General features: G+C 39.9%; 4 protein-coding genes across 7 annotated transcripts; 3 read left to right on the top strand and 1 right to left on the bottom strand.

Moving 5' to 3' along the window:
* The first annotated feature begins 4,244 nt into the window (after positions 1-4,244).
* On the top strand, positions 4,245-31,385 carry HGO (homogentisate 1,2-dioxygenase). 2 transcript variants are annotated; one of them, XM_010280895.3, is made up of 9 exons: positions 4,245-4,959; positions 5,354-5,584; positions 27,235-27,314; positions 29,473-29,640; positions 29,772-29,947; positions 30,088-30,157; positions 30,276-30,430; positions 30,740-30,823; positions 30,911-31,385. In XM_010280895.3, the coding sequence occupies exons 1-9, from the start codon at positions 4,745-4,747 to the stop codon at positions 31,133-31,135; spliced, it is 1,404 nt and encodes a 467-aa protein (XP_010279197.1). In that variant the 5' UTR covers positions 4,245-4,744; the 3' UTR covers positions 31,136-31,385. The 2 variants fall into 2 exon arrangements, with proteins under 2 accessions (XP_010279197.1, XP_088750341.1); XM_088894215.1 differs by having other exon boundaries at positions 4,249-4,959; positions 30,717-30,823.
* A 41,055-nt stretch (positions 31,386-72,440) lies between these two features.
* LOC104613177 (apoptosis inhibitor 5-like protein API5) lies at positions 72,441-104,190 on the top strand. 2 transcript variants are annotated; one of them, XM_010280897.3, is made up of 17 exons: positions 72,441-72,641; positions 72,770-72,861; positions 73,037-73,198; positions 82,225-82,324; positions 82,497-82,562; positions 86,037-86,134; positions 86,243-86,317; positions 86,511-86,660; positions 88,119-88,184; positions 88,296-88,361; positions 97,619-97,729; positions 98,095-98,184; positions 98,278-98,384; positions 101,497-101,611; positions 103,323-103,388; positions 103,482-103,585; positions 103,660-104,190. In XM_010280897.3, the coding sequence occupies exons 2-17, from the start codon at positions 72,775-72,777 to the stop codon at positions 103,838-103,840; spliced, it is 1,644 nt and encodes a 547-aa protein (XP_010279199.1). In that variant the 5' UTR covers positions 72,441-72,641; positions 72,770-72,774; the 3' UTR covers positions 103,841-104,190. The 2 variants fall into 2 exon arrangements, with proteins under 2 accessions (XP_010279199.1, XP_010279201.1); XM_010280899.3 differs by lacking the exon at positions 73,037-73,198.
* Positions 104,191-112,405: 8,215 nt separating this feature from the next.
* On the top strand, positions 112,406-114,705 carry LOC104613178 (basic leucine zipper 34-like). Its single transcript, XM_010280900.3, has 4 exons — positions 112,406-113,354; positions 113,463-113,553; positions 113,653-113,779; positions 113,968-114,705. Exons 1-4 carry the CDS (start codon positions 112,837-112,839, stop codon positions 114,105-114,107), a joined length of 876 nt encoding a protein of 291 aa, XP_010279202.1. The 5' UTR covers positions 112,406-112,836; the 3' UTR covers positions 114,108-114,705.
* Positions 114,706-125,631: 10,926 nt separating this feature from the next.
* Positions 125,632-129,974, bottom strand: LOC104613179 (glutamate receptor 2.9-like). Of its 2 annotated transcripts, none has more exons than XM_010280901.3 (5): positions 129,619-129,974; positions 128,221-129,515; positions 127,366-127,675; positions 126,828-127,225; positions 125,632-126,222 (listed from the first exon to the last, which is right to left on the bottom strand). In XM_010280901.3, exons 1-5 carry the CDS (start codon positions 129,914-129,916, stop codon positions 125,719-125,721), a joined length of 2,805 nt encoding a protein of 934 aa, XP_010279203.2. In that variant the 5' UTR covers positions 129,917-129,974; the 3' UTR covers positions 125,632-125,718. The 2 variants fall into 2 exon arrangements, with proteins under 2 accessions (XP_010279203.2, XP_088750342.1); XM_088894216.1 differs by having other exon boundaries at positions 128,221-129,530; positions 129,619-129,752.
* Between the last annotated feature and the right edge of the window lie 14,205 nt (positions 129,975-144,179).

Genomic DNA, 144,179 nt, shown 5'->3' on the forward strand with positions numbered 1-144,179 from the left:
AGCATGGGACTCCAGCTTATACCGGATTGGACCTAAGTGCAAGTGGGAGCTATTAGACAGTGTATGCCCTTAGCTCCAATCAGATTGATGTACTTATGACATGTATTGTAAATGAATAAAGTGCATGTTTGATTCATGTTATTGTAGTGTGTTTTTGTGTAATACCCTTAAACCAGACACTTATGAGACTCGTGTTAGTTTAGAATGTTCATAGCCGTTGGATAAGTCTGGGGAGATTTATCCTGCTAAGGCTGACACTAATGTAACGCCAAGTGTTGGGGTGGCCTGTCTCAGCTGCCAGGGTGAGACCCGAGGTACATGTAGTGTGGGTTTACTTGAAAATCTGAACCGAACCAGATTTCCAGCATTGCCCTGGACCTTGGTGATTAGTGGGCAAAACTGGAAAGTTACACCTGACCCCTACACTCGATTATGATACTGCACTAGGTGTCGGATTGGGTTGTCATTGATATGCCAATCAGTGAGATCCTTAGCGGGAGTCAAAACCTGGGTATGTTGGGACAATCCGAGAATTTATCTGAGTGGGTGATCATAGTGACAGGATCACCCCCTTTGTCGGACAAAGGTAATGATCGGGGATGCACTTTCTCTGATGGAACCAAGATTGTCGATAGCCGATTTCAATCGTTGAAATTTGTTTTGCAAAATATACTTATATTACGGTTTCGAAATGTTTGCAAATGGTTTTAATTCCCGGGATCCATGTGAGTAGAGAGTGCAGCACTGTTCTTTGCAGCCGTGGGAGAGGTCATTCTCTTGTCAGGCAGTGTATAATCATTATGAGCTGAGAGGTTAAGTGTAAGACCATTGAGGGTAATACCTGATGGGATAATCTTGCATCTACCCACAGTCCTTGGGTTTTTATAAGGTGGCTTGGCCCAGGGACCACTTAGTGTAAGTATTGGGCCCATTAGGAGTCCATGTGATGGGCTTCAGGGGGTTCAATGTCTTTTCAGTGAATTCGGCCAAACCTTGTAATAGAGGTTGGGCTGAACCCATGCAACTGATGTGTAGATCAATGTTTGGGTCCCATGCCATACAAAAAAGCCCAACTTGGTAGCAATTTAGAAGAAGTTTGAGCACTTAGAATTCATGGGCCTAAAAGCCCATTTCGAACTGGCCTAATTTGACTAGTTAAATAAAGGGGCGGATCTAAGATTAAATCAGCAAATAGGATAGGGTCTTACCCTATCCACTCAGAGAGTCCAGATCTGAATTCAGATCTGGAAACCTCCTAATGAGATTAGGAGATAGCTTATCTAATTTGCAGATAAGATAAGGGCTTATCCTTATCTCTTAAAGAGAACTCCAAATCCAAATACAGATTTGGATTAGGAAACTCCTAATGAGATTAGGAGCTCTCTTTAAGCCTATATAAGGAGGAAGGGGGCGAACCATTCAAATCATCCCAAATACTCCAGCCTCCCAGAGATACAAGATCTCAAAACATAGAGAGAAGTCGAATACAGTGTGACTGTGCCTTCTCCCTGCATTCTCCTCCTGCCGCCGCCATGCTGCTAGTTCGTTCTCCAGTTTTGTAGGAGTGATCAAGATCAGTTCTTGATATCAGTCTTTGGAGAAAGACCGATTTGAAGTTATGCTCACTGCCTCCATCAAATTCTTGTGAAGGGTTCGGTTCTTGGGAAGAACACTGCTGATTCTGCTCCACCCTACACTGTGTCATCTTTAGTGGGAGCAGTCTTTGGAGATTTTCTTTGGGCGTGAACACCTTCATTGGGAGACATTGCATCTTCGTATCAGGTATATCCCTCTCCTACTATTTTGGTTCAGATCTGGTTCGGTTTTGGTTCAAGATTGATCCTTGAAAAAGCAGTTTTCTAAAACAGAGATTTTCTTTGGGCGTGAACACCTTCATTGGGAGACATTGCATCTTCGTATCAGGTATATCCCTCTCCTACTATTTTGGTTCAGATCTGGTTCGGTTTTGGTTCAAGATTGATCCTTGAAAAAGCAATTTTCTAAAACAGGGAATGCGATTCCCAGATGGGGAGAAAGGAAATTTTTGAAATTTCGCCCTACCTTCCTGCAAGGTTCGACCATCCATATGATGGATCTCTCATCCCTTCACTCGCTTCACCGTCCGAGCCATGGTCAGACAACCTATCCTCCACTAGACTACCATGGTGGGAAAGAAGACAAGCCTACCAGTGCCTGGATCTCATAGCGGTGGCACAGCTCGATTATCTCTTCACTAGACAGCTCGATCGGGCTGAAGGAAGACATGGCCTACTCGACCTCGTGCTTCTTTCCCACCATGGCACCACCACAGAACACACCAAATGAGTGAATGAGTCCTCCCCTGAGGGACTTGCTTCACCGTTCGAGCCATGGTCAGACAACTTATCCTCCACTGGACTACCATGGTAGGAAGGAAGACAAGCCCATCAATGCCTGGATCGCGTTAGACACGCGCTAATGCCTCAACATAGCCACTATGAAAGGGTGAAGAGGAAAGCGAAGACCCACGACTAGCGCCTCCTCATAAACGCATAGAGTGTTTCGGTTATGGTCCAAGGGGTAATGACCGGCCAGTGGCTCAATCCAACTAAGCTTGTTGGGGATCTCGTAGCGGCGGCACAGCTCGCTTATCTCTTCAGTAGACAGCTCGATCAGGCTAAAGGAAGACATGGCCTACTCGACCTCGTGCTTCTTTCCCACCATGGCACCACCACAGAACACACCAAATGAGTGAATGAGTCCTCCCCCAAGGGACTCGCTTCACCGTCCGAGCCATGGTCAAACAACCTATCCTCCACTGGACTACCAGACATGGTGAAAAAAGCTTGAATACTCACCGAAAAAATGGAAGAAACCTGGAAAAACAACAATGGAAGAGCTCAAACTAGCAAGAAGATGGAGCTCAGCTTGGCAGACTGGTTCAGATTGCAGAACCGCAAGAGATACAACGGTGCAGATTTCGAGTGCGCAAAACAGCCAGGCTACAGCTATCAGGGCACGCGCGGGAGCGAAATTTTGAGCGCACAAATTTGAAAGTTCAAATTTTCGAAATCGCACGCACAAACAAAGCACGTCGATTTTCAAATCTGTGTGCCCACCAAAGATCCCACGTGCGCTCGAAATCCTTCCCTCCCTTTTCATTATTTGAAATTTTCAGAAGCGCAACTCAGGTAGCAAACCAAACTCGGTCGAGCTGGGGTACCCGTGAACCAGACCGAACCAAATACCCCCAGAAGAACCTACTCTCTTTGCCAAATAGACATCGGTTCGAGAGTGGGGGGCAATTGATGAGGAGTAATTTGGCCCTCCGAAACAAATGATGACACGTGGTCGTTATCAACAATGTAGTGCCAAGTCAGTAGACCAACTCGGTGGCTTAGCTCGAAGCACCTCGCTCAGACCGCTCTTGACCTTGGCAAGGGCAAGCTAGTGGGGCCTCTAAGATTGCTGGCGACCTAGCCAAGAAGTCAGCCAAGTTGAGGCGAGCTAGCATGACCCACGAAGGTGAGCTCATCTAAAAGCCCTCACATCCCACTCCCGAGGCCGTCGATATTGCAACTGTTGAAGCAATTCGCCGCACTATATGCCACGATCTAAGCGGACGAACTATAATTGTCGTGCAAATCTAGTAACTGACCCATTAATACACCCCATATTGCAGAAACAACTCCGCCAGAAACTCAGGGGCGTTGCCAAAGCCTCCTAAACCTCTGATAACTATAAAAAGAACTCGAGTTCACCTAGGGAGGTATGTCCACTCATACTCTCTAGCTCTCTCACACTCTCTAAGAAATCCCCATTCACTTACTGACTTAAGCATAGGAGTATTCCCCCCGGGTAAAAAACACTCGGGCACTCTCACTCTGCTCTCCTTGCAACTCGCTTTAGCTCGGACATCTAGGCATCAGCTCGGCCACACAGCTTGGCCTATCCAGATTGACACACAATTGGAGTTTGAATCACAGTACACGAGGGAACGTTCAGATTACACGACATCTAAGTACAAATGCAAATATATACGGTGCAAATACATATAAAATAAATCAGTTTGGATGAAATATAAATACAAATATGTAGACAAATACACACAAAATAATACAAAATACAAGCTCTACCCATTTATATTTGTTTTTATTTTTGTTTTATAATAACACTATTAACACTATAAATTTGTATTTGTACTCCTTCCAACAGCCTTAACGTTTTTTAAAAAAGAGCCAAAAAAAACCTGATAAGTGATAAGCCCGAATAAGTGTCGAGATTCGATCGGTGAGAATTGGAACTCACTGCCATCTCGTGAATCCCGACAGAGAGATCCAGATGCTTCACGACAGTTGGGAACTTGTCCGAAGCTAACACGTGTTCAAATCGATTTCTAGATCCACGGCCACGGGTGGAGAGGGAGAACGGCTTTAACTAGACAGAAATGCCGTTTGACCTGAGACTGGTCTATGGTTAGACGGCTGGGATGATCTGTTAATCATCAATTTACTACTCGACGGTTTGAAACATGTTAATCAGGTCACGATAAAGACGTACCTTTTTTTTTATTATAGTCCCGTACACATTTTCTTACTAACGAACTGACCGGTGATCATAAATCGGGAATCGGGAGTCAGTGACGACGTCAACTGTAGAGTGCAGACTGCGAGTTCATAGATTTTCGTCTGTATCTGTAATTAAAACACTCAAGAGCAGAAGGAAAAGCTCAGCGTTCTTCTGTCTGGTTTTGTTTGTTCTTACGATGGAGAATAAGCAACCAAGCAGCGAGTTCGGCGATTCTGGTTTCCCGGCGGAGCTGGAATACCAATCAGGCTTCGGCAACCATTTTTCGTCCGAGGCGATTCCCGGAGCTCTGCCTCAGGGCCAGAACAGTCCACTCATGTGCCCGTATGGTCTCTACGCCGAGCAGATCTCTGGCACCTCTTTCACTTCACCTCGCAAGGTTAACCAGAGAAGGTCTGTTTCAGTTTCTTCCTTCTCATATTTTCCTTGGTAGATGTTTCGAATTTCAATTGATTTTGTTCAATTTATTTATTTATGAGGAACCATTGGATGGGGTGATATATGTTAGTAGAAATTTATCCGGAGAAGGCGGAATACGCAGCAAAAATAGGAATTTTAAATTAGGTTTGTCTGAATTTTCATTTAAGTTGGATATTTTAAGATTTCTTCGATGAACGGTCTTTTTTCTATGATTAACATCTTCTGAAGCTATAATTAATTATGCTTTTTATCCGGCATTATTTTAATGGCTTTACTGTTGTTGATGCTGACTTTGTAGACGATATATGTGTTGGTATTTTTTTGGGGAAAAATGATGGTGGCTTATTTATTTCTATTTTGCTGGCAGTTGGCTGTATCGTATCAAGCCATCAGTTACCCATGAACCATTCAAACCTCGTATCCCTAGCCACAAGAAACTTGTGAGCGAGTTCAACCAGTCCAACAGTTCCGCTAACCCAACTCAACTGCGGTGGAAGCCTACAGAGGTTGCTGATTCACCAATTGATTTTATTGATGGGCTGTACACAGTGTGTGGGGCCGGGAGCTCTTTCCTACGCCATGGATATGCCATTCACATGTAATTGGTATTTCTTGGTTGCTCCATTATTTATCTAATTTCTTCCATGATGATCAATTTTTTTCCTAACTATTTATGTTCTTCTTAGCTTGTTTGAGATAATCCGCTTCCCAGAACGAAAATTTCAAATTGTAATGGTTACATAGCTTTGTGGGTGAATACATATACATGGAAAGAAGGCCTATATTAACATCTACTTTACATATTGAAGCATAACCTATCGTTATTCATCCGTTGGAATCTACATTTCAGACTAGTGGCTCCAAGACCAATAAACTTCTAGCAGAAAAAGTGGAAAAACCAATAGTGTAACTGGAGCAATAATATGTTTTAAAACCCCTTAATTATAATTATAAGTAGTTAGTGAAATATTAATTTAAACAAATTGAAATGCCTGAGAGAAAAAGATAAAGTCTTAGTGCTAGAACACCATTGACATAAGCCAAGGCTCAAGTCATGAGACCACACGTCTCTTAATACACCTCAAATTGGGCCTCAAGTGGTAATTTCATATTCCTTTAGGAATATTAGCAGTTAATAACCTTTCTTTCCTCCCTCCCATATCCTTATATTGCTTGAGTGGTTTCTCTAGTAGTTTAGTTGTTTTAACAGAATATGTCATCTAGAGGTTAACTGACTGAATCAGGATTTCCTCCTCCCAGAATGGTCCTCACATCCACCTCACAGAACTTGCAGCAATGCATTCGGAACATCTCCCCATGAATGAAAACATACAAGTACGGGAGATGTCCCTGATGCGAGGCTGTAAATTCTGTGAGGGCCAATTATGTGAGGAGGAAATCTGAACTCTGACTGAGGATGCATCTAAGGTTCCTCCCATGAATGATTTATTCTATTGCCTCCTCATCAGGTTTTTAAAAAGACTATTTACTTCATTGATTTCACTAGCAAATAATTTTAAGGGCTGGAATCAAGAGATTGATTAGGTGATACAGTATTTTAAGGGTGGTTCAACAACAAACACAATGATATTGTTGGCATTCAAAGCCTTACAATTTTGTTTGTTCTGAAAGATAAAATGAAAAGAAGTCTTAAAGACATACACATACTGAAACAATAAGCATGAAGCAGTTATCTGGTAGCAGCTTTTGGAGTCAATTGATGCACTCACAACAGAACTTTTGCAAGTGTTGCACATGCAAGTGGGTGGTAGAGCAATTAGCTTTATATGAGGCATCTTTCATATGGTTCAAGGGCTCCTGTTTCTGATAGAAGTCGTACAAGACTACAGATATTCTTTAGATTTTGAACAGAAAATAAAAGAAAGGAAGAGAAGAGGAGAAGAGTAGAAGAGAGATAGAGAGGAAGAACTCGTGGAAGGACTTTTGAGAGAAGAGAGTGGTTGGTGTAATAAAACAGCCACCCCACCCTTTGAATTTATATACATAGTTTCCTTATTGTAAAAGAACTTAATGCTTACATGGCAAGATAAGATAATTAAAAACTAATCCTAGATAAGATAGAATAAGATTAAAACTAATCATACTAGGAAAGCTGATCCTAATCAATGACTTAACTAAATCTAAGTACAACTCAGGTTGTCACACGAGTACACTAATGTGGGGTCCACAGTTTCCTACACTCCCCTTCAAGTTGGGAGTAGATGTTTGTCATTCCCAACTTGCATAGGTCTTCTTCTAACTTCTTTCTTGAAACAACCTTGGTAAGAAGGTCTGCAAATTGCATGTCGGAGGTGATGTAAGGGAGGCATACTTCTTGAGATGTAACCCTTTCTCTAATAAAATGCCGGTCCACTTCAATATGCTTAGTTCTGTCATGTTGTACTAGATTATGGGCTATATTAATGGCAGCCTGATTATCACAGTACAACATTAGGGGCTTCTCATAAATAATACCCAATTCCTCAAGTAATGGTCTTAACAATAGAATCTCAGCCACACCATTTGCCATGGACCTATATTCAGCTTCAGCACTGGAACAAGAGACAACACTTTGTTTCTTACTCTTCCAGGAGACCAGATTACCTCCTACAAAGGCACAATATCTAGAGGTAGATCTTCGATCATGAACCCACCCAGCACAATCAGCATTTGTGTAGACTTCTATCTTCATGTGGTCATTTTTCTTGAACAAAATGCCTCTGCCTAGGGACCTCTTTAAATACTGACTTACTACACTGACTGCATAACTGATGTTGGGTCGTGTGAGGCAAAGATAGAGAAGTTTTCCAACTAACCGTTGGAATATAGCTTTATCTTCAAGAGGCTCTCCACCCTCTGCACTAATCCTGTGGTTCTGTTCAATAGGTGTGTTCGTAAGCTTAACTCCCAATTTTCCTGTTTCTTCTAGCAGATCAAGGACATACTTTCATTGAGAGACAAAAATCCTATGCTTGGATCTAGCTACCTCAATGCCCAAGAAGTATCGTAGTTCCCCTAGATCTTTTACCTCAAACTCTTGATGAATAAGTTGCTTAAGAGACTTAATTTTACTAGTATCACTCCCTGTTACTACAATATCGTCAACATACACAACAAGCAAAGTTACGGAAGAATCCACTTTCTTAATGTCAATACTCTTGGCTGAATAGAGAAAAGAACAAGAATAATCTTAGAGGTGTCCAGAATGAATGACCCCCACCTCAAAGAGTCTCTTATATATTAAAAGATATGTACAATTACAAGAATGTCCATACAGGGCTGAAAGAGAAAAGAAGAATAAGATGTAAAAGTAATATACAACAGGGACTATACTAATAAGATACATCAAGTTATAGAATCTCCACACCCCCCCCCCAAATTGATGCCTCGACATAAGCATCAGTTTGTCTATAAGAAAGAGGTGTCGAACTCTAGTCATAGCTTTGGTGAAGATATCAGCAATCTGCATGTCCGAGGCTATATGAGGAAGCGATATAGACCCAATAGTGAAGAGATCTCAGATAAAGTGGCAATCCACCTCGATGTGCTTGGTCCTCTCATGGAAGGCAGGGTTAGATGCAATCTTGATAGCACTCGTATTGTCTGCATAGAGAGGAATAGGAGTTGGAACCTGAATGCCAATATCCATAAAGAGAGATTGTAACCAAACAATCTCACTGCAAACCGAAGACATGGCCCTATACTCTGCTTCAGTGGAAGACTTGGAGACTGTTTGTTGTTTCTTACACTTCCAAGAGATGAGTGAATCACCCATAAAAACACACCACCCAGATGTGGACCTACGAGTGTCTGGACAACCAGCCCAATCCGCATCAGCATATGCTCTCAACTGAATAGGAGAGGAGGAGAAGAACAGTCCCTGGGAAGTTGTGCTTCTAACATATCGAATGATGCGATAAACAGTAGTCATATGAGGTTAACGAGGAGCAGAAACAAATTGACTAACAACCTGGACAGCATGAGAAATATCAGGCCGAGTCATAGTGAGATAAATGAGGGACCCCACAAGCTAGCGGTATAAGGCAGCATCAGGAAGTAATGGACCTTCAGATTTAGATAGCTTAAGATTTAGCTCCATAGGTGTATCAACATGCTTTTCATCATTAAGACTAGCAAGTTTAACAAGGTCAGAGGCATACTTCTGCTGACAAACAAAACACCCTCGATCACTACAATGTACTTCCAATCCCAGGAAATATGTGAGAGGCCCCAAGTCTTTCATGTGAAAGGAATTATGAAGTAATAGTTTCAATTCACGAATGCCTTCAGCATCATTCCCAGTCAACAACATGTCATCAACATATAGTAGGAGAATGGTAATACCCTGAGGTCGTCGCCTAATAAATAAAGAGTGATCAGAAGAACTCTGGCTATATCCAGCAGCAACAACAACATCGCGAAAGCGTTCAAACCATGCCCGGGGAGCTTGTTTTAGACCATATAGAGATTTTTTAAGGCGACATACTAAAGAAGGATCACTGCAGTATCCAAGAGGAGGCTTCATGTAGACTGTCTCCTTCAACTGACCATGAAGAAAGGCATTCTTCAATCAAGCTGGCATATGGTCCAAGACTGAACAGCAGACACTGCGAAAAGAACACAGGTTGTGGTAATCTTTGCAACAAGAGCAAAGGTTTCTTCATAGTCAATACCATACTCCTGACTATATCCTTGGGCAATTAAACGTGCCTTGTATTGATCAAGAGATCCATCAGACTTCAGCTTAATGTTGTAAACCCAACGACTCCCAACAATGGATGCATCTAGAGGAGCAGGCACAAGATCCCAAGTGTCATTCTCATGTAAAGCATGAATCTCTACATCCATGGCTTCCTTCCAATGAGGGCTACTATTAGCTTCCTGGTAGGAGCGAGGAACATCTGCGGAGGATAGGATAGCAGAAAAAGAGCTATGGTTTGAAGGAAAATCATAGCGGTCAGGAGGTTTAGATATACGAGTAGAACGACGAAGAGGAACAGAAGTATGAAGAGTGTTTGAAGTAGAGGTATCACTTACAGTAGCAGTGATAGGATGATGATCTGAACCAGGAGGAAGGAGAGTCACAGGCGCAGGGGCTGGAGCACTAACCGCTTACGAGAGAAGACGAGAAAGTCCTTCTCAGCAGAAGGAGGTGGAGCATCTTGTGAATCAAAGTTTGGCGAAATGAAATGTGCTCAAGGAAAATAACATTACGTGATATACGAATGCGGCGAATAGAGGGATCATAACAAAGAAATCCTTTGTGGTCAGGACTGTAACCCACAAAGGCACACATGACAGACTATGCAGACAATTTAGAACGTTCACGAGAGGGAAGATGAACAAAGCACACACATCCAAAGACATGAAGCATAGATAAATTTGGAGAATGACCAAATAACTTCTGAAAGGGAGACATATTACCAAGAACTGGGGAAGGAATGTAGTTGATCAAAAACACAGTTGTACTGGCTGCCTCTACCCAAAAGGAAGGTGGAGTATGGGACTCCTGCAATAATATTCTCACAACACTAAGGATATGTCCATTCTTGCGCTCGACCACACCATTTTGTTGAGGAGTATCTGGACAACTTTGTTGCACTTGTATTCCATGATCCTTCAAATAGGATAAAAAATCTCCATCAGTGTATTCTCCTCCTGAATCTGAACGGAGAACATGCACTTGTGATTGAAACCGAACCTGCACCACAACATGAAACAACTTAAATGTTGGGAACACCTCAGACTTGTGGTGAAGAAAGTATATCCATGTGTACCTGGTACAATCATCAATGAACGACACAAAATATTTGTATCCAAGCCGAGAAGAGACAGAAGCAGTCCAGACATCACTATGTATAAGCTCGAAGGGAGAGGTAGCATGCTCAGATGTGTGAGGAAAAGGTAAGGTACGACTCTTACTTAAGCAACAAGAAACACAAGATGTATCAAAGGTGTGCAAGGAAGGAACTTTATTCTTAATATATCCAGAATCAAACAAAAATTTTAAATTTTCTGAATGTAAATGACCCAAACGTTTATGCCATAGGTCCCAAACATTATTTCTATGATTCAAAAAGTAACTAGAAGTGGAGGAACTGAAATAAACTGATGATGCTGCTGTTCGAGGATTCTCGAACTCCAATGCAAATAGACGGCCCAACCTGCGCCCCCTCCCTTTCACCTTCCCAATGTTCTGGTCCTGAATCAAACATCCATCCTAAGAGAAAATAAGAATGTTACCTTCATCAATTAATTGGCCAACAGAAATCAAGTTTGTAGTGAGATTAGGAACAAGAAGGGTCTTGGTAAGAGGGAAAGATGCAGTGGATGAAAGCTTAAGAGACAGATCACTACTACCAATGATGTTTAACTTTTCACCATTGGCAGTAACAATATGTTTGTGATGGGTTTTAGTAAGGTTACTTGGTTGGTTAGGGTAGGTTCCTGTCATGTGGTTGGTAGCTCCAAAGTCAATGATCCAAATATGAGAAGGAGAAGCACAATAACTGGAAAACTCACCAGGTAAGCCAATAACAGAAAGATCAGAAGGAATAGTAGATGTTACAAGTTGTCAAATGCTTTGCTCAACCATAGATGCCAGAGAATCACCTTTAACAAAAGAATCGCCACTATCGGAGGCCATTTCAGCGAGAAAACAGCAGTCCAGGCACAAGGATATCAGAGACAACCAAATTCAGCAATCACGAAGATGACAGTCCAAAAAAGGCAAGTTTTTAAGACTGTCGAGTCTAAGGCCTTTCAAATATGAATCTGAAGTCTGAATCAAATAAGTGGGAGGCAAGAAAACCCTAGGACAACACCAGATCTAGGGTTATAGGTTGATCGAGTCAACCGATTGATAGAAATTTGTGATTTACCAACACATCAGACGTCTTCTTCATGAACAAGAAGGTATCTTATGCTGATTGGGGCAGTCCTTAAAAACTCTAAACCAGAAACTGAGTGTAGGGTTAAGGAGAGCTTGAGAGAACCCTTCGATCTGGAGAGAAAAACTTAAATCGCAAGCTGATGTTGAAGGCTTGAAGTCCAAAAAAGGTTGCGGTCCAAAAATGGAAACTGTAAGTGCTGCCGCCCCAAGAAGAAGATCAGAACTCCTTCGAAAACTTCACCAAATCAGATGTTGTTTGTAGGTGGAATGGATCAGGTCTAGGCGACACCAGATTTGAAGTCCAAAGCTGTTGCAGTCCAAAAAAGGAAACTGTACAGTGTTGCTGCCCCAAGAAGAAGATCAGAAATCCTTCGAAAACTTCACCAAATCAGATGTTGTTTGTAGGGAGAATAGATCAGGTCTAGGCGACACCAGATCTGAAGTTTGGCCTCAAACCAATGTCTCCCAAGAGAGATCTAAAGAAATCTCTCATGCTGGTTGCGCAAAGAAGAAAGAGTAGAAAAGGGTTGATCAAGAAAGCCCTAATACGACAGGTTTACTGCTTCTAGTAAGGTTCAAGAGAGCGAGAAAATAGATTAGAGAGCAACCTGCTCTGATAACATGTCAACACTCTTGGCCGAATAGAGAAAAGAACAAGAATAATCTTAGAGGTGTCCAAAATGAATGAGCCCCACCTCAAAGAGTCTCTTATATATTAAAAGATGTGTACAATTACAAGAATGCCCATACAGGGCTGAAAGAGAAAAGAAGAATAAGATGTAAAAGTAATATACAACAGGGACTATACCAATAAGGTACATCAAGTTATAGAATCTCCACACTTAATAAACAAGGTGTGGTCTGAATGGGCCTGCACATATCCGAACCTATCAAGGGCTCGTCTGAATCTGTCAAACCAAGTTCTAGGGGACTGTTTAAGTCCATATAAAACTTTGTTCAACCGGCAAACCTTTTTTCCTGTCTCCATACCATAAAATTCAGGAGGCAGCTGCATGTAAACTTCTTCCTGTAAGTCTCCATTGAGAAAGGCATTTTTAACATCCATCTTATACAACGGCCAAGAGTAACTAGCTGCAAGAGATAATAGGACTCTGATAGTGGTCATCTTTGCTACTGGTGCAAAAGTTTCTAAGTAGTTAATACCATATGTCTGAGTAAATCCTTTTGCAACTAACCGGACCTTATACCTTTCAACAGAACCATCAACATTATGTTTCACAGTGAATACCCATCTACATCCAACCTGTTTCTTTCCATTAGGCTGATCAACTATCTCCTAGGTATTATTTCTGATGAGGGCATCCATTTCTACTTTTATTGCATCTTTCCATTCTGGTGCTTCCAATGCTTCCTGTATTGTTCTAGGAATGGGAATATCATCAATGGATGCGAGAAAAGACTTATAGGAGGGAGACAAATGATCATAGGACAAGAACTGAGAAATGTTGTGAGCTGTGGATGTGGTGCAATGGCGCTTGCCATTACGAACTGTTATGGGAAGGTCAAGATCATCTAATGAAGGTGAAGGCTCCATGGTGGGATGTCTCTCATCTGTAGTATCTGTGGTACCGGGATCTAGATTTGCAGAGGGGACTGAGACTGGCCTGCACTGCTGATTGTTGGATTGAAGTCTTTGTATGTATGAGTATTCGGATGATAAGAGTTCTTATTAGCCTATACTTAAGTTTAAGTTGTCCTGTACTGGGCCTTTGTTAATGGGCCTAATCCTGTTTAATGTTTTAAGTTGTCTGGGTGTCCCATCACTAATCAGGGGCATTCTAGTAACTTCCTGTATCATTGTACTACACCATAATATAAATAATAGTACTGTCGACTGAGTAGAAAGTTCGACATTCCTGCATCTCTTCTTCTTCTTCTTCTCTTTTCTGCTACTTCGGCTACAGTAATTTAGCTTTCATGGTATCAGAGCATTAGCTTCTTCCTGGTTTCAGCCGGCACACCCTCTCTTCTCTTGTTGTCTTTTCATCTTCTCTCTCCCTTTTCTGGGTTGCTGTAGAGAAGACCTAGGGGTGTAAGAGTAAAGCAAGTTCGAACCTAGGGTTTCTCTTGGTTGTGGGACTCAAGGGAAGTAAGACCCAGAAGTAGATGTCCTACTAGGTTATTTCCAGCAAATAGTAACTATTTGGCTACTAAGAGAGGTCTGTGTAGGACAGACTTAGTTGAGGACTGATTTCAGCAGTCCTAGCACTAGCCGAAAGGGGCTTAGCTACTTCTACAGTTACAGCTTCGGTGCTCCAGCAAGACTCGCACAGACTTAGCTTCTTCTACAGAGCCACTGTTCACTTGCTACTGTTGCGGCCTCGAACTGTTCACTCACTACTGTACCCGAACTGTTGCAGTTTTTGGTTCAGCCCAAGTGAAGTCTATCTAGTGTTCTACCAGCACTGTGAACACTTCTACCATCATAGCAATGTGGCAAACAGCTCCAAGTTCAGGGTGGTTATCAGTCCGAAACCCCTCACCACTGCTGTGAGATTACCTAGGGAGCTGCCAGCTCCAGATTGTTCAGCACTGTGAACCCTAGTTGAGGACTGATGTCAGCAGTCCTAGTATTGGCCGCAAGGAAGGGCACTCTCTTTACAGTTGCAGTACTCAAAGTTCAAGTGGAGTCTGCATAGCACAATAGTTGAGAACCCTTAGCTTCAGGTCGGTTACCAGCCCAGAACTCCTTGCTTGCTGTTGTAACGGAACTGTTTCAGAACTGTGACAGTCTCGGCAAGTCTGAAACTGTGTCGAGTGCTGTCAGAACCTGCTGTGGTCATTTCAGCTAATCAGATCTGCTCCAGAACTGGTTCAGAACCTTCAGAACTGCTTCGGCTAGTCTCAATCAGTGTCACCTACACAGTGGCTGCAGTCAAGATGTCTTCAATACCCAGAGATGTTTCTTCTAGAGATAACAGGCCTGCGGCAAGTGGGAATTTTGTCACCAGCAACAATGATGACAACTCACAAAATACACCAACAGTGTCTTCTTCTCCTATGGGACAGGTTGTTGATTCCTCTGGAACTGGTACATTGGGCTTCTCTGCTAGTGAGGTTGAGATCCTTAGTAGGGCATTAGCCCGTCTAAGAAATAATTCTTTTGCTTCTACATCTCTTGCTAGATCAGGTACAGCCTCTACCTTCAGTGCCACTGGCTCTATTGACTCTACTTCTTGGGTTATTGATTCCGGTGCTACTGACCATATGACACATATGTCTTCCCTATTCTCTTCATATCATTTGTTGTCTGGTCAGGATAAGATGAGAGTTGCTGACGGGTCTTTCTCCACTATCTCTGGAAAGGGAATGGTTGACCTAAGCAAGGACCTCTCTCTTAAATCAGTTTTACATGTTCCCAGTCTTACCTCAAATCTCTTGTCTGTTTCAAAACTAACCAAAAATTTGAACTGTAGTATAACCTTTTTTCCTACTCATTGTGTCTTCCAGGACAGATTGACAAGGAGAACGATTGGGTGCGGTCATGAGTATGGAGGCCTCTACTACCTTGATGCAGACATCGGCTCAGCCTTACAAGCATCTGCGGCTAGTAATCCGGAAAGTGTGGAGTCAATAGCTAAGCTGCATCTTTGGCATGCTAGGCTAGGTCATGTGTCTTTCTCCTCATTAGAAATGTTGTTTCCCGAATTGTTTAAGAGCATTCCAAGTCAGAGTCTAACCTGTGAAGTATGTCAAATGTCAAAACAATGTAGAACTGTGTATCCAATTTCCAGCAATGAAATTTGTGCTCCTTTTGATTTGGTTCATTTTGATGTCTGGGGCCCTTCACCCATTGTTTCCTTTGATGGCTTCCGGTACTTTATCAGTTTTATTGACCACTACTCTCGTTGTACATGGATCTACCTGTTAAAAGGACGGGATGAAGTACCACGGATAACCATGGCATTTTGCAAGATGATTGAAACACAGTTTAATAAGAAGATTAAGCAATTCAGGTCAGACAATGCTGCTGAATACTTTGAAAAATCCTTGAACTTATTCCTGGAAGATGCTGGCATACTACATCAGTCATCCTGTGCTTATACTCCTCAGCAGAATGGAGTTGCTGAGCGCAAGAATAGACATCTATTGGAGACAGCTCGAGCCTTACTATTCCAACACAAAGTCCCCAAGCAATACTGGTCTCAAGTTGTACTTTCTGCATCATATCTGATAAACCGGATGCCATCTAAGGTGTTGGGTATGAAAACCCCTTTCTCTGTTTTGTGCCCCACTCTTCCAGACTTTCCCCTTCCTCCTCGGGTCTTTGGCTGTATATGTTTCATACACGTGAAGGATCCAAAGAAGACTAAGCTAGATCCTAAGGCTACAAAGGGAATATTCTTGGGGTACTCTCCTACACAAAAGGGTTACAAGTGTTATGACCCTGTCTCCAAGAGAAAGTATGTCACCAGAGATGTGGTGTTCTTTGAGTCTCAACCTTATTTTTAGTCTTCTCAGAATCCTCTTCAGGGGGAGACTAGTGGGATGGAAGAGGATTCTCATTCTCCCTCCTTTTTTGTTCCCCTATCTACCTCGGGTCTTCCATCCTCTCCTCCTACTCCTTGTTGTGACATTCCGGGTCAACCCAGTGAAGCTCCCACTGTGCCGGTTACCTCTCCTGATGCTGCAGATGTTCTTGAAGGCTCCAGTAGGCAACAAAAAGAGATACTTACATACAACAGAAGGAAAAGGGGTCCTCAACCTCATGACAGCAATCAGTTGGACTCGGATCAATCTGTCTCTACAATCCAAGGTAATTTCAACTCTCATACTTCTGATTTGGATCTTCCTATTGCTCTCCGTAAGCCTATCCGCTCTTGCACCACCCGGCACCCCATTGCTGATTTTGTTTCTTACTCACATTTATCTCCTGCCTATCACTCCTTTGTGTCTGCTCTTTCCTCTGTGCGTGTTCCTTCTAGGTACTCAGAGGCTGTGTCTGATCCAAGGTGGAAAGAAGCTATGAATGAAGAGATGAAAGCCCTAATGAAAGCAAGAACTTGGGAATTAGTGGATCTGCCAGAGGGGAAGACCACTGTTGAGTGCAAGTGGGTATTTACTGTAAAGCACAGGGAGGACGGGTCCATTGAAAGGTACAAGGCCAGACTTGTGGCAAAGGGGTTTACTCAGAAAGAAGGGATTGACTACAAAGAAACCTTTGCCCCGGTAGCAAAGCTCAACACAATTCGGGTTCTATTGTCACTAGCAGCAAATTTTTCATGGGAACTTCATCAGCTGGATGTGAAGAATGCCTTCTTAAATGGCGACCTTCATGAAGAGGTATTTATGGAACCTCCACCAGGCTATGACTTTAGTAGAAAGGTGTGCAAATTGAGGAAAGCATTATATGGGTTGAAGCAATCTCCCCGTGCATGGTTTGAGAGGCTCTGTGGGGCCATGAAGAAAGTGGGGTACACTTAGAGTGGTGCAAACCATACCTTGTTCATAAGGAGACAGGATAGCAAACTTACTGCACTCATTGTTTATGTGGATGATATGGTAATTACCGGGAATGACTTGGAAGAGATAAAAAGACTGAAGGAGTTTCTAGCTTCTGAATTTGAGATCAAAGACTTGGGTCATTTGAGATATTTTCTTGGGATTGAAGTTGCCAGGTCAAGAGAGGGAATCTACATATGTCAGCGGAAGTATGTTCTTGACCTCCTAGAGGAAACAGGCATGATGGGGTGTAGGCCAGCAGATACTCCAATGGAACAGAACCATGGCCTGCAGGAATCAGTAGGGGAGGACTACTATGATAAAGAGAGATACCAAAAATTGGTAGGGAAGCTGATATACTTATCCCTCACTCGGCCAGATATTGCTTATGCTGTGCATGTTGTCAGTCAATTTATGCACTCTCCAAAGATTCCTCATATGAAAGCAGTTGAAAGGATTCTCAGGTACTTGAAGACTTGCCCAGGGAAGGGAATTCTCTTCAGGAAAAACAATAGAATTGAAATTGAAGCCTACACTGATGCAGATTGGGCTGGGTCTGTTGGAGACAGGAAGTCAACCTCGGGTTACTGTACATTTGTGGGAGGAAACCTGGTCACATGGCGCAGTAAGAAGCGGAATGTAGTGGCTAGATCAAGTGCAGAAGCAGAGTATCGAGCTATGGCCCACGGGGTTGCTGAACTCTTATGGCTCAGAACTCTTCTTAATGAACTTGGCATTAAGGCTGAAGGTCCTCTCAGGCTGTATTGTGACAATAAAGCTGCCATCAACATTGCCAACAATCCCGTGCAGCATGACAGGACAAAACATATTGAGATTGATCGGCACTTTGTTAGAGAAAGAATTGTCTCGGGTGAACTCTGTGTGCCTTATACTCCATCTGAGATGCAAATTGCGGATGTACTGACTAAAGGGCTGGCAGCAGCAAAGTTTAGGGACATGCTTGGCAAGCTAAACATGATTGATATCCATGCTTAGCTTGAGGGGGAGTGTTGGATTGAAGTCTTTGTATGTATGAGTATTCGGATGATAAGAGTTCTTATTAGCCTATACTTAAGTTTAAGTTGTCCTGTACTGGGCCTTTGTTAATGGGCCTAATCCTGTTTAATGTTTTAAGTTGTCTGGGTGTCCCATCACTAATCAGGGGCATTCTAGTAACTTCCTGTATCATTGTACTACACCATAATATAAATAATAGTACTGTCGACTGAGTAGAAAGTTCGACATTCCTGCATCTCTTCTTCTTCTTCTTCTCTTTTCTGCTACTTCGGCTACAGTAATTTAGCTTTCACTGATGTCCGAAATCAACCTGTCTCTATCGTTTGTTATAAACTCTCACATCCCTGCACCTTTGACAACCTTCCCCATTACACCCTTCTTCACTTAATGGGATTGGTAAAGGAACTTCTGATGAGTTGCTCACAGCCTCACTATTCTCCCCTTGAGGAGAAACCCTTGGATAATAGGGTTTATCCTCAAAGAATGTGACATCCATTGAGACAAATCTTTTTCCAGAAGTGGGTTCATAATAACAATATCCCTTTTGAGTTTGGGCATAACCAAGGAAAATACATTTAGAGGGATTATGATCAAATTTGGAACGATGAGGGCCAAGGATTTGAACGAAGCAAGTGCACCCAAAGGTTTTGAGTGGAATGGTAAACAATTCTTTATTAGGGAATAAAAGGGTAAATGGAGGTTTCATGTCAAGAACCCATGAGGGAATCCGATTGATGAGATAAACTGTTGTAAAAACAGCATCCCCCCAGAAACGTATAGGCACATTTGAGGTAAACATAATGCCTCTGGCTACCTCCAATATGTGTCTATTCTTTCTTTCAGCAACCCCATTCTGCTGTGGTGTATGTGGGTAGGTAATCTGATGGATAATCCCATGATCAAACATGTAGGAGGCTAATGGGTTTGCAAAATATTCTTTTGCATTATCGGATCTAAAAATTTTAATTTTAACCAAAGATCCGAGTTAAAGCAGGAACCTCATCTCAAGAATGCATAAGGTAAACCCAAGAAATCGAGTATAATCATCAACAAATAACAAGAAATATCTGTACCCCCCCATAGTTGTGGTATGATAGGGTCCCCAAACATCAGTATGCACAATTTCAAAAGGAATATTGCTTCTGTTATTACTTAATGAATAGGTTGTTCTGCAATGTTTTGCAAGCTCACAACTTTCACACTTCAAACTAGACATCTGACCAGATTCAAATAAACTAGGAAACAAACTCTTCAAAGCCTGAAAGGATAAATGACCCATCCTATTATGCCAAAACATCACTTGGTCAACAGACTAAGAAACAAAGGATTTCTTAGTTTCACTATCTTCCTGATGAGCACTTCCTCCAAGTAGGTAGATTCCATTTGTCTCACGGCCAGTCCCAATCACCTTCCTTGTATCCAGATCCTGAAAAACATATCGATCCGAAAAAAATGTTACTGAACAATTCTGTTTTTTTGTAATGCTACTAACTGAGAGCAAGTTAGTATTAAGCTTAGGAACATGCAGGACGGAGGATAGGGAAATGGCATCAGACAACTTGATGTCTCCTTTGCCAAAAATAGGAACAAGGGATCCCATCAGCAATGGACACTTTGTCTTTACCAGAAGATAAATGATAGGTAGAGAAAAGTGATGGCAAACCAGTCATATGGTCAGATGCTCCTGAATCTATTATCCAATAATGTTTTGTATTACCTGGAACTGAAGCATGATAAGCTGAGGCCCGATTACCTGATTGAGCAAAGGATGAGGTTGAAGGAGCTGATGGTGGCTGAGGAGATAAGACTGAGTTACTAACTTCACTTTCCAATTGTGTCAGAGCAGCTCAGACAGCAGCTAGGGTGTCTAGAGGAGTGCCTCTTGAGGCCATTGAGGCTGCACTATTAGTGTTGACAGCCATATTGGCATTCCCCTTTTTGTTTCTGAGTTTTGCTAGAATTAGATGTGGATGCAACTTCTAACAAGTGTCTTTAGTGTGTTTAGGTTTCTTGCAATGTTCACAAACTAGGTCCTTTTTAGCCTCTTTCTTCATATCCCTTTCCTTATCACCAGACTTGGGTTTAACTGCTGCCAGAGCATATTCGAAAGGTTGCTGCTGTAACATAACCTTTCTCCTAGTCTCTTCACTATGCACTAAGGAATATGCTTGAAACAGAGTCACACTTTATCTTGTCAATAGCTGCTGTCTTACAATATCATACTCAGAATTTAGACCAGCCAGGAACTCAAATACTCTGTTAGTTTCAACTTGCCTTCTGTAAGTCTGTGCATCTTTTTGACTCTCCCATTCAATTGTCTCAAGGTGGTCAATCTCATGCCACAGAGATTTTAGGGTTGAAAAATAAACAGAGACTTGTTTCTCTTCTTGTCTGAGATTTTTAGCCTCACATTTCAGCTCATAAGCCCTAGCAACATTAAGGGGCTGAGAGTAGGTTTCTTTCACAATTTCCCATATTTCTTTAGCTATTTTTGCCCATAAATAATTTCGGCTGATGTGTGGCTGCATAGAGTTGCACAGCCATGTCATCACCAAATAATTTTCCCGAATCCACTTAGCATAAGTGGGATCCTCCTTGGTTGGTTCCTTCACATCTCCCAACAAATAGTTCAGCTTTCCTCTTCCCCCAATGGCCATCTGAAAGAATGGTAGGATCCATCTAATGGACACCATAAAGGTTGCGGAATGGGTGGGGCGAATTTCAAAAATTTCCTACCTTCTCCCAACTGGGAATCATATTCCCTGAATTTAGAATACAATATTCAAGGATCTACTTGAACCCTAATCAAACCAGATCTGTACCAAAAGATAAATGGGAGGATTGTACCTGATCCGGAGAAGCAGTATCTCCCAAAGTTGGTGTTCACGCCCAAAGAATGCTCCAAGATCTGTCCCTGCTGAAGATGACACAGCTGTGGATGGAACAGAACCAGCAGGGTGCGTCCTACACACTGGATCCTTCACAAGAATCCCCTGGATGTACTAAACACTGAATTCTTTCAGTCTTTCTTGCAAGACTGATGTCAAGAACTGGTTTCTTGACTTTCTTTTCTGCAAGGATCAAATCTTGCAATATTGCAGATGGCGGCGGCAGGAGGAGATTTCTAGAAACGAAAAAACTGAACTGTTTTCTTTTCTGGAGAGAATGAGATCTAATCTCAATTCGCAGGAACCCTTCTTGCTTACCAGAACCTCTTGGATCGAAATCTGATTTCCCTCTCTTGGTTCATTCGAAAATCTCCTCCCTTTCTTCTTGATTAAGAAATCTCCTAATTAGGAGTTATCCCAATCCAAATCAGTATTTGGATAGGGGATAATCTTAATCCCTTTCCCAGATAGAGTTAGCTTACTCCTGATCTTATCAGGAGGTTACCAGATTCAAATCTGATTTGAATTTGGTCTCTAAGAGTGGATAAGGCTAAGAGCCCAATCCTTTTTGCTAACTTCAATCTCAAATTCGCCCCATTGATGGGTGATCATATCAGCCCACCTCGAAATGGGCTTTTGGCCCATTAAGTATTCAGTGTTTAATTAGTTTCCAATCTGCTGCCCAGTTGGGCTTCTTTGTATGGCGTGGGACCCAAGCATTGATCTACACACCAGCCACATGGGTTCGGCCCAGCCTTTAATACAAGGCCCAGCCGAATTCACTGAAAATCTCAATGAACCCCTTGAGTCCATCGTATGAACCCTATGGGCCCAACACTTACATTAAGTGGTCCCTGGGCCAAGCCATCTTATAAAAACCCAGGGACTGTGGGCAGGTGCAAGATTAGCCCATCAGGTATTATCCTAAATGGTCTTACACTTAACCTCTCAGCCCCTAATGATCAAGCACTGCCCGACAAGAAAGGACCTCTCCCTCGGCTGCAAGGAACAGTGCCGCACTCTCCTCTCACATGGATCCCGGGAATTAAAACCATTTGCAAACATTTTGAAACCGTACATATATATGTAAATATATTAATTTTGCAAAAACAAAATTCCAACGATTGAAATCAACTGCCGGCAGTTTGGTTTCCATCAGAGAGAGTGCATTCCCGATCATTACCCTTTGTCCGACAAAGTGGCTGATTCTGTCACTATGACCACCCACTCAGATGAATTCTCAAACTGCCCCAACATACCCAGGTTTTGATCCCCACTAAGGATCTCACTGATTGGCATATCAAAGGCAGCCTGATCCAGCACCTAGTGAAGTGTCATAATCGAGTCTAGGGGTCAGGTGTAACTTTCCAGTTTTGCCCATCTATCTCCAAGGTCCAGGGCAAGACTGGAAATCTGGTCCGGTTCAAGGATTCAAGTAATCCCATGCTGTATGTGCCTCGGGTCTTACCCTGATGGCTGAGACAGGCCATCCCAACACTTGGTGGCACACCAGTATCAGCCTTGGCAGGATAAATCTCCCCAGACTTATCCAACGGCTGTGAACATTTAAAACTAACATGAGTCTCTACAAATGTCCAGTTTTAGGGTTTTACACAGAATTAAACCAAACAACATGAATCAAACATGCACTTTATTTATTTCCACTAAATAACAAAAGTACATCAAAATGATTGAAGCTAAGGGCATACAAAACTATCTAACACCATCATGGCTGATTGGGCCCACTCTAAGTAGTTTGAACCATCAAACTTTACGGTTGTAATCTGGAAGGTGTTTTCAGCCATGCTACCTGAACCAGCCCCAAAAACACCATCCCCTTGACTTTTAAACTCCATTATTAATCAAAATACTTCCTAATGCTGTACCAATCGGCCTACTAGGTCTGTAACAGGTAATAGTGGGTCTAGATGGAGGGTTCTAATTCAGAAACCCTAGTCGGCCTATTGAGACTGATAGCAGTAAACAACTGTAACAGTCCTAGCTCTACTGTATCTTCCAAAGAGCAAAGAAATCGAGGAAGACAAATCTGATTACCTCCCTGAAGCAATACCAGCCCTGAAACTTGAGGGTTTTCTCTTAAACCCTAAAAGGAATACAAAAGAGAGGGATTTTTTCTTAACCATACCTCTTATATCAAGGTATCCTTGCTGCCGATTTCAAGAAAAGCTTGAAAACTTACCAGAAAATTCTGAGAAACTCTGATCTTGATAATCAACTTCAGTCTTGAAGAGAAAAACTGATCTTGAACCAGAAATCTTCGGAAATTTTGATTGCCGCCTCTTGTCTTGATCAAGGACTGATCTTGATCCTCTAGTCTTTGAAAGAAAAAACTGATCTTGAACAGAAATCCTTTGAAATTCTGATCGCCACCTCTAGTACTAATCAAGGACTGATCTTGATCCTTTTCTCTTCCTCTGATTCTTCCTGGTTATCAAAGATTCGATCCAATCTTTGGACTGCTGCTGTAGATAACCTCCAAGAATCAGCCAAAGAGAGCTTTTTCTCTATTCTTCCAGCCCTAGGCAATTCTCATGTGGTCGGCTGGATCAAACTCACATGAGAAGCCCTAATCTTGGCTCCAATACCAAGTAGTTGTACAAGACTACAGATATTCTTTAGATTTTGAACAGAAAATAAAAGAAAGGAAGAGAAGAGGAGAAGAGAAGAAGAGAGATAGAGAGGGAGAACTCGTGGAAGGACTTTTGAGAGAAGAGAGTGGTTGGTGTAATAAAACAGCCACCCCACCCTTTGAATTTATATACATAGTTTCCTAATTGTAAAAGAACTTAATGCTTACATGGCAAGATAAGATACTTAAAAACTAATCCTAGATAAGATAGAATAAGATTAAAACTAATCCTACTAGGAAAGCTGATCCTAATCAATTACTTAATTAAATCTAAGTACAACTCAGGCTGCCACACGAGTACACTAATGTGGGGTCCACAGTTTCCTACACTGGTTATGGAGGGAAAGTTCTTATAGGCCCTATTTACCTGGCATAGTTAACAGCTTTGGAGATTGGGCTTATCTAGGCAGTTCCTTTCAATCCCTTCAACATTGACTTCATGCTGATTCACCTTTTTAAGGAGAAAAGATAAATTTCCATGGAGAGTGAGAGAGAGTCTCTGGAGATGTAAAACAGCCTTGGGGTTGATTGGATCTCTTATAAATAGAATAATGGTAAATAAAGAAGAGAAGTTGGGTATATTGAAGAAAGATACATAGATAGAGGTGCCACAGCTTCCTTTATGGAAGAAGTGTGGAGTCTGTCATAACTCATACTAAACTCAATACAAGGTCCTCAATTGAGTTTCATGAAAGGAAAGTGTTTGAACATCTCTCTCAAAATCCAAAAAAAAATATCAGAAAGGCAAAGTTTTGTTCTCAATATTTGTCATTCTCTTCTACAAGAATATTGTGGATTTTATGTAGACAGTTTTCTTAAAACTCTTCAACTTATATTCATTACAAGTTTGACATGAAATTTGAAAAAAGAAACTTGTAAAACAAATATTTGCCCAAGTAAATCCTAAAAGGTATAAATTCTAATTAAAAACGTAAATAACCTAAAAATAGAGAATCATGTCATGGACTTCTTGGGTGTTCTTAAAACAACAACTCACTCTCAGTTCAGGTCTGAATTGCCTTCTTTAGGTCTTGTTGATAGGTAAGCAAATAACATACACCAAATCAAGCCAAAGTTGCAGGTTTTGACTCCTCAAATTTAGGCTGCAAATCGAGTGATGGACTTGAGACTCTTCTCTCTAGAATTCTCATAAATGAACTTTGAATATCAGTGCCTTTGCATCATGCATCATCTGATTACCTTCTCAAAAACAAAAGTGAAGAAAAAAGAGGAAAAACATAAAGGTAAGAGGATATCTTCAGATTTATTTGCACCCTTGCAAGCTTCATTGGATTTGAAATATTCAAGAAATGGATAGAAACTATTTCTGCAGCTGATTTTATGGATTCTATATGCCCTGTATGTTTTGGTACCATCACAACGTGCTTACAGGTGTGTGTGTGCACACGTAAATGAGCATGCCATATGTTATATTGTAGCTTCAAGTTGTACACCTTTTACCTTTTCTATTCATTTAAGGTCAGATTTCTGACAGTCTCACCCCCCCCCCCCCCCCACCCCAACACGAAAAAGAAAAAGTATGAGCCTCTTCTCTAGATCTAGATCTAAATGCAAAACCATTTATTCTAGATGGCAACAATAGGTCTTTGGCCTGTATTTCTGGATTGTATTATACTTGTCTTGAGATGTAGGGCTGCAAAATAGATCAAACCAACTTTGGACAGTGTGATGTGGACGCCGGCAGCAGCAGCAGTAATTTAGTGTTCTCAGCAACAGCAATTTAGTGTTCTCATCCTATCTTATCTATTCAGTATTCTTGCCTTATCTGCTTTCAGTAGTAAGGATTAGTAGGAGTCTTATCTATTCAGTGTTCTTATCTTATCAGTTCAGTAGTATGGATTATTAGTAGGGAGTCTTATCTTATCTTATCAGTTCAATAGGATAGATTAAGGGAGTCTTATCTTATCTTATCAGTTCAGTCTTATCTTATCTTATCAGTTCAGTAGGATAGATTAGTAGAGAGTCTTCCTAATTAGCAAGGAGTCGTCCTAAAAGTAGGACTCTTATCTCTTGTAATCTCCTATTTAAGGAGCTGATTTTATTCAATAAAGGCATTGAAAATTTCAGTCAAGAAAGAGAGCAAGGAGAGTTAGGTGATCTCTTGGACAAATCACCATTAAGGCGCCAAGATAGGTTCATCAAGAGCAGGGAGGAACAAGGGAAAACAGGAGGTTTTCCCCGTGGAACGACCCGTGACGAGATCCTATTCCCGGGCCCATAACACAGTGGGTATCTCCGAATTTGATTCCATTAAACATCAGGATATTCACTTTCAATACGTTTTGATATATAACCAAGGACATGTTTTCTGTGTTTTTGTTTGCAAGGACCAATTTGTTTTCAAACCAGTTGGTTTTGATTTGTTTTTGGAACTCGCAACAAGAAACAATTCACATTGAAGAACACCCCCGTAAGTTTTGAAGATCACCAAGACATGAAATAATAGGAGTGTGCAGGTTTTGGATGTTTCAGATTGTAGAAGACATCCTCAGTAGCCTGTATTTCACCAATCAGGCTAACAAAATTTTTTGGTATCATGTGTATCGATATTATGAACCTTCCATATAAGTATATATTGGATACGTCTATATATACAAATACACACACTTACTAAAAAAAACATATATATATATATACACACACTTGAATCTAATCAGATCCAACAGATCCAATTGAGATCAGGTACACAGGTTCAGATTAAATGGATCCAATCAATATCAAATCCACTTGCAGCCCTATTGAGATAGAATAAGTAGTGAATTCTCATCTAATGTTTTAAGTGTTTCTTTGATTTTGTGATTTCCTTATGAATTAGGAAAGAACTTTAGGCTAAGCTAATACTCTTATAAACAGTGGGGAAGACTAATAGTTCTTTTACAAGGCCTAGAAGCAAAGAGATATATCCATTGGACTGCTTTTGGATCATGGTGGAAATGGAATTGTAGGATTGGATTTGGCAGGCAGAAAAGCAAAAATAATTCCAAGAGAATTGAGAAGAGTAATGTACAGGAAGACATATGTTCTTCTATCCATGCTTGAGAAGAATAACTTCACAAGGTCTCTGTTTTCAAGCTAGACTTCAATTTTCTCATAAAGATGAATAATTATAACTACAAGTGATTGTAATTTGGCAATCTTTTAATTTCCTTTGTTATATATGTAGAAAACTTTTGCTAGTGGGACTGAAGATGCTTTAAAGCATTAGATGCTGGATTAGAAATAGAAATGCTAATTTGATATTTGCAATCATCATTGAGTTCAAACTGTAAATCATAATTATGCATTTTGAATAGCAGAAGAATTTTGTTTGCATTTAGGTACACTGCCAACAAATCAATGGATAATTGTGCTCTTTGCAATGCTGATGGTGACTTGTTGATAGTGCCTCAGAAAGGAAGTAAGTGGCTGTCATGTATCCTTTTGTACTCGATTCCTCAGTGGTTTGTTTCAACCTCCACATTATCTTCTCTGGTTTGGAGAATGGGCTTTCGTCTGCTGATGTTCTGAATCTCTTTAACATATTTAGGCTTTGCTGTTTATAGTCATTAAATTTCATAAAACATAATAATAGGTATAGGATCTGTGTTGCAAATATCCTCCAAACATGATACTTGTTGCAAGAGCATGTCCATCAAAAGCTGATGGTTTCTGAACTTTTGAGGCAGGTGTACATGCCAATAAAAGTGTTGATATAGAATACTAGGTTGGAAGCATATAATGCTATTAGCCTAACCCTGAGATCTCTCTCCTGTCTCTTTTTTGTTACTCAAGTTGCATACTATCAATTTTCCTTGGTTCTCAAAGGCCAAAGCTAATGCCAAGAACAGGGTGCCATGTGCTGAATTATTTGCCCTGCAGACGAGGTGGGACCCACAAAAACATGTCCAAATTTGTACCACAATTTGTCTTTTCGTGTGTCCCACCATGTCTGTGGAGCAAATAATTCATTAAGTTGCACAATGCATTGTTTACTAGCATTCCTCTGAGTCCTCTTCTGCAAATGCATTTGACTTGAACCTTTGCTCATTTTGACAATATTTAGATGTACGATGATATTCCCATACTGGATGGAAATGGTAAGGGTGGCCATTGATTTTCAGGAGCATAATGCATAAAAGATGCCTTATGGTAAACTCCAGAACAAGGACCTTCTACCATTGTGCTGCACTACAATCATAATCATATTCATGCTCCTGGCCACTTCTTTCAAATTCTTCTCCTTACTAAGTACTGCTACTCAATTTTCTGGATCTTTTCAAGAATAGCTTCTGAGTGATCTATGATATCAAGTAGCATATTATTTAGCTGGAATGTCCTAGGGATTTAATTGTATTTGTGCAATATTCTGATGTTATCTTTCTAGTGCACATCTGTCTCTATGGGGGTTGTTAGTAATATGAGTTTGGACATAGTTAATAATCCATTCTGGATCATCATGAGCATAAGCTAAAGAAAGGATGAGAAACCCTACTCTTTAGTGACGGCTTGAGAATTTGGGTTACTTCTATAGATTCAAAGCACATCCTAATCTGGTTCTCGAATGAAAACGACTATTTGAAGATATGGTTAGAGGAGGCTTTTAGAATCAAGGCATTCTTGTTTCACTTGATGAAGTGGGTTCCTGATTTTGAACTGAGTTGGGAATCATCTATCATGCTAGTTGGGAATCAAGGCATTCCTGATTTTTTATAAGTATGATAATAAATTATTTTCGTAATTCTTAAATATTTGTATGTATAATTAAAAAAATAATTTTTTATATGTATAATTTTTATTGTTTATAGGAAATTTGGCTCACATTCGAGCTCAAGTCAAGCCAAGCTTGAGCATACGAGCTTTTGAGCCAAGCCAAATTCAAGCTCAAATCTCTAGCTCGAATTGGGCTTGAACTTGAGCTTGAGCTTGAGCCTCATGAATATTTTGCAAGTCAAGCTCAAATAATTAGATATTCGGCTCGAATTCACCCCTACGATTAGGAATCAAGGAACAGGAATGCAAGAGGTATCAACAAAGTGTGGTAACCAAATCAAGAAATACAGTATGCGACTAAGGTGAAATAAACAACGAATTCTAAATGTGTAGCCACTTCTGCAAGGAAAATCATATTGCTGAGAGACCTACCAAGGATGTTACATCCAAGAAAAATGATTTCCCAAATCAAGAATGGATGATGGTTGAGAAATAAAAAAAAAAAAAGAAGAAGAAGAACCGTAAGTCTAAGGAGGACTGGGAAATGGCACCCAGTAATCAATTAGAAGTAGTCCAGGGATCGTCAAGAGAAAACAAGGGTTTTCACCCATATTATTCTTCTTAAGAATCTTTGTTCCTGGTTATAAGCCAGAAATTAGAGAGTTTTGCTCCTTGTATAGCTTTGAGGGTCAGGTTACATGCCCCCCAGTCCTTTTTCATAATCATTTAATAAAGCTCTTCAGATATTCTTTAAAAAAACATATTTGTCTCTATGCACTTTTTTCCTTGGCAGATTCTTTGGAACTATCTACTTTTCTGGTTTGCTCTAGATTATTTCTCTCTTAAATGCTTTCTCCATTCTACAGGGCTGTGGATTGCAACTGAATGTGGAAGGTTGCAAATATCTCCTGGTGAAATAATTGTTATACCTCAAGGGTTTCGTTTTGCTGTCAACCTGCCAGATGGTCCATCTCGTGGATATGTTGCTGAGGTTTTTGGTGCACATTTCCAGCTTCCTGATCTTGGGCCTATAGGTATTGTATTCTGTTATTCAGTTTTGAATGAAAATTCCATTAAACATTGTCTAATCTAGTTTTGTATGCAATACAATTTACTGGGCTTGTAAAATGCTATCCTGATCAAACTATCTTTGGATATTGTATAGGTGCTAATGGCCTTGCTGCTCCACGGGACTTTCTTGCCCCTACAGCTTGGTTTGAACAAAAATTCTGTCCAGGGTATACCATTGTACAAAAGTTTGGTGGTGAACTGTTCACTGCCATACAAGATTTTTCTCCATTCAATGTGGTTGCCTGGCATGGTAATTATGTACCATATAAGGTATGTGCCAATAGAGATAAAAGGATGAGTTTCTTGTAACATCGGTTATTCCCTTTGGCATCAAATTGTGAAGCACTTGGAATGAATGTTGTAAATGCATATCTCATACCTAATTTATGAAAAATATCATTTACTTGCAGTATGATCTAAGTAAGTTTTGCCCATTCAATACTGTTTTAATTGATCATGGTGATCCATCAATAAATACAGGTGTGTGAATTCTGCAATATCTTTTCCTATTCTGTTTTCCTATAGAGGGTAGGAAAGAATCTAATTGTTCATAAACATTGTGTCTAAATTTTCCTTTTTTTATACAATTATATTGCAGTATTAACAGTGCCCTCTGATAAGCCTGGTGTTGCATTGCTTGACTTTGTCATCTTTCCTCCTCGATGGTTAGTTGCTGAGCACACTTTTCGACCTCCATATTATCATCGAAATTGTATGAGTGAATTTATGGGCCTAATTTATGGTGGATATGAGGTAATTATTTACCATGGCATGATTTTTTTTTTACTCTCTTTCTGTAAGTTAAAAAAGAGTATAGACATGGGCAGTTTGGAAGGCATAGAGCTCTGTCTTTGCTACCTGCTTTCCCAGTACATGTATTCTCATATATGATAAGATCTTCAACATCTAGACATGCAATTTCATGTTTATGCTCAAAACGTGCATGAATTCTCAATTTTGATTAGATGCTATTGCTTGTTCATGCTCAAAATGGGATCAAAGTTATCTTTTCTTTGTTTGTTTGGTACATTTCACCAAGATACTTGTTGACATAATTACAAGGCAAAAGCTGATGGGTTTCTCCCTGGAGGTGCAAGTCTTCATTGCTGCATGACCCCCCATGGTCCTGATACCAAGACATTTGAGGTAGATACTTGTTTTCAATCAGAATGAATTGTTTATAGGATAACTTGCTCTCTGCTTTGAATGACAAATTTATCTGTACGATGACAGGCAACAGTGGCCCGTGGAAATGATGCAGGGCCATTCAGAATAGCTAATACCATGGCTTTCATGTTTGAATCGTGTCTGATCCCTCGAGTCTGTCCATGGGCTCTTGAGTCTCCCCACATTGATCGTGAATATTACCAATGCTGGATTGGATTGAAATCCCACTTTTCCCATGAAGAGGGCGATTATAAGGATAAACAAGTACAGAATGGAAAGGACACCAATTAGTGGGATTGGATTGAAATCCCACTGATTTAATGAAGACTCAGTCATGAGCTCTTCCAACATCAATTAGGCTCTGTTCTTATTTTGGAAACACATTTACCTGGGTAAATGCACTTACCCAAGGAATACTTACCTGGATAAGTGCATTTACCCATGTTCTTTTTCTGTTTAATTTACTGAGGTAAATGAGATTCTTTACTTTCCCATGTTTTTTTGCAACATCCACTTTCCTGGGTAAGTTGGTAATTTTTGTTCATCTCTTGCCAATTTTACCCTTTGGGACCAAATCCATGTTTTTTTATGACTTTTTGCCTCAATAGCATAACTAGTCCAAAAAATGCTAGAAAATAAAACAATTAACAATGGCCGTCCAATTGTCTAACAAACAGACGAATAAGTACTTCAGAAGAGAAGTCCCATATTAAGCTCCTTATGTAAACAACCACTAAAAAGACTGCTAGAGAAAGGATGCTCACGGTCACTGACCCATAAATCAGCAACAAATAACAAACAGATATTAGTCTCACAGTAGCAACTCTTCCAGATTTGCAGTTCCATAAGTATTGTTTCATACACAGTTTGGTTTCAGTAATGCCCTTTAAAGCTTTGATATTCTATAACAAATAGTTCTAATTTCACATAATCCTTTAACACGTTGATATGATTTGTTGAATTATTCTCCTTCCTTAACAATCATTACTTACCTTCATTCAAAGAACCAAATCTCAAAAAATCCCAACATAATAAATCAGGAAAATAGAAACACAACAAGAACAGATAAAGAAAGATTATGCTATTCAATTGCATATCTAGGATATCAGTATCCAACTTGAACTCGGTTAATCAAATTCCAAATTGGATTAAGACATCACGAATTCTTAACAAATGAACTAAAAAGACTTTCACAAATCTTTGCCTTGCTACTTTACAAAAAGACAGTTCTTGAAACAATTCTACTAAAAAAATATGTAAAATACATTCAGATATCTTTATGGTAAGATTGTCATATCTGGTTTCTATCAAATAAATTTGAGTGCATTTGGACTCAAATCAATAGATCAAACAGATGTATTATTGATATCCATATTTGACTAAGTAGATCCAGACCATGATCTGATTCACAGAAAGATTAACGTAAAGCGTATGTTTTGATTACATAACATACTTTCTAAATAAATCTTAATCAAATTAGCAACTAACAAACCAACAGTATATTTGGAAAGGTCATATTTTATACAAAAGCCTGAGTTCCAAACAAGTCTTTGACAAGTAATTGTTACTAATCATATTACTCGCATAACCACCCAAAGAAAAAGAAAAAGAAGAATTGAAGAAAACACTTAATATTTGGCCATAACATTGGCCTTCCAAAAATTAGAAGCTAAAAAAAGTACAAGTTCTGATTTTGTAAATTAATAATATGGAATAACACACCTTTAATAGTGCCCTATCATCATCATTTACATATCTAATTTTTCCTATTTCCAGGTGCATCAATATTGCTCAATATTTGAGAACCTCTGTCACAACCAAACATGAAGAAGACTCACAAGGTTTTAACCATCTTTTAAATGGCTAACTAACTTAATACTCTACTAAGATGGGACTATTAGCAAGGTTTTAACCATATACTTGCAACCTGACATTCTACAAGTAACTGCTGGCAAAGACTTATAAGACAAATCTTAATCATCTAGCTCTGAAAGTGTAACAAGGTCCTTTTATGTTTTAATTATTATTTTTTTTTAGATTATATATGGGTACAGAATACAAAAATGAGAGCATAGGTATTGATCAAATTTTAAGTGAATTTCATCTGGCCAAATTTTAAGAGCATAGGTATTTTTTGAGATTATGTTTTAATTCTTAATCATAGATAAGTGAATTTGATCTAGCTAAATTTTAAGTATCTAATGAACTCAAAATTAGAAACCTGAAGAGCATTTAACTCTATGCAGAAGTGAAACTAAGAGTGTCTATGTTCAATGTTTCAAAATAAGCAGGTGCAATGACGAAAATAATAGCAGATGAGCCATTTAACTCTTTGTTGTATAAATGTACATATCTGGCATATCGATATCTCAGGTTGCACTGCAGCAAGCTTGCTAGATGGTCTAAAACTAGAAGGCCCACTACCTACCAAATGTTCTGTGTTGTTACTAGAACCAAAGACCAAACCAAATTGATGTTTTCAAACCATCACTGATTGCTTTTTCTTGGTTTCTCAGATTTTAGCCAGTAGGTCAGCTGAAGATAAAGCCTTACCTGCAGATGGTCCAGCTACAAAATCTCTCAAGATGACAACAACAACAAATAGTTGCTAGGCAAAGTTTAAACCTTTATATTTTCCACAAACAACACTCTCACAAGATAACAAAGCCTTGAATTGAAATTAATGGTTGATCCTTGTATATGCCCTCATACATGCACTGAAATTATGGATAGAACTGAAACTTAATGCAACCAAAATTTGAAGTTTGGAACATGAACCGGGACCCCAATTTAATGTCTGTTCGACACATTGAGGCAACCCATTTTAGGTTAAGGCCTGAAAAGTTTTACTTTCCCTTGATGTTTCATGTAACTTTTCTTTGGGATTGACAGCTGGAATTTTATTAAACATCAAACAGAGAGGACCATGGGGGCTAACAAGGCAAAAATATTTTGGTGGGGAAACCACAACGATTTCTGACGATCTATTCCATTATAGATAACAGTATAATCCACGAAACGAAAAGACAACTTCTAATTCCATTGCAATATGGTAACAAATCAGGAAAACGGTCTGAGAAATAGACATGCAAAAGAATAACTACAAGAAAAAAAAGTAATTGCATGGGCTTGTATCTCAAGAATTTTCAAACAAAATTTTGCTTAGAATATGAAAATGAATGTAGACCTCTTTAACAAAATTAATAAAAACCTTAAGAACGTAATGGTGTAAATTATAATTTAAAATCAATAGAAACAATATCCCTCCATTCCGCAATTTATCTAGCAAGATGACGAGAATGGCAATTGGCAAACACCGATTCTGTGAAATAATCATTTGCAATACAAAACAAATCACAGAATTCTTGTAGTGGTGAGAAGGTAATAAAAAGGGATTAACAGCAATTATAAATGTAGAAGAAGAAACCCTATGAAAAAGAAAAATGGTGCGATTTACCCTCTTTAACTCCTTACCGTTTCAATGGATGAAAAAAAAAATATTAACAATGACTGTCACTTGGTGGAGCAGCGGCAACAAGTGAGAGTATCATCACTGGTGACAGAAGAACGGTGAACATGAGGGAGACACTCTTCCACAGCAGGCAACAGTGATTTTTGGGAGAAGGAACGCTAGAAGCGGAAAGGCTCTCGAATGCTTATATGTTGTGGGGGCAATTTTGACATTTTAACCTTTTTTTTCATTTACGTTTCACTCGGGAAACCAAACTTACCCGATTATGAGAAGGGTACCATTTACCCGGGTAAGTGATACCCGGGAAAATGAAATTTACCGTAGGTCTCACTTATTCTTGAAACCCGAACGTGGATAAATTAGTCAATGATATTGTGAAATCTCATTAACCAACTTTCCCCTTCTTCACTTAACCAAAAACGAACATGTCTTTGTACATATAACGGGTTAAGCCCAATGTTTTTCTTTTTTTTCCAGTATAAAATTAAGCCCAGTGCAAAGAGTTTTTTTTTTTTCTTTTTCTTTTGAGATATCATGAATATACACTAAAGCTATAGGGGCCCTTTTGATCATGGCTGAAGTGGCTAAATTAAATTGAATTACCTATTATTTGTCTTTTAGTGGATAAAATATTTAAATAAATTTAATTAATAAAAATATAATGATCAACCCAATTTCAGCTTCAATCATCTTAAAAACTTATTCAAAAGACAAAGCAACAGACCATTCAGTTCCGTCATTGCAAAAGTTCCGTCATTTCATCTACGGCCTCAATGACCAGATAAAGTTTAAACAGGAAGAAATACATACTTAACAATTTCCATGAAACAAGACATTATAGTCTACTTACTGGACGTGGACCACCAATTGGAGTTTACATTTTGTGTAGATATTTCAAACCTTCACCTCGCACTCACTTTTGCTAATGAGTGCCAGTCTGGGAGGGCTGAAGCGCAGCCGCTTCTTTCTATCCAAGGTGAGCCCTGCGTGGACAGTTAAAGTTATATGCCCGTTTGGGAGGGCTGAAGAGAGTTTACATCCCCTCCCCACAAGGGGCCGCCCCACAACATCCCACAGCACATACCCACCATGTATTTCAATGATGACATCATTGAGTCCGATATTATCATAGGGAGATGTTCTCAATACATATCATCATTGGGAGATGTTCCCAATATACGGTGGGGATGTATTGTAGGACGTTGTGGGGCGGAGATGTGATCTCGGCTGAAGCACAACCTCTCAAGATAGAGCTTGGATTGGCTGGAGACAAAATCTTGCACACTAGGTTGGATTATTTATCACGATTGAACACGCCAGCATTCAGTATAAATGGGGCCCAGATGGAGCCTACATTGAACACTGGTGTGTTCAATTGCGATAGCTAGTCCTGCCCGGTGTGTATTATTTTGTCTCCAGCTCATCCAGAGTGCCCAAGGTATGCTTACATAGACAAGCCTTAAACTATGTTTAATGAAAAACCGAGAGAGCTCAAATTTGCTGCAAGTCATTTGAAGGGTTGTCCGATTCAGTCTCTTTAGAAGCTTATCTGGAGCATTTCAAAACGGCTGAATAAGCTTAGTTGAATATTCAACTCAGTCCTCCCAAATGGCGTTTGATAATGGTTGACGAAGACAAGTAGTCGATAAATCATTTACTTCAGGCAATTCAACTCTTATCAAGTTTGCTTTGACACCTTTTTCTACTTGGATATGCATTAGGAGACCAATATGAATCTCTTTAATACTTAAAAAAGGTAAATTTTAATTAGCTATTAATTGTTTCTTATTAATACTATCGAGTGGTATAATCATATAACAGGTGTGAGAATACTCCTCTTCCACTTGTGCCTTGATCCCTTTAAAATCGAGGGTAATTACAAATAGTCACCATACTAGGGATAGTGGCACTTTGCTCCCCAAACTTTCTTCTGACACTGACCCTTCCAACTTTTAGATTCCAGCATTTTGCCCCTGGCACATGGAATATTTGATTAGGCATTTCTAAAACACCAAACAACCCTTATATTATTTTATTAAATTATTTTGCCCTTTTGACTTGATTATTCTAAAACCCTTACTCTCACATGTCTCTCTCAACTTTCTTTTAACAAAGTTCATCTTGAAAACCCCTTGACTGGTTTATCAACACCTTATGAACGATTTGTGCTTTCGAACCTTTTTTTTCATTATTTTGATATTTGTTGCTATTAATTCATAGAATCTTGAATGGGTAATTTAACAATTTTACTTTCTTTATCAACCTTGTTAACAGGTTAGAGGAAATGTGCTAAAATATAGAAGTTTAGGAAGGGTTGTTGTCACGAAACAAAGTGGGGGGGGGGGGGAGTGTTACCAATGTATCATTAATTTTTTTTGGTAAGAATGTCACACTAATATCATATTGATATAAACCATAATTAAAAATTGATATAGGCGCATTCGGTTGGTTTATACAAGGCTAGCGTGCATGTTGAATGGAGGGCGCCCGCATAGGCTTACCATGAGGATGCTCAGGGTTACCTAATGCGGACCAGGCGGACCCAGTTGCAGGGCACCGCGTGGCTCTAGCAAAACATCTCGTCAGGCCCTCGTACGGCTTGCATCTGGTTCATCCAAGCCCAACTACCACCTGGTAGCTTCGGTTATAAATGCAAGGCACCCCCACAAGGTAAGGGACTCGAAACCTTTGTGATCTCTAGTGCTCTCTCCTCTAAGGATTTAGAGCTATCTGAGACCTCGTCTAGACCCCTCAGTTCCAGACTCATACTTACCTCATGCACATACTAACTTGATCGCCGGAGTCCTCGCCTCGGGTTATCACCCGAGGACTTTGAAACCTTCTCCCTTGCAAATTCACTACTGTGGGAACAACATCTCATCCTCCCTCGGACACCCTTCTCAGTACTAGCCCTCGGTTTCTACAGTATCTGAAGGAACGATTCGCCTCGGCTCATCTCCTTTGGACCCTCAAAGCCTTCGGCCTTCCTTCAAAGCTTGGGAGTGAAATTACTTTGTTACCCTCGGCCAAACTGGACATCAATAATTGGCATCGTCTATGGGAAGCATTGCTAAGATGATCCCCTAAAATACTACAAACTCAAGTTCTCCTAAAGCTTCAAACACCATGGTACGAAGAGCCAGGAACCCCTAGAACCTGGTCACGATTAAACAATTTCAAGCCATCCTCAACCGTCTAGAATACCTCACGCAACACGCGGAACAAGCCTACCCCTAGGCAGAAGGCCCCTCCTGAGGTGACTGCCCTGCCGGGCTATCAGATCACCACGGCCGACGTGAGCACGTCGAGCCCCCAACACTTGGCCTATCCGACCCCCAACGGCGAAGCCCGCTGAGTCTGGCAGCAACCAGCCCGCCATCCCACCATGTAGGAACGAGAGACCTCCCATCCGAAGGGAGGAAGAGCCAGCGCAGTCCAAAGATAGCCACCAACCTTCTAAGCAACACCACTATTGCCGGAGTGAGAACCCCCAGGACGAGGGCAAGCACCTCGGCTGTCGTAGCATCCACTCAAGGGCCAAGGGCCAACACCACGCCTCTCCCGCGCTGGTCTCAGACCTCTGTGACGTTCTAAACGACTATCATGCCAAACGGGAGGCACACGGTCCTACCTCGGAGCATTTCGTAGTTCGTGCCGACCCTCACCGCGCCCATGAGGACAGAGACGGGTGGCAAGCCCCAAATGACCCTTGGATTGCAGTGTTAGACAGTTTATGTATGCCCTTAGCTTCAATCTGATTTGATGTACTTGTTATTTAGTGGAAATAAATAAAGTGCATGTTTGATTCATGTTGTTTGGTTTAATTCTGTGTAAAACCCTAAAACTAGACATTTATAGAGATTCATGTTAGTTTTAAATGTTCACAGCCGTTGGATAAGTCTGGGGAGATTTATCCTACCAAGGCTGATGCTGGTGTGCCACCAAGTGTTGGGATGGCCTGTCTCAGCCACCAGGGTAAGACCCGAGGCACATGTAGTATGGGATTACTTGAATCCTTGAACCGGACCAGATTTCCAGTCTTGCCCTGGACCTTGGAGATAGATGGGCAAAACTGGAAAGTTACACCTGACCCCTAGACTCGATTATGACACTTCACTAGATGCTGGATCAGGCTGCCTTTGATATGCCAATCAGTGAGATCCTTAGCGGGGATCAAAACCTGGGTATGTTGGGGCAGTTTGAGAATTCATCTGAGTGGGTGATCATAGTGACAGAATCAACCACTTTGTCGGACAAAGGGTAATGATCAGAAATGCACTCTCTCTGATGGAAACCAAACTGCCGGCAATTGATTTCAATCGTTGGAATTTTGTTTTGCAAAATTAACATACTTATATTTATATGTACGGTTTCAAAATGTTTGCAAATGGTTTTAATTCCCGGAATCCATGTGAGAGGGGAGTGCGCCACTGTTCCTTGCAGCCGAGGGAGAGGTCCTCTCTTGTCGGGCAGTGCTTGATCATTAAGGGCTGAGAGGTTAAGTGTAAGACCATTTAGGATAATACCTGATGGGCTAATCTTGCACCTGCCCACAGTCCCTGGGTTTTTATAAGATGGCTTGGCCCAGGGACCACTTAATGTAAGTGTTGGGCCCATAGGGTCCATATGATGGACTCAAGGGGTTCATTGAGTTTTTCAGTGAATTCGGCTGGGCCTTGTATTAAAGGCTGGGCCGAACCCATGTGGCTGGTGTGTAGATCAATGCTTGGGTACCACGCCATACAAAGAAGCCCAACTGGGCAGCAGATTGGAAAGTAATTAGACACTGAACACTTAATGGGCCAAAAGCCCATTTCGAGGTGGGCTGATATGATCACCCATCCATGGGGCGAATTTGATATTGAAGTTAGTAAAAGGATTGGGCCTTTAGCCTTATCCACTCTTAGAGACCAAATTCAAATTAGATTTGAATCTAGTAACCTCCTGATAAGATCAGGAGTAACCTAACTCTATCTGCAGATAGGATTAAGATAATCCCCTATCCAAATACTGATTTGGATTGGGATGACTCCTGATTTAGGAGGTTTCTTAATCAAGAAGAAAGGAGGAGAAACCCTAACCAATTGAGAGAGAAATATACAACAGATTTCGAACCAAGAAAAATCGTAAGAAAGGTTCCTGTGAATTGAGATCAGATCTCTTACTCTCCAGAAAAGAGAAAAGCAGTTCAGCCTTTTCGTTTTTGGAGTTCTCCTCCTGCTGCCGCCATCTGCCTTTGCAAGATTAGATCTTTGCAGAAAAAGAAAGTCAAGAAATCTGTTCTTGACATCAGTCTTGCAAGAAAGACTGAAAAGGATTCAGTGCTTAGTACTTCTAGAGGATTCTTGTGAAGGATCCAGTGTGTAGGACGCACCCTGCTGGTTTTGTTCCACCCACAGCTGTGTTATCTTCAGCAGGAACGGATCTTGGTGCATTCATTGGGCGTCAACACCAACTTTGGGAGATACTGCTTCTCCGGATCAGGTATATTCCTCCCATTTATTTTTGGGTACAGATCTGGTTTGATTATGGTTCAAGTAGGATCCTTGAATATTGTATTCTAAATTTAGGGAATTTTTGAAATTCGCCCACCCATTCCGCAACCTTTATGGCGTCCATTGGATGGATCCTACCATTCTTTCATGCGGAACTGCAAGCCCAGCTCGAGACAGTCAAAGACGAGCTTCACCAAGTTTGAGAGAGTCGAGCTGACGCCTCGGCCGAATAGAGCAATCCGACGGGGAGGATGGACACTTCACCCCGGACATCATCTCCGAGCCTCTCCCCCAACACTTCAAAGCTCCCACACTAGAGATGTACAACGGGACCTTGGACCCCGACAACCACCAGGAGAGTTTCAGAGTGCTCATGATACTCTATGGATATTCTGACGCCTTGACGTGCCAAACTTTCCAGGCCACCTTTAGGGGAGCCGCCCGTCATTAGTTCTCTAGCCTCCCACCTCAGTTGATCAGCTCCTGGAAGCAGTTCGCCAACCTATTCCTCGCTCGCTTCATCAACAGCCAGCAATGCCAAAAGACCATTGTCTCACCAATGTCTATCAAGCAGAAGCAAGGAGAGAGATTGTAGTCCTACATCGACCGCTTTAAGAAGGAAGAGCTCGAGGTCCGTGACCTCGACCCCATGGTCTCCATGCATGTTTCCATCAATGGCCTCCGCCCCAGTTTGGCCCTGAAGTGCTCGGCCACCAAGACCCCGCCAAAGACGAAGCTAGAATTCCTCAAGAAGGCCTAAGAATACAATGCAGCCAAAGAGGCTTTGGCCTGGGACCACCAAGAGAGGGAGGTCGAGCAACACAACGGGGCCCCCGAGAAGAAGAGGAAGGGTGGAGACAACCACCATCACAACAACAACAACAGCAGCAAGGACCACAAGAAGCCACCAGCCTCGTCCCTGGCCTACAACCAATACGCGCCACTCAACTCCACCTAGACGCAGATACTGATGCAGATCGGGGAAGAGAAGTTCATGAAGTTGCCTGAGAAGATGAAGAGGAACCCCAAAAGGGGAAATCCCAAAAAATATTGCAAGTACCACCGCAGCACCAATCACAACACAGATGACTGTTATGATCTGAAGAACAAGATAAAGTCCCTCATCCAATGAGGGCACGTTAAGCAGTTCGTGGGTGGAAAGCTCGATGCCTCATCCTCCCAACATTAGTAGTAGCAATAGCACCAGCAAATAGTCGGCGTCACCAACATCATTGTCGGGGCACGACCTTAGGTGGCACCTCGGCCTCAGCCCACAAGGCCTACGCTAGGCAGTTGAGCATCCACGAGCCTGCCCCAAAGAAATCGAAGTAGCAAAAAACCCTCTCCACCACGGATGAGGACTTGAAGGGGGGCATAGTCCCCCATGATGACAACTTGGTGATCTCGGCCATCATTGCAAACTTTGTAGTTAAGAGGATCCGCGTCGACATTGGCTCCTCAGCCGACATCCTCTTCTATGAAGCCTTCTAGAAGATGAAGATTGCGCCCGAGCGCCTCCAGCCAGCCAACGTCCCACTGGTCGGCTTCTCCAGTAATGTGGTTAGACCGGAAGGAAAAACTACCCTACCTGTCATCGTAGGGGCCGCGCCTCAACAGGTGACAAGGATGAACGAGTTCCTAGTTGTGAGGATTGGCTCGCTCTACAATGTAATCATGGGGAGACTGACCCTTCATGCGCTTAGGGCAACCACCTCCTCATCACCTCGCCCTCAAGTTCCCCACTAAGTACAGCATCGGAGTTGTTCGTGGGGACCAGCAAGCAACCCGCCAATGCTATGTGGCAGCACTAAAGGGCAAGAACAAGGAAGTACTGCCTTTAGAGGGCTTCAACCTCAGAGAGGAACCAATGAGCCAAGGCCAACCAGCCAAGGACCTGGTCTCAGTTTCCCTAGATGAGGTCGAGCCCAAGAAGACAGTCCTTATCAAGTCCGACCTTCCCTCAGAGAGCCTATCCAAACTGGTAAGTTTCCTCATAACCAATGCCAACATTTTTGCTTGGTCCGCCGCTGACATGCCCTAAATTGACTCCTCGGTCATCACTCACAGGCTGAGTGTGGACCCGAGCTCTAGGCCAGTTCGGCAAAAGAAGGAGAACTTTGCATTAGAGCATTGGAAGGCCATAGGAGAGGAAGTTCACAAGCTACTCAATGTCATCTTCATCCGAGAGGTATACTACCCTAATTGGTTGTCAAATGTGGTTTTGGTAAAGAAAGCTAATGGGAATGACGGATCTATATCGACTTCACAGACCTTAACCGAACTTGCCCTAAGGACAGTTTTCTTTTGCCGAGGATAGACCACCTCGTCGACGCCACTGCAAGGTAGGAGCTACTCAGCTTCATGGATGCCTTCCTCAGATACAACCAAATAAAGATGCACCTAGAAGACAAGGAGAAGACCTCGTTCATCACCGAGCATGACATTTACTGTTATAAAGTGATGCCCTTCGGCCTCAAGAATGTAGGGGCCACCTACCAACAACTTGTAACAAGGTGTTTAAAAATCAAATGAGGAGGAACGTCGAGGCCTACATAGATGATATGGTGGTAAAGAGCCTGAAAGCCAAGATGCACACCTTGGACCTGGCCGAGACCTTTGACACCTAGCGAAAGTTCAACATGAAGCTTAATCTCAGCAAGTGTGCCTTTGGCATCACCTCGGGCAAGTTCTTAGGCTTTGTTGTTACTCAAAGAGGCATTGAGGCCAACCTAAACAAGATATAAGCCATATTGGACATGACATCCTCTCGGTCAATGAAGGAGACCTAGAAATTCACCGATCGGATAGCTACTCTCAATCGCTTCATGTCGAAGTCGGTTGACCGCTGCCTTCCCTTCTTACACGCCATTAAAAAGTTGAAGGATTTTTAGTGGACGGAGGAAAGCCAACGCACCTTTGACGAGCTAAAGGTTTACCTCACCTCACCTCCCCTCCTCGCTCGGCCAGCCATAGAAGAGACCCTATATCTATACCTATCGATCGGGGATGAGGCAATCAGCTCAGTGTTGATAAACGAAGATGGAACGCAGAAGCCGATATACTACATCAGTAAGGTCCTCTACGACGCCGAAACCAAATGTCCTGAGGTGGAGAAATTGGCCTTCGCCCTTGTGGTCTTGGCTAGAAATCTCAAGTTGTACTTTCAAACTCACACTATAATAGTCCTGACAAACCAGCCCCTTAGGGTTGTCCTCACCAAATCCGAAACCTTAGAGCGCTTGACCAAATGGGCCATTGAGTTGTCTGAATTTGACATACAATACCAGTTGAGGCCCGCTATCAAAGCACAAGCCCTAGTAGACTTCATAGCAGAATGCACTATTCGTCGAGCCCCCAAAAATGCTGAAGGGGACCACCCAACTGAGGGGACTCACTCTTTATTGACGGTTCATCTAACGCCAAAGAAAGTAGAGCAAGCCTCATGCTCCTCACCCCAGACAATACAGTCATAGAGTATGTGCTAAGGTTCAACTTCCCCGCACCAAATAATGAAGTCGAGTACGAGGCCCTCCTCGCTGTTTTGCAACTTGCTAGAGACCTCGGCTCCTTACATGTCGAAGCCTCAGTGGTTCGCGACTGGTGGTGAATGAAGTCAATGGAAAGTACGACGCTAGAGAGCAAAGCATGTCCAAGTACCTAGCCAAAGTTCAAGAACTAGCCCGCCACTTCCAACGCTTCTCCTTGCAGCAAGTCCCACGAGGTGAGAACGCAAGAGCCGACGCCCTTTCTAAGTTGGTAAGCACCTAAGATGCAGCCCATGGTCGCACTGTCCGAGTGGAGAAACTACCTCGGCCCTCTATAGAGGAAGCCCAAGTACTTCCAATAAAGGTTGAACCGTCATGGATGGACCCCATCATCGACTCCCTAGTGACAGAACAATTGCCCGACAACAGGAACGAAGCTAAGCGACTCCGACGTCAGGCAACTCATACACCCTACTGGAGGGAAAGTTTTACAGAAGGTCCTTCACCTTGCCTTACCTCTGATGCCTTCATTAAGAGGAGGGCAAATATGTGCTCCAAGAAATTCATGAAGACTTCTGTAGTAACCACCTCAGCAACCAATCCCTAGCCCAAAAACACTAAGGCAGGGGTACTTTTGGCCGACCCTTCACAAAGATGTAGCCTGGTGTGTCCAGAAGCGCGTCATTAAACACTCTGGAACACTAGTTTAAATATTTATAGAATTTTATCGATTCTCAAACAACTACTAACGTAGTAAATAGGTGAGAACGAGTCGTCTCCACAGGGAAGCGAGGGAAAAATTAATACTTTCTTAGATCCAAACAAGATAACACAAAGGGGAGTTGCAAAAATATAAAATTAATTAATTAAAAAAAATGGAATTCATTAAAACCAAATTCGATCAGTACTGAGAATAACAAGTGCACAAAAAATAAATAAATAATAGAAAACAAATAACTAAAAGAAATAGAATAAAAATGTCTGAGAATCCGATTAGAGGTAGTAGTTCCCAGATCTCTCCTTCCACCCTCGAACTTCTCGAGCTAGGCCATCCGTCTTATCTGGGCGAATTTCAGATCTGCAGAAGAAAATTAAAACAAAAATTAAATTAATAAATGTAAATTTGCATGAAGGAAAAATAAATTGAAATTAAAGAACAGAAAGTGATTCTAAAACTGAAAAAAATATGGTTGGGATTCAAATCCAGAGGTGGCAATAGTGGTGTTGGCGAACTGCAAGTAGAAACCCCTCATCTTGCCTACGCATCCTCCTCTTCCTCTACCCTTGAACTTCTCAAGATCAGCCTTCTTTCATACTTGGGTGAATTGACCAACCCCTTCTCCAGGGCCCTAAGGGTCCTTTTTATAGAGAATGGTGGATATAACTGGAATTAGAGAGAAAGAGGGGGCGGCAGCTGGGTTTTAGCAAAAATATGGGTGCCCTAGGGTTTAGAATGAAGGGTTATGATGGTTCTAGGGTGATCCTAAGGCTCAGAAAAAGCAAAAGGCACCAAGTATTATGTAAGGTTAAGATTTAATGTCTAAAGGCTGAATGATGAAAATTAGAAGTTATGTGGCTCCTAGGGTTATAATGCTAAAAAGAGAGTGCCCTAGAATGGATTGTGGAGATTAAAAGGGATGGAATGTGAGGATTTAGCAATTAGGGGCGGCTAGTGTTTGTTTCAGTGAAAAGAATGGGTTAAAAAGCGCCCTAGGGTTTGCTAAGGTGTGGGAAGCATGCTAATACAGTAGGAGGGGCACCAAACTGGGTTTAGCAACTAGGAGGCGCCCTCCTACTTTCAGTTTTTCACAAAAACACCTGCATTTCAGCCATGAAAACTTTCCACTTTTCCTTAGAATTTGCACAAAGACCCTTAGAGGCCGCAACATTACATTTAACTTGGAAAAGGCACATCTTGACTATTCTAAAGCCGAAAATAACCCTAAATTGATGCCCTTAAAGCATCAAAATGCAGAGTTATCACGCTCGAGTTGGTACGGAAGTGTGACCCATGCCAGAGACATGCCAACTTATGTCATCAGCAAGCCACAACCCTCTCAGCTCTCAGTATGGATGAAAAAGTTCATTCATGAATTGGGAGTAGTTCCATCCAGCACATCACCCATTCCACTGTTGTATGACAACATTGGAGCTATCGCTCAGGCTAAGGAGCCACAAATCCACTCGAAGTCGAAACACATCGAGAGGAACTACCATGTACTACGGGAGATAGTTGGAAGAGGGGACATCCAGATTCAGAAGGTAGCATTAGCGGAGAATGTAGCAGACCCATTAACTAAGACACTAACACAGAAAGTGTTTAAGAAACACGTGGAAAGTATGGAACTCCGGCTTATACCAGATTGGACCTAAGTGCAAGTGGGAGCTATTAAACAATGTATGCCCTTAGCTCTAATCAAAATGATGTACCTTATGACATTTAATGTAAATGAATATAAAGTACATATTTGATTCATGTTATTATGGTGTGTTTCTGTGTAATACCCTTAAACTAGACAAATATGAGACTCATGTTAGTTTAGAATCTTCACAGTCGTTGGATAGATCTAGGGATATTTATCTTGCTAAGGTTGACACTGATGTGTCACCAAGTTGGTTGGGTGGCTTGTCTCAGCTGCCAGGGTGAAACCTGAGGTACATGCAGTGTGGGTTTTCTTAAAACCCTAAACCGAACCAGAACTCCAGTATTGCCCTGGACCTTGGAGATAAATGAGCAAAACTGAAATGTAACACCTGACCCCTACACTCCATTATGATACTGCACTAGGTGTCGGATTGGGCTGTCTTTGATATGCCAATCAGTGAGATCCTTAGAGGGAGTTAAAACCTAGGTATGCTAGGATAGTCCGAGAATTCATCTGAGTGGGTGACCATAGTGACAGGATCAGCCCCTTTGTCGGACAAAGTGAATGATCGGGGATGCACTCTCTCTGATGGAAACCAAAACTGTCAGTAGTTGATTTCAATCATTGAAATTTGTTTGCAAAAGGTTTTAATTCCCAGGATCCATGAGAGTAGAGAGTGCATCACTGTACCTTGCAGTCGAGGGAGAGGTCATCTCTTGTCGGGAGTGTTTGATCATTATGGGCTGAGAGGTTAAGTGTAAGACCATTGAGGGTAATACCTGATGGGCTAATCTTACATCTGCCCACAGTCTTTGGGTTTTATAAGGTGGCTTGACCCAGGGACCACTTAGTGTAAGTGTTGAGCCCATTAAGAGCCCATGGTGATGGGCTCAGGGGTTCACTGTTTCCTACAGTGAATTCGGCCAGGCCTTGTAACAGAGGCTGGGCTGAACCCATGTGGTTGATGTGTAGATCAACGTTTGGGTCCCACACCATACAAGGATACCCAACTGCGCAGCAGTTTGGAGGCCGAATGAGCACATGGACTTAATGGGCCTAAAGCCCAAATCGAACTGGTTTAATTTGATTAATTAAAGAGGGGCAGTTCTGGGATTTAGATCAACAGATAGGATAGGGAGTTATCCCTATCCACTCAGAGAGTCCACATCCAAATAAAGATTTGGATTAGGAAACTCCTAATAAGATTAGAAGGGCTGATCTTTATCTGCAGATAAGATTAGGGTTTATCCTTATCTCTTAAAAAGAGTCCAGATCCAAATAAGATTTGAATTAGGAACTCCAAACAGGATTAGGAGGAGCTCTCTTTAAGGTTATAAATAGAGGAGGAGGGCAAACCCCAATTCACCCAAGTTGATTACATATTCAAGAGAGAAGACAACTCCAGTAAAACTGACGCCATTTTCTGCATATGCCTCCTTTTATTGCTGCCGCCATTGCCAATTCGTTCTCCACCAATAGGAGTGATCAAGAAGTGTTCTTGATATCAATTTTTTGTGAAAAACTGATCTGAAGTCGTGCTCTCACACCCTCCATCGAATTCTTAGAGGACAACAAATTTAAGGGACTAACTATGTTGACTGGTACCGTAATCTTATGATGGTCCTAACCTCTGAAAAATTAGACAAAGTAGCTAAGGATCCTGCCCCAGAGCGTCTGGGTGATAGAGCTTCTGAGGCCTGAAGGAGGGACTACCAAGAATGGGAAGAGAAGAATTCCCTAGCCTGCTACTACATCATTGCCTCCTTGGAAAATCTGATACAAAGGCAGTTCGATCAGATCGAATTGTTGAATGACATATTAGATAGTCTAAGGACGATGTATGAGGAGCAGAATCGTTCTATTCGTCAAAAGGTCCTGAAACAGTTCATGACCGCGCAGATGTCCAAGAACCAGCAGGTTCATGACCATTGTCTTTAGATGATGGGTTATATTAATGAACTTGAGGCTCTTGGATCCGGGCTTGACCATGTCACGAAGGTAGATGTCATCCTGAATTCTCTGCCTTCTTCCTTCAATCAGTTCATCATGAAATATAACATGAACAAGCTGAATGTCAGCATTCAGGAACTCAACAATATGTTGCAGAGGGCTGAAGAACTGATAAACAAGGATGAACCCATTGCTATGCTTGTTGAAACCAGCAAGTCAGGCAAGAAGAAGAGGAAGGCTAAGAGAAATCCCCAGAAGAAGGCTACCAAGTATAAGAGGCAGAAGACGGACAGAGCATCAGATGCTTGTCACTTCTGCAAACAGACCGGCCATTGGAAGAGGAACTGTCCTCAGTACCTGGAATCCAATAAACAAGGAAATTTCAAATCATGTGTCATAGAAACCAATTTATTGGTAACTTCTGCTTCCTGGTGTATTGACTCTGTGAGTTCAACTCAAGCGTGTAACCCACTGCAGGGGTTCAGGATAAGCAGAAGACTGAGTGACGGATAAGTAACTCTAGACTTGGGGACTTTTGCAAGTGTTGCAGCTATGGCTATAGGAACCGTAGAGTTATTTTTCAGAGAATGATCTATTGTACTAAAAGATTGTCTTTATGTACAGAATTTGAGAAGAAATTTGATTTCTGTTTCAAAATTGTGTGCGGATGGATATTCTATTATTTTTGGTAATACAATTACTGTTAAAAGAAATAACAAATTCATCGCATACGGAGAACTTGAGAATGGTCTCTATGTTCTCCATCCTTTTCTGGAAACTAACATAGTCGAAACTATGTTGGATGATATCCCCAAGAAAAGAATCTGTGGTAGAGTTAATCCCACGTGCCTGTGGCATTACCGACTTGGCCATATTAATATAGATCATATCACAAGGTTGGTAAAGGATGGTCCTTTGGATTTTCTAACTGTAGAAGATCTTCTGGCTGATGAACCATGCCTTTAGGGTAAGATGACGAAACGACCATTTAACGGTAAGACTGAAAGATGAACAAGCACACTTGACCTTATACATACTGATGTATGTGGTCCCATGAGTGCTAGGACTCATAACCAACACGTGTATTTTATTACATTCACAGATGATTATTCTCGGTACGGTTACGTGTACCTAATGAGACACAAGTCTGAATCATTTGAAAAGTTCAAAGAGTTCAGACAAGAGGTCGAGAAGCAGTTAGGGAGAGAAATTAAGACCCTTCGATTGGATCAAGGTGGCGAGTATCTCTCTGACGAATTCAAGGACTACTTGAAGGTCAACGGGATAGTATCACAGTTAGCTCCTTCTACTAAACCACAACTAAATGGTGTTTCGGAGAGGAGGAATAGGACCTTATTAGATATGGTCTGATCACTTCTCGTACATTTAGAGTTGCCCACATCCTTCTGGGGTTTCGCATTGGAGACTGCTATATACGTGCTGAACCGGGTTCCAACCAAATCAGTTCCGAAGACTCCCTATGAGCTTTGAACCGGAAAAAAACCAAGTGTGAAACACTTGAAGATTTGGGGTTTGTCCAGCACATGTTAAAAGAACGAGTGCGGACAAATTGGAATCCAAGACCAGTCATTGCCTATTCGTAGGCTACCCCAAGGGCTCTTTGGGTTACCTATTCTATGACCCAGGAGAACAGAAGGTGTTTTATAGTCGAAATGCCCATTTCTTGGACGATGATTACATCCTAAACAATCATCGTCAAAAAGTTGTTCTTGATGAGGAGAGCTCAGGGTCAGTGAGAGGTGTCCCACAAGTTCTAGGTAATGACCAACCTAGAAGATCTACCCGGGTTTCCAGGCCTCCAGTTCGTCTCGGCTATGACCAGGATAGTTACCTGGTGGAAGCTATGACCAGTGAGGAGGATCCCGTGACTTATACGGAAACTATGTTGGACATAGATTCCCTGAAGTGGGTGGATGCCATGAGAGTTGAAATGGACTCAATGGAGACCAATGGAGTCTGGATTCTAGTAGATCCGCCCCCTGGGGTAAAAGCAATTGGTTGCAAATGGATCTATAAGAGGAAGAAAGGCCCTGATGGTATGGTTGAGACCTACAAAGCTCGACTTATGATGAAAGGGTACACTCAGAAAGAAGGAATCGATTATGAGGAGACCTTTTCGCCGGTGGCCATGCTTAAATCCATTATGACCCTGCTACCTGTAGCAGCATACCATGATTACGAAATTTGGCAAATGAATGTTAAAACTGCGTTCTTGAACGGAGATCTTAGTGAATATATCTATATGTAGCAACCGCAAGGTTTCATAGTTGCAGGTCAGAAACACATGGTATGTTAATTAAAATGATCCATATATGATCTTAAGCAAGTTTCTAGGAGTTGGAACATCCGGTTTGACTCCATCGTCAAAAAGTTTGACTTTGAGCAAAATCCAGATGAGCCCTATGTTTACAGGAAATCCAGTGGTGATAAGATTACGTTTCTAGTTCTGTATATAGACAACATTCTACTCATTGGGAATTACGTAGGAATGTTGACTACGGTGAAAGTGTGGCTTTCACAACAATTCTCCATGAATGATCTTGGAGAACTCTCCTATATACTGGGTCTTCGACTCTATAGAGATAGATCGAGGAGGATAATAGGATTATCCTAATCTACTTATATTGACAAGATAGTCAAAAGATACAGCATGGAGAATTCCAAAAAATGAAATGTTTCTTTCAAACATGGAGTCACTCTCTCCAAGGGCAGGTCTCCCAAGACTCTTGAGGAGATTGAGGGCATGAAGGACGTTCCCTATGCCTCAGCTGTAGAGAGCATCATGTATGCCATGCTGTGCACTCGTCCTGACATCGCTCAGGCAGTGAATGTGGTAAGCAGATTCCAGGCCAACCCAGGGCAGGAGCATTGGACTGCTGTGAAAAACATATTAAGTACCTTCGAAGGACAAAAGAGTTTTGTCTGGTATTCGATGGTAGCTCACTACAGATCCAGGAGTATACTGATGCCGACTTCCAATCAGATCCAGATGACAGAAAGTCTTCTTCTGTGTATATTTTCATGATAGGATCGTGTGCTATTTGCTGGAAAAACAACAAACAGGGGTCCACGCGGATTTCACAACCGAAGCCGAATACATTGCCGCAAGTGAAGCTGCCAAAGAAGTCGTATGGATGAAAAAGTTCATTCATGAATTGGGAGTACTTACATCCAGCACATATGGATGAAACCTGTTGGTTTCAGATCTGGTCCGATTTAAGGTTCAAGATTGATACTTGAAAATGCAGTTTTTCTTAAACAGGGAATGTGATTCCCATATGGGAGAAAGAAATTTTTGAAATTTCGCCCTTCCTACCTGCAGGGTTCGGCTATCCATATGATGGATCTTTCATCCCTTCAAGAGACATGCCAACTTATGCCATCAGCCAGCCACAGCCCTCTCGGCTCTCAATAGCCCCTGGCCCTTCACCAAATGAGGGATGAACCTCCTCGGCCCCTTTCCTCAGGCAATGGGGGGCAGGAAATATCTTGTTGTCGCCGTGGACTACTTCACCAAGTGGGTAGAAGCTGAACCCCTAGCCATCATCACAACTCGAGTAGTTCAGAGCTTCTTCTAGAAGAACGTTATTTGCCGCTTCGTCCTCCCCCACATGCTAATCATCGACAATGGCAAGTTGTTTGACAGTGCCAAGTTCCGGGAGTGGTGTGCCTCCCTCAGCATCAAGCAAGAGTACACCTCGGTGGGCTACCCTCAAACAAATAGCCTAGCCGAGGTCACCAATAAAACTATACCGGATGAACTGAAGACCAGACTAGACCGAGCCAATGGCCTATGGGCTGATGAGCTAAGCAGGGTCCTCTAGGCATACCAAACTACACCTCGGACAGCCACAGGAGAGACCCCGTTCGGCCTGACCTATGGCACAAAAGCAGTTATCCAAGCAGCCATAGGATGAAACCTTTTGGTTTTAGATCTGGTCCGGTTTAGGGTTCAAGATTGATCATTGAAAATGCAGTTTTTCTAAAATAGGGAATGTGATTCCCATATGTGAGAGATAAATTTTTGAAATTTCGCCCTACCTACCTGCAGGGTTCGGGTATCTATATGATGGATCTCTCATCCCTTCAAGAGACATGCCAACCTATGCCATCAGCTAGCCACAACCCTCTTAGCTCTCAGTAGCCCTGGCCCTTCGCCAAATGGGGGATGAACCTCCTCGGCCCCTTTCCTCAAGCAATGGGGGGCAGGAAATACCTCGTTGTCGCCATGGACTACTTCACCAAGTGGGTAGAAGCTGAACCCCTAGCCATCATCACAACTTGAGCAATTCAGAGCTTCTTCTGGAAGAACGTTATTTGCCGCTTCGTCCTCCCCCACATGCTAGTCGTCGACAACGGCAAGTTGTTTGATAGTGCCAAGTTTCGGGAGTGGTGTGCCTCCCTCGGCATCAAGCAACAGTACACCTCGGTGGACTACCCTCAAACAAATAGCCTAGCCGAGGTCACCAATAGAACTATACTGGATGGACAGAAGACCGGACTAGACCGAGCCAATGGCCTATGGGCTGATGAGCTAAGCAGGGTCATCTAAGCATACCGAACCACACCTCGGATAACCACAGGAGAGACCCCGTTCAGCCTGACCTATGGCACAAAAGCAGCTATCCTAGTAGAGATTGACCAACCGATGCTCCGAACTGAAGCGTACAGCAAAACCGAGAATAGTGAATCACTTACAGCAAACTTAGATCTGCTGGAAGAAGCCCGAAAGTAGGCACAGATTAGAGTGGCCGCCTACCACCAACGAGTGGCCCGCTACTATAACTTATAGGTGAAAGAAAGACACTACCGAGAGGGAGACCTCATCCTCAAGAAGGTCATGGTCCCTAAACCTGGTGTAGGAAAGTTGGGCCCCAACTAGGAAGGCCCCTACAAAATCAAGCAAATCGTCGGCCCTAGCACTTTTCGTTTGGAACATTTAGATGGAAGACCCGTCGCTTGGACGTGGAACTTGGAGAACCTCTGGATGTATTACCAGTAAACGCAAACTTTGATGAATGAAATGCAAAGTTCCTCTTTGGCTCAATGTTTAGCACGTGTTCTCACTAAGTTCCCAGGACCCCTTGGCTTCGTGACTGGTCAAAGCACGCAGCCTCTTCCAAAGACCATGTGCTTGAGCCAGACCGTCGCCATGGCACATAGTTAGTGGCGTACACCCTAACTTAACACCTCACCAAACTAAAATACATCAAGACGGCTGAGGCATCGCATGCCTCACCACTAGACCTGTTCATGCGTTGGGTAGCCCGATAGCCCGGCCCGCACCTCGGTCGGGCTTGGTCATGTAATTAGGCCCGCAGGCCTGACCTCGGGCCTAACAAAGTAAGCCCGACTATGTTTTCAGGCCAGGCTCGGGATTTGTCAAAAAAGCCCGGCCCGGCCCGACTCAATATTATATATTTTATAAAAGTATAGGCTAAATTTCGGGCTTGGGCCCAGGCTCAGGCTTTGGGCTTTTTATGAGGGTCAGGCTCGGGCTCGGGCCTTAGAAAAATCTGTTAATACAGAGTAAAAGCCCGGCCCAAGCCCGGCCCGACCCGACCCATGAACAGGTCTACTCACCACCCGCCTCGGCGGTGGATGGCCTCCTGGTCATACACACTTAGTGCGATTAAATGAATGGCAACCCTGACCAACTCGGTGGTTTGCCTCAGCCCGAGACCTCAACCTCCCTAGAACGCCACCTCGGCCTCGTCGAAGTAACCACTTGGGAAAGAGACTAGCTACGCGAGCTACACCACAGCCTCAGCCTCCCTCCCATACTTCGACAGACCACCTCGGCCTAGCCTAAGTGAACACCTGGGTAAAAAACAAGCCAGGCAATTTGCACCTTGGTCACATACCTTTGCCTCAACCTCGGCCCCTTAACAATCTAAAGCGAGCGTGTACCTGAAATGAGCCATTACGAGCCATTTTTTGAACAGTGATCTCTTCATTAGGAGGGGCAGAGACCTCTTTGATAAAATATATATAATAAAATTTGTATATATATATATGCAAAAGAGACAAAAGGGGAGAACACATCGTATAAAAAATGCTTGTATTTTTCATTTCGTTCTATGTAAAGCGTTTACAAAAGAATTTACAACCTCGGAGGCCGAGCCCATTTACATCTCAAAATAAAAAAGAAAGAAAAAACACAAGAAGAATCACATCAAGCCCCATATCTAGCCGGGGGAAGGGCAGAACCGACAGCGCCATCAGTAGCCTGAGCCTCATTGGGGGAGTCAGGAATCACCTTCAGCCCCTCAATGTCAAAATCGAGCATCACCTGCAGGAGGGCCTTCTTGGTGTCCTTGATACCATCCAGGTACGAGGTAGAGGCAAACTCCACGAGGACCTGCTGGTACTCGAGTGATTTCGTAAAGGCCTCCACTACCTCGGCCGTTGCCTTAACTACCCGCTTGTCCATCTCTGTCGCGGCCTTCGTAGCCCCCTTCTCCGCCTCGGTAGATCGCCCTTCGGCCTAGGTTGCCCGCCGCTCTGCCTCCTTGACAATTCTCTCGAGGCGAACCCTCTCCTCTTTCTCTTTGACAAGGCGGGCATGCGTTTCCTTCAAGTCGGCCTCCATCTTTGTTCGGATCGTTTATTCATCCTTGTGGGTCCTCCTGATGGTGTCTCGCTTGTCACCGGTAGCGGCGATAGCAGCATTGAACTTTTCCTTCTACTTCTAATGCTTGTCCAGGTGTGACAAAGTAAGGTTCATTCTGTCTCCTAGACAGATGAAGTTAAGACAGGCCTGCAACAAGAGTTATCAGTAAAGACTACATCAAAGAAATAAACACAAGACAAAGCTTGAGAACAAAAATTACCTCGTTCAAGTGGTATAGCCTCTTGTCATAGACGGATTGTGGCACACTATGCATCATTCGAAAGTGATCCCTCGAGAGGATCGCCCCGCTCACCAGGGCCTGGTTGACCCCTTCCTCAATTATAGAGTCCCCCTCGCGAACCGACCACCAGAGGCGGAAGACCTTAGCAGACCCCTCGACTCCTTCGGCGTGCTCCTATGCTGACGAGGGGGCGGATGAGGCCCCGTTGGGTGACCCTTAGGGCGGGGCTTCTTCACGGCGTCCCCAGCCGGACGCTCGATGTTGGACCACCTTCTTTGGCGGCTGCTCTCTCAAGGACCCTTCGGTAGGCCTCTTCTTACCCGCCTCAATCCCCTCTATGGGCTTCTTCGACGTCTCGGCCAGCTTCTGGGCCCCCTCGGTCGGCCTCTTCCCCTTGGCAGGGACTTGTTGAGTTGCCCCCTTGGCGGAGACTTGTTGCTGAGTAACCCCCTTGGTGGGGGCTGATGCCCTCTCATCCCTCGCGGGCTCATTCTCGGCAGGCCTCCTCGACGTCTTCCCTCCTGCCTTCTTCCCCACCTAGGCTTTTTGCTTAGCACAGGCACTCTCGAGTAGCAGCTTTTTGGCGTGCATTGGTACCTCTACAAAAGAAAAACCATGAGTTAGTACACCAGACGAAGATGAAGGGAATGTGTAAAAAACTAAAAAATGCTTCCTTGGCACATAGGGTTATCAACCGGTCTCCCCCTCCATGGTTTCAAGTAGTACATGCTGGCCTCAGAAAAATGCTTCCTTGGCACATACAAGGCATGGAATATCTTTGGGGTCAATTCCAGGTCCCGAAGTCGACACTAGCAAGGCTACGAGGGTCCTAACGGAATTGGGAACGAGTTGGCTGATCGTGATGCCATACCACTCCAACAGCTCAGAGATCAAAGGGTGAAGAGGGAACCTAAGACTGAACTCTAAAAAATGTTGGTATATACAAATTTCCCCCTCCTCAAGGGTCCATGGCCAGTCACCAAGGTAAGGAACCCAAAGCTGGTAAGACTGAGGTATGTGAAACCTCCTAGCCAAGGCCTTCACTTGGTCCACCTCCAGAGTGTTGTCAAACTTCGAACGTGGGATATCAGCCACTGCCACGCTTTGGGCAGCGTTTTTGACCATCATCCCCGGGACGGCTTCCGGGATCTGCTCCCCATCGGCTCGGGGTGACCCCTCTACCTCCCTCAGCATCATAGATACGGCACTCTCACAGGGAGGGTCATCACCTCGGCGGCTGCCCTTGGCACCCCCAGAGGCAACCCTCTCCATCAGCACCATTACCTCTCGCTGAAGGGGAAAAACGGTCAACGAACCTAAGGAAGAAAGTGGGGAAGGAGTTTGAAGAGAGCTCCCTTTCTACCATTTGAAAGTTCATAGCACTTGAGGCCAAAATCTGAGAAAGACATGGTTTGAGAGTTACCTAAAAAACGAAGGAGAGAAGAGTGAAGACAAGGTGTGTCAAAGGATTAAAGGTTTGGGAGCAGAGTTCACTCGATAACAAGGGTGCCTAGAGACAAATGACAGAGAAAAATCGCCACTAGGGCCCCTATTTATAGAAAAATGAACGGCTCAGATCCCGCCGGATCCAATGGTCGTGAGGCCTTCGCCTCCACTAACCATCTACGTATGCGATGAATTTGTTGTTTCTTTTAATAATAATCGCATTACTAAAGAAGACAGAATAACCATCCGCACACAATTTTGAGACAGAAATCAAAGTTCTTCTTAAATTTTGTACATAAAGGCAATCTTTCAGTACAATTGTTCATTCTCTAAAAATTAACTCCACGGTTCCTATGGCCGCGGCTGCAACACTTGCAGAAGTCCCCAAGTAGAGCATAACTTCTCCTTCACTCAGCCTTCTGCTTACCTTGAACCCTTGCAGTGAGTTACACGCATGAGTTGAAGCCTCGGAGTCAATACACCAGGACGCAAAAGCTACCAATAAATTGGTTTCTATAACACAAGATTCGAAATTACCTTTCTTGGACTCCAGGTAGGCAGGACAGTTCCTTTTCCAGTGGCCGGTCTTCTTGCAAAAGTGACAGGCATCTGATGCTTTGTCTTTCTTCTGCTTCTTACCCTTACTGGCTTTCTTCTGAGGCTTCTTTGCCTTCCTCTTTCTCTTGCCCGTCTTGCTAACTTCAACAAGCATAGCTACAGGCTCATCCTTTTCAATCAGTTCTTCTGCTCGTTGCAACATATTGTTGAGCTCTTGTAAGCTGACATTCAGCTTGTTCATGTTATAATTCATGATGAACGGATTAAAGGAAAGAGGCAAAGAATTAAGGATGGCGTCTATCTGGGTCGCAAGGTCCAGCCCAGATCCAAGAGCTTCAAGCTCATTGATGTAGCCCATCATCCAAAGACAATGGTCATGAACTTGTTGCCCTTTGGACATTTGAGCGGTCATGAACTGTTTCAAGACCTTTTGTCGAGTAGAACGATTCTGCTCTTCATACATCGTCTTGAGATTGTCCAATATATCCTTGGCAAGTTTGATCTGATTGAACTGCCTCTGTATTGGATTGTCCAATGAGGCAATGATGTAACACCGGGCAAATGAGTTCTTCTCCTCCCAATCCTAATAGTCTCTCCTTCGGGCCTCAGAAGCCCTATCACCCAGATGCTCTGGGGCAGGATTTTTAGCTACTTTGTCTAACTTTTCAGAAGTTAGGCCCAGCAAAAGGTTCCTATACCAGTCGGCATAGTTCGGGCCCTTCAGCTTGTTCTCATCAAGAAGCTTTGCAAATTGTCTGTTTGCCATTTTTTGATAAAATAGCAAACATCAGTCCACAACCTAATTTGATTCATGTTCATTACATAGATATGGCTTTTAATCTATGTTCCATTCCCATTTATTCATCCCTGAGATTTCCCTCCCATCTCAGTGACGAATACTACGAGTTGTCTCTGGAAATGTGGAAAATCACATAGGGTGCATGAAGCCAACTGTTTCAGTTGCATAACCCCACCACCTTTCTGTGAAGGATCATATCCACTCATCATATGAGCTTTCCCTTTGGCCTCTGTCAAACAAGGTTCAGAGCCATTTTCAGGTAAACCTTTTTGTCCAATGAGTGCTTACCCAAAATATTCGTGAACGCCAAGGTACCGTGAGAGAGTTCCTATTTTCTGGTGAAGCCCCTCCCACATCGGTCTATGACGCCCCTATCATCTTATGAAACACTCAGACCAGTCCAACAGCAAATGGATAGCCCATTTTCTGGTGCGTTTCCTCATTACTGAAGGACCCATCGTCATGCTAATGATGGAAGGCCTTTAGAGAGTTTATCATATGAATCTCCCTATCACATGCACTCAAATTAGCTAGAGGGAATAGTAATTACGCCCTAGTTTGATCTAGGTCAAACCAAAAGTGGCTCCCACTAACTTTCATAAAGCAGATTTCGGTGGGCCCAAATCGGCTAGGGTTCTGCACGTATCCTCTCCATGAGGGGTGGGGCCCACCACTGAGAAAAGTCATCCAATGACCAAAAGGGACACCGTGGCAATGATGTGCATTCAGCCATGGTGTGTGCAAGAGCCACTATCGATTCAACATGGGCCAAGCACTTATGGCCCACGTACGTACACATCACACATCCATACATCACATGCAAGGATAAATTGATCCAATCAATTAAATATCTGTAAAGCCCATTTGAAGCCCAATATTAACCATTAATACTATCTAGGTATATGGGCTGAATTAGGGTTGATCAGTTCGGCCCATATAGCTTAATCCGCGAAATGGGCTTTAGCAGTTTTAACAACTTAAAATTGGGCCTTTACAGGTTGGGCCGAATTAAACATTTAACTAATTATCAATCCTCAGGCCCATTAGTGGGAAAAATAGGGCCGACATTCAGCCTTGATCGAACCCCAGATTCAGTCCAACCAGTTTGGACCAATCTGGTTCGAATGGGTCTAGGGTTTGATCTTTAATTAAATATTTAATTCAAGAATTAATCTAAAATTAATTACTAATAAAAGAACAGGCAAGAATCAGTCAAATAGGGTTGTTCGCACAATCCGTCTTGCAAAACAGAGGTTAGATCACAGGTTGCAGTTTCATAAACTGCAAATCGGAGATAGCGATTCTCCCATCTACGAAATCTCCTTCTCTGCGCCGCCATCTTCGATCCAAAATAAAATAAATAGAAAACCTAATTTTTATTAATAATTACATTAGATTGAATGCCTATACATTCAGTCTAAAAAATAAAATAAAAAAAAAATTATTTTACAGACCAAAATAAAATAATCAAGAAACTACAAAATCGCAGGTTCCCTGCGCCAATCAAGATTTCGATCTCCATGTGAACGAACAACCCATAAATCATAAAAATTATAAAGAACAGTTCTAAATAATAATCAGATTTATAAAAATTAATTTCAGATTAATCGCCCATTAACTGGAAACAAATTTTCCAGAAAAACATCATATCTGCGCAAATCGGGTAGAACACCTTCTGCCCGATTTGGTTCAAGACTTGAACCTTGCTCTGATACCACTGAAGGGAGTGAAAAATCCATCATATGGACGCCTAAATCTTGCGGAATAAGGTGGGCGAATTTCAAAAATTTTTCTCCCCTCAACTGGGAATCGCATTCCCTATTTTAGAAAAATCATATTTTTCAAGGATCAATCTTGAACCATGAATTGAACCAGATCCGAACAAAAGTAGTAGGAGAGGATTATACCTGATACGGAGAAATAATATCTGTTAGACAGTTTTTGTATGCTCTTACTTCAATCATAATGATGTACATTATGAGTTTATTGTAAATGAATAAAGTACATATTTGATTCATGTTCCTGTGGTGTGTTTCTGTGTAATACCCATAAATTTGACACTTATTAAGACTCGTGTTAGTTTAGAATGTTCACAGCCAGTGGGTCGGTCTGTGGAGACCTATCTTGATAAGGATGACACTGATGTGCCACCAAGTCGGTTGGGGTGGCCTGTCTCAGCCGCCAAGGTGAGACCCAAGGCACATGCAGTGTAGGATTAATTGAATTTTTGAACTGGACCAGATTTCCAGTATTGCCCTGGACCTTGGAGATTAATGGGCAAAACTGGAAAGTTACACCCGACCCCTACACTCAATTATGATACTGCACTAGGTGTCGGATTTGGTTGTCTGTGATGTACCAATCAGTGAGATCTTTAGCAGGGGTCAAAAGGCTGCCGCCCCCCCCTCCTTTTATAGCCTTAAAGGGATCAGCTCCTAATCCCATTAGGAGTTGCTGATCCAAATCATATTTGGATCAGACTTCCCTTTAAGTGATAAGGGTAAACCCTTATCTTATCTGCAGATTGGATCAACATTCTCTTAACCTCATTAGGAGGTTTCCAAATCTGAATCACATTCAGATCTAGACTCTCTGAGTGGATAGGGTTAAAACTTAATCCTATCTGCTAATCCAATCTCAGAATTTGCCCCTTATTTAATTGATTAAATTAGCCTAGTTCAAAATGGGCTTTAGGCCCATTAATGTTATGTGCTCACTTAGCCTTCCTAACTGTTGCCCAGTTGGGCTTCCTTGTATGGCGTGGGACCCAAACATTGATCTACACATCAGCCACATGGATTCAGCCCAGCCTTTGTTACAAGGCCTGGCCGAATACACTATTATGGGCAGTGCACCCCTGAAACCCATCACATGGGCTCTATGAGCCCAACACTTACCCTAAGTGGTCCCTGGGACAATCCACTTTATAACACCCAGGGACTGTGGGCAGATGCAAGATTAGCCCATCAGGTATTACCCTCAATGGTCTTACACTTAACATCTCAGCCCATAATGATCAAACACTGCCTGACAAGAGAAGACATCTCCCTCGGCTGCAAGGAACAGTGTTGCACTCTCTTCTTATATGGATCCCGGGAATTAAAACCTTTTGCAAATATTTTGGAAACCTTAATATATATACTTTTATATCTCATATAAAATATATTTTGCAAAACAAATCTCAACGATTGAAATTGGTTGCCAGCAGTCTTGGTTTCCATCAGAGAGAGTGCATCCCCGATCATTACCTTTGTCCGACAAAGGGGCTGATCCTGTCACTATGATCACCCACTCAGATGAATTCTCAGACTGTCCCAACATACCCAGGTTTTGACCCCTGCTAAGGATTTCACTGATTGGTACATCAGAGACAGCCCAATTCGACACTTAGTGCAGTATCATAAGCGAGTATAGGGGTCGGGTGTAACTTTTCAGTTTTGCCCATTAATCTCCAAGGTCCAGGGCAATACTGGAAATCTGATCCGGTTCAAATATTCAATTAATCATACACTGCATGTACCTTGGGTCTCACCCTTGCGGCTGAGACAGGCCACCCCAACCGACTTGGTGACACATCAGTGTCAGCCTTATCAGGATAGGTCTCCCCAGATCGACTCACTGGCTGTGAACATTCTAAACTAACACGAGTCTCATTAAGTGTCTAGTTTAAGGGTATTACACAGAAACACACCACAAGAACATGAATCAAATATGTACTTTATTCATTTACAATAAACTCATAATGTACATCATTCTGATTGAAGCTAAGGGCATACAAAAACTGCTTAACAGGAATAGCATCAATCAATCAATCAAGGGAGCAAGGAGAAATCCTCCAAGAGAGCTTCAGCCTCCAAGGAAGCAGTCAGCAACCCAGGAGGAGAAGAAAGGCGGCGAAGAGGAGAATTGAAGATTCAAGGACGAGGAGTTCCCCTCAATCAACTTCTATTCAAGAGTTTTATTTCTTCAAACTTTAATCTCTGTTATTATTCAATTTCACTTATGTTTAATCTAAATTTTATCGTTGGAATGATTCTTTTCATCAATAATATGAATAGCTAAATTTCTTGATCTAGGATTTAGATGTAGTCTTTTGATTTGCCTATGATAGATTTTGTTTAATTGATTGGGTCATTAATTACTTGAACTAAGGTATTGTGTGAAGTAGCGAGAGTGGAAGCATAATACTAGTTCATTGAGATAATTGACCTAGGGTATGTGTTGTTTAGAGATAAGAACACTCATTTGTGATTGTTAAACTGATTTCCATTGATCTTAATGGGTTTGTGTTCATTGCCCATGATCACGAGAGTAGACACGTGGTTAGCATAAACACATGTGTTGTATCTTGAGAGAGAACTTCATATAATTTGGGGAAATCTGATCATAAATTCCTACAACAATAAACCAATCTAAGAAAACATAAGTATGTCATAGGTAATCATTTGATGAAACCTGAATCCCAGGCTTTTTATAATATTTTGAATTAAACCTATGTACTTGCATTATCATTTCTTTAATTTGGCTTGAGAATTGAATTTATAATTTCTAAATAATAGAGAAATCTTAAAATTTGGTACTTGACAACACCTTCCCTGTTGAATCGACACTCTATTCACACACTATTACTTACCCACGATCTGTATACTTGCACAAATCGTACAACACCCTTCCTGGATTTGAGGAAACAACCACTTCCCTCCTCCTCCCTTGGGAATGAGAATCCATTCCATCCAATTATAATTTTGGTTTTGATTCCATCCAAACGAAACAGGCAGGAGTAGACCATTTCTGATTCCAACTGTGAATCAAACATAGCCTAGGTTGACTTTTCTAAGTCCAACCACTTGGTTTGGATAGGCTCCATCTGTCTTTAACGTATGACTGCTTTCTCTTTAATTTTGGACAGAAATATTGTTTCAGATGTTATTGCTAACCCGGGCCAGCCAAGTTGCATACCACATACACCTATACGGCTCCAAACAATAGTATCCTCTCTTAATAATGATAACGTTATTAAAAGTAAATAGTAAAAGTGTATATTCACGTGAATCACAGCAGCATCAATATTCACATGCCATGGGGAGGAAAAATGAACTACAAACAGAATAACCCTTTTTGCATTGTCTGGTTCAAAGAATAAAAAAGCATTGCCATTTTCAAAAGAAAAACATGTTCTAACCAAGAACTAAACATCACTTTAATTCGTTTTTTCCATAACTAAAACAAATTAAAAACAGGTTGCGAATGTACTTATTGGCTTAATTTTTAAGGTAATTAAAAGTGATCCTTTGAGTTATAAGTTGTAGCATTTCAAGAGAATCTTGGACTTCAAGTCTGCCAAACGAGTTTAAAATCTGCATATGGATAAGGGTGTCAATGGACCAGTTTTGGATTGGATCCCGTCCAGTCCAAAATCAATTTGGACAGATTGGACTGACCAATAAGATATATTAGATTGAACCAATCCGGTCCAAAATATTTATTAAATTGGATTGGACCTAATCTATTTGTAACAAATTTATATTGAATTGGGTTGGATTAAGCCAATATCTAGTCCATTGATATAAGATAAGAATACATGTGTCAATGGACTGGGTTTGGGTTCCAAATTGGTCCAAAACATTTATTGGATTGGATTGGACCAAATCCAGTCCAATTGACACCCCTACAAATAAATACTTATTTGAGAAAAAAATGCCCAAGGTTAGGCAGTCTACTCCTCCCAACACCCTAGAGAACTTTGGCCAGCATTGGGTAATTGCCTTTTATTTTTCTTTAATTCTATAACCATAACTTTATCAAACCAAAATGCAGCATAAGCTTCCAGACACTATGATCGATGAGACCCATGAAAACCATGTTTATAGTCAGTGTGGTAGGCTTTTTCATTCTTGTTTTTTCCTTCACTAGAGAATGAATCCCATACTAACTGCAGGGTAGTATTCTGATAAATTTTTTTATTCATGTATTTTGATAAATTTTGTTTGGTACTCACTTTTTTGTTATTTAATTTAAGTGATGAAATGAAGTCTTATTTTTGAATAATATATCTCACCTTATAGATCCTATATTATTATTTTTCACTATGAAAAGAATTATTTGAAATGAGATTTTGTTTCATTTTTAATAGATGTAAAGATACTAAGAAGTCAAGTCTACACCGATCAAGAATCAAGAAATAGCAAATTGAACGCCGAGGTAGTATTCAAAGAAAAATACATCGATGTGGTATTCCCCATGGTAGATAACTATTTCATATTTTCATTTGGTTCAAGAATGTGCCAAGACAAATATATGTTCTTTTAAGTTGTGGTGTGACTCGAAACCGTTTGAAACACAAAATATCACGGATTTTGAAATATACTAGAATATGTTGGGAGTTGGGGCAACACTCAATAAAAACTGAAGTAGAAAAAAAAAAAGGAAAATCTATGATGCAGGAAAGATATGGTATGGGAAGATTTTTGACCAATCAAAATCCACTCATGAATTTTGATAAATAACACCTGATTGGCTACCATGTTTATGATTCCAGTTGGCTGATTAGAAGTTTTTCATATATTATATCTTTTCCATATCATAGTGGAATCCAGAAAAAAACATTGAATTAGTATATCAATACTCAATGATCAAAGTATCAATATTGGGTATTATATTCGACACCTTGGATATGTATATGCTTTGAACAGATGTGTAAAACGAGTCGGGCTAGGCTGGCATGACACGACCCGCACAAAGTGTGGACCCAAATCGTGTCATGTCATGTAGCGGGCCTAGGCTAGGTCGGACTGTAGGTCGTGCCGGGCTGAGTCGGGCCTTGGGCGTGGGCTGAACTAGGCCAAACTGATTTTTTACCTTTTTCTTGTTTTTTATTTTTTTGTTTTTTTTTAAATTCTTTGCTAAGTAAAAGTGTAAAACTAAAATATTTAACTTTCCTTTGGGCTTTGGGAACTATTTGAAAAAATAAGAAATAAGAAATCTAACAAATAAATGAAAAAAAATACTTAACCAAATAAGAAAGGAATAACAAATTGGAAGAAAAATAGGAATTTTATTTCATTTAAATTCGAATGATACAAATTACAAAGCATATAATGATTGGATACTTGGATGAATGAAATATGAAAATAGGAAAATGGAATAAATTAATAAAATATAAAAAATACAATATAGTTACAAATTGAAAATACAAAATCACATTTTTAAAAAATAGCAAATAAATTAAATAAAATTAAAAAAAAATTAAAATAATTTGAAAAAATGCTATACAACTATTTTTAATGACTTTCATCATCTACTTCAGGTAAAATATCGGGTGTAGTGTCATGCCCTCCTTTGTCTTGTAATCTATCTTCATCATCGAACCAAACTTTAAAGCAGATGCACATTTCTATGCTTTCATCATTCATACAGCTTCTCTTGTCGTCCAACACCCTAATACCTGCACTAAAAAAAGACCCCTGGAACTGTAGACACCGAAGGGGTTAGTAGATCACGTGCCATGGCGGCAAAAACTGGATAATTTTTTGCATGTTTACTCCACTAGGCTAAAATATCAAAATTATTTGTTCCCTCACCTAAAATAGAAAAAATTGCTTATAAATAAAAATTAAGTTTAGTAAATGAACTTATTGTTGAGGTAGCAGATTTCTGACTTATTAAATAAAAAAGTGTTTCTCTTATACTACTGGGCTCAAGTTTAGAAGTAGAAAATGCAACTGTAAAACTTGTAGAATTATTTCATATTACTTCAGTTTCATATAAACTATACATTTCAAATAATAAACTATTAATTTCTTCTTTTTTATTTTTAATTTCAATACTCGTATTTTCACAATATGTTTCAAGTAAAATATTTAAACCATCTTTCGTAATCCTAGGATCTAATATTATAGCTAAGCAATAAAGAGGAGAAATGTTCTCCCAATATTTTTTAAATTTATTTTTCATTATTTCAAAAATACTTTTAAATTATGGATTATTTCTATATTTTGCAAAACAATCAATAATCACCATCAATTGATAAGGTAAAGTACAACTGGTTGAATAATAAATACTTGATAATTCATTAGTTGCATCAAAAAAATGTTTAAAAAAATCTCTTATACAAATTGTCATTTCTCGGTCTTCATCAAATATAATATCATTATGCATTTTTGCATTATAAAAATCAGTAAGAATTTGTTTATGAGAAATAAAACTTTATAGCAAAGCATAGGTAGAATTCAATCTATATATAACATCTAATATAAAGTGTTTATACTTTAAACCATAATTTTGACATAAATATTTAAAATCTTGTTTTCTTGCTCCATAACTTTTAATATATATATATATATATATAATACCATTTCTAATTTTAGAAATATGAGTAGAAATAATATTTAAAGCATCCTAAATACATAAATTTAAAATGTGACATGTACATCTGATATGAAATAATTTATCATTTAAACATGGGTTTAATTGAGATTTTAAAATATTTATTACTGAATCATTATTACTAGCATTATCAAAACTAATAGAAAATAATTTATTCTCAATTTCAAAAGCATGTAAAATATTTAAAATGTTTGCAACAATAGTTGAGCCGATATGTGGCCACTAAAGCCTAGTAAAATTTCAAATTCTTTTATTTAAAAGCCAATGTTTATCAATAAAATGACCGGTAACACAAATATAACTTATGCTAAATTTAGAAGTCCAAACATCAGAAGTAATTGCAACTTTAGAATTAAGATTTGATAACATATAAATTAAATTTTGTTTATATGAACAAAAAATTTTTAAAGCATCTGATCTAATAGTATTCCTATAAACTTTCATATATTGTGGATTTAAAGAATTACGAAACCATTTTTCAAGTTTAGTATCTTCAGCTAACAAAAATGGTTGTTCAGTTGTATAATGTATTTTAGTATCTTGAGAATATTTCTTCTTCTTCTTCTTTCTCATGAATGAGCAAATGTCTGCTCAAATGGCCAGTACCACCCTTACTACAACAGGTAAAGTCTTTCCTACATTTTTTGCAAACAATTATTTTTCCCTTCCCCTCAACATCCTCTACATTAAATATTTTCCAAACCAGGCTAATCAACTTAGAGGACCTCTTTTTCTTTCCCCTAGTATTAGTATTGTAAGACAGTGTATGCCCTTAGCTCTAATCAGCATGATGTACATTATGACATTTATTGTAAATAAATAAAGTACATATTTGATTCATGTTATTGTCATGTGTTTCTGTGTAATACCCTTAAACTGGACACATATGAGACTTGTGTTAGTTTATAATCTTCACAACTCTTTGATAGATTTGGGGAGATTTATTCTACCAAGGCTGACACTGATGTGCCATCAAGTTGGTTGGGGTGGCTTATCTCAGCTGCCAAGGTGAGACCTGAGGTACATGCAGTGTGGGTTTTCTTGAAACCTTGAACCGGACTAAATTCCAGTGTTGCCTTGGACCTTGGAGACAGATGAGCAAAACTGGAATGTTACACCTGACCCCTAGACTCGATTATGGTACTGCACTAGGTGTTGGATTGGATTGTTTTTTATGTGCCAATCAGTGAGATTCTTAGAGGGGGTCAAAACCTAGGTATGTTGGGATAGTCTGATAATTCATCTGAGTGGGTGATCATAGTGACAGGATCAGCCCCTTTGTTGGACAAAGTGAATGATTGGAGAAATGTACTCCCTCTGATGGAAACCTAAACTATCGGTTGTGGATTCAAATGTGTTTGAAATTTGGTTTTGCAAAATATATTTATATAGAGATATACTTATATACTATATTTTCACAAATTGTTTGCAAAGGGTTTTAATTCCAGGGATCCATGTGAGTAGAGAGTGCAGCACCGTACCTTGCAGCCGAAGGAGAAGTCCTCTCTTGTTTGGCAGTGTTTGATCATTAAGGGCTGAGAGGTTAAGTGTAAGACCATTGAGGGTTATATCTGATGAGCTAATCTTGCATCTACCCACAGTCCTTGGACCTTCATAAGATGGTTGGACCCAATGACCATTTAGTGTAAATGTTGGGCCCATTAAGAGTCCATGGTGATGGACCCAGGGGTTCATTGTATTCAGTAGTGAATTCAGCCAGGCCTTGTAACAGAGGCTAGGCTGAACCCATGTGGTTGATGTGTAGATCACTGATAGGGTCCTATGTCATACAAAGAGAGCCAAGCTAGCCAACATTAAAAGGAAGTGAGCCTAAAAGCTTAATGGGCCTAAAGCCCATTTCAAACTAGGTTAATTGGATTAATTAAATAGGGGCGAATATAGGTATGGATAAGAGGATAACTCTTATCCACTTAAAGAGTTTAGATCCAAATAGAGATTTGGATTAGGAAACTTCTAATTTGATTAGGAGTAGTTGATCTTGATCTACAAATAAGATAAGGGATTATCCTTATCACTTAAAGAGTTCATATCTAAATAAAGATTTAGATCAAGAAACTCCTAATCAGATTAGGAGATTATCTCTTTAAGGCTATAAATAAAGAGTAGGGCGGACATGAAAAATACACACCTATAAATAAATATTAGGAGATCATCTCTTTAATGCTATAAATAAAGAGCAGGGCGGACATGAAAAATACACACAACATAGTTTGACTGTTTCTACCTCCAGTTCTTTCTCTCTTTGCTCTTGTCGCCCTACCCTGTTCGATCTCCATTTCTTGGAACTGATCAAGATTAGATCTTGATATTGTTTCTTGCAAGAAGAAACAATCCTGAAGCTGTGTTCACAAGCCTATTTGATTCTTGCTGAAAAATCAGAAGTTCTTGGTGAAGAACTAGCTACTGATCCTGCCTCATCCTAAGCTTTGTCATCTTCAATGGAGGGAGGATTTGGTACACTCTTTAGGCGTGGACACCTGCACTGGGATGAGCATTTTTGCATGGATTCCGTATAAGGTATACCTCTCCTTAATCTTGATTTCAGATTTGGTCTAGTTTGGTTACAAGAACGAACCTTGGAAATGTAGTTTTCTAAATTGGGAATACAATTTCCGAATGAGAGTAAATAAAATTTTGAAATTTCGCCCAACTTTCCTGTAGGGTTCGGCCATCCATATGATGGATCTCCCATCCCTTTAAGTACTAGGGGTGAAAGTTCCATCAATATCAATAACATTCATATCGGTGCTAACACTATCATGATGCGACTGAATATCGTCGATACTTAACATGTTAGGGAATTGGTTTCAGGAGGAGCCGACCAACTTTTAAATTCTAAAAAAATAAAAAATAATTTAATTGGACTTACCTAGATTATCGATTCAGAATCCCAACTTGATTTCAACAGTTGAAGCCTTTCAACTCCAAGAGTCCAAGCCTCATAAATTGCTAACTTGAGATAAATGAGCTAGTTGAGCAAGCCTCTTCTTGTTGAAATTTCAATAAAGTTGAGAATTGGAGAATTAGTCAATCAGAGTTCAGATCACTTCAGACTTTAGAGAATGTATGAGAGAAGATATTAAGAGAATTGTTGAATTGGTGTGATGAGAATGGTGAAGGATAGGGCTATTTATAGGAATTGAAAGAAATTCAATGCCCAAAATACCCTAAAAACTAGTCATTTTTTAGATGTTGGGAGGGGTATTTTGGTCATTGTAAATTTATTTACCCAAAATGACCCCCCTAAACTAGTTGTTATATATTTGTTTGGGGGCATTTGTGTCATTTTTTCTCCCCCCATAACCAAAATACATAAATACCCCCTATATAGTTGTTTATAACTATTGGGGGGTATTTCTGTAAACCCCCCAAAAGCTTCTCGGGCGGGCCGAGTGTGGCCCGTCCGGCTAGTGGACCACGGGGCAGCATAATTGTGTCGTGTCGTGCTGGCTTGTGGACTCTGAACCCCAGCCCAACATGGCACGACCTGTGTGCCATCGTGCTGTACCGGTCCAAAGTCGGGTTATGGGTGGCACAGTCCGATTTACACCTCTAGCTTTGAAAGCACATGGATACGAGTGAAAGATATGGAAGCACATTGATACACTAGAGAAATGCATACAAATTCTATAAAATACATCAATTACATTAAATTTAAGGTCAAAATAAATACAAATAAGATATAAATACATAAGAAATATATATTTTAATGGTACATATGAAGAACTGTGTTATAATTAATATAACAAGATGCATAGATATATTACAATTTTGTTGACAATCTATCAATGAAGAGTCTAAGACTCATATTGTATAGATTTTTACAAATCAATACATGCACAGAGCCATTATTATGTTATATTCTATATAAGTTTAACACAAGATATATACAATTATTAATTACTATATTAATTATTTTTTTAGTTTTACTTATTAACATTAAGAAAAAAGTCAACTAAATATTAAAACTTGAAATGTTTGACAAACAATATTTTTTATAAGCAATAATTATGTTATTATAAAATGTAAATTAAAATATCAATTGATAATTTATAAAAAATATAATCTTAATTTAAAATATATCAAATCTATTTAAATTTATAATATACATCTCATATGAAAATTCATAACTTTAATTACTGAAATAATTATTCCATTATTATTACTTTTATTTTTATAAATTTCTTGAAATAAGAAATCATTTTTGATATAAATGTAAATTAGTGGATTTGATAAATTCAATTTAATATTATATTCTCAAATACTTTGTAAATAAAGTTTTTATTTTTTGTAAACAATAAATATGTTTTTATTTTGTGTAAATTAAAATATAAATTAATAATTTATAAAAATACATTAAAATTTTTAGATACATATTATGTACAAATTTATGAATTTTAAGTACTAAAATAATTATTATATTATTAACATTTGTATTTGTATAAATTTATTGAATAAAAATCAGTTTTTTGATATAAATGTAAATTTGATAACTTAATTTATTTAATTAATATTTTATAAAATATTAAATTTTTACTTTTATTCTTTTTAGTTTTAAGTTTGGAGTGTTTAACATAAACATATGACGTTTACCAAAAAATAACGTAAACATATAGTGTTTGTTTAGATTGTATGTTGACAATAAAAATTATTTTATTTCATTTATCACCACGAGTTAGAAGGAGAAATAGTGGCTCAAGCTGTGAGGTGCTAAATGACTTAGGAGTTGGGACTTGTATTAGTAACTTTGGATACTGATATGATATGTTCGATATGGGTTGTATCGATATTTCAAACCTTGTTTATATTATATAAATTGAATACTTGTCTTGGTTATGATGAAGATCAAAAAAAATAATTTTGGTTATATAATATTAACTATATCTTTACCCGGCCCTTTGCTTGCATACATAGATACATACATATATACACATGCCATTACACTAATTTTGATAAAAAAAACATTTATATTTCAAATTCCAATTGGAACACATTAATACAAAATATAACAAAAGTGATAAATTCCAAAACCTATCATTTTTTATTTATGAATACAAACAAATCCAAATTCCTCCTCTCATAATCCTCCTCACACCTTACCTCACATCACTTGCACATGCATTGGAAACATCTCGCATCCCATGGACAAAGACCCACCTCACACCGAATTTGGATTTCCTCCTTACGGAGAGATATTCTGAATACACAACTACAACTGCAAGGATTGAATATGATCTCCCTTACACCCACCTTCATCGTGTTTGGGTGCTATGTAAGCAAAAATTGTATTCACGTTATGATTTATGGATGCATGCGAATTGAACCACATATTAAGAATGTCTCCCTCTAAAATTAACATATTCTCCAGGTATGGGTGGATGCTATGAGATATGAGATGTTCAGTTTTCTCCATGCACGGTTTGCAAGTACTATGAGGTGAATTTACATCTGCACCCCACAATATATCTCAACCATGTATTGGGAACATCTCCCATCGGCAACTTCAAGAGATTCTTTCAATGCACGCTGAGGTGAGTGAGGAGGAAATCTAGATTCCAAATGGAGTAAGTTAATCCACTATCAATTAGGGGTGCAAGTCGGGTAAGTTGGACCGGGGTTATGGTCAACCCAGGTCCAACTCTAAAATTTGGGCTTTAAGGCCTGAGCCCGAGGTCAATCTCAATCTCCCAAACCTAAGCCCAATCCACATTGTAATTTGATGCACTTGGGTTGGGCTAAGGTTAGTCAATAAGCCCACTCTAGTATGTGTGTATGTATAAATTGTACAATTGGATTGGGTTTGAGCTACCTAGATAGACCCGAGCCTGACCCAAAAATAAAAAGCCCAACTTATTTGGTCCCAAACCCAACCCAAAAACCAAAAATAAAAGTCCAACCCATATAAAATTTTGGGTTGGGCCCGTCCAAGTTGCACCCCTACTTTCAATATACAACGCTCCCTTACAATTGTCATATTATTAAGGGCAAATAGTAAACAAGACTAAGGGTACTCCTACTGTTTCTCGCAATAAAAACAGTAAACAGGACTCAAATAACCATCTCACCTAAAGAGTTGCAACAGGTATCTCGTGAAGAGTTGTAGAGTTGCAGAGGTGCAAACAGTAAACCGCTTGTAGACATAGATGAATGCGTGGATCGAACCATGAATAACTGTGCACTATCAGCGATTTGCACAAATACGGTTGGGAGTTACCAATGCTCTTGCCTGACGGGTTCAAAAGGGGATGGAAGAAAAGCTGGACACAGGTGCATCCCTCTTCAACCTTCACTAACAAAACTTCATGTGATTCAAGTCTCCATAGGTAATATATTGGGTAAATTTCTTAAAGAGGAGGAAGATGGAATGTTAATGTTTTGATGACTAATAATAAAGGATAAAATAATCTTTTTTGTCAAAATCAGTAAAGGTATCTTAATCAATTTTATTTACTCAATTAGCTAAACCATAACTGTAGTTGAAGAAATTTATCCTATTATTAAGACTTTATCGTGAAGATTCCGATCTACTGTATCCCACATGAGACTAATAATATGGCATAAAAATTTTGATTCGTTGATTTCTCGTGTTTCGTGGCCGTCCGATCAGTACAGTTTCTATGTTGATGTCAATGCAATTATCTCCCAAAGGCAAAGAGTCGGTGTGTTGGACGGTCCTGATTGATGGGCATTTCAGTAAAATTAACATTATTGGTCCACTAAAACACCGCCTATTTCATACAGCCTACGGACTACGGTAAGGGCAAAGGGTAAGAAAAAACGCTGCGGCTTCGAAAGCTCGTTGCCTCCTCTTTCGGCTGTTCTCTGCTGTGTTCAAACACTCTCTTCCCCCCCTTCTCTCTCGGAGCTGCTTTTGGCTCTTGCTGCTGCTTCTTAGTTCTTACTACTTTGTAAAACTACAGTGAATTAAAGAAAACATTGAAACAAGTAAAAACCCTTCTTTTCCTTTTCTTTATTATCCCGTTTTTTCACTCTCTCAAGATCTCCATAAATCTCTATGATTTTTTCCCTCATTGTTCTTGATAAATTCCTCTTTTGTGTTCGACCTTCTTAAGCTGCAATGGCTGATGGGTCCGAGGAGGCGAACGATATCGAGAAGCTGTACGAGTACGGCGAGCGACTTAACGAAGCCAAGGATAAGTCCCAGGTTAACTTTAAACTTTTGCTTCTCTCTCTCTCTCTATGTCTGTCTGTCTGTCTGCTTACTTTTCTTTGTTTCGGGGTATTAATGGTGCTGTAATCAATTCAGTTTGCTGTTAATTATGTTTGTTTATGGAAATTTTGATTTTTTTTTTTCTGTTTTGGGTCTGGAATTGAGGCAGAATGTCAAGGATTACGAGGGTATAATTAGAGCAGCCAAGGGCAGCGTAAAAGCGAAACAGTTGGCAGCACAGCTTATTCCCAGGTTCTTCAAGTTCTTCCCCAGCCTCTCGAGTCAAGCCGTCGAAGCCCATTTCGATTTGTGTGAAGAGGAGGAACTTGGTGTGAGTAATAGGCTTTCTATTTAGTCTCTACGTTGTTTTTCCCTGTAAGTGAATATTGGTGTATGTTTTAATGGTTTACTTGATGGGTTTGTTTTAGCGTGGATATGATATTAGTCACATGGTCACACTGGAGTGATTTGTAGTTAATGCATCACATTTGACCACAACCATGTAACTCAACTAAGTTTCGGGACGTGGAGAAATATTGTCTCACTTGGTTCACATAGCGCTGGCGGTAGAGTTCTAGTTGAAGCTGAAAAAATTTCAAGTTGCAGAGTGACATCACATACTTTTTTGGGTTTGTATTTGAAGTGGAGTTTTAGTTGGACCTAACAGAATTTCAAGTTGTGGATGTAGCAGTACAGGCATAGTGCTAGTGGGCAGTTGGAAGTTGGATAGGCTTTATGCATTTAAGTTACATTGCTTCCTGTACTTGAGGTGGTCAGATGGGTAGGTTAGTTTTTAGAGGTTGGAAAATTGCAAAGAGTTACCGGCTGGTCAATTTTCTTTTGATATGGTCATTTGTGGTGTGCAGATCTTAGATTGGGTGTTAAAGTTTTATGGCTTACTAGGTGATTGATATGGTCTGTGATGCTTTAAGGATGAAAACTGCTGTTATATCAGGCTGATCTGTGGCTGATCTCTGTTAGATAGTGGGAGACTGGGCATTTGATTGCAAATCTTCACTAAGCATCGCTCATAATTTCTTTAGGGCTTGTGGTTATGACCAGTGGTGTAAAGCTAGATTTTTCTCACATTTCCAGTTGACATTGTGCTGAAGTTGCTATTCTTTGTTTTTAACATAGCAGTGCCATGTAGAGGGCTATTTCTGGGTTCAATGGTAAAATCTTGGACTGACAAGCGTGAGGATGCTAGTCCAAACCTGAGAGCAGCCATTTTGTGCAAGAAAATGTCAAAAGTTAGTCCATAACTCCATATCCAGTCCACCTCTCCAGAGTTATGTTACCTGGATAAAGCAAGGAAATAGCTGTTAGTATTGGATATGAAATTTACACTATAACTTGAAGCATCTGATATGACATGCCACCCTTGTACGGGTATCCAGGTATCATAGCTCCCAAGATCCCAGATAGCAGGAACCAACATTGGGTAATCACTCTTATGGCAGTTGTATGTAGTTTGCTTGGTGGTGTGAAGCAGGCCATTTTTTATTTTAATCTTTGAAGCAGGCATGGTGTCAGCTTCCATGTACAAGAAATCTTACAAGTATCGCTGGTCAGTAGTACCATTAAAAGCTTTGAAAAAAAAAACATACAAGCAACTGTCATTAAAAATATTATCTCAGTTGTCCTAAGTAGTGAAGACATTGATTAAACGATGGCCTTTAAGTTAGTGATTTTGGTCTGCTCCATGCAATCGAAGATGCTGGACTGAAAAAGATAAGCTTCAGATCTATGCTCTAAGCTTGAAAGTTAGGAACTCTAAATCTCTGGTTCTTCCTACACTCTTGAAGCACTGCAATTAGGATCAAGGGAAAGGTGACTTATGATTTGCAAACTCAATATTTTAGGCCTTCTAGGCAGAAGTGGGAAGCTAACTTGCACTATCATGCTGGCTTTTGGGTGTTCCATGATGCTTAAAGTGTTTCTTTTTTCATTTTTCTGGTTATAGTTTTAAGATGATGATATTTGTCATTACCATAAAACATATAGGGTTTTGCAGAAGTCTGCCATGGAGCATGAGGCTGGGGGACAGTTAAAATAATCTCTGTGCATGTGAACTGCATTTAAGTGGTGGCTTCTGGTTGTTCAATAATGATGAGGTTAGGTTGGAGATTGTACAGAAAATTGAAGCCACAGTTTCAAATTCTGAAATGGTTGACTCTATGCATATTAGGATTTTAAGTTGATGGGGAAGGTACATTTAAAGGGAGTTTGGGGTCTGAAACAGGTTTCAATTTCTGATATTCTGTCATTGGGGCTCTAATTTCCTTGAGGATATGTCAGGAATCAAGAAGACTCTAGGATTGGGTTCAGACTTCAGAGTTGCAAGTAGCAGGCAGCATTAGAAGGGGCAGATTTTGCCCCTAATTTTGTTGATTTAGAGTCAGGTGGAATGGTGGATAGCCCTTGAATTATTTTGATGGAGCAGATTTTGATTGGTTTCTTTAATAGAGATGGTGAAGTAATTTTTAGAGTTTGCTGTAAGGAGTACCTGAGGAGAAGGAGGAAGATGAGTATTTAATATGGTACGCAACAGCATAGCCCATCTAGCTGTTGATGAATTTGCTTGAGCTGTCGCAGCAATAGTCACTGAGGGGTTGGGGAGGCTGAAGATAACAATTTGGATTTTTGTGAAGCCTAATAGGTGTAATGGGTGCAAAGAGAGATCTTTGAAAGCTAGTTGGTTGAGCCTTCTGAAGAGAAACGAAGGGAGGCGCCAGTGAGAAAGAGAGAGAGAGCATGGTTTTAATTCAAATGAATCATCCTGTTTTTTTCTTTTTCTTTCAAAAAAAAAAAATCAAATGAGACATCCTATGTTTCAGATAATGTGATTGATCTGGATGTGGTGAAAGAGCAGACATCGAGGAGGTTGCTCATAACGAAGTTGAGCAAATAGCAGAGATGAACAAGAAATTAACTTTTCAATGGGATTGCAGAATCAGGTCATTGACTATTTTCACAGTGAACAAAGGGTCTATGAGATGAGTGAGAGAGGGATTGATAATTGATGTTAATAGAGTAACTAAATAAACCGTCTCTACTTAACAAAGAAAAAACTAAATAAACCTTTACTTGGAAGGGTTTGGTCCCCTCCTCCAGTTAACAGTAAGGGGCATTGATGTCAGGCACAATCCTTCTTATATATGTTATATGGCTTAAAATGTCCCCAATTTCCCTAATATTTCCACAACATATTTCCATTTCCATGGGTGGCGACACGAAATTTTACCGGAATCAACATTTCCCCAATGAACACTACCTGCACTATGTGGAGTACAAGAGATAGTTTCTATGACATATTTCCATTTCCATTTCCATGGGTAGCGACATGAAATTTTACTAGAATCGACATATTCCCTAGTAAAACACTACCAGTATTATGTGGAGTCCAAGAGATAGTATTATAACATAAGTTGGTGACAATATTGTAGATATATGAAGTAGCAATGTTATTGTCTACCTAACTTACATGATTACCACTTTGAGTTAGCTCAATATTCATTTCAAACAAGAAGTTAAGTATTAGTTTTTTGTTTATGTAATAGATAATTAGGTTGATCTATTACAACCATTTACATTTTCTAATTGTTAAAACTTTGCTTTAACTCATTCTATCATGAAGCTCTAAATCTTAAGGTTTACAGGTTACTTGCAGAACGTATTCTTTTGTCTATAACCTTAGTTTCTTAGCTCTGTTTAATGATTTACAAGATAATAATATAAAAAGGTATGCCTATACTTCTTTTATCATTTCACAAAATATCATTTTATATTTTGCATATTTTACAATGTTTCCACCATGTCTATAATTTTTACATATGGTATTTCCAACATTTCCGACATGTTTCTTATATTTGGGTGACAGACATTTCCACCGACATCGACATTTTAAACCTCATTAATGTAGGAGGAAATGCTGTAGAGGAAACTGGTCCATGGAATGAGGGTCGAGTACATTGAGTTTGGCGAGAGGGGGTGGGAAGGCAGGGGATTGACATAATAGGTCTTTCTGTTGATGTTTCCTTTGGTGATCTCTAATTACTCTCTACCTTGTAGGACTTGAAGCTTTCTATTGCATTGTCTTGCCAAAGTTTGCTCTTGAATCTTGAGAGATCCTTTGGGCTGTGGAGGGGCTAGTAGGATGTGGGTGTGTGAGTTCTGTCTTCTTGATGCTTTTGGGGTGTGAGCTTTGGGTGTGGTGTATTGTTTTAGATAATATAAATGCTATATTTGTTTTGGAATCTCTCTCTCTCTCTCTCTCTCTTTCTCAGTGATTGGTTTCAAGTCAATAGGTTTTATGAATAAGGACAATGGAGAGATGTACAAGGGGAGAAATACAAGTAAAATAAAAAAAACAGAATTTAATACAGTCCAGAGGCTGTGAGACTACTTCCTCCTCATACACCAATAAGAAGGATAATACAAAAACTCCCTGATATGGTAAACAGATCTCCAATGCAACTCCACCTTTAGCTAAAGAGCTGGCTAAGCTGTTGGCCAGACCTAAGAATCCAGCATAATGAGATATTTTATTTGGCTACTAGAGATTTGGCCTCTCTGGTACAATACTAATGATCTAGGAACCGTCACTGGTCACCCCTATCTCTTAACCAGCCAATTTCTTCCTGGGAGTTACCTACTTTCTTCTACCTCCACTCTAGAATAACCATGGGTGATAACCATACCGGCCCAAAATACACCTTAGATTTTTTTTTTTGAGAAAAGTTTGTCCATATTTTATTAGAAAAGGAAAAAGTACATGAGAGGATGTACAAAGCAAGGGGAAAACCCCAAAGGATTACAGAGGAGGAAGTCTATCACTATACAAAAACTCCAATAGCACACCACATTTGGCTAGACTATCTGCTATGTGGTTTTAGTTCCCTGGGAATCCTTGTCAGTCTTGTGTTTAAGCAGTTCAGGGAGTCCCTAGCCTCTGCCAGGTAGTGGCTTATGTACCAAAAGAAAACTTAAGCCCCCTCAAAAAATCTACTGCCAAAAATGAAGAAGATAAAATATCACTTTTAAATACAAAATGTATGGATAACCAGCTTCTCATGTCTTCAGTCCTCTACAGCTATATTAATCACCACGGATTCTGGTGATGCTTTCTGTTTCAAATTCTTAAGTTTCTTTCTGACCAGATGGCCCACAAGACTGCTGAAGGAACAACTGACCAGAACAGTTTCCCTTTGACAAGCCCTGTTCGCCCCATTCTTGCAAAAGGTCTTTGACTGAGAAGGTACAGCACCACTGCATATTAAGAACCCTAAAGAAGTGTCTCCACACAGATGGCCCACAAGACTGCTGAAGGAACAACTGACCAGAACAGTTTCCCTTTGACAAGCCCTGTTCGCCCCATTCTTGCAAAAGGTCTTTGACTGAGAAGGTACAGCACCACTGCATATTAAGAACCCTAAAGAAGTGTCTCCACACAGATGAGCTAAAGCTGTAGTGTAAGAATAAATGGCTGACTGATGGCCCACAAGACTGCTGAAGGAACAACTGACCAGAACACTCTCCCTTTCCTTGACAAGCCCTGTACGCCCCATTCTTGCAAAAGGTCTTTGACTGAGAAGGTACAGCACCACTGCATATTAAGAACCCTAAGGAAGTGTCTCCACACAGATGAGCTAAAGCTGCAGTGTAAGAACAAATGGCTGACTGACTCATCCTCCCTGCTGCACAGTACACATGATCTGTCTTGGACAGGGTACCCCTTCTTCATGAGCATTTCTTTAGTCAAACACTTCTCTAGGGCTACCACCAATGTGAAGAATTTCAGTTTAGACGGTGTGGCTGAACCCCATATGGCCTTGCTGGGAAACAAGGGTTCCTTGGGGCTCCAACCAGACTTCTGTAAAAAAAATTGACTGTGAAAACCCCTGTTGAAGTCCACTTCCAAAGTCTGGAATCCTGAATCTGCCAAAAGTTGATTCTGCATTAGAGTTAACAGTTCAGAAATTTGATTAATCTCCCAATCATTGAAACTCCTAAAGGAGGGGGTCCAGCAGATTGAACTGTCACTCATCCCATAGCAGTCTGCCACCCAAGCCAGTTTGTTATCCACCATGTTAAACAGAGAGGGAAACCTGTCTTTTAAGGCAAAATCACCACACCAAGAGTCCAACCAAAATTTCACCTCCCTCCCATCCCCGATTTTGAAAAGCAGCCCCTCACTAAAACTATTGAAGACTTTTGAAATGCCCTTCTGCAAGCTGCAACCATAGGATGAAAAGGACATTTCTGCATCCCAACCATTGCTACACAAACCATATTTCTCAGCAATGACCTTCCTCCATAGGTTGTTTGGTTCCATTGCAAATCTGCAGAATCATCTGCCCAATACCTCAAAGACCATATTTCCTAAATTCTTGTCCAATAACTGAAGGACCATGATTGCCCAAGTATAGTGGTACAAGTCAGGTATCTGACCTGAAGAATTTAAACAAACATTGGGCCCAGGCTCATTCAAATTTTAATGAATGCTCAACTTGAGGCCACCTAAGTTGCAGCCCTACCCAACCCAGGGTGCACCCATCAAAGTTTAACTTGATGGATCCAAGAGATGGGAGAGTCTAGATCTAGATGTGAGAGTACTAGTAAAAAAAATTAGATGAGAGTCTCTCTCAAAGTGTATGAGAAAGCTAGAAAAGAAGATCCCTCACATTGCCATTACTTATCAGTGGTAAAATCCTAGAACTTCTTTATAGTTTGAACTAGTGTTTTAAAACCTGAACCGGTGGACGACCTGGTTTTCTTCCCAGGTGAGTTCACTGTTTCTACTGTCCAGGTTGAATGGGTCACTATTTTATTAATACAACAGATCTGGATCATCAGACTAGAATATTAGGTTAGATTTATCTTATATACATGTATAACCAAATATTAGGTTATATAACCAAATATTACTATATTAGAGAATGAAAGAGAAAAAGTGAGATGCAACTAAGCTTTGGTTGTTGTGGACTTGTCATCACTGCTTGGTGGTAGCCCGCCTCTCTCTCTCTCTCTCTCTCCTTGTCAATTGGATCTTTTGATTTGACTGGCTGATTTGATAAAGTTCTAATATTTAAATCTTGTTTAGAATATTTGACAGTTTGATTGACTTACTGGTTGAATACAGTCTAATATTTAAATAGCATGATTTGTGAACCATAGATCGAGTTAAATGGTTCAGTTCAGTGGTCTAACTGTCTTGGATGAATGAGTTTTGACCAGTGTTTAGAAAACCGGCCAGACCGGTCGGTGGACTGTTGAACCGTGAGTCCGTGACCCAGGACCTTGGCCGGTTTGGTCATACCCCAATAACCACACTTGATAAAAAACCGGTGAAAACCAGCTGTCTGGCCGGTTTGACCAGAAAACTGGTCCCGGTTTTGTGAAACCACCTGGGTCCTTAACAATTGAAATTTTAAAATGTTTTTAGCAAGACTTGAATCCATGACCTCTAATTTCTATATATTGCTCAATTACCATTAGTTCACCTCTTTACTTGTGATAATTAATTGCTCTTTAATGTACGCATTACTTTATTATACACATATTTTAAAGAAAATGTAAATTAAGAGACTTGAACCCTAGTCATTTGCTTTATTATGTGACCTGTAATATATATATATATATATATATATATATATATATATATATATATATGTATGTGTGTGTGTGTGTGTATGCCATGCCATCACAGTTCGGCCCCGGTTGAACCTCTGACCCATGAACCTCTCCCTTCTCTGGTTTTATGCGCAGTCCGGTTTTCTGAACATTGGTTTTGACCAAGTGAATGCTTTTTTTTTGGCTTATTTACAGGTTTGGGGTTGAATTAGACAGTCTTATCCTACTGGTAATGGGTTGAGTAGTTTGATCATCCAAGTCAATGATGGCTTGAGAACACTGGTTCGTGCCTAGTGGGCCACTATAACACAGATGAGATCAATAAGAACACTGCTCTTTTATTTTTATAGAGAAAACCCTAATCATTTTTCTCTTGGTACTCTTAAGAATCTCTACGTAATCTTTCTTTTCAAGGTCATAGACTCTTAGGAGAGAGCCAAGATGAGCCAAGTAATGCTGAAATGTCCCGTGGAGGTCTTGGGAGGGGTAGGCTTCCTAACACTTGGCTTTTTATTTTTTTATTATTTTTAATTTGCACATACTGGCCACTCTCAGACTCCAAATAAAGTGGCTGTTGACCTGTCTTCAGAATCATGAGCTGGATTACAGTTCAGAGGATAAGTGGCAGTGGAAGTGGAACTCAGATGGTGTGTTCTCTGTCAAGTCTCTGGCTTCTAACCTCTGTAGTAGGGGTGTTCCTGATTTCCTTGGCCGTCAAGTGTGGAATCCCACCAGCCCAACTGAATCTAACTTCCTAGTTTGGATTACGGCGCTTGATAAATGTCTTACTAGAGCTAACCTTGTGAGAAGGGGCATTCAGATTTTGGATCTTTCATGCAGTTTGTGTGGAAGTAGTGCTGAATCCACCGACCATTTGTGCATCCACTGCCCGTTTTCTTCTCAGCTGTGGAGTCACTTCCTCAGATGGGTTATGCCGAGGTCGGTTAAGGAGCTGTTGTGTTGCTGGAAGCTCATGGGTTTGAGCAAGAAAAAGAAGACTGTTTGGAAGACGATTCCAATTGCTGTGTTTTGGTCCATCTGGTCTGAGAGGAATAGAAGGATATTCTGTAACAAGGCTTCAAGTCCAGAAGAGATAATTCAGAAAACAGTGGGCAAACTGATGTATTGTGTGTTTGTGTCTGAGGATTTCAGAAATTGTAATGTGTCAGCTGTTTTTCTTTCCAGGTCCTGGTGGAATGTGTAATTGCTGAGTTGATCAGTCGGCCTTTTCTGGGACTGATCTCAGCCTCCTTTGTGTATTTCTTATCTCAATAAATATTACTTTACAAAAAGTTAATTTCCCTAAATCCCTGGAGTAAAGGTATAGGGGATTAATAATCAGTAGATGGTCTTACCTGGGGCTTTGCCAAGAAAATAGATATGGGGTGATAGGGAACAGGTAGGTTGTCTTTGCTGAAGCATGTCACATGCGTTGATTTCATGTGAATCATCTCTCAAGTTCTGTGGGTCATTGTGACACCTGTCACCATCTTAAAAACTGAAGCATTCTTTTTTGAAGGGCTTTTTGCTCTTCTTTCCTGGGATGTCTGCCCCATCCAATTGCATCATAAACTCTTGAGACCCAGAATTTCCACCCTTCACTTAATGTCACATTAATTGCTGAAATGGTGAAATGCATTGGTTAGATGTCCTTTTGTCAATATGAATAATGTTTTATTTGTATTTGAAATCTAGACTCTAATTTCTGTTTACCTATGGCTGCAGATTCGAGTACAAGCGATCCGTGGACTTCCTCTTTTCTGCAAGGATACTCCAGAATATGTTTCTAAGATTGTGGACATTCTTGGCCAACTTCTTACTGCTGGTAAGTTAGTTTTTGAGTAATATTTTAGGTTCAAGGGGGGAGGTTGTAAAATGTGGATGTTGATGGGGTATACATCTCTTTTTGTGGCGTCTGGCCCTGCTATTTTATAGTTTTTATAGTTCAACTTCTCTTACCAATAAAAAAAGTTTATGCTTTTGGTGCTTCTCTTCAGAAGAAAATGTGGAGCGTGATGCAGTACATAAAGCCCTTCTATCTTTGTTAAGGCAGGATGTAAAAGGTAATTTTCTTCACTACTGAAGACCTAAAAATCTTGTGTCAAATGCTATTTGTTTTGGAGAACTTTTCTATTTAATCTTTGTACTTGCTATACAGTTTTTGGCATGAATAGAATTCTTTTCTTTTGGTACTTGTTTATTTGGCTTTGTCATGGGCATCTCTCTCTCTCCCTTCCCTCTGCAAGAGGTGGTCCTTTACTGCGTGTTGTTTGCTAGGGACATTATGATTCCAGGATATCTGTACAAGGGTTAGCCAAAAAAAGATCTGTGCAAGGGTGTTGTATGGTGTAAATTTCATATTTGACACCTTATTTCCAGTTGTCCTTTTCCACATCTGGGTAAGATATATTATATATTGTTCTTTAATGGAAGCAAATATAATAATATAATTTTTTTTTGATTGGAAATGGAAGCAAATGTATGAATATTACTTTGATTGAAAGAGTCCAAGGGTTTGGTAAATCATACTGTAATGATACAGAGCCTATCATCATGGGCTGACAGTCGGTAGCTGATTTCTCCATCCATAGGCCTGTGCAGCATGAATATGAGTTCACACTACCAGTTATGCTCAAGCTAAAGTTCAACATATGCTCCTTAGGGAATCCCAGACCATTCGTGTGAGAGTTCTCCATGATTGCAATGGAAACTTCATGGTGTAATATTTGGGTCCTGTTGGGGAAGGTGACTTTCTAAGGGCTGAAATCCTGGCCTTAGTTCATGTGCTTATGATGGGTTTTGAATCAGGTTGGGAAAAGAGCATTGTAGAAGGGGCTCATATTATGGTGAGATGGGTGCAAACTCTAGACGAGGGGCCCTGACATCTAAAACAATTAAAGAGGCTAGGTATTTATCTGCTACCTTGAATAGCTGATCCAGATAGGTGCTAAGATCAAACAACATGCCATCTGATAGCCTACCTGGAGGAGGAAGTATAGGGATGTTCATTGTGGTGCTCTCTGGGAGTTGTCCACCTGAGTTGGTTGTAGAATGAAGCAAAAGGCCATTGGCTGTTAAGGGGAAGAAGATAAGAGAAGCTAAAAGTCTGGCATCTAATCTGAACCATTCATTCAGATGGATATTTGAGCAGCTAGAAAGGTGACAGCTGTATTAGTTTTCCTTTTAAGTTTAATGAAAGTTACCGTTTCCCATAAAAAGAATATTTGAGCAGCTAATGAATTGACTGATGGATAGTCTTGTGTGGGGGTAACCAGTTCCACAGAAGAATATTCTTTCCCATAAAAAGAATATTTGAGCAGCTAGAAAGGTGACAGCTGTATTAGTTTTCCTTTTAAGTTTAATGAAAGTTACCATTTCCCATAAAAAGAATATTTGAGCAGCTTATGAATTGACTGATGGAACCAAATTTCAACTTAGAGATGGAGAAGTCTGAACTGATGGGAAGCCGAAGTGGAGAAGTTTTTCATTTGGTGAGTAGATGGAAGTCTGAACTGATTATTGAAGCGAAGAAATTTTAATTTGAGAGTGGAAGGGCCAGAGGAAAGAACCTGTTAAAAATTAGGGAGGATAGGAAGGCCACGATACTATTGTTTGAGGAAGCAGTGGCATGGTTAAAGGGCTTTATTGATGGTGTTATACAATTGGTTAGGACAATAGGATGGAAAAATGTCTTTGAACTGGGAAAGAAGAGGTACGAAGTGGAACTGAGATGCAATGGTAAAGGCTAGTTCATCATGGTCACAGAATATTTCGATGCAAGAGGACAATTGCTTTGCTTACCGGAAGGGAAGAAGAAACAAGGTTGGATGGCCTTTGCGAAGGGGTTGCAGCAATTTCTTGTCTCTGTCAATGTGGTGTTGGAGCAAGAACGAAGTTCAGCACCCATTAAAAGCCTGGAGCAGCCATTGAAGAAGAGCTCATGCAGTGATGGTGAACTTATTTCGAGCTCTAATACAGGGGGTGAAGCTGTGGTTTGAGGGTGAGAAAGAAGACTGGGAGCGGAGAATGGTGATCTCAGCAAGCAAGCAATACAAGATTGGAGGAAGGTCCTAAACTCAGTGGTGCACAACTTGAAGATGGAGTCCAAGGTTGCTCTGAAATTGTTCTCAGACAGGAAGGCAGTGTTGAGAATTGACGATGAGAAAATCAGGGGATTTACATCTTTTGAATGTGAAGAAGGTTTGATTCAGATTCAAAACTGGAAACCGTTGTGTAATGAGATGGGACATGTCTGCGGAAGTTTCCTGCTCAAAATAGTAGGTCTTCCCTTCCATCTCTGGAGTGAAGCAAATCTGGGAAATATTGTGAAGCTGCTGGGCGGAGAAATGGAGGAAGTCCAACTGCAAGATTTTCGTGCCGCTGTGGTTAGGATGGTCGGGGTGAGACCGGAATCGCTCCCAAGAACAATAGAGGTTCTTGCTGAAGGTACATGGTTTAAAGTATGGTTAGTTTCAGAGGTGGAGGCAGAGCTTTGGGGACAAAGACCCAAGGTAGAAGATGATGCTGATGTGGAGGGTTGGATTACTAGGGGCCTACAGCTGGAGGGTAAGACTGAACATAGGGGGCAGCTTAGAAAGGAAGCTGAAAAGTCGGTGGGAGAGAACCAAAAGCCACGAAATCTATTAAAAGAAATAAATTCAAAATTTTTTGAATTAGCTGGTAATTCGAAGGGACAAGACACTTTCGCTGACGTGGTTAAGAAAGGGAGATTTCTGCAGGCCGGGTCATCTGAACCGGTGGGTGGACTGATCGGCTCAGCCAGAAGGGGGAATCCCTACCCACGTGATTGTTTAAGTGAGCACGTGGGTCGGGGGAGATAGTTGGGTCTTCTTCGAAAATTTTGGATGGGGGCGTTGTAGGTGATCTCAGGCAGTCAGAGCGAAGCTCAAGTACTCTCCGGTGGGTGCCTTGCGCAGTTCCTGAAATACCCAGGGAGGGACAAACATCACAAGACAGACCAAACCCCAGGTACGATCGAGCTCATCTCGAGGAAAAGGATGGTTTCGACGAGGGCTGGGTGGACTGCGAAATGGAGGAAGAAGACGTGGAAGAAGTTTCGGATAGCTAGTCCAATTTAGGTAGTGTTTTGGGTGAGAAGTTTTCAGAGGAAGAAAAAGAGAGAAAAGTAAGGTGGAAGAGCAAAAGAGGTTGTACTACTAATCACATTTGCCACCCTGTTTTATTTATTCCATAATTGGGTAGAATTGCATATATACCCCTGTTAAATAATAAAGAAATAAAAAGAGGACAAAGCCTAACTGCCGCCACATTGGAATTACATAAATATAAATAGAGAAACTGACTTCTAAAAACATGATATCAATTGCATGAATTAGTAAAAATCTTTTTGTAATATAACTTGATTTAGATGCACTTGCTTGTTATCTTTAGTTTTTCCCCTGATATATCCAGAAGTGTTGTTGTCAATGTATAATAACCCTTGTCATGGTACATTTAACATAACCAGGATATTCTTTTCTGTACCAATTCATGCTATATGATTGTTTTTGTTGCAGCTTCTTTGACAGCTTTGTTTAAGCATATTGAGAGTACTGATGAAGCTAACACTGATGAAAGTATCCGTGAAAAGGTCCTGAACTTCATTAGGGATAAGGTGAGGAGCATATCACACACACACACACACACATATATATATATATTTGTTTGTGTTATTGTTTTATTTGTAAATCATAGTTGAGCTAAAAATGATTTTATATCGCAGGTGTTTCCTATCAAAGCTGAGCTCTTGAAGCCTCAGGAGCAGATGGAAAGACATATAACTGAATTGGTGAAAAAAGTAGGTCAATGATTTGGTTTCTAGGGAATAGCTGTCTTTTTTATCCTGTATATGTATGTTACGCAACATTTCTGTAGTTTGGTGGGTTGCTTGCTACATTTTATTTTTCCTTTTTAATTGTACATTAATTTACCAGAATTTCTGGACAAAAAAGGCTACTAGATGTCAGACAATTTAATTGTGTTAATTGTAGAGTTTGCAAGATGTAACTGGGGCAGAATTCAAAATGTTCATGGACTTCTTGAAAAGTTTGAGCCTATTTGGAGACAATGCTCCTCCTGAGCGTGTGCAAGAGCTAATTGAAATTATTGAGGGACAGGCTGATTTAGATGCACAGTTCAATGTAAGTTGTGAAATTAATATATGCTAGACTTGGTATTGTATTTTTGTTTTTTCTGTGTGTGGTCATTGTAACTCTTGGTAGTGACTGAAACTGTGAGGCTTTTCTTAGGTGAGGTCTTGGTGTATTTGTATAAACCGAATATAATGAAACATTGATAAGGACTATGTTTGGAGCACTTTTTTCTTGCTTGCACATTTTATTGCTGTTTTCAACCATACTGAAATGCATATATATTATGCAGTGGTTCTGTTTGTTTTCTACTTGATGGGTATGGATGAAGTTTTTGGTAACTTCAGTGACTTGAGAAAGAGAATCATATTTACATAGATAATCTGGGTTCTGGAAACAAATTCAGTGGCTATCCCATTGGTTTGCTTTTTAATTCATTGGCATTTTTTGGTGTAGCTTGGGTCAGATCTACTGTCTTGATTAAGGTTCAACCGGCGTATCGGCCTGTATCGGTACTTTTTTTAGATTTTATTTATTTATTTTTCGAAACTGGTTCAGAGGGGTTGGTTTAAGGCCGGGCTACCCTCTGAACCAGTGTCTGACCTGAAACAACCCCTGGAGGGGCGTATCGGGAAGCCATTGGCACGATACGCATCGGCCCGTATGTATCGATACTTTGAACCTTGGTCTTGATATTTGTAATTGGGCTCATATGTTTGGTTTCTTGTATAGAGTGGTTGCGCATTCAAATGCGTAGGTTTTGTGAGTAACTGCCATGAAAAAGAAATAAAATTTGGAAAACAACAGCTAATTTTACCAACAGTGTGTGTAGTATTCGCATGTTTTTAGATAAAAGCTGAAGTATGCTTTCATTGATATAATCTAAATAGAGGCGTCTTAAGTTTTTAGTAAAATTTCTCTAAAGATCAGGTCTGCAGGAATTATATCAAGGAAGGGAAGATAGCATATTAGTCCTTTTCCTTAAATTATAGCGGTTGGATAATTTTATTTTGGTAAATGTAAAACCCCAATATCCTGAAGGGTTTTGAATAAGGGGACAAGTAAAGCAGTTATAATTAAGAGCAAGATCAGAATTACAAGTATATTCCTGGGCCTGGTACCCAAAATCCCCTCCCCCAACAATTTCATTTTTGTTTACCCCTGTTCTTGTTAAGGTGTCAGCAAATTTGTTGGGAGATCTAGGTGCCAATTTAAATGAGCATATTAGTCTCTTTCGAGAGGACTGTAACAACCTGATTGTATATTGAAAATCATAAGGCTTAGTTGCCTCTCTTATATTTGTTTATTGAATGAGGTTTGCCTAGATGTATGAGATACAAGGTGGCAGGACTTTAGTCCAGACAATTATATATTCAGAGGCCGGGGGGGGGATGTTCAGCCCAAATTGGACTGTGTGGTAGCAATCTGTTAGGGTCCTAATTTACATTGTGAATTTGCCATATGTCTTTCAATATTTCTTACTTTCTTTGGATGTCCTTAAAATGACAGGTTTCAGATGGTGACCACATCGATAGATTAATATCATGCCTGTACATGGCTCTTCCATTTTTTATGGTATATATTGTTTTTTCAATATGTTTTCCTGATTAGTTAATTGTATTGTGGGTTTTAAAGAAAAGGCAGCAAATTAATGATCTTCTATGGCTGAAATCATGCTTTATACAGAGGGGTGCATCGAACAGCAAGTTCCTCAACTATATCAACAAACACATAATACCGGTTTTTGATAAGGTAATTTTTAACTTGCTTTGATATTACGAACAATGGAGATCATCCTTCTGGCTTGTTCTCTAAGTTTGTTGCAAGTTATATTATCATGTACTTCTATCTTATGTCCTTGTAGCTTGTTCTTTTTGTGTTGATTGTGGACCACCCAAACTACTGCTAATAAGTGAATGTTTTTCTATTTAGAGTCTCTTTAGACATATTTTCAGTTGACATGGACTTTATAGTTTTATTTTAAAATGACAGGGCAACCCTAAAAGCCCTGATTCTGATTAGAGGGTAATACCAGCTACTTCATGGAGTCTCTGCTGAATTTTTCTCTGTAATATCATGAATTATTTAATCTTTGCACGTTTTGTAGAAATTGCTGATTTGGTTGCATAACATGAAAATTTTATTAGGCTGATTTTACAATGTGTTAGTGTAGGGGTATTTCTGTCTTTATACCTTGATTGATGTTGCTGATCTGTAATGTTGTGTTGGAACATGTGCTCTTAACTTAAGTAAGGGCACATAGGTCTTTTCAGTCTTGTTTTAATAATAATATAAATACTTACTGGCCGACTGGGAGAAGTAAAGTTGACTCTTTCAGTTCGAACCAGAATTCTCTCCTCTCTCTCTCTCTCTCTCTCTCTCTTTCTTCATCACCTTTTCTTCTTCTACATAACTGAATTCAGTCAGGCCGAACTCTAAGGCAGACCTGAATTATAACGTGGTATCAGAGCAGGTTAAATCTGCCTAGATTTCTGCTTACCTAGGGTTCATTCTCTGCGCACCCTATCTAGGGTTTTCCTTCTTTTTTCTGTGTTCGATTGGAGATAAGGGAAAGGGCTGAAAAGGAGTGATCGCCCTCTTCCCTTGGGGGTCTCCATGCCTCCAGTCAGGTCGTATGTGGTCGGTTGTTGTGATTTCTGAGATCGCCCTCTCCTAGTAGAGGAAGAATAGAGGGCCGAACTGTGTGGGCAGTGGCTGTTGTGTGTGGCTGTTATGTGTGAAGCGGCTGTTGTGTGTGGACTGCTCTCCTGCTCGTATGGGTGTTACTTCAGCGATAAGGTAAGAGATTTCAGTGCATGATATTTGTTATGGATTAAATAGGAGGTGTGTTTCAGACCATATGCTAGGGTTTCGGCCAATAAGTGCTAGGGTTTATACTGGTTTCTTTGTGCGTTTTGAAGGAAGAGATATGATCATATAGTGGTGAGATTTCAGGTAGTTGTAGGAGTAGGGTTTGTGGTGTGAGCACACTTTTCAGCAACAACAAGTGCTGAAATCAGTGTGATAGGTTGATCTAGGGTTTGTGGTGTAAAAAGCACACATTCCAGCAACAATTAGTGTTGCAATCAGTGTGACAGGTGTGACCTAGTGGTGTGTAGTATGCAAATCTCAGTGATAATAGAATTCAGCAAGTGTGCAGAATTGGTGATAACATAATGGGAGACAATAGTGATTATAAACCTAGTATGATGGTGCCTACAGATTACCTGAATGTTCAGATGACCTCCATTAAGTTAAATGGAGAGAATTATGTGCCTTGGGCTAAATCTGTTGAAGTCTTTCTGAAAGCAAAGAAGAAGGTAAAACACATCAGAGAGGAGAAACCCTCCTCTGACTCTCACGAGTATGAAGACTGGGAGCAAGAGGATGCTCAGATCATCACATGGTTGTGGAACAGTATGGAACCCAGGATTAGTGTGAACTTCATGTTCCTTGATACTGCCAAAGATGTGTGGGACCATGCGAAGAAATTGTATTCGGGGCAGGACAATACAACCAGAGTTTATCAGCTTTATCAAGAGTACTTTAATCTGCAACAGGGCAATCAGAGTCTTGAGGAGTACTATGCCAACATGAGGAACATACGTAATGAGTTGAATGTCTATCATCCTCTCACTTCTGATGTCAAGATTCAACAACAACAGAGAGAGCAGCTTGATGTGACTAGATTTTTGGTGGGACTAAAGTCTGAATACGAACCAGTACGGGCTCAGATATTAGGGGGATCAGCTCTTCTGTCCCTAGAAGAGGTATTTGCTCGACTTCGGAGGATTTCTATCGGATCTATTGAGAACTCTAATATCTTAGATAGATATGCCTTTGCTGCATCGAGAGGCTGTGGTGGTAGAAGTGGAGCTCGGGGAGCTCTGTCTGGCTGTGGTGGTGGTAGTGGTTCTGATGTCAACATGAGGAACATACGTAATGAGTTGAATGTCTATCATCCTCTCACTTCTGATGTCAAGATTCAACAACAACAGAGAGAGCAGCTTGATGTGACTAGATTTTTGGTGGGACTAAAGTTTGAATATGAACCAGTACGGGCTCAGATATTAGGGGGATCAGCTTTTCTGTCCCTATAAGAGGTATTTGCTCGACTTCGGAGGATTTCTATCGGATCTATTGAGAACTCTAATATCTTAGATAGATATGCCTTTGCTGCATCGAGAGGTTGTGGTGGTAGAGGTGGAGCTCGGGGAGCTCTGTCTGGCTGTGGTGGTGGTAGTGGTTCTGCATATGGCCGAAGTGGCAATGGTGGGTCTCCTCATAATCGTGGTGGTGGTCGTACTGGGAGCAGAGATTCAGGGGGAGCCCGTGGTAGAGGACGTAGCTCAGGCCCGAGGAAGTGCACTCATTGTGGTATGGATGGACATACCATCAACTATTGTTATGATCTACATGGTCCTCCCTCAACCTGGGCCAATCATGCTGCGACCAGTGACTCAAGTTCCAGCTTTAGACAGGAGAATCATTCTTCTGACCAGTTGCCCCCTACATCCACAGATGGTCCCATGAAGGAGATGGTGAGTGTTCCCCGTGATGAATATGAGAGGTTTATCCAATCACAGTAGAACACGACGACTTTTGCTCACTCAGGTATGGCTTGTCTGGCATCTACACCCAATCCCTGGATCATTGACTCTAGAGCCTCCGATCACATGACTGGAACTCCAGGTGTGTTTTCCTCCTTATCTCATTGCTCAACATCACAATCTGTCACCCTTGCTAATGGTTCTACGTCCTCAATTTGTGGTGTTGGTAATGTTGACCTAGATCCTGTATCCCTCTCATCAGTTTTGTATGTTCCTAAATTGCCTTTTAACCTTATGTCTGTTAGTAAGCTGACCAAATCACTTAATTGCTCCATTACCTTTTATCCTTCTATGTGTGTCTTTCAGGATCTCAAGACGGGGATGAAGATTGGTGGAGGGCATGAAGCAAGTGGACTGTATTATCTTGACGGTGGTGGTGGTAGAACTTCAACAGCTCTCCAGTCATCTCTTTCTCCTCTCCAGTGGTATTGCCGATTTGGTCATTCGTCGCTAAAAGTCTTGAAGTCCTTGGTTCCGTCCTTGAGTCAGCTTTCTGTTTTGGATTGTGAGTCGTGTCAATTTGGGAAACACCATCGTGTTCCCTTTAGTTCTAGGGTTGATAACCGTGTGTCGAGTCCTTTTTCTTTAGTTCATTCAGATGTTTGGGGTCCTTATAAAGTAATGTCATATAATGGATACAGATATTTTGTCATTTTTGTGGATGATTTTTCAAGGATGACGTGACTCTATTTAATGAAAGAAAGAAGTTAATTGTTTACCATTTTTCAAAAATTTTATGCTGAGATTCGTAACCAATTTGGTACCCACATCAAAGTCTTTCGTTTTGATAATGGCCGCGAATATTTGTCCTCATCATTTCAGGAATACCTGGACCAACACGGCATTATACATCAGACCTCGTGTACCTACACCCCACAACAAAACGGAGTGGCTGAGAGAAAGAATCGCCATCTCCTTGAAACAGCAAGATTTCTAATGCATCACATGCATGTTCCCAAACCTTTTTGGAGTGATGCAGTGCTTACCTCTTGTTTTTTGATTAATCGGATGCCCACGTTCATCCTTGATGGTCATTCTCCGTTTCAGGTCTTGTTTCCCACTTTGTCTCCGTTCCCTCTTATGCTGAGAGTTTTTGGGTGTGTCTGTTTTGTCCATAATCTGGGTCTCGAGAATGACAAGTTTGATGCCCGTTCTCTCAAGTGCATCTTCCTTGGCTATTCTCGGACCCAGAAAGGGTATAGGTGTTACCATCCTGGTTCTCAACGGTCCTTTGTGTGTGCTGATGTCAGTTTCTTTGAGTCTACTCCGTTCTTTTTGGGGTATGGTGATGTTTCTTCCTCCTCATCACCTCCTCCTCTTCCACTTCCCGTTGTTGATCCTCCTTCCTTTGTTCCAGTCGTGACCAAATCCTTGCCTTCGGTGCCACCACTTGTTGATCGCCCACCTATCCGTCATGTGTATACACATCGCCCACGTGCACCAGCTACTACTCCTCCGGCTACATCTCCGTCGACGGATCCGGCACCAGACCCGCACTTAGCATCTGAGCTTGATCTACCCATTGCTTTGCGGAAAGGTAAACGTACTTGCACCCTTCATCCCATTTCCAATTATGTTTCTCTTACTCACCTTTCCGCTTCCCATCGCCAGTTTGTTACCTTGTTATCATCAGTTATTGTTCCTAAAGGTGTCCAGGAAGCCCTTGCCTCTCCAGGGTGGTGCCGTGCCATGGAAGAAGAACTCTGAGCCCTTCATCATAATCATACTTGGGACCTCACTGCTCTTCCTCCTGGGAAGCAAGCTGTTGGTTGTAAATGGGTTTATACGGTTAAGTATCTGCCTGATGGTAGTGTTGAACGCCTGAAAGCGCGATTAGTTGCAAAAGGGTACTCCCAAACCTATGGCATTGACTACACAGAGACCTTCTCATCGGTTGCTAAGATAGGGTCAGTTCGTGTTGTGATCTCTCTTGCAGCCATGTATGAGTGGCCACTATATAATGCCTTTTTGCATGGTGACTTACTCGAGGAGGTCTACATGGAGCAACCTCCAGGGTTTGTTGCTCAGGGGGAGGATGGTAAGATGTGCAGACTAAGGAAGGCTATATATGGGCTTAAACAGTCTCCTCGAGCATGGTTTGGTAGGTTCAGTGAGGTGGTAAAGAAGTTTGGTATGAAACAGTGCAAAGTTGACCATTCTGTATTTAGTCATGACTCTCTGGGAAGAAAAATACTGTTGGTGGTGTATGTAGATGATATTGTTATTACTGGGAATGATAACATTGGTATTGACAGGCTGAAGACTTATCTGTAGGATCACTTTCAGATAAAGGATCTGGGTAAACTGAAATACTTCTTGGGGATAGAGGTAGCGAGATCCAAGTATGGGATTAACCTGTGCCAGAGGAAGTATGTGCTTGATTTGCTGGAAGAAACAGGCTTGTTGGGTGCTAAACCAGCTGAAACACCCATGGACACAAATACCGAGCTAAGCAGTGATATGGGTGAAGTGTTTGAAGACCCTGGCAGATACCCACGACTTGTGGGCAAACTGAACTACCTAACCATTACCGGACCAGCCATCTCATTTGCAGTTAGTGTGGTAAGCCAGTTCATGCAAAAACCTCTGATCCCTCATTGGAATGCGGTTTTGAGAATTGTGAAGTATCTAAAGGGGGCTCCTGGTTGCGGTCTGATATACAAGAGTGGGGGAAAACTTGAAATAGAAGGGTATTCTGATGCTGATTGGGCCGGTTCTATGTCTGATAGGCGGTCTACTACAGGCTATTGCACGTTTCTGGGAGGTAACCTGGTGACATGGAAAAGTAAGAAGCAGACGGTCGTGGCAAGAAGCAGTGCAGAAGCAGAATATAGGGCTATGGCGCACACCGCTTGTGAATTAGTGTGGCTAAGGGGCCTTCTACAGGAGGTAGGGTGCAACATTAACACTCCAATGAAGCTCTATTGTGATAATCAGGCTGCAGTTCATATCTCCTCTAATCCAGTGTTTCATGAAAGAACCAAGCACATTGAGGTTGACTGTCACTTTGTGAGGGAGAAGGTGCTGAATGGAGAGCTAGACACTACACACGTTAATACAAGAAATTAGTGGGCTGACTTGTTTACAAAAGGCTTGAGTTGGGGAAGAGTGGACTACATATGTAACAAGCTGGGAGTATATGATATATACTCACCAGCTTGAGGGGGAGTGTTAGCGTAGGGGTATTTCTGTCTTTATACCTTGATTGATGTTGCTGATCTATAATGTTGTGTTGGAACATGTGCTCTTAACTTAAGTAAGGGCACATAGGTCTTTTCAGTCTTGTTTTAATAATAATATAAATACTTACTGGCCGACTGGGAGAAGTAAAGTTGACTCTTTCAGTTCGAACCAGAATTCTCTCCTCTTTCTCTCTCTCTCTCTCTCTCTTTCTTCATCACCTTTTCTTCTTCTACATAACTGAACTCAGTCAGGCCGAACTCTAAGGCAGACCTGAATTATAACACAATGCTTAATTTTTTGGCTTCTTGGTTTCTATTAGTGTTGTATACTTAGGGTTCTACATTAATAATACAAAATATTGTTATGACTTGTTTGTGTTCCCTCTAGACATGAAAAATATTTGGGAGTTTTGTTGATCTTGTCCTATTTTGATGCGCATGCACCATCCTATGGCATGTTGACAGAGAATACTCCAAACTGTAATACTTGTATGAATTGTTGATTAGTTGGAATGGTAGAATCATTCATTAATTGCTGAAACGAACAATATTGTCTAAATTTGACCATGTTGACGTACATAAGACAACCAACAAATGTGAGTAATCCACTGTTATAAATGTAGAATCGGTCAACTACATTGTTTTCAACTTTTTTAAGCATTTTGCAGAAATATATTTTGATGCCTACATTTTCTGAAAGCTTTATGACCCTTCTTTTTTGAGGGCAGAATTTGTTATGCAAAATGCTGCAACAAACAACACTAGTATTGCTTCTTGTGCAAAATACCAATATTTCAAAATGTTCAAAGCAGGACATTCAAGTTCTAGAATTTATAAATCCTAATCTGGAGAGTTATCAACCTGGATGCGTATCCTTCCCAGGGATAAGATCAATAAACAGTTCAATACCTCTCAATGCTTATTGTAGAATTCAAGTTCTTGAATTTATAAATCCTAATCTGGAGAGTCATCAGCCTGGATGCGTATCTTTCCCAGGGATAAGACCAATAAACAGTTCAATGCCTCTCAATGCTTATTGTAGAAGATTTCAAAACTCTCTCTTCCCACACGGCCATAACATAGCTTCCTGCAACACTTCCACATGATCTTCCTCTCTTAGTAGAGGGTGGAAGCATATCGTGTGGATATAAGAGCAAGTAGTAAAAAGGTTGTTGATAGACTTGCCTCTGGCCTTGTGGAACAATGCACATATTGGTTAAAAATACTTCTTGGTTTCGTGAAAACCTTAATTTTTGGAGAGGGGCTCATCTGCATTGCTTTAACCCAAGTATCGAGAACTTTGGAGGGGGAACATGATAAAAACCACTGTGATCAAAAGATCAAAGTCTCCTATTCACATTTTACAAAGAACAAGTTTTTTTTAAATAACTTGGTACATCATGTCTAACCATCCTTTTAGGATGAAAAAAGAAAGGGAATAGAAAAGGAATGTTCAGCCAACAGTAGGATGGCTAGCTAAGGGAAAAGTAGGAAATTAGATGAGCAAGGCAAAGCTTTTAACTGATCCTTTAGATCATTATTTTTCAAGGCAAAAGTTTTAGGGAAAATTCCCGATCAGTACCCTGTACTTTGGCTCGAGTGACAATTTGGTCCCCGAACTTTAAAATGCGACAATCCAGTACCTGAACTTTCAAAATGTGACAATCCAGTACCTACCGTTAATCAGTCCATTAATCAGCCGTTAAGTGACATTTGAAAAGTCAAAAATGCCATTCGAATGCCATCTAATTCTCTTTATCAACCATCCGAACGTTGACAAAAAACTGAACAGTCCCAAATCCTAGCCTCTTCTATTCAAAAAGTTGGTGACTGTTTAGAAGAATCTAGAATTTGGGTCTGTTCATTATATTGTCAATGTTTGGGTGGTTGATAAAGAGAATTAGATGGCATTCTTAGGGCATTTTTGACTTTTCAAATGTCACGTAACGGTTGATTAACGGACTGGTTAACGGCAGGTACTGGATTTTCACATTTTGAAAGTTAGGGTACTGGATTGTCACATTTTGAAAGTTTGGGTACTGAATTGTCGCATTTTAATGTTCGGGGACCAAATTGTCACTCAAGCCAAAGTACAGGGTACTGATCAGGAATTTTCTCAAAGTTTTATTAATGAAAAAAGAAGAGTACAAGAAGTTGATGAGAAACTTCCTTAAATGATATTTTCATACATAAGAGAGAAAAAACAAGGTAATTCACACATCATCCATAACAATATCCAACAGATACCACAAATTTGATCTAGAAGAATATAGATCAATGCCTTCAAGCTTCTGGAGGCATTCTTTCCAAGAGATCATTGCTTTCTTCCTCAAGTTGTACAAACAGGATGACTACACAAAATCTTGTATGGCATTGTAGGACCTGCTGTATGTTGTATCCTGATTGACAACCCTTGATCTGGCTAGACCACTGGTCATGGCATTCTTCTCCCTTATAATCTATTTCAATTTTCAAAGCACCTTTCTCATATTAAGAATGAAACATAGCCTCCTGGGTTCTCTCCTGAATCCGTTGCCCTAGATGGCTGCACTTGCAAAATTTCCTTCTATCAGAATCAATGATTACCTTCTTGCAAAGGCACTCCTAAACCCAGAATGATCATCTCTGCCTTGGCCAGATGTGTCTCTTTGGTTGGACCACTAAAAGGAACAAGAGGTCTTTCCATCTCTAAGATGCCCCGTGTTGCTCAAACTACCACCAAGCCTTAGTTGAATGTCTTTGGCAAATTCATCATTTTGGTCAGCTTTGATGGTATGCAGTTGGAAAAGACTGGGATGGTAGGGCAATTCTGCCTATTAGGGCAGAAGTGAAGCTACTGCTTTAGCTCCTGCATGGTGGCTAAATATGATGCAGATTCAGTTAATGCATGCAGTTTATTTTATTTTAGGCATATTAGCATTGTAGTCTTCATTTCTTTGGTCTTGAAATGGTAAAGAGCATTGTGTTAGTTTTGTAAATATGACTTATTTATTTTGGTTGATTTAGGGTCCCTTAGCTTCCTGGAAAATCCAGTTAATATTACCAAATGTTTTCTCTATTTGTTATCTATGAAGCCTTTGAGATATACACAGTGTTCTGAATTTACATGGAATGGTTCCATATGTTTTTTGTGGTATATGAGTTGAGCTATTGAATATCACCATATGGAAAAAGATGAGCTGTTCAATTTTGGTCTAACAATGCATTTTCCTGTCAGCTTCCTGAAGAACGGAAACTTGACTTATTGAAAAACCTTGCTGAAAGTTCACCTTATACAACACCACAGGATTCTCGCCAGCTTCTTCCATCTACTGTTCAACTATTAAAGGTAAAAATTTTGGAGGTTTTGCATTAGGAGTTTATGTGCAAAAGAGTTTGATTTTGGTAATTGAGATTTGCCAAAAATTTTCCTCTATTTCACATCTTTTGTCCTTTGATGTTGTTTCAAAATTTTTTCTTGATTTTGATAATCAAGGATGTTCAACATCTTTCATATTGTTTCAATTCTGAAGTTAGAGAGGGAGAGAGGCCACCTGTGTGACCCATTTGTCCCAACTCCTAACTAGGAACTCAACCACTTCTTCTCCCCCCTCTTTTTGTCTTCCATTCATTTCTCCTTTATTTTCCATTCTTTTAGCCATATGCAATATATGCCCCACAAAATTACCTTACATTTTCCCCCTATTTTGGCAGAAATACATGCCCATGAGAAAGGCTGGAGAAGAAATGAATTTTACTTATGTTGAGTGTCTGTTGTACACTTTCCACCATTTAGCTAGTAAGGTTAGTTATCATTTGTGGTATTTGCTTCCTATTGGAATGCTTTCATGTTTGTTATTTCTACTTGATGCTTATTTTGTTGTTATGGTTATACAGACTCCTAATGCAACGAATAGTCTTTGTGGTTATAAGATAGTCACTGGCCAACCATCAGATAGGCTTGGAGAAGATTTTTCTGAGAACTTTAAAGATTTCACTGAGAGGTAATTTGTACCATGTGTTTCTTCTCTATCTTCATTTATTTCAAAAATGGAAGTTATTCATATTTCTCAGTTGTGTGTGTGTGTAGCTATATATATAATAAATGACTGACATCTTTTACTTGTGTTGAAGAATCATAGGTAATTTACCTGTTTGAACTTTCTTTAAAAGCTAAGTTTCCTCCTTGATTTTTTATGATCTCATTATAACATATTCTCATAATAGGTTGTTATCTAGGAATCTTCCAAGTCAGTGATAGGAAATAGTAAGAGCACTAGAGTCAAGGCAGGGGCGGTAGGGGGAAGAAATAGGAGAGGTAAGATTTACGTCTCCTGTATTTGGTTGGATTAGGAGTTAGTAGGGCTGCAACTTGGGCAGGCCTAACCCAAGCCCAATCCAATCCAACTGGAGCCTGCCTGACACGGTTGCACACACCTTTTTGAAGCAAAGTGCAAAATTACAAAAATATGTTAAAAAATAAAAAAATGCCAAAAAATTTTAAAAAATGCAAAACATATTAAACATAATGTTAATAAAAAATTTAAACTTAAATTTTAAAGTAAATGTTTTAAAAAACCTATTATCTAAAATTAAAATACATAAACACAACATGTAAAGCGCACTCAAATGAAAATTTAAAAATAAAAGCAAACATGTAACTAATGCGATGTGAGTTGCCTTTGTACCACACCCCTCGAGGCAAGCCCGAACAAGTCCATGTTAGGGTCTTAAATTCTTATTTCTCACATAAAAATAATGATTTTATAATTTTAATTGTCTTTTAAGAAGATATTTTATTGGAATGAATGAATGAACAACATTAGCAAATAGGGGGTTCTCGGAAAAAAAGCAGAAAGCGCAAAATTTTAGAAAGGCGCATGCCTGGGCTGAGGTGCAAGGTGCATCAGGCGCATGCCTAGGCACACCAGGCGTGTGCCTTTTGAAAGGGGTGCGCTTAGGACCTGGGCGAGGCGCATACCCTAAAATGCACCTCACCTGTGCGCCTAGGTGTGCCTTTTAAATCACTGCCCTGACATTGTGTGACATAGATGTGTATATTGTGTATTTATGACATATGTGTCTGTAATTGATCAAAAAAAGACATGTGTCTGTATATTACATATTTATACTTTCATATACACCATAAACTATAATTATTTACAATATGTATATGATTAGCTTAAACTCATACCCATGCACAAACATGTACAAATTCACACATTATACATTTTATTTATAAAATTATATTTTTCTTGCTTCATACATTTTATCTTTCTATTGGGAAAACCTTCCAAAATGCCCACGATTTTTAAAGATGATGCTCTTGTTTTGCAAAGTTTTGGAAATTGATTCAGATGTAAAACTTCTGTTAGTGGTCGTTGTTCATCTTTGAGGCTAGTTGTAGCTGGGGTCTGTAATTCTGTTGAGGGTGTTTTTGCCTGGTTTCAGTTTAGGTGGAGCTTTTGGTTTTGAGTCAGACTGCAAGTGTTAATTTGAAAAGAACTAGAATCTGCATATTGATTACAGAAACTCAATTCAAAATCAGTGCTTTGCCGCTTTCTTGCTTCATACGTTTTATCTTTCTATTGGGGATATCTTCCAAAACGCAAATGATTTTCGATGACGGTTCTATTTTTTTTTTTCAAAATTGTAGAAATTCATTCAGATGTCAAAGTGCTGTCACTGGTGGCAGTTAATGGTTCAGTTGTTAGGCTTTCTGGTTTATATTTTGGTGTTATTTTCCCTTCTGGTTCAAGTGAGTCAACCAGTGACTTTATACAATATAGAGCTGCAAATGGTATTGGTTCATCCAAATTTGAACCTAAGTTTGTTCGAAGTTGAAGATTTATGTCTGGGTGGGGGTGTCTTTCTGCCTTATCTTGAGTTGTAATGTGGATTGTCTCTGATGTTTTTGGGTTTGGTGTTATCTTAAACATCTGTTATGCTGTTTGTAATCTGTTTCTTTTTTTAATGAATTTTCTTTTATCACCAAAAAACAATATTTTAACATTTATGTTTATGCTTTATCTGCATAAAACTAATATGTAGCTATTGGTACGATTATTGAATCTTGTAAAAATTATTTTCAAGCCAATTTATTGACAATATAAAAATCGCAGCTCAATGCATGAGTCTCCCATCATGCGGGGTCTGGGAGGGACAGATGCACAGACTGAACCCTGTAGATACATAGAGGGGCTGTTTCCAAGATTTGGACCTTGGTCACCCAGGTTGCAATGGAGCAACCTAACTGTTGCACCAAGGTCCACCCTCTTATGATATACAATATAAAATTCATTTTTAGTTTATTTTATTAATAACATCTAATATTCTGATCATTTTTGGTAATTTATAAATAGCATTCAGTATCCAAATGCAGTATGAGTCTGATCTAAATCCGATGAATATGTCTCTATTCAAATTTAAATATTAATGAATCAAATCTGGTTCTAATTTATCAAAAAAAAAAATCAAATCTGGTTCTAGGTATCTGTCTGATTCAATTCAATCCATTTGAAGCCCTTACAATGATAGTATTTGATAATTGGATAATAGATAAGAGTGGGGACATTAAGAAATAGGACGTTTATGGTTCTTATCCTTTACTCTTAGCTTAGATGTTGCCATAAAGTTTTAACAGTAGTAGTACCATTGCATAAGCAATGGTAGCATATAGCACTTGTGCATGTAAAATATTATACACATCTGTCAATGCAAGTAAACTGAGCTTTGGTTGGACTTATGAAGGGCAGTGGATTTGTTCTCTCTGGGACTATTAACTTGGCCTAAGATGTACCCCCTACACCACCCACCTCCAGGCGCATGTTACATCCCTGTTTAGGTTATTCTGTATTTATCCACTAAAATGACATGTGATATATAGCAGCCATTTGCATATACTAAGCAATGATTTTAAGTGGAAATAAAAGTTACCATCGTTTACACAAAATTACTAGTAAAGGCTTGCATAAGGATAATATGGGCTTTAACATTGGAAGACATTTTGTAACAGTTGCTGTGGAGTTCAATTGGTAAAATTGATGGGTTTTGTGGTTGGAATGTGGTTTCTCCAGAAGGATGAAATTGACATCCTTGTGGTTGATGGTGGTGCAGGTTGAGTAATGTGGAGGACCTAGCGAGAGCCACCATGAAGAAATTAACCCAGGGTATGGCTGAGCACAACAAGGCAATGGCAGCTGCTAAGACTGATGAAGCAAAGGCTAACATTGTAAGTTTTTCTTTTGGTGAGGTTTTAGACAAATTGTGTAGTCTATAGTGGTAGTTTTTGATTATTTATTGTTTAGATAGGAAGTGGGGACCATAACACTCTTGTTGGGTCGTTTTTGATCAGTTATTTTAATTGTTTTATGTGTTAGTCACCCTATAAGGGCATATTGGTCTTTGTACTCTTTATTATTTTGGACTATAAATAATAGTGAAGAGGGCAGCCGGCATTATTGCTCTATTTTCTCTCTCAAATCTCTTCTCTTTCTTTTCTCCTTTCTCTTCTTCAAGAAATATTCTTTTCTTTTACAGATCTTTATTTCAGCACCTTTCTACTTGGTATCAGAGCTTGGCTAGGGTTTCTTGAAGTTTTTTCCATGCAGTCCTAGATTAGCCGATTGCATGAGGAGATAAAGGGCTGATCGATCTACTTTAGATTGCCCGGTTCTTGGATTTTTTGGTGAGAACTAGTCATCAGGAGGGTGATCTATGTTTTGGCCTCAAAATTAGGAAGAATTGGAGTGTAGGGAAGAGTCCTAGTCAAGTTGGACTCATCAATTTTAATCTGATCTTGGGTATTGTTGGACTTCTCTAGCTATTCTATAGGGGGTGGTTAGGTTTCTAGAATTTTCTGGGCCTTCTGGAGTGGCCGATTCACTTTTCTTTCCGGTGGGAGATAGTGGGAGGAGAGAGATTTCTCTTCGGATAGTGTTTTCTTCTTTTCAAAAAGGTCTGTTACCTTTGTGTGTGAGATCGATTTGATCTTGGAGGCTCTCTACCTAAATATTTTCTGCTTTTGAACTGTTTGAAGTAAAATGGAGAGTTGGAGTACCGAGCAGAAGTCCACTGGTAACATGGGTCTAGGTGTTGGAGGTAGTAGTGATTTTTGGGTCTGTAATTATTACTACAGTGAAGTTTGATGGTACAAATTATCTAGAATGGGTACAATCAGCCAAGATGGCCATTGGTGCTCATGGGAAACTGGGGTACATCACTGGGGAGAAGAAACCTGATACAGATCATTTCCGGTGAGTATAGGAGAATTTCATGGTAATGCTAACTCCATGTTACCTCACATTGGTAAAAATTTTTTGTGGGCTAATATTGCAAAGGAGATTTGGGATGGACTGACTGAAACCTTTTCCCAGAAGTATGCTTGCCTTATCTCTCCTCTAAACTACAATTGGCTGATGTCTTCACCAAAGGGGTTGCAAAGAACAAGTTTGAATACAATTTACGCAAGTTGGGAATGTATGACGTTTACTCCCAACTTGAGGGGGAGTGTTGAGGTTTTAGACAAATTGTGTAGTCTATAGGGGTAGTTTTTGGTTATTTTATTGTTTAGATAGAAAGTGGGGACCCCAACACTCTTGTTGGGTCCTTTTTGAGTAGTTATTTTAATTGTTTTATGGGTTAGCCGTCCTATAAGGGCTTATTGGTCTTTGTACTCTTTATTATTTGACTATAAATAATAGTGAAGAGGGCCGCTAGCATTATTGCTCTCTTTTCTCTTTCAAATCTCTTCTCTTTACTCCTTTCTTCTCTTCTTCAAGAAATATTCTTTTCTTTTACAGATCTTTATTTCAGCACCTTTCTACTGCTTTTATTGCATTTCTCTTATTTAAAAAATTAAAATAAATTTCCTTAGAGTGAGCATGGTCTCATGTTGGACCATCTGGCTAGCATATTTACTCATCCCCTTTTATTTTTTGCAGAAAGTAAAAAAGCAGAATACTACAACAGGGTTGCGAACCTGCAACAATATTCTTGCTATGACCCAGGTGAATGAAAAGAAAGAAAAGTCCTTATTTTGCTTATATGCATAATTGTGTATGTATTCTCGAACAATTTTGTTCATGTTATTTGTTATTCAGCCTTTGCATTCCAAATCACCTTCGTTTATTGGGGACAAGAAGATAAATCTCTCATGGAAAGAAGCAGCAAAGCCTTCAGTACCATCAACCACTGTTCCAGCAGGGTATGCAAATTAGCTACGTTCTCTTCTTATGTTCTGTATTTTGCTGCTAATTGTGCATGCACTTTGCTTTGCAGGGGTAAACGAACTGCTACAGCTACTAATGGTTCAGGTGCTCCTGCAACCAAAAAGGGACGTGGTGAAGGTGTGCAGAACCAACTAGTTAATAGGGCATTGGAGGGTTTATCTCGTGGTGGCAGAAGTGGTGGGAGAGGTAGAGGTTGGGGTGGACGTGGAAGAGGAAGGGGGTATCGTTAAGTTTGCTTTCTTGTAAGTTGTTATCATGAGTAAAGGTCGTTGTGGAACTGGTCGTTGCATTTTTATCCTGCATCTTGTAAATCATATCTTCAGAAAGGGCTAAGGAGGTTGAATTTGAAAAAAAGCTGGCGAGAGAGATTCATTTCAGATTAAGAGATCTATTGTCAAGTTCTGAAGATTTTCATGCTGAGTGACGTGGGATTAGGCTTTGCATTTCCAATCCCATCTTAATTTAGCTGGTATCAGCTGCAGCCTGTAAAAGGAAGGAAAAAAAATAACAATGTAGCCTGTAAAAGGGTTTGAGATTAGTTGAGAACTCTTGAAATTCCAGTGCAATCCATCTTACTAAAGCTGCACTTTCCACTAAAGAAAAAAAAAGTGTTTCTTACCACTTGGTTTGATTCATGTTTATTATGACTGACAAAGTTCATTCGAGAGCTATGGAAATTGACTCCATCTATACCTGTTTGTGCCAACGCTTAGATTAAGATGAGTGATAATGGATTGATATGTATTTCTTCACTGATCACTCTCTGCAGGTTGAAGCTTACGGTTGGATCAAGGCCCTGTTTGATGATTAAGTACTTGTTAAAAGTACTTGTTTTAACGATCCTTTAGACTGTTTGGTAATTTACTTTTTCAAATCACTTATTATGTTTTTAAGTACTTATTGAGGTGGGAATGTTTGGTAAGTTATTTTTCCCACAAGTGCTTATATTTATGCAAATGACAATTTTAGCCCTCACTTCACTCATGCATATATATAATATTTTTCACATTATATTATACATTTCAACTGAGAGTCCACGTGGATTGCCATGTGGATTCAATAATAATAATAATAATAATTAGATAAACAAACAAAAACAGACATGGAACAAATATAAACCAACTATAGCTATACAGCGAACTTACGAACCAAAATGGCATTCAAAGAGGAACAAACGAAAAAATGAAAGGTAAAATAGATATGCACAAAAAATCTACTAATCAAAACAGAAACCCTAAAACCCCGTTTGAAACCAAGTGAAGTGAACAAGATAAACTTCGAGATGTTAAATAAAACCAAGTTCTCGTCTTCTTCCTTGTCATCTTCGTCAACATCGCTCCTCTCTTCGTCATCGATTGCTTTAACATCCCCAACTTCCCTCTCGTTTTCCTCCTCTTTGACCTACTCTGAAAAAATAAACAGAGAGAAATGAGACAAACATGGGAAAAACAAATGAAATGAATCACCAGATTTAAAGAAAGCAACAGACGAAAACACTCCGAAGATCTCTACATTCGTCATCGGACACCATAGCTCTACCACCCATGTTTTACAAGAAAAAATCAGTCGAAAACCTAACCTTGGTAATGGAGAGTGCTGAGAATTGAGAAGAAAATCTGTGCGAAAACTAGAACAGAGAAAAAATTATATACTAGGGGGTAGAGAGAAAGGGAGAAAGATGGGTGGTTGGAGACAAAGTGGAGGGGCGAGATAGAGGGGGAGCTGATAAACGGAAGATCGAGGGGAAGATGATGAACAATGCTTTTTGGGTGTGGGGGTATTTTAGGCATTATAAAAACTTATTAGGGACTCGTTTGTCCTATTTTTTTTGGAGAAGTATTTAAAAAAAGGCCAACTTGAAATCACTTTTTCAACGAAGTACTTCACTTTTTTACCAAACACCGATAAATACTTAAAAACCACTTACTGTGTGGTCTCATGTCTTAAAAGTACTTCTTTTAAGTGTTCTCAAACAGTGCCTAAGTGGGTCTGGGTAAATTACATCTATGGGTCTATGCGTGTTGGTGGTGAATGGTTTGATGGGTTTAACGAATCGGTTGTAGCTCAACCCACATGGCCACATCCAACCAACCGATACTCACTTAGATTGCAAGCCCTGGCCCATGAGGCTACGACCAATGTATTCCCGTAACTTGAAAGGCACGGTGACCTTAGATTTCAATTTCCGTTCTTGAAATTTAGATTTCAGTGGTGGTTAAAGAGTTTGTTCTAATTGATTTACTTGAACAACTGGTTTATTATATGTTTTGATGGATAAAGTAGGTTGAATCCTCAGTGGGTCCTTTGGAATTAAATTGGTAAGTAGTTTACGTGTGATCACTGTCAATGATCAGAGTGTAGAAATGTATTTCCTGGGCTAGGGTTAGATGGAGCCAATCTTTTGTTAGTGAAGAAATAGAAGGGATCAAGAAGGCCATGTACTAGCATCCAAATGACTAACATCCCTTTTTACCCAGGAGTCTGTGCAACGGAATTTGATTATGTGAGTTGACTTAGAGGCGGTTCTTTGCACTTTCCAGCAATGATTTCTTTTTGGTAGAAACTCCAGTAATGAGTTTGTTCTTTCAATGTTTCAGATGAGTTGGAAAAATTCCACAAGTGTACTAGAAAATGGGGGAATTTTCTAAGAAACTGAATAGTTGTGTGTATCAGAACCGGATAGAATTGATACAATAGAATTAGTATAAGTTGACACGTGTATTATTGAAGGAATCTCAAATGGGTACTAAATAAAATGTGATAATTGGAGCAAAGTGAACTATGATGAGGCATTTATAAATGATATTATACTTTAGTCCTAAGCACGTGTTAGGAACTTTGGCTTTGTCACAGGTACGATGCTGGGGTGATGTTACTGCCTGACGTGCCATCCAGGCCATCCCCGTATGCTTTCCATGTGAAATTGAATTATAGTAGTGTCAATGAGATTTATTCTCTCTCTAAAGTCATCCCATATGCTTCATATCAAGGCCATTAGTTATTTATATTTTTAGACTTCTAAGCACCCACTTTGCATGGTCTTTTAAGTATATTCGAAAACAATGGGCTTCACGCTTTGTATGGAATTCTTGTTTTATAAAAAGAAAAGAAAGAGTAAAAGAATTCGAGAATATGAATTCTGGTGTGAAGCAACTGTAACTTTATCTGGTTAAAGCTTTGTTTTCCAATTGATTTTCTTGACACCCATTCTCCAGCTATCAGTTGAGGGTAGCCATCTGGGTCAAGAACCAGCAAGCTCAAAACTAGGATTGTCGGGGGTTGAGGGCAGTGTTTACTGTGAAATCATGGTTTTACTTCCACAGTTGGACAGATAAAGCAATCAACCAAGAAGGATAGCTCATGTGATGTGCCCAAAAAGAAGTTGACAGACAGCAGTAAAAGTGAAGGAGAGAGGATTCACTGATTTAAGAAGGTCCAGACCTCTTTCTGAAAAGCAGAGAATATAATGAGGATTTACCATTACTAAAGCCTAGAGGATAAGGTATATGAAACCCTTTTGTAAACTAGTATTTGATGGGGAAGAAAAGCATGCCATTTCTCAAATGATGACCAAACAAAAATGAAGTTTTCTTTGGGAAATGGACCGACCCAAGTTGGACCTTTGGAATTGGATAAAACTCATGTTTCATGTGGACGAAAAGCATTGATGTTTCCCAAATGATGAGCAAACAAAGCATGGACAGGCTCTTGGGAAATGGGCCGACCCAAGTTGTGGGTAAGCTTTAATCTGTCACAGATCAAATATACTCTGCACATGCACCATCCATGACCATTCCCTCACTAACAAGCCCAATTTGAGATTCTTTTCTTGTTTGGCTTTTCAAAGCTACTATAATCCTGTTAAATTCCTTCCAATTAAATTACTCTAAAAATATATTAATCATATTTAATACAACTTAACCATATGATTTATAGTCTAGTGGTAATAAAATACTATGGGAAAAGGTAAGCCTTGAACCCTTGCACGTGGCAGATTAGGTTTGCAGATCAAGGTTTGTACTCTGTATCTCCATTAGAGTATTCCAAGTCCTGCTGCCTTCAGGCATCCTGTTTCCATACTTGTTATGTACACTGTGGACCCAATTTCGGATGGGTTCCTCTTCAGAGGTTGTATAGATACGAATCTTTTTTTTTTTTAAACTTAGAACCACTCTTGTCATGCATAATTCTACAATCTGATCTTCTGGTTATTGGCTATACTTTGAAGCTTTGATAGTTTTGTATTTTTTTTTTCTGACATTTCAAATGAGTGCAAGGAAAATCAAACAGTTGTAATCACATGATCATACTTATTTTTGGCATTAGAGATCTCTTAGGTGGGGCAATTTCAATCTCGCCTTTGCCAGGGTAGGGGTTTTTTGACTTTTGAGGTTCCCGCCATTCTATCCCTGTTGTTAGGTCTTCCGATGGACATATCAATTCGATATTGAATTCATTATTCTAGATTTGAATGTTAGAACATGCATCTGATTAATAATTAAAATCTAAATATATGTATACATATACATACAATTATATTAATTTTATAATTAACAAATTTAACATTTTATATTTATATACATTTATTATATATGTTTAAGTTAAAAGTAATTAGTTTTTTTTTTTTAATTTTTTATCATTTTAAGTATAATAAAAATGATGCGGATTAAATCCAAATCCATTCTGAGTTGGACAAATTGGATTTGGATCCAAAGGTTTGATAATTGGATTGGGTGTGGACGTAGATGTTGGGTAAGCCATTTTCCTAGCCAATAAGAAAAACCAAGAAAGAACATAAAAGGAAAAGACTTCATATTCACATCAGAATTATAATTGACCTACTTTCAAGATTAAAAAGAAAAGGAGAAAAAGAAGGAAAAAAAAAGGAAAGACCAATATTCAAAAACAAGCAACCCTGAAAGAAAGAAATTCCAGAATTTTTCTTTATTCTTAAGCCTGAGGTAATCTATCGAGTCATTATGTTCTCTGAAACTTGCAATGCAAGACCACTCCAGACTGTCCTTTTGATAGGAGACCTAATTAATAGAATGGCTTGGATATTCACAGACAATTCCATATCTCATCAAGTATTAATTGTGTCTTTGTTCAAATTAAGAAGTTCTCGGATTACTGCACAGGAATGGGAAATCAAGGTTAGCCACTCTCTCACATAGGGAAGGAAATTGCAGTTCTCTCAAGGTCATATAAGTGCTTCTGAGCCTATTTTTGTATTTGGTGAAAAATAATCAAAGTAACGCCAATCTGGGTTCTTGATGCTTCTGAAAGAAGGATTCAGAATCAATTGAGACCTAGACCAGTTCAAACTCGATGCAAAAGGCTTTACTCTTGAACTAAGATTCTCAATGTAGGCTTGGTTTCTAGTACAATTTAGGTTGAACATCAAGTGCTAATCAGGACAAGAGCTATTTGGTGTCATATTCTGAATGCGTAGACTCAGCTTCAAGTACTACTTAGTCTGGACTCTAAGATTCTAAATTCAAGTTGCAAAGAAGAGGAACTGTCGTTTATGGGATTCCTTAGATTGGATTTGGGCACTTGTTTCCTTGCTAACTTAGGCCACCTCAACAGATAACGTGGCAATAACAAATCCAGATTGTGTATTAGGTAAGGTATTCACATCAATATTGAAAGAATGAAGGATGAAAAAAAAAACCCATTTTTTGAACCGTTGTTGAGCCGGGTGGTTAACTGGTCAACTGAGCAGCTAACTGCCTAACTGGGTCCCAGGTTTTTGATGATTTTGACTGGATCATCGACTTAACTGCCCGGTTGAACCTCCAAATCTGCCACTCGGCGAGGTTTCTCGGTCAAGGGATAGTCCAGATTTTTAAGCACCGCAAGAAATAAGGCCCCCTTAACTTGGCCACCTGGCAAAAGGAATTGGGCTAAATCTATGGTCCATCAATAGATGGTGGAAGGAAATATGTGGGAGTTCTGTTTGCCTTTGGCACAGTGCCCATGAGTAAGCCTATGACTTAATATATACAATTTTGGTAGAAAAATAACAATTTAATATTTAGTGGACAAATTTGTATAAACAACTTTTTTTTTTGAGTAATTAATTTGTATAAACAACTTAAGGCATGTTTGGAACTGATGCCGTTTTCCCAGAAAACGGTGCCAGATTGGCACCACTGGGAGATCCGGTGTTGGGGAAAATGACGTTTGATTGGTTGGGCATTTTTCTGAAAAATGTTTTTTTAGATTGTTTTTTGGAAATTGGTAAAATGATGCCTATTTAATTGGGTATTTTTTCGAAAAATATTTTTTTCAAGGTTTTTAAAACCGACCCAGACAACGAACCAATCTGGGGTCCGGTTCCTGGGTTGAACGGTTGGCCCGTTTTGATAAAAAAATAAAAAATGATTAAAATCGTTGAACGATTCAAACGGTTCAACTGCCTGGGTTAGCGGTTTACTGACTAAATCAACGTTTTTTTGAAAAAAATCCGGCTTTGAGACCAATTTCCAGTTTTTTAGGTCTGATCATCCGATCCAATTTTGAAAACCATGATTTTTTCAGACTATGCCTTGAAAATCGGGAGGAACGGTGTTATATGAGAAAATGTCCTTTGATGTTTTTTAATTTTTATACCATTACTAGCCATGATTTATTAATGTGGCATTGAAAAACGCCTAAGTGGTAGAAACATTTCCAAACAAAAAAATTGCTTTTTTTTTTCTTCAAAAAATATCATATCGATGTAGAGAAAATGGTGATAGAAAAATAACTTTGATTCCAAATATTACCTTATTATCCTTCAAAATACTTTTTTTCAAAAAGCAAGTTATTAATCCTACATGACTTTTGACCCTGCCAAAATTGATCACCCAAACTATTATTTTACCGATGTACCCTCATAAAAGGGTAAAACTACTGCAATAATTGGGATAATTGATTGAATTAGTGGGACAAAAGTAGTTCAGAAAGCAAAATAGCATATTAATTACTGTTGGCCCACTCAACTTGTCAGGTGGTGCACACTAAGAGGTTTGGGTTGGGAGCCATCAACGGATGATTATTTTACTTAAAAAGTTGCTTTGCTAAAAACATCATGATCAGGTGGCTTTTAACCTTCTGATTTATGTATTTCCCTTAGAACTTTGCAAAACTATGGCATTTTCTTGGTCTTTTCACATTTCAAAAGTTCAAATTACGGTAGATGCACACCATTTCAAACAATGTATGGTGGAGTGGTGGACCCCATTCAATGTGGGTCTTTGTTTTCTGCAGGTAGAACACGTGGCAAGTCATAGGATGGTGTAGAATATTAAAGTTAGAGACCAAACCTGGGAACTGTTCTGTGAGTCTCTCACATTTGTTTGACACAGTTCGATCGATGAAGGGAGGACCCTATTGCCTATAAAAAATGAACTAGCATTTCTCGAGTCTCTCGACCACTCAACGAGGTCTGGTTCTGGCGCACCACTCACCAACTAGGAAAGAGGCGGCTAATAATGGGGAGCTGCATGGGATCCATACAAATTACAAAGCTTCCTCAATTGGATCCATTCAAGTGGCGAACTCCATCTACTATTTTATTTCTCTGCCCAAAAGAGAAGAAAAAAAAAAACTATATCTCATTTGTTCCTCTTCCCTGCTCACATGCAATAATGCTTGCTTCTTCTCACTCCACCGCCCTGCCCCTCCTCAGAGAGAGAGAGAGAGAGAAGGGTTAATGGGTCTAGTACATAGATGGGCTAGACCCTTTGGGCATGAATATTTTAGGATAGCTCTAGTCCTGTGTCAGGGCAAAATGTAAGTTGTTCTATGACGATCCATTATCATGAAGCAGATGCTCTATTGTCTGATTAACCAACAAAAGACAATGCACTGAGTGAATGGTCAGGATCACCCAACCCAATGTAATCTCTTATTTTTCTTAATTAGGTCTGTGTCACTGTTACTGTGTGGGTGTGTGGGGTGGTGCAGGAGAGGAGGGAGGTGGGGGGGGGGGGGGGGAATTGAATACTGAATAGAGTGGTCCTTCTTGTTTTGATGATGGGCATCAAAATCAAAGTCTTAAATGTCGGTAGAGGTAGCTCTAAACAAGTTTTTATTCTACTAAACACAATGACTTAATGCACTAACTTTTCTCTAATCATTATTGTTGTCTCCTCAACACTTCCATTAATAAACAACAAAAATGCCAAATTGAGTTGATTGAAGGTACCAAGAAACAGTGTGTGGAGAAGATAAAAGTGACCCGATATTGCCACCATGTGAGCATGGTTTGAGGACAAAGCAAAGAAAGGTGGGAGCTTGTAAGCACTTCACATGGGTCGTAGGACATGATATCATGATCCTACCAAGCTCCCCCTTCCCTTCACCCTTCCCTTCACAGCTCATCTCCCTAATCCAGTAATCCATCTCAGCTCCCACCTCACCACTATATATCTTACTCTATATTTTATCTTCTCAAGGGATCTCCTCCCATGCTTCTCACCACCATCTAGATCATCATCATCCTCCTCCTCCCAACTTTTTTGATCAATCTCATCATGGGCTTCAGGATGGGGTGGCCCCCATAATACTTCTGGGCTTCAACCCATCAAATGGTCATGATCCAGTTGATGGGTCAGTAGGGTGGATGGATGGGCGAGGAAGAAGAATTTTGGGGTGTATTGGGGGGAAGTTCCCAAGTGTTACTAATGAGATTATAATAAGCTCCCGCCAAAGAGACGGTCACATCGGCACGTGGTCGCTGATTCCGCCAGTTATTAAACTACTGCGACTTTCCAGTAAAACCGTTGAGACCCAACCCCTCCCCAGCTGTAGCTAGCTGTCTCAATCCCCCATGTGACCATCCCCTCCAAAGCCTCTGGGCCTGAAAAGGAGAAAGGAAAAATAGAACCCATTCAGAGAAACAATGTACAGAATAGAGACCACCACCACCACCACCACCACCACCACCACCACCACCACCACCGCCACCTCCACCACCAATCTAGTCTAATGAGAAGAGAATCAGCAGAAGCAGGAAAAAGAGAGTTGTTGTGGTGGTGGTTATTATTGTGGGTTTCATCTCTTCACCACCACTCAAAGAATTGTGTACAAAGGACATTTCATAGAGTTTGGTTGGTTGGTTGGTTTGCTTAGTTTTTCCTTTGCTCTCCTCTTAATTATTTCTCTACTTCACCTTCTTTTTCATTCTCTCTCTCTCTCCATCTCTTTATCTTTTTAAATTGTGTGTTGGAAAGATTAAATGGCACAGTTGCCTCCCAAAATTCCAAATATGGCTCCCAATTGGGCTAATTTCCCTCACCAGAGGATACCCTCCATGGGAAATTTGATGCCCAACACCACCCAGCAACCTTCTTGGGTCGACGAATTCCTTGATTTCTCGGCTGCAAAGCGTGGGGCTCATCGGAGATCTGTCAGCGACTCAATCGCCTTCCTTGAGGCCCCCTTGATCGAAGAATGCCGTAATTCTCCGACCTCCCTGGGGCCTAGCAACATTGACTTCGACAAGTTGGACGACGAGCAGCTCATGTCTATGTTCTCCGACGATATATCCGGGAATGTACCTCCCACGGTGTCGTCTTCGAATCCCTCCACGCCTTCGGATCACAACAGCATTAATGACGACAAGCCAACCCACTCCGATCAGCAGCAAAAGAACGAACCAGCCGAGGTCCAGAGCTCATGCAAACCAGACCCACAAATCCCCCCACCCTCAAATGCCACCGGCGAATCTATTGTCGATCCCAAGAGGGTCAAGAGGTAACAAACTAACAACCCAATTGGGCTCTACGTTCTTATCTCCCTCGTTTAGATCACCAGAAAACAATTCATACGCAAATTTATCATCTTGGGTTGGCTTGAAATCAGGATTCTAGCAAACCGGCAATCCGCACAGAGGTCACGAGTGAGGAAGCTACAATACATCTCCGAGCTGGAGAGGAGTGTAACCACGTTACAGGTATTACAGAATTCAATCCCATTGATCTGTTAATATCTCAATTATTGTTGAATTATCTTCTTAATTATCTAATTATCTTCGTTACAACATCGAATGTAGACGGAAGTCTCAGCATTGTCACCGAGAGTTGCATTTCTGGACCATCAACGCTTGGTTCTGAACGTCGACAACAGTGCTCTTAAGCAACGGATAGCCGCTCTAGCTCAAGATAAGATTTTCAAGGATGGCAAGTGCTTAACTTTTTCTCCAATTAAACTTAGAACAAGATAGATTAATAAACCCAACAGCGTGTATGGATTTTTGCAAAAAGCTTTGTTGGGTGTTTAATTAGCTTTGGTGATTCTTTAGACAGTCTATGTCTGAGGGGATTCATTAACCTGCTAATTATGGGGTTGTGTGTTCATATGAATGCAGCTCACCAAGAAGCATTGAAGAAGGAGATAGAGAGACTAAGGCAAGTTTATCATCAACAGAATCTAAAGAAGATGAGGAATGCTACACAACCAGCTCCTGACAACCATGGTTGTACTGAGAAGGAACTGGTGCTGAATTGAGGGAGAGAGAGAGAGAGAGAGAAATAGAGAGTAGGACTGAGAGGGGACTGAGGGAGGGAGAGAAGAAGGTTGAGAGGCTGTGGTGCATTCTGCTAACCTGCTCATTCACGTGATGTGTTTCTCTTTGGTGTTAGGTGGGGTCCCTGACAAGGTTATGAGGTTGGAAGGCAGGAAAAGGACACGTGGGCTTCTCTGATTCTTGTATGTTACAAAAGAGATGGTGGGTGGTGATTGGGTGAGGAAGATTGTTTTGCTTGAAAGTGTTTAGGGAAGGGTAGAAGCAATGGTGGTGATTCTTTTCTGTATTTCTATTATCATTGATTTTTTTTTTCTGTATTTCTGTTTAAATTATTTTGAGAGGGGGAAGGAGGCAAAGCAATGGATTGTGGTTTGTGGGCGGGGGTCTTGTGTTGGAATGTATGAAAGTCAGGACTGTCAGGGGCCTTTGATGTCTGATTGTTGTACCCTTTTTTTTTGTGTTTTTTTTTTTTTTTTTTTTCCCTTGGGCGTAAATAATGTTCTATGCCTGTTCTATTTTTTTTTTTCTCTCAAAAAATTGTAGAAAAAGAACTTAAATTTGCTTAAATTTACTCTGAAATATGGCTTAAATTTTCTCACCGTCTCTTTATTATTATTTTATTTTAATTTCTCAGACCTCTGGTGAAGTATGGATTAAATGGGTTTCTTTTTTGGGTAAAATGTACTGTTTGGTGCTTGGGGGCAATCCCTATCAGAAGTTTGGGGCTATAGTTTATTGGAAACAGTGGGAAGTCCCATCACTGTTGCATGCATATATGATATATCTATTTGCAAAAACAATGGGCACACATGCTATTGTCTATTGTCTGTAAGATACAACTCATTTGCCTGGCTGGCTCCCTCTAATCAAGTGGCAGAGCCCCCGTACTCATAATAGAGTCTCTCTCTCTTTCTCTCTCTCATGCTATGTTATGCTATTGGTCTGTATCTCTATCAATCCTATCATCATTCACAAGGAGGGCAAAAGTTTGGGTTTGGAGCTACAGCACTGCAAGGTGGGCTAGGGTCCCATGGCTTGTCACTTGTTTCATGAAAGATGAAACCACCATTCAATTCAATTCAAGGAGTTGGATAATAGGGATTTTTCTAGACCTGGAATCAGCCACAGATTGCTACCATGTGCTTTATTCTGCCGTGGGAATCTCAGACCGTAGTGGAATGGAGGTCTATCTTGATTTTGCTGATTTTGGTCCATTAGCGGTGGAATGGAAGTCTATCTTGTGGGGATGGATGCCTGAGCCTCTCATGAATCATGATGAAGATGGAATGCATGTCATGTTATAAGCCCCACAACCAAGATGGTCCCACAGTACCACCTTCTGCTTTGCTCAATCACATTCAGTTTGATCAGTTTGGGGCTTCACGTCAGAGAGGACATGGATCTCTATATATTAATTAGCACAGAGAACTGTTTTATAACGTGGGTGAGAATATGCTATCTATTGCTTATGGTGTGTTTTATAACATGGATCTCTATATATTAATTCCATTGATTCATGTATTTGCCTTCAAAACTTTAACAACATTAAAGATGCTAATTCTAATATATCGTTTTATCACTGATTCACATTTTTTGCTGGTGCAGTTGATGCATCATAGATTTTGCCTTAAAATTTTAATGGCCATTATCTAATGTTGGTCCCTGCGATCCAGGGTCTTAGGAGGATAGATTGGATATGGTCTTAATCTTTGACATTCTTTTTTTTGCATAACTAGGCTGTTCTCAAACTCAAATTCGTATCCTCATGCTAATCAGCCCAAGATTTATACCAAGTATTTACTGAATCGAGTACAATTTATTATTTCTTCAATCTTCTTTCTTCTTTATCAAGAATGGCAAATATGTATTACAATATCAAAGGTAGAGGTACAACTTGTATTGAGGCCAACCCAACCCAATTATGAGGTAGGGTTGGACTTTTTATCAAATAATTTACATATATACATGTAACCACACATAATTTATATGAAACATCACAATAAAATAAACCACAATGTATTCATGTAGATGTTCTCAATGTATGGCTGCAATGGGCTCACATGCATCATACTTACAAGAGTGATATATCAATCTTAATTCAACCCCATTTTATTGGATTGACATTTTCAACACTACCCTAACTCTAACCTAATATTTGTGTTCAAGTAGGCCTGAAAAGAGATAAAAGTGAAAGCGAATGACTAAGAAGAATTTGGCTTTTCTAGCGCCACTTATAGAGAAACTTTGGTTTGCTAAGCAATGGGCCGAATAGAACACTTGACGTGTACTCTTGTTTCTCTGGGGTTTTCATGAATGAATGGATCGTCAAAGAATGTCATTTTCCCTTTTCAGGACTCTTGTGAATAGATCGTCAAAGAAAGTGGCAAGACTGAAAGTTACTAAACAATCACCAAAATATCTCTCATTCATTGAGGATGGGATAGGGGGATAGAAACCTCTTCACTTAAAAAGGCTATAATAGAGACGTTGAATCTTCATGAGTTGACATCTAAGAAAGGAATTGGAATTCCTTGTTGGCATCTATCATCCCCGTTCATTTCGTTTCAGAAGTTTCCTGTAAAAGCATCAAGAGATAAAAGAGAGTTGACAATATGGGAGGTCCAAACTGAATGAACCTTTTGCTTTTCTCTAAATGAAAAGGAAGAAGAAGGTTCAAAGAAGGGTGAAAATTGCTTTTCAAGCTAAGAAAGGTTGTGTTTGGATAAGCTTCAAGATGTGTGCTTTTAAAGCCCAAATGTAGAAACTTTGTGCTTTGGTTTTAGATTAAATGCTTTTGAAAACATTTCTTACAAAACATTCGTTGGCTCAACTTTAATTGTTTTTCACAGCCCAAAGCTCAAAAACAAAAAGTTTATCCAAACAGAGCCTATCTAATCTGCTAAAAGATAATATGGTTTCAAGTTTCAAGTTTAAACCATCTCCTTTTGCAAAATTCCTATTATCATCAAGAAAAAAAAATATTGATGTATTTCAATGATCCGTTTTTGAGAATCTCTTTATGTGGGCCTTGGTATTAGGAAATCGTAAGGGACATGGGCTTCAGGGATGATATTCCCACACTCTCCAAGAGGAAAGGCGGTATGGTTGAAACTTCTCATCTTAATGACAGCTCTCTTTTCTACCAAAAAACAAAATCCTTTGGAGACCTGTTGTTAGATTAGCTAAAGAACCTTGAGACAAGCTTTCTTTTAGGCTATGTTTGGTTTGAAGGAAAAGATAGGGAAAGGAAGGGAACTGTAGGGTCATCCATTTCCCTTCCTTTCCCTACCTTTTCCTTCAAAGCAAACACAGCCTTAGGGAATTAGGGCAGTGCCTATTGGGTCATGGACCCAATCAACAGAAGCTTGGGCCTAAGGCCCTGGGATATCCATCTCTGCCCCAGGGGCCTATTATCTACATATGAGTCCACTTTGTTATTTGTTTCACTATGATATCAGAAAGGCATGACACTGGAAAAACTTATAATCAATCAACAGTACATCATAAAATTTTTCAAAAAAAAAAACAGTAAATCATAAAAGTGGTAATCAATCAGGTGGTATTCATCAAAATTTAGGAGGGTTTTGATTGGTCAAAGCTCTTCGGGTATCATACCTTTCTAGCATCACAGGGCATTTTATAATTTTATATGGTGCCTGAAAGGTATAGTACCTGAAAAAAATTACATTTAAGTAGTTCAGAATTAAGGGGCTTTTTGGTAACAATTGAAGTGGCTGAATTGAAAATATTATTGCTTTGTCTTCTAGTGAATAAGATCTTGAGCAGGTTCGAAACACCTTAGTGGCTGAGGATGAAGTTGGGTAGGTTACTATACCCTTGAATATTTTACTATTTAATTATTTCATCCACTAAAACACTAAACAATGTCATTCAGTTCAGTAACTTCAATTATTACCAGACGGCCTCTAAAACTTTAGGGGTATAAAAGTGAAATAAAATTTTTTTTTCAAACGAAAATATTTCTGCTAATATTTCCTCTTCTTTTACAATCGGAGCTTTATTTTCCACTCTTTCTGAGATATGATCTTTTAAAGAGTAAAGAAGGATTACAAAATTTTCAACATAAATGGGGGTTAAAATATAGCTAAAATATTTCACCCTTCATTTTCAATAGAGCCTAATTAAATAAATTAATTAATCAATTGAAAACAAATTGAACCCTTTTAGGGTTTCTTCTGGCATGACCAACCTCAAAACTTTGGCCTTTCACAGTAAGATCTGTAAGATCTGAATGTGAAGATATATCTTGACGTACATTATTAGAGTAGTCCTTGTTGTACAGTATCATAGTTCTTATTATTTTATTTGTTCTTTTTATCTTTCAGCCCTATAAGGGCATTCTTGTAACTGTACATACTTTTCATCTCTTTAATATAAAAGAGGCTCTTTGGGGTGGGGGTCGACTATTCTAGACACCCCTAGATCTGTTTTCTTCTAGATCTGAATTTAGTTCACTTGGTATCAGAGCAGGTTGCTCTTTGATCTTACTTGTCTCTGATTCGTTTTGCCCTCGTGATCGATTGAAAACCTACATCTCTGTCGAGTGGTCCTGGACTGTTTTGATCTATGCAGGAACTCCTCTTCTATTTTTTGTGCACCCAGAGAGAGATTTTATTGGATCTCTCTCGTTTGATCTCCGTTTGTAGCAATAATTGAAAGGAGTTGTCGCCCAACCCTTCTCAACATATTCTAAAATTTTCACGAAGATCCGTGAAGTTTTGAGAGAGATCTGGACTCTTCTTCTTGGCTGCTGCACCCAGACTTTCCTTTTTTGGATTATGTTCAACCTCTTTTTGTTTTGGATCTTGAGCAATCTCCGGTGAAAGTAAGGGGTTTCTATCTTAGTTTTTTGACTCTCTTGGATTGATTTAGCCTATTTCTCTTATCTTTGGATCAAGTTTTGTTTCAGATTAATTTCTTTAAACTTCAACCGAATCCTATTTGTGCTTTTTTCTTGCTGAAATGGCTTCAAACAGAGGTGATATCATCCCTATAAAGATGAATTGACAGAACTATGGGATGTCGAAGTTTCACTTTGACTTTTATGTTGAGGGAAAGGGTTTAGAAGGATATTTGAATGGAACGGTCATCAAACCAGCTGAGACTGAGGCCAAAGCTTTACAACAATGGAAGTTGGACAATGGTACACTTGTTTCTTGGATTTTGAGTTCTATTGACTATCATATATATGTTCCCATGAGGAGAATGAAAACAACACATGAGATGTATATGTACCTAGAATAGGTTTATCAACAGTCCAATGTATCTAAGCAATATCAGATAGAATCAGAAATATTCTCTTACAGCCAAGGAGATAGGACAATGCAGGAGTATTATTCTGGTTTTCTTGATTTATGGGTTGAATATAAGATTGTTCACATTGAACCCTTGGATCCAGTGGAGTGTGTAAAATATCTTCAGAAGCACTTTGAGAAGATAAAGACGACTTATTTCTTGATGAGACTCAGACCTGAATATGAGATAATCAAGTCCAACATTCTGAGTAGGGGAACACTTCTAGATATGGATTCTGTTTTAGGGGAACTTCTGAGAGAAGAGACTAGACTTCTCATTGCAATCGGGTTTGATGGGAAGATGGCTGAAGTTAGGGCTGAAACAACCTTTGTTGCTCATGGGGGTAACAAGCCAACCTCCAAGGACCTCTTCAAAACCCAGTGCTATGAGTGTAAGGGTTTTGGACATATAGCATCTTATTGTAAGAAGAAGAATGTGCGTACCTATTGCAAGCAACATGGTCACATCATTCCAGACTGTCCAGTCCGACCAGCTAATGGCTCTCAGAAAAAGACTCAGCAGCGGGCCTATTAGGCAACAGATGGACCAGCAACAGATACTATATCTACTAAGGGTGAGTCCTCAATGAAAGGTGAATCAACATGTGTCATGGATGAAGAAAGGGTTCGAGAACTAGTATATTCTGCTATTTCCTCTACTTTCTTTGCTATTGGCTTGTTTGGTTAGTTCTTTGCATATTGTTCCTCCCCTTCACATGCTTGGATTATAAATTTAGGTGGCACCAACCATATGACAGGAGCCTACCTCAACCACCCAATCCCTTCCACTAAAACTCACCATAAATATATTATTACTGCTAATGGTGAAAAGTTAGACATCATTGGTAGTAATGATCTGTCCCTTCGACTGTCACCAACCAGATCCTTTCCTCTCTCCAAAACCCTTTTAGTACCGAACCTTACTACTAATCTGATTTCTATTGGTCAACTTGTTGATGAAGGAAATGTTCTCACTTTTTCTCATGATGGTTGCTTGATACAGGACCGGTACACTGGGAAGGTGAAAGGGAAGGGGCATAGGTTGGGCCGTTTATTTGCGCTGGAGTTTGAGAAGTCTCAACCAGGGGCATCCTCAGCTTTACTTAGTTTTTCTTTGTCTGGTTCTATATTGAGTTATAGAAATAATATTTGAGATTTATGGCATAAATGATTGGGTCATCCATATTCCCAAAAATTAAAACTTTTGTTTGACTCTAGTTTGATTAAGAATAAAATTCCCCCTGTTGATACTTTTGATGTTTCTTGCATATGTGTTGTTTGAGTAAAAGTCATGTTTTACCATTTCTTCATAAATTTGAACATGCCACTAAACGTTTTGAGATAATACATAGTGATGTTTGGTTTGCTTCTATTACTTCATGATTGGGGTATAGATATTTCATATTATTTATAGATGATTGTACCAAATATACTTGGATTTATTTTCTAAGATACAAATCGGAAGTCTTTGGTGCATTTAAATTGTTTCATACTATGGTGTAAAATCGATTCAAGTGTAATGTGACTATCCTCTGCTCAGATTCAGGAGGAGAATATAGAGATGGAGACTTCTTGGCATATTTGAGGAGTCATGGAATTCAGTCTCAGCGCAGCCGCCCAGAAACTCCACAACAAAATGGTTTAGCTGAACGAAAGAACATACACATTCTCAGTGTTGTGTGGACATTACTACAGAAGTCTCATACTCCAACTTCGTTTTGGGCAGAAGTAGCCAGTATAGCCATGTATTTGATCAATTTTCTTCCATCCTCTGTTCTAGGCCACATCTCTCCCTTCCAAAAACTTTTTGGTTATCCCCTAGATTTCTTTAGCCTTCATGTTTTGGATGTTTTTGTTTTGTTCATCTTTCTATTCGTGAATGATCTAAATTAACTGCTCAGTCTGCTATGTGTGCCTTTGTGGGATATAGTTCTGTCCATAAAGGATTTTTGTGTTATGATCCTGCTATTCGTTGTATTCGGATTTCTCAAACTGTTGTGTTTGAACATATCACCTTCTTTGCTGGGGTTGCTAGATTGTTTGCTTTTCCATCTCTGTTTTGTGGGACTTTGATTCAAATGACACTACTACTTCCTCAACCAAGTGAGATCTTGTCTTCACCCGCAAGCGGCTACGTGTCCCGGCTTCTACGACTATAACCCTCCTTCCACCCGGTCTAGAGCATTCATCTCAGGTATCCTTTGTAAGTGATACCTTGACCCAAGATCCTCCTATTTCAGATAGTAGTTCAGTTATTCCACTTCGTCGTTCTACCCGTATCTCTAGACTTCTTGACCGATATGGTTTTCCTTCAAACCATAGTTCATTTTCTGTTGTACTTTCTTCCACAGATATCCCTAGATCTTATTAGTAAGCCATTAAAAGTTCTTAGTTGAAAGAAGCTATGGATGCTGAAATTCAAGCCCTCCATGAGAATGGCACCTGGGATCTTGTGCCAGTTCCTCCAGATACTTTTATTGTTGGAAGCCATTGGGTCTATATGATCAAACTGAAATCAGATGACTCTCTTGATCGATATAAGGTCTGGTTAGTTGCCCAAGGATATAGTTAGGAATATGGGATTGATTATGAATAAACATTTGCCCCGGTCGCTAAGATCACCATAGTTCAGACTCTTATGGCCATTTTTGTTGTTTATTCCTGGACTATTTATCAATTAGATGTGAAGAATGCGTTCCTTCATGGCGAATTAAAGGAGACAGTCTACATGAAACCTCCACCTAGATATTGCAGTGATCCTTCACGTGTCTGTTGCCTAAAGAAGTCTTTATATGACATGAAGCAAGCACCCAGGGCTTGGTTTGAGCTCTTCCGGGATGTTACTATAGCTGGGTATAATTAGAGTTCCTCTGACTACTCCCTCTTTGTTAAGAGAAGACCCTAGGGTATTACTATTCTTCTATTATATGTTGATGACATGCTCCTAACGGGGAATAACTGTGACGACATTTGTGAGCTGAAGTCCTTACTTCATAACTCATTTTATATAAAGGACCTAGGTCCTCTCACTTACTTCTTGGGTTTGGAGGTTCATCGTAGCAGTCGAGGGTATTTTATTTGTCAACAAAATTACGCCTCTGATCTCGTCAAAATAGATGGAATCACTGATGAGAAACATGTTGATACCCCCCTGGAGCTGAATGTCAAACTATCCAAATCCAAATGCATCATCCTTCCTGATGCTACCTTGTATCGTCAGCTTGTTGGCTCTTTGATCTATCTTACTATGACCAGGCCTGATATTTCACATGCTGTTCAGGTCGTCAGTCAATTTGTCTTTGCCCCCAAACAACCTCATATGACTGTAGTTTGCCGAATCATCTGTTATGTTTGAGACACAACCTCTCAGGGACTATTTTTCTCTTCTTCATCATCCATACAGTTGAGGGTTTATAATGATGCTGATTGGGCTGGTTGCCCTAACACTCGCCGATCCACTACTGGGTGGTGTGTCTTCATGGGTGACTCTCTCATCTCCTAGAAGTGCAAGAAACAACAAACTATTTCTAAGTCTTCCACTGAAGCCGAGTACAGAGCTATGTCTTCCGCATGTAGCGAGATTGTTTGGTTGAAGTTACTTTTCATTAACCTTGGGATTTCTCTTCCTACTCCTATCCCTCTATATGCCAACAACACCAGTGCTATCAAGATTGCGTCTAATCCAGTTTTTCATGAGAGGACTAAACATATTGAGGTGGATTGTTACTTTATTAGAGACCTCCTTGTTGCAGGCTCTATATCTCTTCCTCATGTTGCCTCTCACATGCAGATTGCCGACATCTTCACCAAGGCCATGACTAAGAGTCGACATCTCATTCTTATGGGCAAACTGATGCTGATGTCTACGCATCAGTTTAAGGGGGAGTGTGAAGATATATCTTGACGTACATTATTGGAGTAGTGTTTGATGTACAATATCATAGTTCTTATTATTTTATTTGTTCTTTTTATCTTTCAGCCCTGTAAGGGCATTCTTGTAACTGTACATACTTTTCATCTCTTTAATATAAAAGAAACTCTTCAGGACGAGGATCGACTATTCTGATCACCCCTAGACCTGTTTTCTTCTAGATTTGAATTCAATTCATACCGAAGAACTAGATAACCTCAACATCCAGATAGCGTGATTGATTTCTCTCTAAAGGTGATTGAAAAGCATGTGAGGACCGATTGACTATGACATTTCTGCTGCTTCACAGCTAGGGGCATTAGAAACTATTAAATCACGAGACTTTTGGTCATATAATTGAAACAAATTAACATGTGGTTTGGCAGGCCAAGAGTTAGAAATCCACAACTCTGATGTGTGGTAGATAAAGTAACATGAAGGTAAACATTTGTCTCTCTAATTTCTCTGGTTGTTTCCATTATTATACTACTAAACAAATTATTTTTTCTGTCTGGCTCCCTCCAGATTTAGTTTTAGTGGAAACATCAGCTAGATTCCTTAATTATAATTTATAAGTCTCTAGATTGATTAATTTATGCAATCTTACCATAACCAGTTGATACAACTGGTTTGCTGGGCTGGCTCCCTTTTTTAAGTGTTGGGTCCATTACTAGTAGCTCAATTGTTCATCAGTCTCAATTTGATTGATGCATGGTCAATGTGAAAGAGAGAGAAAAGAGTTTTTTTTTTTTTCTTCTTTCGTTTTTTTTGAGGGGCTGGAGAAATACAAATCAGGGATAAAAATTTGGGGTAATTTTGTCGACTAGAGTTTGCGCCAATCATGCCCAAATATATTGTGAATGAAAAATATTGACTAGGTCTAGCAGTCGGTTCCGAGTGAAGCAGATTCTAAATTTTGTGCTAGTCTTAGGCTTGACTTGAGCCCATTAACAAATAGTGCCCGTTTAAGAGGAATTTCACGCTGTGGCTTATGGTTTTGTAAAGTGGTCCCCACATGAAAAAATATCCCAGAAGCTATGTTTGGTGAAAAGGAAGGAAAGCCACGATATGCTTTCATTCACCCCAGAAGTCCACTTTCCGGCTAATTTTAATAGGTTCTTCAAAGCCATTTAGTGAAAGCACCTCAATCAAAGCTGAAGCCCTACCAAACGGGCCCCAAGGTGGCTGTGTTGACTTGAGTTGAGGTGGAGTTGTTTGGGTTGGGTTAGGACTTAGGATGAATCTAAATAAGACTGGGCTTGGGTTGGACAAGGGTTTGACCTCATAATCGGATTATTGGAAATTTGGTTTAGATCCAATTCAAACTAATAAGAATATGGACCAATTTATTTTGAATTGATCCAATCCAATAACTATAATGGGCAGAATTTGATAAGATTTATATTGGATTGGATCAAAACCAAAACCGGTCAATAGACACCCCTACCTACAAACAAACAAAATAATTACAAATATTAAAAAGTTCTAATTAATAAAAGTGACCAAAATTACACTTGTCCAATGTTTTGAAAATCTTAGTCGTATTATAAATTGTAGAGGAAGTTGAGTCGGATTAAATCATGAATCATATCATAAATAATAAGATTATTTTTATTACAAAATTGGTCAAAAAAATTAAATATAGATATATGTACCTAAAAGTTGAGTCGGATGCAATTATTTTTTTTGAAAGCCACTTTACCTAAATTTTAATCTATATCTACAATCTATCTATCTATCTATAGAGAGAGAGAACAATAGAATTTACCACTATATAAGAAGTCTAACATGATATAATAAAATTTGACTTGAAAGTCAACTAAATCCACAAACAATTGCTCTTTAACCTACAGAAAAATATATTCAATTTCTGGTCTTAAATAACAGAAATAAATAATTTCCTAGTAAGTACTTAAAAACAGTCTCTCTGACAAAACTAAATTAATATAAACAACAAAATGACGAATTAGAGAACTAATTCTTAATTGAATTTATTTAAAACATCGTGAATCATAGAAATCATTTACTATTTGAACATAAGATTCGAATTGAAACCCTTGAGATTCTTGAATCGTGAATTTTATTGTAAATCATAAAATTTTGACAACATTCGTTTTCATATATATTCCATTTTATGTTTTGTTTCATATTTCCCTACCTTAAAATTGAAGAGAAAGAAATTATTTTCATATATAAATAACTAAAATGTTAGCTCTGTCAACTCTATGAATATGGTCCAGATTTTAGAGCACTGGTTTACTGTAATGCCAAGACCTGATAAACAATAAGTGTGATGCCACCTTTCATTAATGAACTACTCTTAATAAATTAAATAATTATATTTCCTTTAACAATTATATATGTACATTATAGATTGGATGTTTCGGGCATCTCAATCTCAGACAATTGGGTAGATTGAGGGTGCTCTGGAGTGTTGTATCCGTTGACAGAATCCCAACTTGAAGAACTCCAATCCTCCACCGGCACAACTTGTGCAGAAGCTGGGTCTTTTTCTGGATTATTAAGTTGGCTTTTATGGAAATACTGCGCCAGCCTCACTGTCCGATTCCACAAGCTTTCATCTTGTGGAGACACGTTGACCTGGTGAGCATCTGGGTCTTGTCGATATTGTCTGAATATATGAAGAAGATACAGTAGGAAGACAATGGTGGAAGTCCCTCCGGTTAGAACGAAAAGTCCCCAAAAGCTATGGAGGCTTAGGCTTTCGTTGTCAATGTCAAGTTTGGAACTCGAACACTTGGGGTTCTTAGGAAACCACTTCTTCTCTACTTCTTTAATACTTCCATTCTCTGATAACATTAAAATGGCTTTTGATACATGAGCAGCTAGAGGAGAACCCTTTGGAAAAACCTGCAGGAAATTAGAGTATTATTACTTGCAAATAATACTGTGTAACCTATTTAACTTTTTCAAGGAATCATCCAACCTAAAAGTAAACAATACGTCCTTGAATAGCAAATGTTGAAGGCTAGCTCAAGATGCTGGGAAATGGGTACTTGGATTTACTTGTCCTTAGATATGCATGCTTACATTGGAGCCAAGTGGGTGGAACAAGGCCAACTGACATTCTGGATTTTTTTTTCTTTATATTTTCTATAAGCCTAGAGATTTTAATTTTTAATTTGAGTTTCTAGAGCCACATCGGCTAATTAATTCTAGAAGTTAAGAACTTCTAGCTAGAAAGTGTATCATCTTTCAACAATTACAATGGGGGTAATGAACTATTGTCAAGGAATCGTTCAACCTAAAAGCTTAAGCTGTTAGATGAGCCCTTGAATAGGGTTTCTATTCTCTAACAAACTTAAATATGAGAGAAAATCTAGGATTAAGAAAAGGCTGATCTTGTATAGAGAGGAGCAGCAGCTGCTGTATGTTGTGATGTTATCCGTCAATGGATTAAGAATTAAAGAATTGCAGGAAAAAAACAGAAGAATTATAAGAGAGAAACGACTTACAAAACCCAGGCCTCCAAATCTATAGGTCTGTTCAGTTGCAGTGTAATTCTTGCAATGTTTAGAGAGGAAAACTTTTTCATAGGGAAGCTCCAGGAAGGCAGCTTTAATTTTGCCGCTATCGAATTCACCTGGATAGTCGTATTCGCTAGCAACATTCTTGATATTTTCTGACTTGAATTTGAGAACATCTACCAAGTATTTCCTTATGAACGAGTCACCATCGCATCCAACTTTTGCATTGTCCGTCTTTAAGGATTCGATATCTGTCACAGTAGGTTCCAGTCTTTGAACAGTGAGAATTGAAGTAAGACTGGCCGTGTAGCTTGAATTCAGGACTAATACCACGAACAACCACACCACAATCGCCAATCGAGTGAAGTTGCTGTGGAGCCTCTCCCCTGTAAATTAAAAGCAAAAAATTAGATCATGCTTATTAACCCAGAAGGAAAATGAAATGGCTACCTTAATTGATCGAATTCATTCCTTTGACCGTTACACGAAGTATTAATTAACTGAATAATCGACTCTTGATACTTACTGTGGGCAAAGAAAAGGGTGGAGAAGGTAAACCACAAAGCTGTGCCGAGTTGACTCTTCCATGGACCTCTGAAGTTCTGGTTGTTTCGGTGCTCCAAGAACCAGACTATAGACATTGTGTAGACTAAGACGGCACCGGTGGTTAACCACATAGCCTTGGTGAAAGGCTTCATGAACATCCATGCCTTCTGAAATTCTTTTCTCACAGGGACTACCATTGACAACCCCGACTCCGCATACGGTTGAGTGAATTCTACGTAGTTGGATCGGTTGTCTAGGATCGTCACATCGCCGACCACAGCATCGAATTTCTGTCATCAATTTTGACCAAGAACCAACAGGAAGTAACAGTGTTAGGGAAAATACGAAAGAAGGAAAAACTCTAGCTCCTACAGATCTTACGTTAACGTTTGAATTTCGTAACCCCCCTCATCCCCGCGGAGTTTTATTCCAAACTAAACGTGGAATAAGGGATCCTAAAGTCAATGATTTAGTAGGGGATAAGTAGATGAGAAAGAGATTCTCTCTCTCTCTCACTTCTTTGTGATGACTAGGCTCAGAAGAAACTACCTTGTAACTTCTCTGCTTGTTCATACATAGAAGACTGCTATTTCTAAGTCAAAGGAAATTAAATATGTACCAGAGAACATTCAACACATGCACTTCAATAATTCAAAATGTCTGATTTTTGTGTGTTTTCTGGAATGGACTGCCTGGGGAATTGGCAATGAATCACTCCACGAAGCTCCAATAATGGCATGATTCTTCCCATCCGGGAAGATCAAATTTGTAGGAAAATTTGCATATTCATAGGTTAATAAGCTGAGGTGCTTGTTTTCAGAGACGGGTTCATCACCTGGTAATAAACCTGTTCAACAAGTTCATCATACAAGCCATGAAAAGGCACGAACTCATACAGCAAAGAATAATCATTGGTTCGGTTTGGAAAAGCCGCTTGGAAGATATCAATGCAGAAACCTGTAAAAGTTCTTTTGTTCTCATTATCTTCCACCTTCACGAACTTCTGGAAAGAAGTTTTGCCTGGGACACCGATTCTCATCAGTTCACCGTTAGAAGGAAATCCCCAACCTAGTGGAGCTCGCTGTAGTCCTCCCGGCCAATTTACGGGACCAATCAAGCCTTCCTTGGTTCTAAGAGTACGACCACCACCGCTTTTCTCTCCGAGATTCTTGAAGAAACCAATGTCAGACGACCAGAAGTCTAGCTCTTTGTAACTCTTTCCGAACACATTTACTATTTGAAAAATTGGCGAGATTGATAATTCTCCGTCTGTGAATCGAATTTCTCCACTAAAACCATTGAAATCAGTTGATAGGATTTTCTCTAATAATACTATTGAAGTACTACTGTTACTAGTTGATTTCTCCATCATTGCCCGTGTTAGTGTAGAGATGATATCGTGTGCTCGGAGAGCATAAATCCCAGGTTCAAAGTAATCTTCTTCCGGATATCGCGACCGAAATTTTCTTTTGAATTCACTGTAAAATTCTTTGAACAACGGGCTGCTGTATGAGAAATGGGTCTTAATTCCCAAAACTCCTTGCATGGAGGAGATGACAGAAGAGTTAACGGAATCAAGGACACTGGTAACAGCATCTGTAATTATCCAAACGGACTCTTTTTCCATCAAACCCATCTCTTTGGCTTCTGTAAAAAGGTGGGTGACGAATGGTAAGGATGACTGGACAAGGATGAACACCCTCAGTTGCTTGCTCCTCAGCTTCTCCAGCCCATGTCGAATTGTGGCTTTTGGATCAGACAAAGAAGACAAAGGTGGGAGAGCCATTCGATATTCAATCTCCGAGCCTACTGCTCGGAGGGCATTGGAGAGAAGATCGACCATCCCTGAATCGCTGCCATAGGTGTCATCTTCAGAGATTGTTATGACCCTCTTCCACTGGTAGACCTGGACAATATCCGCCACGCATTTCATCTGTGTGGACCCATTGTTACTCATCCTTACCAAGAAAGGCCATTGCATGGACGTTAGTGATGCAGAGGCCGAGGACGTAGCCATGGACAAAACAGGGACTTGTGCTCGATTCCCGACTTGGGCAACTAAAGCTGTCTCCTGCCATGTCTCCATCCCAAGAATTGCTTGCACTTGGTGCTTGTTAATGAGCTCATCCGCTGCAATTTATCATGCTTTCAATTAAAAAGTAATTGAAAATTAAACAAATGAATTTAATAAATGGTGGAATTAAGGGAAAGTGATAAAAGAAAACTTAATTACCAGCCGAGGCCGCTTGAAGGGGATCTCTGTCTGAGTCACGAACATGGAGGACTAGCTTGTACGTTCTATTTGGGTTTTTGTTAGTGCTATTGTTGTTGAAGTTCTGGACTGCTATTTCAATGGCCAACTTCTGTTCTTTTCCGATACGGGAATTAGCATTGACAATTGCACCGATGTTCACTGTTGTGTCACCACTGCTATCTCCGTTGACTGAGGAAAGGCCATGGAAGAGAAGAAGGCAAAATATGAATATGAACGAGTAACAGGATCCTGAAGGTGTACTGATTCCCTTTTTCATTAGGGTGCTTTGTAATTAAGTAATCTATGAATTTAGAGATGGATTCAAGATGAGAAAAGGGGAGGGGATTTGAGCTTTAAGTACAGCATTTTCGTGGCGCTGACCTTGGACTGGATCTACTCGGTAATGTTTGGGAACACGCAAGACGAAAGACAGGAACGTAACCCAGATGGATTCTTTGTTTGACCGACTAAACTCGGTTGCTCATAATTGGTCGATGTCAGCCGAGTTAGAATCTACCATATTGTTCGTACAGCTCTGTAGAACTATAACTGTATAACCAATCATGAATGGACACGCTAGCGTTTCATATAGGTTGGGTCCGCATGATGATGTGAATAGAACACATTTGCTAACAGAAGATCCGAAGTCATCTTGGCAGTTGGATTGAAATATCTTTCGGTTGATGTACGGCCCTGGATTATTTTACAGTTGGATTGAAATACCCGGTGGGGCTTGGGAATATATAACCTTTTTTTTTTTTACAGAGCTTTTATATTAGAGAAGAAATTACAAGAAGCTTTGATGCTGCCACACAGTCCTATTATATTTACAAGCATTATACTCTAAGTTATGGGCTGTACTATTTTACATCTATTTATATCTATCTTTATATATAACAATAAATATTAAAGTATTGGTATCGGGTATTGATGAAGGGTTTTTTTGGCAGTACTCTGATGTTTTGACTACTTCATGGTGGTTGATGACTTAGAGGTCGAGCTAGAGTATTTCTACTGGACGAAGGCTTGGATGCCGAACTGATTGGATTGAATTAGGAGGCTGCTTGGATGCTTAAGTTAGTGTTAGAGGACTCGGGGTGGCTGCTTGAATTAGGAGGCTGCTTGCAAGAAAAAAGTGTTAGAGGACTCGGGGTGGCTAACCCAGCCAGGTAACTCCGATGCTTAAGTTAGTACTCTTGTAGTAGATTGCAAGATACAAATCAGAAAGTATGAGATCTAGAATGTACTTAATCACCTCTCTCTTGTGTCTTTGGGGTTGGTGCCTTTATATAGGCATTGTTCGGTGTGGGCCTCACGCACTGCATCCGAGATTTCTGGGAGGTTGTGCCTAACCGGTCCGAAATCCTCAGAGGTAACTACCATGCATGTTGAGAAACGTGGGAGAGTCAAGATATGCATGCCGAATTTGTCAGCGAGCATGGCTCGCATGCCGCCGCCTGGACCTCATTCAGGACGACACACCCTAAAGGTAGGTCGCTCCTTCCGTCGAGGTCACTTCGGCTAGTGACGAGGTACCATAGGTCAGCCCTGGACGAGGTGCTTCTAGCCGACCTGAGTTGTGGTCGAAGTCGCCAGGTTGGCAGTGAAGGCAGGTCGCTAGGTTGGGGCGAAGAGAAACCGCGATATGGGACTCCAAGTCATCACTTAGGTGGTATCCAGGTGTCATCTAGCTGTTCTGAGATGCCATGTGCCACAATGTCATTGGAGGGCCAAATCCGCCCTCATCAGGTATCATATCAGATAGCTTGAATATGGATACATTTTGGAGACACATTGATACGGACAAAAAACATGAATGGATTTAGATGTGCTAGGAAAATGAACTTTAATTTCATAAATATATTATTAACAATAGGTTAAATGTTAAAAGAGCAACAAATAATGTATAAATACATAAGAATTGTATATTTTGACGGTATATATATATATGAAGAAATATATTACAATTAATATAGAAAAGTGCATAGATATCATACAATTTTATTGATATGCATCAATCAAGATTCTAAGAGACATATTATATAGATTTTTTACAAATTAATACATGCACAAAGCCATTATTATCTTATTTTATATTAAAGTCCAAGGCACAAAACTTATGCAACTATTATATTTCAATTATTATATCATTTTTTTCTATTTTACTACTTATAATTTTTAAAATTAACAAAAATGTTAACTAAAAATTAATTTCAAAATTTTGGTAAAGAATATTTTCATTTTTGTAAACAATAAATATGTTATTATAAAATGAAATCAAAATATTAATTGATAATTTATAAAAATACATAATCCTAACTTAAAATATATCAAATATATTTAAATTTAAAAGATACATATTATATGAAAATTCATAAATTTTAATTACTACAATAATTATTTCATTATTTATATTTATATTTTTATAAATTTATAAAAAATAAAAATATTTTTAATATAATTATAGATTAGTGGATTTGATAGACTCAATTCATATTACATTTTAAAATTTTTTATAAATAATATTTTTATTTTTGTAAATAATAAATACATGGTTATTTAATGCAAATTAAAATATTGGTTAATAGTTTATAAAAAAAAAAATTTGAGGTATATATCATGTGCAAATTTGTAAAATTTAAGTATTATAATAATTATTCTATTTTTAATATTTTAAATTTCTTTAAATTAGAAATCAACTTTTTGATATAAATGTTGGTTTGATAGATTATTTATTCCATTGGTTTATAAAATATTAATCTTTTTATTTGCAATTGGAATTGTTGGATATAAGTGTATGTTGGTTGTTGCCATTTTATGTAGATATTTATGTAAAAAAAGTTTATGTGTTCAATTTATTGACATAAAATAAAAGTTGGCTTAGTAGTTAAAGATGTATCATTCTTGGGGCCCTAGTTGACTTGGGGTTTGGGGTTCAAGTCACACTTGGTAGCTCTTTTTATATTGAATTCAGGTGTATTGTCAAACTGAGGTTTGATATGCTTTCGTATCGGTGCTTGTATTAGTCGATGTTGCATGATCCAGACCGACACGATGGCCTATCGGACCAATACGCACGACTGGAAGGATACATTTCCAATCAATATTTTAATCCTTGTATAGCCAAATAGTCCAAAATTAATAATAATAATTTTTTACAAAATTAATGGTGAATTATGTAACAATAGTACTAATTATAATTTTATGGATTATTAAGTTAAACTAGTAATTAATACATTAAAATTTTAAATGACAATATTATTTAAATAACTAAGTAATATTGTAAATAACTAATTTCACTTATATCAATTAATAATTATAGAAAATAACTTTCAGAAAAATAATATTTATTAGTAATAATTTTACAATAATAATGTATATTCATTATGTATTTATATATAATACATTTAATATTTATTTTATTTTTGATAAATATATTTTCAATAATTTTTTAGATATCTATTTTTGTTTTGTTATTTAGCAGTAAATTGTCAATAATTTTTAGATATTAAACAACTAATAATTTATTGCATTTTTGTTATAAATTTATTTTTAGTAATTCTGTATTTGTTATAATTTATTGATTAATATTTATTAGAGATTAAACTATTATTTGTGATTACACTATTTATTGTCTAATTTTATATATTTTTAGTATCTATTGTATTTTTATTAGTTATCTATTGTATTTTCATTATAAATTTATTTTCAATAATTGTATATTTTTGCTACAAAATATCAATAGTTATTGGAAATTAAACTATTAATGTTATTTATTAGAGATTTGACTTTTAATTTAGCTGAAATTAGGTGTGTTCAAGGATTGGTTCAGTTTGGTTATAGGATGCTTGGCCAACCAAATCAACCTGGTTAGGTCAGGAGTTTGTCACTCGAAACTGATTGACCATTAGTGCAAGGGCAGATTTGGCCCTCCAGTGAAATTGCGACACGTGGCACCTCGTGACAACAAGGCAAGCACCCAGGCAACAACTTATCAAGTTGGTCTCCCCTAGGACACCGACCCGCCGACAGACAGGCGCCGGCCTGGCAACCTGGCCCGGACACCGAGCCGCCGACTGACAGGCGCCGACCTGACAACCTGGCCCAGGCGCCGACCTGGTCGCCTGGCACAAGCGCCAGCCTGACAACCTCGAGGAGTTCATCACCGTACCCCGGTTCTGACGGGATATGACGTCTTACCATTTGAAGGCTTTTCACCCACCTAATCCGTGAGGGCACCACTATATAAGGACTCCGACCCCCAAAGCCAGGGGGGAGAAAAAAGTATGGTAACCCCCGCTCTCTAGCTCTCTCATTTCTCTCCAAGCCCTTTGTAATCAGAATGCTAACTTAGGCATCGGAGAGTCCCTGCTGGGAAAATACCCCCGGGTCCTCTGATTCAGTTCCCGCAGGTCCCTCAGCTCCCGCCGTCTACAAAGGAGAGAGAATCACCTCACGCGGAGGGTAGTCGGGTTGCGCTGCACCAGGGAGCTCCACCATCCTCTGAGTTGCAAACCGCCTAGGAGCAAGTCAAGTGACGAGTTCGCCATCAGGCAGTTTGCCATTAGGCAGTTCGCCACCAGGCAGTTCGCCGTCAGGCAGTTCGCCCCCAGGCAGTTCGCCACCAGGTAGCTCGCCACCTGGCAGTTCGCCATCAGGGAGCACTACCAGGCAGTTCGCCACCAGGCAGTTTGCCATCAGGCATTTCGCCACCAGGGAGCACTGCCAGGCAGTTCGCCACCAAGCAGTTCGCCATCAGGCAGTTCGTCACCAGGCAGTTTGCCATCAGGCAGCGCCACCAGGCAGTTCGCCATTAGGCAGTTCACCACTAGGGAGCACTACCGGGCAGTTCGCCACCAGGCAGTTCGCCATCAGGCAGTTTGCCACCAGGGAGCACTACCAAGCAGTTCGCCACCGGGCAGTTCGCCACCAGGCAGTTCGCCCCTAGGCAGTTCGCCACCAGGGAGCATCACCAGGCAGTTCGCCACCAGGCAGTTCTCCCCTAGGAAGTTCGCCACCAAGTAGCTCATCACCAAGGCACGTCACCACCAGGTCAAACACGAGGTACTTAGCCAAAAAATGTTATACATCACAAAAAATGGTATGTGACCAAAAACGATTACATCAATTGGCGTCGTCTGTGGGAAACGCTACGAAAAGCTAAGTTCTCATCCTACAAAAGCTAAGTTCTCATCCTACCAAAGCTAAGTCCTCACTTTTTTGAAGATATCACTTTATAGTTTACATTTTTTATGAACTCAAAAACTATGCAGGGGGCTAACAGACTAAGTAGCTCTACCAACCTTACTTTCGATTCAGATAATGCCTCATCAGTCCTCTCCGCAAGGTCCCCCTACAAAGATGAGATCTTCGTGGCTTCCGCGGGAGTTGTCGTCCAATAGACTACATAGGCGCCCTTACCGGTCGAGCCTTCGAAGGCTCCCGTGTGAGCTGGCAACCTAAAGTTAGTAGTGCTGCCCCCGAAGGTCGAACTCCTAGTAGCTTCTTGTAGGAGTGGGTGACCGGCATTACGAAGTTGATGCAGCACAATCATAGCTCGACACCTCACAGGCAAAGCCTACGGGCCACATTACTACTGAAGACCCGGTCGCCTCTCCGGCACGGGCAAAGTAAAAAAAGAGTAGACTATGAGTCACTCCCAAAAGCCTACGGGCCACATTACTGCTTAAGACCCGGTCGCCTCTCCGGCACGGGCAAAGTCAAAAAAGAGTAGACCACGAGTCACTCCCAAAAGCCTACGGGCCGCATTACTGCTTAAGACCCGGTCGCCTCTCCGGCACGGGCAAAAATCAAAAAACAATAGACTACGAGTCACTCCCAAAAGCCTACGGGCCACATTACTGCTTAAGACCCGGTCGCCTCTCCGGCACGGGCAAAAGTCAAAAAAGAGTAGACTACGAGTCACTCCCAAAGCCTACGGGCCACATTACTGCTTAAGGCCCGGTCGCCTCTCCGGCACGAGCAAAAGTCAAAAAAGAGTAGACTATGAGTCACTCCCAAAGCCTGCGGGCCACACTATTGCTAAATATCCAATCGCTTTCTCAGCAGGAACAAAATCAGCAAAAGTGAACTATAAGTTGCCCCAGAGCCTAAGGGCTACACTATTGAACCGGCGGAGACCCCCTCGTCTTACTGGCAACTCGCCACATACAGGCAGCTCCCAAAGCCTAAGGAATTGGATCAAAACTTACTAGCTCGTCGACTTACGGGCCAAAAGAAACCTACTCCCTTCGCTGAGTTACTCTCAGCTCGGGAGTGGGGGGCAATTGATGAGGGCAGATTTGGCCCTCCAGTGAAATTGCGACACGTGGCACCTCGTGACAACTAGGCAAGAACCTAGGCAACAACTTACCAAGTTGGTCTCCCCCCCGGGCACCGGTCTGGCTGGCCTGCGCGCGACCTGGCGCGGCATGCGCGACGTGGCCGGATCAGCCTGCCACAGGCACCGATCTGGCAATCTGGCCCGGACACAGGCGCCGACCTGACAACCTGACCCGGACACAGGGCCGACTTGACAACCTGACCCGGACACAAGCGCCGACCTGACAACCTGACCCGGACATAGGCACCGGCCTGGCAACCTGGCCCGGACATCGACCCGCCGACTGACAGGCGCCGGCCTGGCAACCTGGCCCGGACACCGACCCGCCGACTGACAGGCGCCGACCTGACAACCTGGCCCAGGCGCTGACCTGGCCGCCTGGCACAAGCGCCAGCCTGACAACCTCGAGGAGTTCATCACCGTACCCCGGTTCTGACAGGATATGACGTCTTACCATTTGAAGGCTTTTCACCCACCTAATCCGCGAGGGCACCACTATATAAGGACTCCGACCCCCAAAGCCAGGGGGGATAAAAAAGTATGGTAACCCCCGCTCTCTAGCTCTCTCATTTCTCTCCAAGCCCTCTGTAATCAGAATGCTAACTTAGGCATCGAAGAGTCCCCGCCGGGAAAATACCCCCGGGTCCTCTGATTCAGTTCCCGCAGGTCCCTCAGCTCCCGCCGTCTACAAAGGAGAGAGAATCACCTCACGCGGAGGGTAGTTGGGTTGCGCTGCACCAGGGAGCTCAACCATCCTCTGAGTTGCAGACCGCCTAGGAGCAAGTCAAGTGACGAGTTCGCCATCAGGAAGTTCGCCACCAGGCAGTTCGCCCCCAGGCAGTTCGCCACCAGGTAGCTCGCCACCTGGCAGTTCACCATCAGGGAGCACTACTAGGCAGTTCGCCACCAGGCAATTCGCCACCAGGCAGTTTGCCACCAGGCAGTTCGCCACCAGGGAGCACTGTCGGGCAGTTCGCCACCAGGCAGTTCGTCACCAAGCAGTTCGCCATCAGGCAGTGCCACCAGGCAGTTCGCCATCAGGCAGTTCGCCACCAGGGAGCACTGCCGGGCAGTTCGCCACCAGGCAATTCGCCATCAGGCAGTTCGCCACCAGGGAGCACTACCAGGCAGTTCGCCACCGGGCAGTTCGCCACCAGGCAGTTCGCCCCTAGGCAGTTCGCCCCTAGGCAGTTCGCCACCAGGGAGCATCACCAGGCAGTTCGCCACCAAGCAGTTCTCCCCCAGGAAGTTCGCCACCAACTAGCTCATCACCAAGGCACGTCACCACCAAGTCAAACACGAGGTACTTAGCCAAAAAAATTTATACATCACAAAAAATGGTACGTGACCGAAAACGGTTACATCAGTTATGGTTTTGTTTTCCCTTTTGTTTGGCAACGTCAAGTTGGTTTTTCTAGTAGTTAGGACCGGAGTTGTTTTTCTTGTTTAATAGATGTCTTGGTTATTTTGGTTCCTTGCTTGCATGCAAAATGATTTTTTTTTTTCTTTTTACTATTAGTTTGCTATTCTTACCTTGTTTTTAATTTGATGGATTCATGACCCCAATTCGAAGGGTAACCCATTGAGAGTATTTTCCCCATGCTTTAATCCCTCTTCTCCCTAAGTAGGAATGTTGGGAACCTTGGATAAAGAGGGGATGGGTGTGTACCACTCATCTCTTTGCTCCTCTAAGGGCTTCCTACGCCCGAATGGTGGAAGAAGAGAGGGCTGAAATATGAGAGAAAACATTTTACCAATGGTGGAAGCTTCACAAGATTGGGGGAAGTGCTTGAGCAATAACTTGGTCTTTTTTGCATTAACATTGGCATTCACAAGATAAGAAAAGGAGAGGGGTGCCTAACACCTTCCCTCTCCGTCATTTTTCTCAAAGCAAGGGAGGCCCATCACTCCCTTGTTCAAGTGGTTGATGGGTGGTGACTCCTCTCGTGGCCATGAAGTGATGCCCATATCCAATGGGATTTCCACAACCTCTTAATGTAATCATTGCACTTTCAGATGTCAGACCTCAGAGCAAATGTATAGGCTCTTAGATTGAAACCCACATTCCCATGTTTATCACCCATTATATATAAAACTCTACCAAGCAATTTGGCACTCTAACAACATTATATGTTTTAAATGTTGCAAATTTAGATTGTAAATATTGCATCTTGTATGCACAAGATACATAGCTAAGTGTAATATAGAATAGTTTTTATAACTTGTAAATAGAGGTGGATTTGAGTCGAGCCAAGCCGAGCTCGGTTCGTTGAAATTGTGTTAGGCTCGAGCTCGATTCGAGCTAAAGACTTGAGCTTGAGCTTGGTTTGGTTCAAATCTTGCAAGTTCAAGCTCGGCTCGGTTCAAACTCAACTACAAGCCAAGTTTTTTCTAAAAAATAAAAATTATACATATGAAATATTTTTTTATTTTACATACAAAAAATTAAGAATTATAAAAATTATTTATTATATACTTACATATTTATATGTATATGTATATGTATATGTATGTTTGAATATAATAAAAAATTATTTACTTATTATACTAGGCTTGCAAACCTCATAAGCCGAGCTTCACCAGGCTCAAGCTTGGCTCGATTAGCAAATGATCCTATATACCAGGCTCAAGCTTGGCTCGAAGCTCGATTTAAACCGAGCTAAGTTGAGCTTTTAATGAGCCAAGCTCGAATAGCTCGTGAGAAGCTCGACTTGTGGCCACCCGTACATGTAAATGCTAAATTTATTGTTATACAAATTTTTGTAATATTGGGACCATAAAACGAATCTTTTTTCCATAAAATTGCTAGAAGAATGATACTCTAATATTCACTTTTTTCTAATAGATACATTAGAAACCGCCTAACCTTTTTTATTTTCTCAATGTTTTTATGTTTTTTTTTTTCTTTTTTACTTTCCTCCTTATAGAAGTACTAAGGCCATGTTTGGCAGTGTTTAAAAATAAGTGCTTATTTGGGTTGGGACCACATCATTAAGCACTTATTGGTGTTTGGGAAATAAGCACAAAATAAGTGATTATTTTAAAAATAAGGGCTAATTTTTTAATCCCAAATTTCCAGCTTTTTTAAGTGCTTATACATTAAGCACTTATTCAAAATTTTCTCTCAGAATTGCCCTTAGTAAACTTTTAGAATAACAATTATACCCTTTTAATATTGTTACTTTTACAAAAGCACTTTTATGAAGTACTTTTATGAAAGCACTTTTATTAAAGCACTTTTATGAAAGTATTTTTATGAAAGCACTTTTATTACTTTTACATGAAATCACTTATACATAAGTACTTTTATAGGAGCACTTTTATGAAAGTACTTTTATAAAATCACTTTTACAAAAACACTATTTATAAAAGCACTTTTATGAAAGTACATTTATAAAAGTACTTTTATGAAAGCACTTTTACGGAAGTACATTTATAAAAATACTTTTATAAAAGTATTTTTATGAAAGCACTTTTACAAAAGCAATTCTATTAAATTATTTTTATTCATTCATTTTTTATTGGATATTTTGAAAATTTGAAAGAAAATGAAGGACAAAAGAGTTATAAGTGCTTATTGGAGAAAAAACCACCAAACATCTGGTATAAAATAAATGCTTATTTTTTTAAATAACACTTGAAAAACTTGGGTGCCAAATGTAAACAAGTGATTATTCGAATAAACACTTATTTTTAACATAAGCACTCCAAAGCATGGCCTAAACTCCCCTTATCAACTTAAATCCACAATTAAAAAATACAGGCTAATCAACCCGACCCTCAATTATGAAAAAAATAAAAAAGAAATATAGACACTCTAAATGGGTATTATGAAAAGGTGAATCCACAACATCATCCTATTATCAAGTTATCTTTCTTCTCAAATGACATTGTCTCAATAAATGGTAGAATTGATAACAATTGCTATAACAATCACAGATTTAGGACGTTAAAGAAGATGAGAGATGGCAATGCTTGGCTCACACCACGCATGATCGGACTGTAGAAGAAAGTCTCCACCCATCTCTAATCTCTTGATTTTTATTTCTAAACTCTAATTTTAAACTTCAAACCCTAAAATCTAAGATTTTAAGCCCCTAAACCCCCTAAATCTCTAAACCCTAAAATGAACCGATGAAATGCTTTTGGTTGCATGCATGTCCTCCAATCGAATAAGAGCCAAATACTTTACCATATTATCTACGGATTGTAGATGGAAAGGAATGTATGTGGTTAACATTAACAACTAGACGTCCATGTCCCATATCAAATCAAGACAGCAGACCAAGACACGTTGAGGACCACTGATAGAAAAAATATCTCTCTCTCTATCTCAAAGGAGAATAAAGGCAACAATAATAAAATTTAGGGGAAATTCCTAATCAGTATGACAGTATCCTATTCTTTGGCTCAAGTGACAATTTGGTATTCAAAATTTAAAATGCATTCGGTACTCAAACTTTTAAAATGTGATGATCTAATACTCACACTTTTAAAATGTGGCAATCCGATACCTGTTGTTAATCAGCCGTTAAGTGATATCTGAAAAGTTAAAGTTGCTCTTTGAATGCTATCTAATTCTCTTTATCAATCATCTAAACATTGACAAAAAACTGAATAGTCTCAAATCCTAGCCTCTTCTATTAAAAAAAAAGTTGGTGACTGTTTAGAAAACTCTAGAATTTATAACTGTCCATTTTATTGTCAATGTTTGAATGGTTGATAAAGAGAATTATATGTCATTGTTAGGACATTTTTGACTTTTCAAATGTCATTTAACGGCTGATTAATGTCAGGTACTGGATTTTCACATTTTAAAATTTGAGTACCAAATTGTCACTCGAGCCAAAATATACTGTTGGAGAATTTTCCCTAAACTTTATTTTATTTTATATTCTACCAAGTCTTCGAAAAAGTAAAGCAGCTGACTTCAAATATTCCGATAATGCCATGAGCAATAGACCAAGAAAACAACGAGGGAAAAATAGGAGTCGCTGCATTTGGTAAGAGTGCAAAAGGGTCCGTTTCGGCATCCATTTAACTGCAAATTTGGTAAAATATTATGAATAAAAACTTGTTTCGGCTTTGCATTAATGATAATTTTGTATTGTGTTTGGCTGTGATGAGTATAAACTATAAATTAAACATGAATTTTAAGATTGAAATCTATATATTTTAATTACATCGATCAAATTTGAGTGCAAAAATTTGATTCATTTTTTGGAAGCAAACTTTGCACCCAAATGAAAAACAAATTTATTTTCATTTTCAGACGTATTCTTACCAAATACCAGCAAAACTGAACCAGAGTATAAATTTACCTCAATTCTATGTTTGCATTTTGCACTCCTACCAAATGCAACTTTCTTTTGCTTGCAGTGCAAATTTCCTTTGCCTTGTGGTAAATGTATCGGGGTACAAATCTTTGCTTGATGTGCGTGAAGGAGAATGAAAGGCATGAGGAAGGTTGTCTTTATGATGAGGAACAAAATTTGAAGCAAGATAACTTGATCCCCACTTATGTGACAGAAAATTGAATTGATTGTAAGTGCGCTGAGTGCAAATGAGACTAAGAAAAGACAAATTGAATACCAAGTAGGAATGTAAATTTATAGTTATAAACGAATGGATGCAAATCTAAACCTGGTGTTAAGTTTCTATCTGGTTTAAATTTGTACTATAAACAAACAGAGCCTGATTTCCACCCTAATCCTTCTCGCCAATGATGGTGGCTTTATCATAAAAGCAATGAAAGTAAATTTGGAGCTTCCACCTTAGCATTCATGATCCAATCACCATAAGTGTTTTTTCACAATTGAAAAAAAAAACAGCTTTTATTTAAGATGCCAATCAGGCTCTTACTTCTTTCCACAAATTTTGTCACTCTGATATGAACGTTGGAATTGTTCTGGCCATCCGAAAATCAAAATCCTCGTTAACATATATATTCATTTTCTAAAGGAGCAAAAAAAAAAAAAAGAAAAAAAAAAACAAGCTGAAGGAGCAAGGTTGATCGGTTTGGGCAATATCGACCTCGAATCAAAACTGTTTTGGTCATTGGTTTTTGGGTTGATAGTTCAAACTGATAGACCATTTAAAAGAATAAAAATTAAAATAAAAAATGATAAAAAACTGTTGAACAGCCAGCTCAATAGATTATTGATCAATTCAATGGTTTTTGGTCAAGGACTGAATTTGAGATAAAACAGAACCAATTACTTAAATGATTTCTAGGCCGAATGGTCTGACTATCCGAATCAATAACGGTTTAAAAACAGAGGCATAGGAAATCAAGAAAACGTTTCTAATGGTTTTTAAGGGAAGAAAAACTACTGCGAGGTCAGTTCGCAAGGGTTTTTTTTTAATTCATTTTTCCACCCTTGATTTGAGTTAAGCATTCAAAACAAATTTACAGAATGAGGGCCTGAAGGGAAGCAGAGAGAGTATGAAAGAGTGAATAGAGAAATTTGACAATAAATAAAAATATGGAGTTGATGGAGCCCAGAAAAGAAAAATTAAAGTGGTGGTGAAGAATTTTCCAAGTCAACTAGTCTCCGTTTAACAAGACCAAGACTATTCCAAGTCAACCATCCAAGATTAATTATGACTCCAATATCTGAAATTTCTATTAGGTAATTTCCAATAATAGAACCCAATAATACTCCAGCCATATTAATTTTAACCGTGATTTTTTAAAACAAACTGGTGACCGAGGTCAGGGGTCCGGTTATCAGTTTGAACGGTCAGACTGTTTGGCACAATCGTTTAGCTCGTTTTGACAAAAAAAATAAAAATGATTAAAATCGTTGAACGGTTCAAATAATTAACTGTCCGATTTAGCGGTTTATTAATCAAAATCAACGGTTTTAGAGCAAAATTCGGTTTTTAGGAAAAACGGAACTAATCACCTGACCAGTTTTCGATTTTGACAATCATGATTTTAACTGTGTATCCTCTCCACTTTGATTGTATGTATATTTATATATATAAAGAGAGAGAGGTCTCAGAGCAAATGAACAGAAGGATACTGTTCGGAACTGGGAATTCTTCCATCTAATTAATATTCAAGAGTGTGTGATCTCAACTGAAACAACCCCAAAGAAGTGAGGTCATAGGCCGAAGGAGAAGAACAGATATTGGCTGGCAATATGAAATTTGCAACAGTAAGCAATTTCTTTTCCTTTGCTTTTGTTCTTTGTAGCTCTATTCATGTCTAATGAAATTCTTGTGTTTCGTACATACAATATAATTTTAGGTATTGAGTTGGGTTTAACCTAAATTATTTCAGATGGTAAAGCACTAGTTAGCTTGTTGCTTTCGTCAGTCAGTGGGGCTGCGGGGAGCAATTCACGATGCACAGAGACACAACTTGAAGGGAAGCTCGATCATACCATTTCAGTATCAGTGGTGATGGTGATACATGACCCAACTCAAATCGAACATCGCGAGTGGCTGGAAAGGCAAATACGAGGTTGGTAAGAATTTCAATGTGTTTGTAATCGGTGCTCATCGATTTTTCTCAGGAGGATATGAGACCACGTTGGGTCCAGATATGAAACAGAAGAATATATAGATCAGACGGTGGCACCCATACATCAACCACAGCAGCTGGGTCAGTCGTCGACGGTGTGCCGTCTTTGGCTATGCCGTCGGTGTGGATTGTGGAGGGTGGGAATGTGGGATGGCCACACCCACACATGTGAGAGTTGCTTTGTACAATATCTTTTGGGTTGGCGGTTGCTTCAGTGACGACGTTGACGTGATGGATAAACCGTTGATGATCTTGTTTCAGACAAAGCACAAGAAGCACAGAGGTGGTGGTGACTGCTGACAATGGAGTCCGGGTCTGCTCCTCACACAGCACAGCACACCCCACAGGTCACAGGTCACAGCCCCCTCGTACAATGTTGTTTATAATTGGGGAAATGTTCCCAAGGCTAAGGCTGAGTTTGGAAGCAGTAGAAATACAAATATGTACAGCGTAAATACATACAATTTATGCTGTACATATTTACAAATAATTATTTTGTATGTATTTATGTTGTATTTACAGCGTAAATACATATTTGCATTTGTACTGCTCCCAAATTCAACCCAATACACGGTAGGATGGGGCAGTGATCTGTGAGGTGCATTCTGCAAGATCCTGACTCTATATCTACTCAAGTTTTGTGGTCAGTAAAACATGACGGATCTG

This window comes from Nelumbo nucifera, chromosome 1 (genome assembly GCF_055504915.1).
Source record: "Nelumbo nucifera cultivar China Antique chromosome 1, China Antique-T2T, whole genome shotgun sequence".
NCBI classification, from domain to species: domain Eukaryota; kingdom Viridiplantae; phylum Streptophyta; class Magnoliopsida; order Proteales; family Nelumbonaceae; genus Nelumbo; species Nelumbo nucifera.

What these genes read in the sequence shown, in the direction of transcription:
- HGO (XM_010280895.3), top strand. Translation starts at nt 4,745, where the DNA reads ATGGAGAATAAGCAACCAAGCAGCGAGTTCGGCGATTCTGGTTTCCCG. An exon ending in CATGGATATGCCATTCACAT is followed by an intron (nt 5,585 to 27,234) that starts GTAATTGGTATT and finishes GTTTGCATTTAG; the next exon opens with GTACACTGCCAACAAATCAA. An exon ending in GATAGTGCCTCAGAAAGGAA is followed by an intron (nt 27,315 to 29,472) that starts GTAAGTGGCTGT and finishes TCCATTCTACAG; the next exon opens with GGCTGTGGATTGCAACTGAA.
- LOC104613177 (XM_010280897.3), top strand. Translation starts at nt 72,775, where the DNA reads ATGGCTGATGGGTCCGAGGAGGCGAACGATATCGAGAAGCTGTACGAG. An exon ending in ATATTCTTGCTATGACCCAG is followed by an intron (nt 103,389 to 103,481) that starts GTGAATGAAAAG and finishes TTTGTTATTCAG; the next exon opens with CCTTTGCATTCCAAATCACC. An exon ending in TCAACCACTGTTCCAGCAGG is followed by an intron (nt 103,586 to 103,659) that starts GTATGCAAATTA and finishes TTTGCTTTGCAG; the next exon opens with GGGTAAACGAACTGCTACAG.
- LOC104613178 (XM_010280900.3), top strand. Translation starts at nt 112,837, where the DNA reads ATGGCACAGTTGCCTCCCAAAATTCCAAATATGGCTCCCAATTGGGCT. An exon ending in GGAGTGTAACCACGTTACAG is followed by an intron (nt 113,554 to 113,652) that starts GTATTACAGAAT and finishes CATCGAATGTAG; the next exon opens with ACGGAAGTCTCAGCATTGTC. An exon ending in AGATAAGATTTTCAAGGATG is followed by an intron (nt 113,780 to 113,967) that starts GCAAGTGCTTAA and finishes ATATGAATGCAG; the next exon opens with CTCACCAAGAAGCATTGAAG.
- LOC104613179 (XM_010280901.3), bottom strand. Translation starts at nt 129,916, where the DNA reads ATGAAAAAGGGAATCAGTACACCTTCAGGATCCTGTTACTCGTTCATA. An exon ending in CCTTCAAGCGGCCTCGGCTG is followed by an intron (nt 129,516 to 129,618) that starts GTAATTAAGTTT and finishes GATAAATTGCAG; the next exon opens with CGGATGAGCTCATTAACAAG. An exon ending in CACCCTTTTCTTTGCCCACA is followed by an intron (nt 127,226 to 127,365) that starts GTAAGTATCAAG and finishes TTTAATTTACAG; the next exon opens with GGGAGAGGCTCCACAGCAAC.